At 38.5% G+C, this 144179-nt stretch overlaps 1 protein-coding gene and 1 pseudogene across 1 annotated transcript; one reads left to right on the forward strand and one right to left on the reverse strand.

The window, feature by feature from the left end:
• Positions 1-13691: 13691 nt before the first annotated feature.
• LOC138208174 (contactin-4) lies at positions 13692-119592 on the forward strand. Its single transcript, XM_069165936.1, has 24 exons — positions 13692-13758; positions 67919-67981; positions 74584-74730; positions 77411-77534; positions 77805-77980; positions 79626-79721; positions 82789-82992; positions 83495-83597; positions 83719-83903; positions 87518-87660; positions 87798-87927; positions 88241-88391; positions 94209-94336; positions 94905-95077; positions 98095-98212; positions 100682-100840; positions 101647-101796; positions 102411-102481; positions 102896-103130; positions 103246-103361; positions 111310-111490; positions 113801-113913; positions 114867-115035; positions 116264-119592. The coding sequence occupies exons 3-24, from the start codon at positions 74670-74672 to the stop codon at positions 116350-116352; spliced, it is 3075 nt and encodes a 1024-aa protein (XP_069022037.1). The 5' UTR covers positions 13692-13758; positions 67919-67981; positions 74584-74669; the 3' UTR covers positions 116353-119592.
• On the reverse strand, positions 40583-59358 carry LOC138200187 (uncharacterized; annotated as a pseudogene).
• Positions 119593-144179: the final 24587 nt, after the last annotated feature.

A 144179-nucleotide genomic window follows, 5' to 3' on the forward strand; every position in this document is an offset into this window, starting at 1 on the left:
ACTCCTCACAACTACAACACAAATAAGAAACCTCTTGAGCTTTTTCTAAATAATCACAACACAAACTATTCTTCCATCTTGCCCAACTAAAGGTAAATTATTTATGCTTGTGCTACTTCTATTACCCTTCATAATATCTTCCGCTTAATATTTGTATTCCCAAAATTACAAATCTTGCAGGTCCCCTTTAACAGATGAAATGTTTTGCAATGCTTTATCAATGATTTCAGTGTCCCTTATTACAGAGCTGACCACTCCAAAAAAGAAGAGCATTTTCTGTTTGTCACCATGTCTCATCTGTGGGCAGATAAAAGTGGGTCAAAAACCCATGTTTGCTCCCTCCCTTCACACATGAAGACCTCTCTCCCTGAAGAGATAATTAGAGGGAGAAACCTGTGTTGCCTCAGCAGGCAAATCAAATTTCAGAGATGTAATAAGACAGAAGTGCGACTTAAGGCGATAGCAAAAGCCACAACCGACGCATTACCGAGTAGTTTTCTGATTAAAGCTGCAACAGCCATAATAACGTGACAAATGGCAGCGGGGTTTCACACAGTCAGTGTCTTTATGTTTCCTCGCAGTTGCGCAGCTGTTTAAAGAAAAAAAGCCGTTATGTGATTCATGTGTTTAAATGTAGCTTTTTTATATTTGAGTTTGGGAACAGCTTGATGTTAAAGTAAGTGGGAGAAGACTCGGTCTCCATGGGTTTCATCTGCCAGAAAAAGAAAGTCTCTCTTCTAGTCCCCTGTGAAGCAATTTGTTGAGGCAGCACATACATTACACAGCCAGGCTTGTATGTCACTTATTACAGACAGGTCAAAACCTGATTGAAAGGTCTGGATATAAAAAGCATCTCTGACTTGTCTCTTTTCTCTGAAGTGTTACTCACACGGAGTGGGAGGAAATGCCATGAATCATTATTATCGGTGTGCAGCATGTAGGACTATGGGTGTGTGCAGCTCATCGGTGACATCAGAAAAGAAAGACTCTAGTAATAGTACGTCAAATGAACATCAAAATCCAAATCTGGAACAGTTACAGGCAAATGCCTATTTGAGATATGGGGGTGGTTGTTACGCCACAGGAAAGAGGCAATATTTGGATTTTTAGTGCAGATGTGTCAATTGACTGCATCTGTGCATCCTGCAGTGTTGGGCAGTTTACTGAAAATCTTGAATATATTACATGTCATTTGCTCTTTGAAAAATAATTACATCAAAGCACTTATTATCTAAGAGCAAAAGTTTTTAGTTATATTCCTTGTTACATTGATTACTGTGACTCAGCGGAGCTCTGTCAAAGGTTCCTTTCAACTCCTTCTGCCACACACTTCACATCTTCTGTTTTCTCCATGCTAAACTAGAAAACATACAAGATATAAAACTGCCTAAACGATTGGTTTTATTTGCTGAGCTGGATTGTGCAACCACGGCTCTTTTGGCCTGTTCAAGCAGTGAACTTTTGGATATTCAAAAGGCAAGAAATGCCAAAAGAAAATGGTGGGGAATATAATTTCACATTTTATTGCCTTGAAGGATTTACTGCCATGAACAGATTATTTATCAATGGTGAGTTTGATATACCATAGTAAATAATTATTCCCTGAATGAATGAATAAAAGGGACTGTGGATGCAAAACTATGTTAAACTAAAGATCAACAGAAGGTCTATAGAAGATATATATATATAAATAAATAATTAAAGACAGAACTGTGAAGCCTGTCAAAATCTTTGAACTATAGTGTTTGTTGGAGGGTTTTTTAATTTTATTAATTAGGTATTTATTTACAAACTTATAAAGTTTTGTAATTGTGGCCATTTTACAGTGCTGTTTTTAAAAAATAAGGCTGCTTAGTGTGACATCTAAGAAAACAAAATCTGTGTTGCGCTTGTGTCATAAACTGTATGTAAACATGGACAAAGCCTCTGGGTCTAAAAAGTGAGGCCAATGTGGACGTTCTTTGAAGTGCAATGTAACCAAGGGCCACCAGGGGCTGGCTCCCAAAGACCTCTTGCACCGAACAGACTCCCACTACAGCTAAATTCACTCCTAATTTGTGTTCTCATGATCATTCTAAAAATGATACCACAATGAATTAGATATTAGGCCTCAAAGAGAGGCATGTTTGGGGGCTTACCTGGTTTGATTGAAAGGCCTGGGTGTACTCAGGTTTCCAGAAGGCTATAAGTGAGCAGGCATTGCGTCCTCAGGTTCTGTCAGATCCATCCCTCGTTCTTCCCTTGCTCGCCCAAATATGGTCACTATTGGTTCCGAAATTGGAAAATGTTAATTATTTTGCCAAATATGACAGTCATAATACCAGACGGCTTTGAAACGTCAGATCACTAACTGATGGGTGACTGTTTATGAGCCATTCAAAACAGTTCATTGTCGATATTAGTTCCAAATCTGGTCATTTTCATAAAGAATAATTTAATGTTGCACTACTTGCAAGGGTTGTTTTTTGTTGATTTTTGAAAGAAAATGACTGTTAGTTGGACAAACAGCAGATGGACATACAGCAGATTAGCAAAGAAAACACAGTGGTTTCACTACAGATCCTCTTCACTCAGCCACTGAGATCTCATCACACTCCATCACACTGTTGTTTTTTTTTTACAAGGCTTTGAATTTTTCTTTTATTATTTTGTTATTTTTTTTCACTTGTCAACCTGAGATAAGGGAACTGGAGAAAAAAAAAACTACTGTCACTACTTAAAGGACAAAGGAAGGGGGGGAGATTTGAGGACCTGTCTCAACCGGGAATAAGGGAGCTCTTTGGTTAAATGCAACATTGGCAATTTAACTGTAGAAAAAACAGAAGTGAACTCATGATCAGAGTTGAGGTTAACCGTTAAGTTAGAAAATTTTACAATGTGATTATTGAAATTGTGGATAGACCTCCTATCCTAATGTACATGCATTGGGATCAAAGCGCAGCTTCCCTGGACCAATGTTCGGGCCACATTGATGCATTGCAGCAATGCTCTGCAGCTCATTAGCTATATTGTCCACTATTTAGTTATCAGTTCTTTTCTTTTTTTTAATCTTTGCTAAAGAGAGAAATAAGAGCAAATCAAAATGCTTAAATTGCAGGATGTATACCCGAAACAAACTGAAAGGTGCTGAAATAATCTTTATGGTTGTGTAGAAATGCCAATTGGGTTATTATTCCCTGTGGGTTTAGCACTACAAGTAGCCAAGTCATTTGACCCATTGTTCACATGAACAATGATTCGAAAAACTGGGAGTGAATATCCCAAAGGACAACAGATGTTCATTGAGAGACCACAATGATGATACAATGCAACAGGACTTTTGTACTCTATCAGATATTAAAACACAATGAATTGTAATTATAAATCTGCTGTGGAGTGTACACAGTGAGGATAGGTGAGTCTACACTTTACAGAGTCTGTTTTCACCACAAAATAATCTAATACATTACACATTACATTGTTCCGTGATTGTTTGTGATCGAATAGGAGGGGGGAAATGGTGTGCGTTCGTATTGTGGCTCAAACATTAAAGTAGTTGAGAGCACAGGTCTTTGCCCTTCATGTTTTCAATTTAACCCTTGTTGAACGAATGTGATTATGCAAATGCCAATAGGATTTCAAAAGGCAGCTGACTTATTTTCTCCTCACAGTCAATCAATGAGATGTAGTTGGAATTCAGGACTAAACCGCCCTCTATCATAACAGCAGCCAAGTCAACGACAAGCTTGGTCTTTGTTTGGATAATAGATCTCTGCCAATGCTGAAAGAAAAGCTGACTTGGAGTGTTTCTGTCTTAACGCACGTACACCTTACTCAGCACACACACATACATACCGATTTAAGCACTCTTGTAATATGATGGTTAGAATTACAGCAATTTCAGGTATATACAAGGTCGTAACACTGGAGCTTTTGGAATTTTGACTTGTTGTTTCAGGGTACTAGTCAGTAACTGTAACTTTCTGTGTTTGGTTTGAATGTCTTGGGGAGAAAATTCTTTAAACTTGGAATTGTCCTTTGGATTGATGGATGGTAACAGTGATGTTTGAGCTCATACAGCAGCAAATAAAGACAGAAATGTCTGAAAATGAGTCTCAGTCTTCCTCCAGGAGAACCCAGGTGCAGTTTGTAATGTGAGAACTTAGTCATTCTAACTAGAAAACAACTCGTTTAGTTAGATATGATGCTATGCTCTAGTAAAGTCTACAGCAGAATGATTTCTTGTTGTTGTTGTTCTCATAATGTTCTTCTTAAAGGTAGGATAATGTTCATTTAAAAACATTCTAAACAATTATAAAAACATTTTAAGAAAGAAAACATTTGTATAGTGTTTAGAAATCATCTGGGAACATTAAAGATAAACATTTCTTCCGGAAAAACAAAAACAAATTAGGGAACATTATAAATATAGTTTAAGAATGATAACACAAATATTTTTAATAGAATGGTATCCTACCATTAAATAGAACATTCTGAAAAAAAAAAATCCATTGTATTTGATACATTGTATCAAATTCTCAGACTTCTTTCAGAGCAAAAACAAAATAAATATAGTTGTGCTGTGTCCTAAAAATCAATGATTACTGTTGTATGTTTTTCCCTTACAGATTTTGCAGTCACTGTAAGATCTACTTTGCTCCCTGGCAATGTTAGTCACTGTTAGTCAATGTTCATAGGCTTCAATAACACTTTGATTGACGTTAGGGAAAGATTCAGGTTTTCATTTAATATTTATGTAATTCAACATACCGTGTTTTGTTCAGTATATACAAGGTAACATTTATTTCCTCAAGTCAAACTGAAATTTGAAAAAAAAAAAAAGTATTTTTTTATATATATATATTTCTTCTTTATATATATATATTTTATTATTATTATTATTATTTTTTTTTTTACACAGGATACCTGCTATATAAATCATTTATTCTCTTTTCAATATAAACAAAAAGATCTTGGATAAAGCTGTAACGTTAGAGTTCATGGGCAGAGCATACAGTCACACTGAACCACAGAGCCCTGCAACACAACACAAAACCACAGACATTTTAGCTTGTTAAACAATATAAAAACTTTCATCAGGGAAAAGCACACTGCTAAATGTCAGTTTGAAGGCTATATTTTTAATTAGCTATTTAGCTGCAGGACATGTCAGCTATCCTGTATATGACATTTGATGCTAGTTTTGTCCTCACACTCAACAGTACCAATAACATGCTGTCTGACATGGCTGGCTGCAATGCCAGTTTGTTTACTTTGTCTTTTGTTCCCTACAGTGTAGCACTGACACTGTGCCTGCCAATCGAACATAGACGCACCAATTCAGGCTGATGTGAAAAGGAGAATTTCCAATATTTACCCGAAAACCTTTTTCTTCCTTTCAATAATAAAATCCACATAACAAAATACATTAAAAAAAAAAAAAAAAACACTGACATTATTGTTGACTCCTAAAATGACTTGAACCAAAAACGTTGTGTTGTTTGTGCTTAACCATTGAACTGTTTTAAAATAGTGTGACATGTTTGTTTTCTAGCTGTGAGTTAGACAAAGGTCAATGCCACTCTTATATTGGTACAGTAAAAATGACGTCAATGTACATGTTATGTCTTGTTTGTTTAATGTGTAAAAAAAAAAAAAAAAAAAAAAAGAGAGAGAGAGAAAATTGGATAACTCAAGGTTTCAGGTGGCTTATGTTCCAGACTGTTTTTTGGCAGGGCATGGTCTTTGCTGTCTCACAGTGAAAACAGGACTCCAGGAAGTTGTGAAAGGCCAAGACATAATACCCCCCAAAGTAGTATTTTGTTGGTATTCTGCAGATGATGTTGTCTGATGGCAGAAATAAATCTGCAGTCATACTCATACTGGACTTTTTTTTTGTATCTATACGCTTTTGGCTTTATGTCAAATTAAAAAGGGACATTGTAGCAAAGACATACAAGTTGTGTTCACTCATACAATACACTGCAATCAATTTGTTTTCACCCATTGTCACCTAAATTTCTTCCCTGTGATGTTTTTACAATACCTACTTTACCTTTATTGGAAACGTTTAAATATAAATCGGCATGAAAATTAGTTTCTGTTCCTGGAGGTCCTCCTATGTTAAGAAAGAAAACTAAATCGGCTTCATGAAAACAGTAACTGACAGGCAATGACAAATTTAAAAGTCACTTTCTATCAGCTGATTGAAACTATCTAATATTACTGGAGTTCTGCAACACTTGTCCAGGTTGTTCAACATCAGGAAGTTCATAATGTAACACTTGGTGTCCCACCGGATTAGCCAGTAATTACATGAAATGAATACTTTAATTACATAGACACTTCTGATAACTGCATATTTGCCCTTGGTGTAGTTTGTATTCCTGGATCCTGAGCACATTCTCCACAGATCATGAAATTGAAATCTACCCTTGCCACTTCCTTTCTATTTTGGGGGAGGTGGAATTTCACAAGGGAGTTGACTATATTGATAATGATGTGCATACTGCAGGCGTACCGTCCTGTGGGATTTGTCCTTACATGAATGGCCACTGGAGTTATTATCCGTAACGATAATGACTACTCTTTTTTTCTGCTGCTTTACTGGCCCGGTCCTCAGAATGAGGCCAGAAACCAAGGTCCTCCCCCTTCATTGTCTGGACAAAGAGGGAGCTCTTGCAAAAAAAAAAACCCATCATATCTCAGGATTTTTCATTATTTTCTTCTTAAAACCCTCATTCTGGTACCAACAGAATCGTCCTTTAAAGTGTTGAGCAGCACTGTTACATTTTCATTCAGAATACAGCTTCTAATGTTTTGGAGAAAAACATTCTGGATTAACTATCATCCTGAACAAGACACCTGCAGAGACATTATTCAAACCATGCAGTCTATTTTCTTGTTATATTGTACAGAAAAGCCTAATCTAGTAGCTGTTTACCATTCAGAACTCATATTTTTAATGTTAAAACAGGGCTTCAAGGGCATCTTTTTTTTTTTTTAGCTTTTATATGTTTTTAATTATCTTGAGCACTTTTAATTTGCTTGGTTTTATCTTTGTTTCTAAATGAAGTTGTTTTGTCAGAAACAGTTTTTTTTTTGCCCAGAACTCAATTAAAGAACAGGTGAACCTCAAAGTCATTACCTTCCTTAAGCAGAGGAGAAGTAAAAATAAATTAATAAAATTTGAGCAGAAGGCAAGAAACTCTAAAAGTGGTGGCAGCAGTGGATAAAAAGCAGCACTTTAATTTTGCTTTGAGTGCAGAGTGGAAGGACACACAGAAAATATAACATTTATTTGAATACAAAGTAGCGAGAAGCACTTGTTGACGGTTGATTGATTTTTGAGGTTAACCCTTCTATGCCAAGAAGGTCAAACATGACCTGAATGTTCTATTTTTCAAAATATATTACAAATAATAGATTATACAATTCCTCTAAAGCCTACCTATTTTTCTTTTTGAAAAAGTAAAAAAAGATTCTCAATTGCCATTTACATGTGCAGTAACTTCAGAAAGTATTCAGACATCTCACATTTTTGGACTTTTTATAGTATTGCAAAATCAATTCGAATTGAACAAAATTGGCATTTATCAAATCAACAGATTTATTTTCACAGCAAATTTATTAAAAGTCCAAAATCACACAAAATGTGGTCAGCTGAATCATGATTGCTTACTTAATCCTTGAGATGTGTCAAAAACTCTGAAACCCGTCTGTGGCAAATTGAATGGACTGGACATAGTTTAGAAAAACACACTAGTGTTTCTAATCCTGCAATTCATACTGCATGTCAGGACAAAACCAAGCCACCAAGTTCAATCAACTCTCTGTATACCTCTGCAATAAAACAGTGGTATGACATACTGTAGATCAGGGCAGGGATATAAAATCATCCTGAAGCTCGCAGTGTTTCCAGGAGCACAGGTGTTTTAATAAATGAAACATGGAAGAAGTTAAAAACCAGCAGGGCCGAGTTGGCTGTCCGGCGAAATCAAACAAGGAACGTTTCGGTCAGGGAAGGGACCAACATTCAACAGTCACTCTTAACAGAGCTTCAGAAATTCTCTTCACAGATGGCAGAAGCTGCTGTAAGGTAGGGGTGGGCGTATCGATTCTGCGGGATCGATACTTGGATACTTACAAGCTACTCATTTGGTATCGTCATTTAAAAAAAAAATAATAATAAATTATATTATATTGATAAATACAAAACGTGGGTGGCTGCATCACTTTCAAATGTTTTTACTTTTTGTAACTTTGTCATGGTCACATGACCATGGGAACCAATGAGACACAAGGATAGAGTGAGCGAGCGCGCACTGTGCAGGTGCCAGCTGCATACCTCTCTTCAGCATATTGAATTTATTCGACATGAGCGCTGGAGAGAATGGCAGAGAGAAAATGTGTGGTGTGGTGCTACTTTTCATCGGTCGACAAAAACACAGCAAGATGCACGATCTGTGACAAAAGGGTGCCACACAGCTGCAACACTAGTAACCTTTTCAAGCATTTGAGAACAACCCAGGGATCTGCCCTAAATTCTAAAACATCTTTATCGCAATTTCATTTTAAGGCCAGACACTGCAGGTATAAATAAATGAATAAACAAATAGATATCACAGTGAAACTTCCACAGTTGGTTACTTGAGGTATAATATGAGAATAATTAATGTATTAATGTAAGTGTAATGAACTTTTTTTCTGAAAACTATCATTATTATTAAAAAAAAAATCACATACCCATTTAGTAAAATTCTCACTAAAAGTATCGGTATCGTGTCGAACTTAAAAAGCCTGGTATCGCCCATCCCCACTGAAAGGAAAACTTGATGAGCAGCACTCCATCAATCGGGCATTCATGGTAGAGCAGACGGAAGCCAAACGGTGTAAGAGCTCTCCTGGAGTTTATTAACAGTATTTAAAGGACTCTGAGGAAAAACATATATTCTGATTGAATGAGTCTAAACCAGAACTATTTGGGCAGAACTTCAAGCCCTATATTTGTCCTGCTACTACATCCCTACAGTGAAACATGGTGGTAGTAGCGTAACGCAATTGGGTGTTTCTCTGTTGCAGGAAAAGGGAGACCAGTCACAATCAATGAAAGAATCAATGGAGCCAGATACAGAGAGGTCTTTAAAGAAAATCTGCTCCAGAATGCAGCAACCTCAGACTGAGGTGATCGTTCACCTTTCAGCACAACGTTGAACCAAAGAATTTGTAAAAGCATATTTTTACTTTGAGATTATTGGTGTAGATTTATCAGAGAAAAACACATTTTTTAAGTTTAAAAAAAATGATATGTTCAAAAAAGCAAAGGGTCCTGAGTATTTTCGGAAGCGACTGCACATTTTTAACTCAAAAGTTGATTTTACAAAATTGGTTGTGGTTTGGCAAAACAATTACACTTTGTTTGCAATGATGTGAGAAAATAACTCCTACTTTAAACATTTTACCCAGTTTTAGAGCTTGTTAGCTGAAATTATGCGTGAACTTTTGGAACAAAAAAAAAAATGCTCAAACTGACATTTTTATCATAACAATCTAACAAATGGCAATTACACTTTAATCTTCAGCTCTTCTCTGCTTGAAAGAGGTTCATAGTTAGTTTGAGGTCATTGTTTAGTTGTTTGGCTCAAAATTTTACAGTTTTGGTTACACGTTTAATTTCTGTCTTAATCTGGCAGCTGCTCTCAGAGAAAAAGCTAAAAACAAAAACAAAAACAACAACAAAAAAAAAAACATGCACACAACAGACAGACAGTTAACCTTTTAAAAACACACATATTTTTGCTCGAAAATTGCATACCTGTAATAAAAAGAGTATATCTCTGCAACCACAATAAAAAATGACATAAAAAAATATTTGTAATAATAAAGGGAACACTTGTGAGATTTGTTCAGATGTGCAAATATCAGAATATATGTCCATATTTTAATAATAGTTTTGCTAACTCTTCTCCCTGGCCCCCAATTGGGGGACTCTAGGGCTTAAAAGGTTAATGAGTAGCTGGTGAACATAATACACCTTTTTTCCAGGCAGATAGGCAAAATGCCAGGACCCTGGCTCACCCAAATGAAATGCAGTCATTATTATTGTTATCAATTACACTCGTGCTACTTTGTGACTTGCCAAAATGTCTTTGATGCAACATTTAGCAAATAGAGAAGATAGATGTTTTCTTTAGAAGTTGGCAGAAACCAAAAACAGCACTTGTTATGTTGTCAACTCTCAACTCAAAGCCCACCTTGTCTCCAATGACCCGTTTGAACCATTTTAATCTGGTTTCTGCTCACAGCACAGAGACAGCCCCCCTCACTGGGGATCTCTTCATCTCCTCAGATTCTGGTCACCCCAGCATTCTCATCCTCCTTAAGCCTCACTGCAGCTTTCGACACATCAACCACGCTATTCCTTGCTGGCTTGAATCCTTGTTCAACATCACCAACAGTGCTCTCTCCTGGCTAAGGTCATTTTTCACAATCAGACAATTCTTTTGTAACATTAAGAACTGCACCTCATTCCCCTCTTCTCTGTCCCAAGACATGCTCAAAAGCGTTCAATATTTGGTTTATACTGCACATCTTCCCTTTTGGTAACATCATTTGCCGTTATAGTCTCCACTTCTACTGCTACGCCAATGACATCCAGCTCTAGATCTCCACCAAATCCATCACTGCTGAAACTCATTCTACTCTGACAAATTGCTTCACTAAAATAAAACTAAACAAACTCTGACAATCAGAGATGATCATCATCGTTTCCAAATCCCTCGTTAAAAACACTCTTCTACCTCGCCACTGAAAAACTCCTCTCTGACACACTCCCCATACATTTGCAAACATTTTTTCAGTAGCAACACCATTTTGAACATCATATCAATCAGATCACCAGACCCGCCTTCTTTCACCACAAAAATAATTACCTCTCCCTGCCCTTCACTTTCTGTTGCTGCTACTGAAACTTTGATCTATCCCTTCATAACATCCAGACTTGCGTACTGCACCATTCTTTATGGCACATCATACAAAGTCCTGAGCAAACTGCGGTACATTCCAGAATTCTGCTGCTCACCTGCTCACACATTCTCTCTCCCGTGACCACATCCCTTCCTCCAGAACCTCCACTGGCTTCCAGTCCTATGACAGATCCAATTCAAAGTCCTTCTCCTCACTCAAAAAACTCCTCTGATGCTAACCACTCAGAGCCAAGTATCAGATCTTTGGCGACAGAGTCTTCTCCATAGCTGCCCCCTCCCACTGAAACTCTCTCCCCAAACATATATGCATTGCTCTGCCAATGTTCAAACTGCTACTAAAAACTCACCTTCATAATGTGTTAATAAGGTTGTGTATTTTATGCTTTTGTTGTGTTGTTGTCCATGATCATTTTAACTTTTGTAAAGTGTCTTTGAGTATCATGGGCAACGCTGTATGAACAAAACATACTATCATTATTATAAGTAATAACACACAACTGAATGCAATTGTAAAAAAAAAAAAACAACAACATTTGACAGGTAATATAATGTATAAGGCCAGCATAGTGTTATAAAGTACCACTGATTATCTTAATTCAAAAAGTGTTCAAACAAACCAGAAAGCCTCAAGGCCATCGTCCATCTGAGCTGTCTGCGTTGCGTTGTGACACCTCTGTGACAGCATGGCACTACAATTAAGGAGGTCTAAATTTAAATATTTAAGTTTAAATCACTTATCCTCCTCTTATGAAGTGGGGATATGATTCAAATCACCAGGAACAGCCACTTTGAGTTAATGTTCCAGTGAAAGTATTTTGGCCACCAGAGTTGATCGCTGCCATTCCAGTCAGCGTGTCCCAGAAGCTGCTCAGCATTCCTCTTTGACTTTTTTTGATAGAAGCGGGATGGAGATCACATTGTGCTGCACAGAACAGATCAGCAGGGCAGAATGTCAGACAAAGGAAAGCTTAGAGCATCCAGTCAATTTTCAAAGTAAAACACCCTACCTCAACCTTTACCCCCTAGTCTTTCAAGTTTAACAATAATGTGTGCTGACCCTGCTAAAAAGCACTGTAGAAAATAGTTACAAAATAATTATAAGGATGAATGTTTGTTTTAACAACTAAAACATGGCAAGCTGTATTATATGTGTACAACAGCAAAAAGTAGGAAATAAAAAGGGAATAAACACAAAATGCATAAAAAAAAGAACTATTTCACAACATTTATGTACGCTGGAAGCAGAATGTCAAGAAAAAACAACCAAATCTGGAAGTAAAAAAAAAAAAAATAGGCAGACAAAAGATTCAGTAAATATGAGCTCAATGTACATTTATTATCAACAGAATTAGTTATGTCATGATAAAATAGAATTTTCTTGAAGTACATTTTCTTTTCTTTTAGTAGTACCAATAATCTACTGACCTGCAGAGCAGAGCGAGAGTCAGGATACTGCGTTAAAGTGGCAGAGTGTGCAATTTAGTCGCATCTTGTGATGAGATTGCAACAAACTGAATGTCCTCGCCTCACCTTTCACTTTCAAGCATGTAAGATAATATAAGGCGGTTATGAAACTCCCAAAAACCAGTAAAGGTCTTTTCTCGAGCGAGTGTTTAGTCTGTCCCTTATGAGGTACTAAAATTTGGCACTGGTGCTCTGTGCACTGACAATAAGGGCTAATTCTAAAGTAATGAAAACACAATAAGAACTAGCTTCAGGTGATTATACGCATATTATAAAAACTCAGTTATGAATAATTATATTCATAACTGAGTTTGTATGCCAAAATATCCCCCTTAAATCGTAAACACTGAATCTTTAATGGTGGTTTTGGACATGACAGACAGCGTCAGTGATTGTATGATCATATGAGGGGAAAAGTATTCAAATCTGACCTCAGTAATTTAAGAATATTCTCAGGTCTGCTTGCCAAAAGTTTGAAGACTTCACACACTCTTCTGGCCTGTGTCCTTCACCGAGTGAGTATTCACACAAAAATGAACAAAATGTAATTAGAATGCAATTTAAATAAATGCTGACATGCCTGACCAGGTGCATAGAATGACTCAACAAGTTTTATTTGGGATTATTTAGAAATATCTAATTAATTTATCTTTAACAAGGAACCTCTATTCTCTGAAAGGGAGAAGGCGCCTCATTAACATGCTGCCACTGGATACAAGAGTATTGGACTGAATAATTAAGTGACCAGAAACATTCTTCAAAATAAATGTTGTGCTAAATGTTGCTTGGTAACTGCTTGATACAAGTTCACCTCATCAATTAAAAAGATGAGGATATACCAATTTTGTTTCCACAGACCTCTAGTAGCCAATAAGTTCAGTAATTACAGGTGGCATCACTTTGAGATGTGGACTGTGGGACGAACTTGAAATGATGCAAATGAGGAAATAAAGAGCATAAAACACAGGTTTTGACGCAGCTCGTAGAATAGCATATAGGTTATATATAATTATGTATAATTACTTTTTTTTTCCACTGCAAAACACCACACCAGCAAATATACAATGCATGTTTAAAATGAATCTTGAATGAGACGCCACGGTGATGAAGAGAGAGAGAAAAAAAAAAAAGCAGGGAATAGTTTAATATAATGGGGGAGTGGTCTGAATTCTCGCTGTCCTTTATTGGCGTGGTAAAAAAGACACACGCTCTTTGGAGTTCACTGCTGGGACGTCTCGCAGTCCTTTCATCCACCGTGCAGGCTGTGCGGCTCGGCGCTCCGTCCGACATCCTCTCCTCTGCTTCCTGTCGTGTCACCTCTCCTGAGCAGGTAAGGCATCCGTCAAAGTTAATGTACCACGCAGCAGTGTGCGTCTTTTGTACAGCTCAGCGTGTATCGCACCTGCCTTCCTCCACGTTTAGGCACTCAGATATTTCACTGCGTTTCCTTTGCCATGCGTTTGCGTGTGACGGTGCAGGAGGAGATGGTCCCCTTTGATGCGCTTTATAATACCTCAAATCCCTGTTATAAAACCTTTTTCAAGAAAGTGAAGTCTCAGTAGCCAACAGTGTATTCCATACAGAGTATAACATCGTGATCCTTGGCGCATTCCAGCAGGCGCTGCAGCGCACAGTGAACATAAAAAGGATTTTTGCATTTCGGGAGACAGCGTTGCGAAGACAGGTTACCGTTATTACACAAAATTGGCAGTTTGCAAATTGTTCACGTATTTCTTAGAAATGTTGGTAGAGGTAGAAGTGAAGTGCGCTTTTTCATTTCCACATTTCATCACTATTTAGATCATGAAGTTCCAGCTCAAAAGACACCTTCAGCGGGTACAATATTGTGAACGGCTTTCTTGAATGAATGTAATTTTTTTTTTCCCCTTCAAAACTAATTAATCTCGATTAAAAACAGCCTAACTATAGTCTAAAATATTACATATAATATTAATTGAAAATTAGTTTTTGATGAAAACTTGATAACACATGTTTTAAAACCTCAGAAAGTGATAGAATTGTGCGCACCTATATTATTTCATCCAGTCACAGTGTGTGCGTGTGAGTGTGCGTATTTGTGTCCTGGATGTGCTTGCAGTTCTCTGATACTTATCTGATTTATGAAGTGCTGTAGCCAACAGTTACCTCACCTCTGTCGTTAGATATGTTGTTCGTGTTGGTTGCTGTGCTGTTATGCAAGGATCATTAAAAAGAACATTGCCCCCTACACCCACACCCACACCCACACACTCATTCACCCCTCTCCCACCCAGGAAGGTACTACAGCATAATAAATATGCCATTAGCCATTTTCATTCAAATGCAGTACACCTAAATTGTATTCAGTGATCACACTCCTATGTCACTTAGTCCAGTAAAATGATGATTAATATGCCACTTTGAGACTTAATTTTTAAGCACTGACTTAATAAACCTGCCACGTTCGTGTGGCCTCGTCGATTACTCTCAGGAGGGTCATCTAGAGAATACAGATGGGCCCCTTCATGTTCCCATCACCATGTTATGACAGAGGCAGATAAACTTCGGCCACCGAGCATCTTTCATTAAAAATACTGAGGTGATAATGCAGTACATAAACAATTCACATCAGTTTTATTTTTGCTCCACCAGAAAGGAGGTGCAGTCTGCGTAAAATACGGTGGAACATAAAGTTCAGACTGTCAGCACCTACATTCGCAGTGCCTGCAGAATGAACACTTACGCGATATTTCCTAATTTGAAGCCGAGTGACTTTCAGGTGTTCTTGATTGTTTTCGAGGGAACCCAAATAAGGATGAGGACTCATTTAATCCAACATTATTTTACTGAGCAGGATTTTAAATTGGGATTTTACACTAAACCAGCTTTGAACATGACTGATTAAATATTATTTATATTGTACCATATGTATTTGGAGGATGATATAAAGGCATCTTCTACATGGCAGTTCATTAATCCTTACATTTCAGAATATACTGTAAACCTTTGTTTTGGGTTATCACCTCATGATGCTTTGGCCCTCTGGGTTTTTGCTCTACAAGCAGCAGTATGAACAGGTAGGTAGCGCTGCCTTGAAGGCTAATCTTCACAGGGGTGATAGAGATAACAGTGATGTATGGAGCGGATGGGGTGGTTTAACACCCAGAGCCGACTGTTGTCTAGCGGGGTCAGGCCTGTGATACCGGAGCACTGCTTCAGCCAGCTCCTCTCATGCCTGGAATTTGTCAGTCTTAATAGCTGCAGGTGGATGCAAGCAGAGGTGGCCTCTCTATTCACAGCCTGCAGATGCCTTGATGAATGCTGTGTTGCTGCTCAAGCATCTGTCAGTCGCTTCTGCTCTCCAAGTAAAATACCTCCTTGGCCAACAGCCAGACAGGCAGCCCGTGAATACCGTGACATGGTTATGTTGCATTTCACTTTTGAGTTTCACAGTGAAATATATAGCTTTTTCTCGAATGGAGATGCTACAGCCAAAACTCAAAACACTTTACACTGACACTGATGTAATCACATCACCACCCGTTGAATATCAAATCCATCTTCGTGCATGTTTATAAAACGCCTTTGCACATTGTGAGAATCTAAATTGACTATCTGCAGTGGTTATTGAATATTGTAATATTACAGCTGCACTGTCCAATATTTTTTGTATCAAAAATTGATGAAATAACTAAGTGTTAGTGCCACAAACAGAACATTATTAACCAACTCTGCATTACACTCAGCTTTACAGGCAACTTTTAGCCAATTGTTTTGATTTTGTTTATGCAAAAGTATGGCTCTGTTTGGATGTGCTTGTCAACCCAGCACAAAAAAACAACAACAAAAAACTGATAAATCCACTTTTTGCTGACTACCAAACATCAAACGACAAAACAATGATTATTCAGTAGTTTATGAATGTTCAGCATGTGTGTATTTGGTTACTTTTTTTTCATAAAATTGGGGGAGACCAAAACAGAGCCCTAAAAGGAGATTGGTAATGGATATAGATTCGGCCTGAGACCTGAAATACAACTTTGAATGAATGCTAATGTCCCTGCGTAACTGCTTAATGTGCAAACTCTGCTTGCTGGCATGTTAGTCATATCAATATCCTTGATATAAGGTGACAATACTATGTTGTTTTCAGCTTTTTATGTTACCTCCAAGTGGCAAAAAAATAAGAAACAAAAGAATGCAGTTTATGGAAAATGCATCTGATAGAATCTGTATCACAAGGCGATAAATGTTTGCAAAATAATTAAACTGATATTTTGTGCTATATAAGTGTTAGACCAAGTTCTTCATAATAATTTGATTACCGTTAATTAAAATGTTCTTCAAGTCACACATTTTGGCCACAGTGTTAGCGGGTAATAACACGATAACATCATTAAGAATAGTCATTTAACGATGTTTTTTTTATTTGTATTTTATTTTGTATTTTTGTTCATCCAAACTACACATGAATTTTGAAATATGTTAATCTATACATATTCTCTAATTGTCTCCTTACACGCAATAAAAGTTGGTAATAATTACTTTTTTTTAATTTTTTTAATAATATTTGGAATGCGGATGTGGTTTTCTCTGACCAGGTTAATCTATAATATTTTAACAAGATATAAATGTAAGTGTTTACTATATCTCCAAGCTTGTTATTTGTTTCCATGTCAGATTGCTTCTGTGACATGTAGTACAGTCAGAAGGAAGGACTGCACAGAGAGATATGGATCAAATGTGACCTGATCACACCTGAAAAAAATAACCATTGGTCAAGGAGGCTCTGGTTACTTAATTAAAAAAACAAAAAAAAAAACAACAACAAAAAAACCTTCAACTTACTTCAATATGTAAATTAAGTTTATTGTTGTCAGTGTAAGATGCATCTTGAGAGGAAATGTGATTATTACAGGTCGATTATTGATTGGATGGGATTTATCAAGCGTAGGTTGTGCGGGACAGAGTTGTGCAGCAAATTAGTCATTTTAAAGAAATCAACCAGTTTAATAGCTTGGAATAAAAATGTCAGCAAGAAGGATGAGTCTACTGGTAATGTAGAAGAGAAATTGATAAATCAGACAGCACATCAGACAGTCATAAAACTTTTCTTTTCATATGACAGTGGTTCATGTAGCGGATCATTTGATCTGGAGTTGAGATATATTTTATTTGAGTCTAACTCTTGCTTTAAGTAAAGCTTGTTATAAAAATAAGATATCACGATTACAATGTTTAAGAAAGGAGTATTATGTTTTTTGTTTTTTTTCCAGGAACTTTTTTCAACGTTTTTCACCCTATCCTATAAACTACAGTAATAAAAATATGAGGAAACTAATATCGTAAATTTGGGTGGCACTCCTCATTGCTCGTTCTGTGATTAAAAGTGACAATTTCACAGATGACATCTTCAGCTGTCCTAACAGTATACAGAATACCCAAAGATACATCATTTACAACGATATCAAACAAAGAAAAGCTATAAATCTTCCCATTTAAGCACCCCAAACTATACAATGTTGCTTACTGCGTACGAAAATATTTGATAATCCCACAACATTTTTGGTATTGCTCTTTAAAAACCTACCAATAAACCTTGACCAAAATTGCAGTGAATAATTTAAAATTATAGTGTAACTATAGTGACTGACATTTGTTCAGTGTCTCTAACCATCAGCCAAAGCAGTCAGGAGATTCAGAGAGGAGGACATGTGGCTGGGCAGCATGAGGCCAGGCAAGCAGGGCAGAGTGGTGACCTTCACTTATTGATAGAGACTGACAGAAGCTTGATGGAGGCTGTGCGATGAGAATCGGGTTGAATTATTCCTGACATGGAGCAGCAAGAAACCCTAAAGCCACGGAGGAGCATTGTATGCTGTCGCATTATAATTAATTATATAACCCCTCCAGCTGCCGTGGAAACAAACCATGTGTTGCGCGGTAGCGAAGCTTTACTTTTCAACTGTTGAGCTCAGCACTTGCAGCATGCTGCTAACCTCTGCAGCGCAACGGTAACAGCAAACTGGTCGTACGCTGGTTTGCTTTGTTTTGATTTGTAATTTGCTTTTCTCAGCAGAACTGTTACCTTTGTGTGATCTGCCTTTGTCTAATGCTCCCTGACTGAAGAAGCCAAGCTTATGAATAAATCAGAGCACTCACTTTCAATGCTCTGAAGGAGAGCGAATGGAATTACCATGTACTGTAGCATACTGAACTGGGAGCTACTTTCATCTTTGTTTTTGCCTTCTCCTGCTAAAATAAGTCCAACCACAGGAAAGTGCTGTCTATACATTGCATCTAAACTTTAGCACAATTTCATAAATAATTCCTGGTGGTGTTGTTGTTGTCCATGGCAACAGATCTTACGATCAATTATTCATATGAACCTTGCTGCGAATCCATCAATTATTGTATCAGGATTTTGCACAAATAGACTGTAATTGCTTATGTTTTATGTAAGATGGCCACCTTCTCTCATTGGTCACCCATTATTTAAGCCTAATCTTTTTAGCCCTGAAACATGTTTTTTATTTGGAAAGCGGCAGATTATTTTTCCGTTAGATATTTCGCAATAAATATATCATCTGTCAGGTTATAGATGTTTGTCCGGAAACTGCTTTTGTGTTTGCATAGATATTTTTGTTGCAGCTGTGTACTGGTGCCAATATTCCAGATTTATATTTTTACAGTTATATCTAAGTGTATAGCTGCAGCCCAGCACACAATTACCAAAGCAATATTGAAAGTAAACAACTGACTAAATAATTTTGAGGGAAATAATTGCATCCTCACGCTAAATGTAGTACCAGATATCCAGTATCTGCACAAACCACCAATATGCAACAGTGATGTTTTGAAATGTACAAACATGCTTTTCACTTCAACTCTGAGGTGCAAGGGAAAGATGACCGTGGATAATACTTCAGAAAGAAGGTGGGAACTGAGCTTAGTTTCCTCTCACAAAATCGTCTGTTGTGCCGGCATCACTAACACGTGCGGTGGAGCATGTTTTCAAAAACAAACTTCGCTTCAAGTCAAGCAACACCTGCACAACACTGATAGAAAACCTGTAAAATGAACCTGTCACACTGACGTTTACTGCAAATCTTAAATAGATGATGTTCAGGGGGAATATCAGCTCATCATTAGAATGGAAATCCCCCCCCAAAAAATACATGTTTGCGGGTAGAATAATTTAAATTCTCCCAAATCGCAAAAGCATGTCTTCTAAATTGAGTGATCTGTGGATTTTTGGAAGGTAAAAAAGAAGATTGGCAGTTGGTTGTTCAGATAAAACCTTGACTTACATAAAGTGGTAGTTTATCCCAAGTGAGGATGTATTGGACTTAGGGGGAATGCTGTGCAGTCATTAGAGAAGCTTTGTGCCCTGCAGCAATGTATAGATTTTACTATCTGGAGTAGGAAGCTTCTGTCTGTGATGCAAGTCTATATTTTATCCCTTGCCTCCACATCACTTTTAACCCAATATATGCAGCTAATAGTTAACCATGCAGAATGTGATTTTAACATTTACAGACCTCACAACAGCAGCCATATGCCATTATTTAATTGACATTTTTTTCACTGCATACAAAGTCATAGTTTTCTCATGTGACTATATTAGTCTTGTGTAATTGAAGTTTAGTATTTACCTCATGTGGAGACATGTCGACTGTGTTATTGTGGTACGTTGTGGGATCCCTTTTTTCGACATCCCTCCAGGATTTAGCAAACGAAATTCTGCATGGCATAAAGTCACATTGCATGCGAAAGTACGGGCGTTGACAAGCCCACTGCAATGAGCAAGATATGATGTTGTTCACTTAGATAGGGTCTTCTGTTACATTTACAGTGTTGTACAGTGCAAAAAGGACATACAACCCTCCAAATTAACATGTACTATAGCCACATGAACACCAGACCTTACCTTACCAAAAAAAAAGATCTCGCAAAAACAGTTTAATACACCCGTCAGTCCACTAGAGGGCAAAGTGTCAGTGGCACGTTTTGCTCCGCCTGGGCGTGAAAAGTTCAAGCATGTATAATCAGTACAAAATTAAGTATAGGTGGTTGGATGGAACAAACAGGATAGCGAGTCGTGGGTAAGCAAATGTTTTAAGTAAGGCAACATATTTAACTGTTGTAATGTAAGAGAAGTAGCTTAAGTGAAGTACACATTACCCAAACTATGACCTTTTGCTAACCGTCTCAATCTTGCTGTATGTCTTGTACATATGGTGGATTGACATTAAAGTTGACTTTGACTTTGACTTGCCTTTGTCAGCACTTGGTTTTTGGTGCCTAAACATAAGATGCCTTACTTGGCGAGGCAAAATGTGACACTAACACAGTACCATCTAGTGACTGACCGGTGTATTATACCCTTTGGCGTAATATTGGGTCGGCCAAACTATGATTGGTTATGTGTCAATCAGTTTTCCAGTAATCACATTCACCCTGCAGTTATACATATATGTAGGATCTCTTGTCCTTGTACACTATGTACCATTAATAAATATAGTACGCTACAACCCTTAGATGCTACCTGCTGTGAAGCACCTTGTAAGCTTTTCATTTGCTTCTTCTCATTCACAGCAGCTAGAATAAGTAAGTAGAAATCAGTTTCCCTCCGGCACCTCCATCAATCAAATCCTGTTTTGAGTCCTATCTGATGCTGACAAACATTGTGAGTGTGTGTGATGTTTCATGAATCCATGAGCTTCTTGATGCCTGACGCATGCAGTGTATCTATTTTTAATATACATGTATTCAGCACTCGGTCTAAATTTCGATGAATGAGGTTGGTTCTGATCAAATTTGACACTCGATAACTGATTGTGATAGCTTTTGACAATCAGATTGCTTTTGTGCACGGCTCATGATGGAAAACTAGTAGCATACAATGAGGTAGGTGCACGTACGTGTGGGGTGAGTGGTTTGGAGTGGGTGCTATGTGTGTGTGCATCTGTGTGTTATTTTTACATCTCGGTTAATTCGTAGCGCTTTTTTTGTAATGCAGTCTGTTATGCGGTAACATCACATTAGCACTGAATATCATGTCAGAACCCCATGTGCTGCTCTGGAAGAGGAATGTAATTGAGAGAGAGCCCGTGGGAGTTTGATGGGGAGATTGAGAATCACGCGATGTTATCTATATCTACTGTACAGCAAGCTATTTCTACAAATGGCCCAGTAATATACCTTTAAACTTGCAGAGAAGGCTGAATCGTGTTTACAAGTCTCTGCAGATTTAGAACATTATTCTGTGTCGATCCCTCTGCTTCTCTATCAAGCCTCTTTCAGCATGTATGTAAGGCCACACACAGCACTGGAAAGAGAATGAATGCAGAGACCGTAATGAAAGCTTCCCTGTCATTAAACAGAATTTCCAACACCCCTCTCTTGTAATCTACAGAGTTGCGTAAATGGTGAACCTTGGCAGCCTGCTGCATGATTAATGCACTGCACACTAAATGGATTTGCGATGAGCCAATCATGTGATGAGCTGCTTACAGTCGCAATAAACTAGTACCTCGGCGGTAGTGTGGCTCTTCCTGCTCTTTTATGTGAAAATTTGCATGTCAAATAGCCACAGTAGGCTCATTCGTGTAAATATGTGTGACTCGGGTGAGTCATACATCACAAATACAGGTCTCTGCTTTTGTGCGTGGAGTAGGTGTCCTGGTCAAAGGCCTGTATGCCCTCTGTTGGGTGTCTGCCTGTGTTGATTCCATCTCCTGTGGCACTGTCAGTCATATGACCCCGTGACCTGCACTGTCTCCTCCCAGACTTGCCCAGGCAGTAGTCCCAGCCCCAGTTTTGCTTTCAGCATGGCTCTTCCAAACATCATATTTCCAAGACAACTCATATCCTTTGCACGGTGAAAAATAGCTAGGATTATTCTAAACCTTTAAACTCTTTTCTTATTACACTTACTGAGGCGTGATAGATTACGCTTTATCTTCACAGCCACATTGCAACCTCCATTTTCTTATTGTTTATGGTTGTGTCTGTCCAGAAAAAAGCCTGTCCTAGCAGGAATCCATCAACCCGCTTTGTGCTAATATCGGGGCAGTGTAAAAACAGGCTGCAAGGTCTAATGGATATAGACCGTAGCCATCCTTCAACCCCACCACTCATTGTGCATTGTGATTTCATTACCCACAGGAATGTTCTTGTACTTTTGTCTCAGAGCAAAATTGTGCTAACCTGAAATAGACACTTTCTCTTAATAGAAAACATGTCCTGAAGACACGGGGTATAACTGTGGGTCTACTGTGCTGACATACCTTTATCAACAAATACAGATTGTTACCTGGCAGAACAATATCCGGACCTCGGCTGTGGCAAGTTGAGGTTGAATTAAAGCCTCAAGTGAATAAGCACCTAAAATGGAAAAATTGTAATACCTCTTCTAGGAATGCTCTTGATCCATTCGACCCGTATGGCTGTGATTGGATTAAATGTGAGCTTCCTGTCAGGTGCTTTTGTTGGTGGGGTTGGGGTGGCAGGGAGCCTGTGGCTGTGATGAGTGAAGTTGTTGCCCTGCGTGGTTGTGGAGGATGGATGGCCTCTGAGTACAAGGTTCAGGAGAAATGTGCCCACCGTGCCGTTAGGGGATAGGGAGGAGATGATTCATTTTCAGCATCACTTCACCCAGGATGATCTCATTACTTTGTGCGAGTGGACAGTCCCAAAGACGAGAGCCCGGCAGGTCCGCAGAGCCGCCATCCTGACAGGTGTGTCATATCAAGCGTTAAACGGTCCTCCGCTGTTTGTGTATTGATTACAGAATATAATGAAAAGATAGGAGAAGCACAGATTTATTCAGTGTCCTTTTATATTATTTTAATCAGACTACAAATCTTAAAAGTCGTATTTTAGATTAATAGGTCATTTATCCATCCATCCATTATCTATACCCGCTTTATCCTGAATAGGGTCACGGGTAGGTAATTCAATACCTATTTAAAGTGTGTTTGTTGATATTACTCATAACCAATTTCATTAGTGGATTCAAAATCTGTTGACTTGTACACATCCGTGCATGCTCAGAAATCTCAATTGTATTGCAGACAGTTGGAACAGACCATCACTACTTATATTCAGAAGTCTTATTACTTGTTGCTTCTTCTGTTTACATACATACTTAACATGTATTGCATGTGCATAACACAATATGTTGATGAAAGATGCATAGTAAGCGGATGAGAAAGAGATGATCCTCTGTACAACCTCAGATCTTTTTTTTAATTCTAATTATTCCAATGTTGGATTAATTGACAATTAGATAACACAGACATGCTATTTAAATGACAGAATGGATATTACTTCTTCATAAATAAGGCTGTTGTTACACTTAATATACATAACTTCCAAACCGCACACGTGCATGATAATTGCCTCTATTTGGCCTCAGGGACATCCTTCTTTAGTCTCTTTACCAATACATTTCTCCACTTTTACATGTCTATGTGGGTATTGTGGAACACAAAACTAGGTGTGATTGAGAAAAATGAAAACATTTTTGGATTCAGCATGCAAACATACATATGAACCAGGATTTTTCTTTGTTTTTTGCATAGGGCAAAATATTTGTTAACCAGTGTGATAATCACCTAATTTCAAAGTACCTGCTAGTTCCTGAGGCTTTAACTCAGTACAGAAACGCTTATCACACCTCTGCGTGCACTGATAAAAAACAAACACAGCTTTACATTTTAACAGTTGTGCAGTGGTGCACCAAATCTTACTGCTCCTTGTCAAAGAGAACAGTGAGATTAAACACATGGTATAGAGCATGTTAATGATCCACGCAAAGGCCTGCATGGCAGCCTTTGATTAAAACACAGCTGGGGGAAGGAGGTCAATTCTCGACGGATATTAAATTGGTTGGTCAATGCAGTGTTTGAATTAAGTAACGCACTCAAATACTTACAGTAAAAGTAGAAATTTAACACTGCTACATATACCATAGTATAAGTCCTGAATCCAATCAAAATGTTATAGTATTATGTGTATTGTATTATTATTTTGTCATTTGGCTCTGAGGCCGCATGTTTTTTTACTTCAATTTCTTCAGTAAGCTTGTTTGTTTGTTCAGAATAGCTGTTGTAAAGCACACATGGAAACTGTGACCAACACAATCAAGATCAAATTCCCTTATTAGTTTGGGTTTTACTGAGAAGAGTACAAATGCCTGTCTGCCAAGTGATGAGCCTTCCAAGCAGAAACATGACCAGTGTGGGTTTATTCCATCTACTTCAAGAACAGAAATATCTCGGTCTGGGTTTGTGTTTTTATGGGCTGCTTAAGGGCTGAGGTTTTCTATTGTTTCCTGCTGCTCAGTGGACACATTGTTAAGCTTTAACTGTGTTTAAATTTCAATGAGGTAATTTTAAGTGTGTCTGTTTGTGGCTGTGCGTAGCTCACTGAGGAAATTATTCTCTGACTGCAATACACTGCCTAGGTTTGGTTCTTATTGTGCTGACAGGGAATATTTTATTTTATTTTATTTTATTTTATTTTATTTTATTTTATTTTATTTTATTTTATTTTATTTTATTTTATTTTATTTTATTTTATTTTATTTTATTTTTTTAAATCTTTGGTTAGATTCATGAAATATTTCTGATAACATTAAAGAGCAGGCATAGGCATCGAATGTGTCCTTGTTTGCAAACTAATGCTTTTCTTTTTCTAGCTTTGACATGCGTCATTGTGGCATTTGTGCATAGCTGGACATGTTCTTGACTTTCAGTGCATGTAAACATTTTGCAAAAATGCATTTTGCAGTTTGCAAGCAAGTCATCAGATGGTAGTTTATATAAATGACGACCTTATTTCTGTATGACACATCTTGAATTGCTTTAGACCCCAAACCTTAGCGATTATTACAATGAGTGTGGAGGTTGAGAGTGAATAGGGATGAAAAGTGACCTTGCAATTTACAGCTGCCAGATGGTTAAGTGAAATAAATACACAGGGTCAGAACAGCTTTAGACCTTGACCACATGGTGCAGCCTGTACATCAGCACAGAAATAATGGATGAAAGGACAGTGTTTTATAATCACGTCAAAACATCGACTGCAGTTATGAATGTATCAGGAATGGCATAATGGGAAAACATTGTTTTGTCACATGGAATATATCAGCAGCCACAGCTACGTTTTAAAAACGAGACACTGTGGGTAAAGTCTCTCATTCAAAGACAATTGCTGTCTGCAGGAGTTTTCATAATACATTTTTGATTGACAGTGGAAAACTAACGTTTACTGAATATATTCCATAATTGCAGTGCAGCTTCATAAATTGATCACAGTAGTTATATACTTAGATTTGTTTGCATTGCGCTTGGTGCGTTTCAGATAAAGTAACGTGAGCAGAGGCCGGAAGTCTCAGTCAGCTCTTGTTTGCAGGTTGGATCAGTTCAGTAGCTGAAGGATGTTGACTTTGTTAAGGTTGACCTTAATGCATGTATGGCTTGATAGGGATGACATGCTCTCTGCCGACATCGCCTTGGATGTCCTGAAGTGGCATTAACTCAAAGGCAAGACTCAGCAGCCACCATACTGATTGTGTTCAAGTAAAGCTGTTGTTCCTTAAAGGAACACCTCACCAATTTCTAACCTTATCTCTATATATCGGTGATACTATTTCACTCAGTGTAGTCTGGTTGCCAGGTTGGGATTAATGCTGCCCTTAAATTGGATAGAAGAATCTATATGAATGCTCCAGCAGCAAGTTAGCTTAGACTAAAAGGGAAAACAGCTGAGTTGTTAAGACAACAATACCCTGTCAAAAGTCATGTAGGCTTCTACACAAATCATTTTAAAACATGTAAGGGCCTCATTTACTAAGATCTCAAATAAAGGTTAATACATTTCATGTTTATTCCAAATATTTGCACATTTATTTTCCAGTCGTTCTAACAGAACGACAGCAAAAGCAAAAGGAAATCTGATCCCATTGAAATTAATAAATAGCCTATAGATATAACAAGACAAAAAATGCTATACAGGAGATTATCAGCGAGGAAGTCAATGCCGAGGGAATAACATAAAGATCAATAGATGAAATTATAAGATGGCAAGATATTAGGTGAAAAATACAAAAAACGGCATGTAATACAATTTCGGAAAGGAGGAGGGACGGTGGATAAGATCCTCTAACAAACACTGAGCAGCAGGTCCAGCTTTTTCTGTGATGAGCAGGTGAATTTGTTTTATTCAGTGCCTTGCGAGTGCTCGGGAAGCCTATAGCCTGAATTCTGTGGGGCATTTTTTTTTTTTTATTGCTGGTAGCCTATTTTGTGGCTTCTCCTTTTTGTTGGCTGTCAATCATCATTCAATTCATTCAAAACTCAGCAATGTCAAGACAATAATTTACTTTCTTGCGGATAATCTCCTATATAGCGTTTTGTTCTTGTTATATTTATATTAATTCATTTCAATGGGATCATATTTCCTTTTCCTTTTGCTCTCGCTCTGTTTTCCATTGCTGGAATCACTGTAACACATATCAATGACAGAAATACTCTTAGTAAATCACCTGCAAAATGGGTGCAAATTAAATATGCAAACCTTTTGCAAAAAACACGCAATTTAGTACCCTTTATTTAAGATCTTAGTAAATCAGGGCCAAATTGTACTAACCAAAGTACACACATTAAGATACAGCAACAGTCTCTCTAAAACATATTGTATTGTGGGATTTATGAAGTTCTTTAAAAACTGGACTAAATCGTATTCTGTACTCTCAAATTCTGGAGGTCTGATCAAGCTTAAAATGACGAGAGTTCAAAAGTAGTTAATGATTTTAAGATATTTCCTGATTGACAAGGGCCCCTGTTACAGGTGGTTGTGTTTATCTAGCTCTGCGTTTCAAGTTGGTAAGTCGTTTTTTATTTGCAATCTTTGACTTAACAGACTGAGGACAGTATATTAGGTTTTAATTGAGTACTTTTCTTCAGTCTGGTGAAAACCTTTTCTTCTGAGCATCAGAAAGTGACAAATAGTTACTTGTCATACCGTAGCAAACAGTTTTTGTTTGTCTGTGCTTATTCTGGGCACGATCTAAGATTTGTCCAATGGTGCAATAAAATAACTCAAAAGTGGACATTCATCAAATTCAGATCCCCTGCCGCAAAGAATTTTGCATATTGCTCACACTGATTGTAGGTCTTTGTGTTTGCAAATTCCTGCCTCAAACCAACTTGACCATATAAATACGTATATAAAATTAATAAAAATCCACCCTCAGTTGAAACCCGAGCTTTGCTTTAAAGACACAGAGGAAATCAAATTCAAGCAAGCATGTGATCGCCGTTGTTCAAAGTCCAGTTCATGTTTGAATTTGCACATATTGAACTGCATGTTGCTATATTGTATGAGGTGGGGTAACAGCAAATGAAAAAGCGATGAACTTGCTTTGCTCTCCCGCAACGTCGCAGCTTTTCTGTCAGCTGCGGTCAGATCAGCAAACAGATCTAAAAAATAAAATCCTAACCATTTAGGGAAGGCATGCTAGTAAATTTGTTCATCTTGCAAATGTTTGCAATGTGTCTCACTGCCATTGCCAATCTTCTTTTAATTGCCCCCACGTTTCCATTCCTCTTGCTAAGTCAAATCACTCCCTGTTGTGTTGTTTGAAAATGTTGAAGCTTTTCTTTAGAGCTATCAATGATAGGACAAGTTCAATTTAAAGTTCCAAAATGTTAAAAGCAATCAACTGTTGTTGAATAATGCAGAAGAACTTTCATTTTGCGGACATTTGCTGTGCATGATAGCTGCTGTGGCATTTTAATACTTCACCTTCCAGATATAATTTGCCACTCCTGTCAAGTGGACCATCTGTTACATCTCCTTCCTTAGAGTTTTACGTTGAGGTTTTAGATTTAGTTCAGTGGGTCTCCTCAGTCATGCTAAGAGCCTTCACCAGAAGGTGGTTTAGCAAAATCGATTTGAGCTTCCTTGAGAAGTAGGCAGTGCTGGGAATTCAGCTTTGACTTGTGGGTAGTTTGGTGGTTAAAGTTGGTGGTGGCAAGTTGTGCTCAAAAGGGGGAAGTTCTGTTCAGGCGCCGGTCAGCGTGCAAATTTGCATGTCAACTGTTCACAAAATTTGTACTCCATGGAAATGTATTTATTTTAGTCTGAAATTTTGCTGTTGTATGTGTGACCAAAACCCGGTTTGCTTGTGTACACATGAGGTCTGTCCACCCTGTTTATTTGTTGTCTATGACACAGAGATGCTACTACAACATTAATTTGTTAATTAATTGTTAATTTGCAATTGATTTTTATGAGTGTTGTACCTTAACTTGACAGCTTTTAGTACATGGCAACATTCTTTTTTATTTTGTGAATTTTCTCAAATTAAATAGTATAGACATAGTAAGTGCATACGCTAAGAGGAGTGTTCACATAGCCAGGGCCTGATCTAATATTTGATGGTTCAGTTTTGTCATTGGTTCTATTGAAGCTGGTATCAGAACTCAAAACACAATTGAGTATTGATACTTAATCCTAACCTAAACTTTAATCAATACCACATACCGGTTTACATTTCACTTTTTCACGTATGCTCACAAATGATAGCTATAGGGAATTTTTGTGGACAACTACGAGGATTGTATATTAAGCTTTGAGCACTATAAAACTGCAGGTGACAAGGAGTACTGAACCAAGATAGACATACCAACAGGGCAAAGTTGACAACTGCCTAAGGCCACCAAAAAACAACTTTACTCTGAAGTGTTTGTGTTTACACAATGGGATTTATTGCAAAATAGAAATAGAAAAGAAAATTTGCAGCAGCAAAGTAAAATATCATTTTTAACGGGTTCTCCATTCTACGTTTTATGGCCCTGGTCTTGTGAAACTGTTTTAGTTTATACAGCATTTTTTTTTTATATATATATGTACATAACACACAGAAAACCTTTAACAAGGTATTATTATTCCATCAAAAAAGTACCGTAACACTTCAACCAACAATTATCCTCATTTTCATTACTTGATTGTTCAGTGTATAAAATGTCAGATAATATTTAAAAAACAAGTAATAACCTTAATCACTCTTTTGTCTGACCCAACAGTCAAATACTTAAACATGTTGAGTTCACAACACTGTGAAACTAGCAAATCTTCCCATCAAAGAAGCAGACAGCAAAAAAGTTGGGGAATTTTTATTTTTAAAAACAATTACCAAAATCGCTGCCAATACATTTTCTGTCAGTTGCCTAAACAGTTAAGCAACAAACTGACCCAGTTGGTTCATGTGTAAGACCACACAATGGCGGTGTATTGCCAATGCATCAAGATAAACTGTAGATAAATGTAGCCCCTGGGTTTTAGACTTCATACCCTCAGTCTGATTCATTTGATTTATTTAAAAGTCACGATAAAGGCGCCATTTCCTGTCCTCATCAGGTTTTTCAAATAAAACTCTAAATAGAGGTTAACAAAACAGGGTAATGTTTACGATTAAAACGTTCCCTCTTTTATTGGCTGAGATGTTGTGACGCTGAACTCCAGTGCAGTTGGACAAACCGTCTCTGACCCTGTATGCTCTGATCTGGGCTTTGGAAGCACCCAGATGTACCCCCCCCCCCCCCCCCCCCCCCCCCTTCTGAGCTCTGGGCAGAAACAGACGGTGAGTGTGAGCCCTGATAGCAGCAGCAACTTTGAGCAGTAGCCTATCAGAGGCAGACTGGCTGTAGGAGGTGGATGGGATTTGAAGACCTGGCCCTCCATTAATCATATTCAAATCAGCATCCTACTGAATGCGTCCCCCAAGCTTCTCACTTCTCCGTCGAGCTTATCTTAATATGGACAGATGAAGCCACAGTGTTGTTTGTCATTTCTATAGTCATTGCAGTCATGCTTCCATCAGTTATTATTGATGATGTCAAAATGCTTAATGACTTAAAGACGTACTGTTTGTTTGTTTACAAACAGTTTATCAAATATAACCAGCAGCAATATGATTTTAAAATGAGCGTCTATGACTGTTGTTTTCTCATGAATCTTTTGCATCATTTGTACTGTCAAATTCTGAACATTAATGAATAGAAATGAGAGGTTATAGTTTACTAACAGCTCCAAATAAATCTTTGTTGCCACTTTTTCCATCGAGGATGCATTGCTGTTTCAACTTTACTCAGTTCAGCCTCAGTTAAAAATGACAAGCGGGTTTTTGATAGATCTATCTCAAATATACAGACGGTCAAAGAACTCTTAATTCTACTGAGAGTTTACCGAGATCTATGCATGTTTAGAAAGATACGAATTTCATTATGCTCTCAAGGACTATAAATGTCAAATGGGAATTCGTCTCCGATGGTTTGTCTCTGTCTGCATCTCAATTATATTCAGCACAACACTGAGATTTAAAAGAGGTATTTGCCTCTTGTTCATTTTGGTACAATTGTTCGGAATAAAAAATAATATTCAAAACACCAGTGTAGATAACATTCAAATGAGCTCTGACCTTCAGTACTTTCCAGAACACATTCTGTCTGGACATGTGGTTTCTGTTTATCAAAGCAACATTGTTTGCATGTCTTTAATATATGTCTTAACTTAGCATGACAAAGTAAAAGTGTGAAACCATTAGCAGCTATAATCCAGCACTGTTTGGTAATAAATCTTCTTGTTGTTTTAGATAATCATTTGCACTTGTTTCTGATAATGTACAAAATTATGCTTCACACATGCTGTATTGGTGCCTGAATATGAATACGTACCCACTGATACAATCATATTACTTGACACTCATCTGGGAATTGTATTAATTACGTTTATATGCAAACAAATATATAATTACTGTCATTTTGCTCCGAGTATAAATATCATTTGATTAAGCTTTTTGTGTTTGTTGCAGAAAAGGCTAATTGGTATAATATTCTCATTTTCATGCAATGCTTCATGTTGTAATCATTGGCCAAACAAATGAAACAGCTTCTCACCTTGTAGGCAAAAAAGAAGTAGCTGTAAACTCTGCTGTCACTATGTTCTTGCAGTTATCAGCTTGTTGTTGATGTTGTGGTCGTTGTATTTCATAAAATACAGTTTGTAAAAAAAGATGCCATTGCAAAAAATGGTAATATCCTAAAAGCCCGGTGGGCAAATTTGATTGAATTTGGAGACCTTTAATGAGTAAGCCATGGCTGTTGCATTACTGTTACACTGTTACAATGTTGCACCAGGCAACCCCCCCCCCCCCTCCCCCTCCCACCCCGTATGTTTCTTTAGCAGCTCCAAAAGGTAGCAAAAGGGGACACATGTAAATTTCAGGAGCTGGAATCCTGTACAGTTGTCAGAAAACTGCACACTGCACACTTATTTTCTCAGGCTGCTCTGTGATGCTTTACAGCAAAGAGCAGCAAAATATGTTTATGAGTCGAGCTTTCTCTGGACACAGCAGTGTTCTCTGCTCGTGTGCACTGCTGCTTGTGCCAAGGTGCAATTTTGCCTTTGCAATAAGTTTTTATCTATCATTCCTGTGGTGAAAGAATTTGAATATACCAGACTTATACGTTTTATTCAGATCAACAAGGTAAAACTGTGAATGAGTCTTTGTATACAGTACTTTATTTAGATCAAAGACATGATGAAATGTGTGTACAAAACACTTTTTCTTTGCCGTGTTTATGTTCCATTTCTCCGTTCATCCAAGATCTCACCCCTTACCCCTCCTACCGACCCCTTGTCGACAAAGCAGAATGCTGATAAATTGATCAAAGGACTGATTTCTAAAAAAGGTTGTGGGTTTTGGGTGGGAGTAGAATTTAACTGGGGATACCCTTCATCCAAATGTAGCACGTTTCAGGAAAGACAGGAGACTGCATAACCAGGATGTTGCTTCGAGGTGGAATAATGAAGCAATATTCTGCGAGGCATTAGTAATGCAGACCTAACAGCATTAACCACCAGCTGACCAGCCGTTGTTTTCTGGTGGTGCACTCAAAATTGCACTTTAATGTGTCTGGGCAATGTTTTTGTTAAGCTCTTTAGACAACGTGATAAAGAATGACATAAAAAATATTGCAAGTTTAGGGTAGTCCCACCACATATGTGAAAGATAATTGTGCCTGTGTATTTTAACACAAACAACTGATATTAAGTATTCTAAATTGGATGAGACCCAGTCTGGTACATCAGATGAGGAACTGACTGCTTCTAAAGCATCTTCCCACCAGTAGTCTGAGAAGATTTTACCCAATCCCTGCTTCCAGTGCAATCTAATATATGTATTGCATGATGATTATCTATTGCAGTTCTTACAAGTAGCAGGTTGAAAATGTGATGGCAATCGACAATACCAGAGAAAAGAGGACTTTAATGTGAAATGAGTAGTGTATGTTTTAAAACAATTTCTATCTTCAAAGTGTTGAAATGGATAGGACGACAGGTGTCGCTCGCTCCTCCAACCAGAGGTCCCATCTCCATCCATGCCCATCTCCTGCCTGATAAGCCCACCTCACCTTCTCCCAGTTCCCCCAGCTGCCCCAATGCTCAGGTTAACTCCTCCTGGTCTGTCACTACAAGTTGCTGGACTATAAAGTCTATCATAACTGTCTTCGCTCTGAACTCTAATTTAGTTCCCCTGGACTTGGGGCTCCACGTTCCCTTGATCTGGGTTCACCTGCCAGGACAACAAATCATTACAAGTAAAGTCTTCTCTGTTTGTTTTAACCGGCCTCTGTGTCCTGTGTTTGGGTGCTTTTCCCTGCTGAACTGTGGCATTAAATCTTCAAATAGCCACTTCAGTTGATATAAAAGTGGCCTTGGCTCAGGTGGAAGAGCAGGTTGCCAACTGGTGGTTCTTTCTCTCTATGTACGAGTGTGTCCTGGGTTAAACATTAAGTCTATTTCCAATTGATATGGCAAACTTGTTAGCAGTTGCTTATTTACTGTCTTATACTTCTGCTTTTGATCTTAACTAACTGCAGAGTGCTGTTAACTGCTAAATATTCCACTGTGGTCACCAGTTGAGGCACTGACTGTCTGTCTGCTGTTAAGTGATGATCACATAATTTATAATGGCTTTTTTGGCCTTTTCGTGCTGAAATTTAATGCAGCTGAAGATCGTGAAAACGGTAGATTTGGGGGCTGAATAATGAGCTGAAATTCAGGTGGAGCTTCAAACCCAGTTGCCAATCCTTTGTAGCACTACCAGGGTATTAAAATACTGTATAATGTGTAAAGTCCTACATACAAATATGTAATAACTCTGGTGACAGCACGCCTTACGATGTTCGTGGTGTTTTCTGGACCATGAACACTTCCAACTTATGCTACTTTATGCTTCTTTTTATTTGTTATAGTATATTGGACCAAATGTGCATATATATATTCAACACACACACACACACACACACACACACACACACACACACACACACACACACACACACAACACACTCAGTACAGTACAGTACAGTACAGTACAGTACATTATGGCACTGAGTTTTAGGGGAGGACTTTGAAATTGTCCTGTTACATAGAGTTTTTTGGCCCTGAGGATTAATATTATTTATCAGTTATTCAACTAGATGACAAAACATTGAACAACGTCTCACCAATCACACTGTTGAACTGCTAAGTCCATGATTCATCTAATGGCGTCAAAGAAATGTTGGCCGCTTTTGTACTTAAATCCAGTCCTGAGGAAACCTGAATGAAGATACGTTTCCTGACAGACACAAAGTGCAGAGCAGCTGCGTTGCTGCAGGACCTCCACTAGGTGATGGCTCGCACGCTGCAGGGTGGATAACCTTTTGAAAAGGCTACAGGGTACATAACCTTTTGAAACATTTAAACATTCATGTGGTGGCCATTAACTGTGATGCATGTTAAATACTCCTGGGCTGTGAGAGGTTTTCTGCTAGTATTTGCAGCCACTGAATGGGCTTTAATAATTTATTTTCAGACTAGTCCTAGAAATCCGTCAATACATATTCAGATTTTACAGAGAAACCTTAGAGGACAAATGTAATTGACTCCTTAAATTTTCAACCGAGCATAATGAATTAAACTTGGATTAATAATGCGCAGAATAGTAAACAGATTATGTTGCACTTTGATTTTTGTATTGATCAGCATTGCATTGATATGGTGAGTTTTAAATGAGCTTCAGTTCTGTCGACTGTCCTTCAAATGTGGCCAATACTTTGGTTTACAAATTAGTGATCTAACCTCTCAGGTGAGTTGTCGTTGTTCTTGTCGTCACACCGTCTGAGAACATAAAGGTGTCAAGGGTTACAAGATTTTCAGTTTAAACAACCTGGCTTGCAGCAAAGGTCACTGACACCTCAGAGCTACCAAATCCAATTACAGGACTGGACTAACAATGGAATTTAAAACAACCTGCACCTGCTTTCAACACGTTAAGTGTAGGCAAATAATACTGCTTTGAAATAAGAACAGGATACTGAATTTCCCAGAGCTTGTGTTTTTTTTTTTTTTCCTTAAATTACCTTCTATCTATTTTTACATAATCTCTGAATTCATATAATGTATTATCTACGTGCACCTTGTTTCTGTAAGCTTCCAAGTAAAGACAATAAAGCCTTTTTCTTAGGTATTTCTGAGACTAAGACTAAGGTTGTCAAAGGTCTTCGGTTGGACTACACAGGCAACACATAAATAACACCACGATAAAACACTTATTTGTGTTGTTAGAGAATTTCGACATGGTGGTGTTGTCTCAAATCGCACACTGGCATTTCGCACTTACTGGAAAAGACAACAAATTTAAATGCATCAAATGCAAACAAATCTGTCAATTTAGTTAGCTTATTTGACCTAAAAATGTAAGTTTTTTCCCCCTGATTCACACACACAAAACAATACTAATGGATTCTAATTAACAGCAGTATAGTACCATGAAGAACGCATTTATGGAGACCTGTAAAATTTGTATTTGTATCTTGCAACATTCTGCAACAGCTGCAGCTTCTTCGGTTGCAGCATTGAAAAATAGGTCGGTGGCCCCTCCCTTGTTTCTCTATGAAGCTATGATGTCAACTGCTGAGGGTGACAATTGGCCATTATGTCATACTCATTTTGTGGATCGAAATAAATACACCATCTGGGTACTTGGTAGTGCACGGCATGTTTCCATACTTGGCAGTGTAAATTAACTTAAAATAGTAAGAGTAACTATGTAAATACACAATTTGGGACACACCTTGTGTTTTAGTCTTTTGATAGATAGATACACCCAGTGCATGCTGGGATTGGTTCCAGCTCCCTGAAGCTCTGATCAGCATAACAAAGTATTGAGGTCCTACAGGGATGTAGCTGTTTAGTGCTGAGCATCATATCAAAGGATAGAAATGGTGCACTGACATTCATTGTTATGTTGTGAACATGTTATTAACCCCTCAACATTCATCTGTTTTTTTTTGTTGTTGTTGTTTTTTATACTGGAAAAAACTAAAAGTCCAGAAGCATTTTATTTGCTGGAAGAAAAGGTAACAAACCTTTGGTATTTTAAAATGGCTTGTACTGTGTTTCATCGCATAGATTTGTGCTAATATAAAAAACAGTAATACCATTTAAGAGTGGGCCTACAATAATATCACATTATATCTGGGTATTTTTGTGATAACGATATTCTTGGTGACAAAATCATGAAAAAAATTTTGATTATTAATTTTGATAAGATACAATTTCAACAAAAGTGTTATAGATTTATGTCATCATAAACATAACGTTATGCCTTCAAATATGAATTTCAATTGAAACAAAAATTAACTCTTAATTCTTTAGTTTGTAAACAACAGTATCTCAAAGTGAGATTCAGATCCTGTAAACAGTGCTGAGTTGGGATTTGCAGGTGCAGTGGTGCAGGAGAGCTGCTGCTCTGCCAGGACGACCAGCATGATCAGCTGCAGAGCTTCTAATTACTTCCTCCCCACTTGTCAGCAGATTCAGCCATGTTCTGGCCTGATTTTCGACGTTTGCCCATTATTAACGCAGTTTTGGGCTTTTGTTGACCTTTTATTTCGTAACGAGTCGAGTTGTTCACCTGAGCGTTCTGCAGTGCTCCGTGTGTGTGTGGAGCGGGGCGGAGCTGCCCGGCGCGAAGCACGCAGAGAGGGCGGAGGAGGAACGGAGCAGAGTTAACACAACCATCAATTAAACTCACACTCAGCTGAAAACCTGAAGAATACAACAGCTCTCAGCCATGCGTGTTGCTCAATAAGCTGCAAGCGCATGTCATACAGCTCCACTGCGTCTCAGTGTGACGTCATCACGTCAACAACTCGGAAAATTGCCGTTGTCATGATATATATATTTTTTTTATATCATCTCAACAATTATACTGGTATTATCGTGAATGACATGATATGGCACACCCCTAGTACCATTACAGGAAGCCTACATTTCCTGATTGATTGTACAATGCCCCTTGTACAGAAATAGGATTATTTATGGCAGGCCTTATCTCCAGAAATATCTTTTTTTTTCTTCATTTCTCGCTCCCACCACGCTACTTTGAAATTCTAAACTTCACATAATACCTTTTCAATCAACAGAGATTGGTACTTAAGTCTGTGTAGGTTTCTTACTCATTTATCTGGTATGGTTGATGTTTTCCTTGCATCGTGTTTCTTATGTGATAATGCATTTACATGTTAGCAGGTCCCATCAGTATGGCTACTGTTAGAGACTGACATCAGCAGATTTTAACAGGTAAAGGTATTCTAAAAGTCTTGAACCACATTTTAACCATGCCCCTGGTTACTAACAGGAACTGTGATGTTGATGCATGTCATTGTGTGAATTTATTCAACAAGTACGTTCTCATTGCCAACGTGTTGCTCCACTTCACCAGCAGCCTGCAAAGAAGGGGAACATTTAGCAGTAGAGTGCCGGGGGTAATACTGTGGTGAGGCAGCGGGGTGAATCAACCTTGTTTCACTTCTTCCCTGACGCTGTGCGACACGTGTTTGATTGACATTCCTTTTTACCAGAAAATGCTTTGTTTCTTGTTCTGCATCACAGCTGTTCCATTCCAATAAGTACTGCCACCAAACTAATTGGGCTTGGTGTGAAACCTCCAATTGTTCAACAGGCTATGACGGGGGAGGACAAAAACTGTGATTGGTACAGTTGCAAGTGCTTTAATAACAACCTGGTTGGAGTCACAGATATTGGGGTAACAAAAAAAAAAATTATGCTGTGTTTTTAACAAGTTTATTTATGTATTTTCTCATACTTAGTTTGGTTTGAAACATCTGGAGAAACACATTATCTTCTTTCATCAATATCAACAAGATGTGGCTGATGTCTAAAAAAGCAACAACCACGAGCACATATAACCAAATATTAGTATTATCACGTCTTTAGAGGGTGTCATTGAAGTTGTATAAATACACCTGCCATTAAAACTCAGAAAGACACATTTCAGTGAATATATGCAACATATTTATACTCATGTGCTTAATCTGTACATGCCATTGTTTGACTTGGCTTTATACAGCAACCTCATTCAGCCTGTTCGCTGTGTCTTAGCACCAGAGACCTTCATATTGTGGATCATATCTCGTTTTCTTTGCCGTGCAATTGATCTTAGACGGTGAAAGGGAAACCTGCCAGCTTTACATAATTGGATTTAAAAAGATTGCTTCTCTCTTTGAGGCTCACATCAATCTCTGTACCTATTAGAAGGAATGAAGTAAATCTTATTGTCATTTCAATTGTCTTTTATTGAAGGTATGCAACAGAAGAGTACATCCTATATGTCACGCTCTCTGGTGTTAAAGCCTCTTCCTAAAGAGAGCAACCAAATACGTGTGTCTGCAGTACAAAAGCAGGATCTGCTCTTCAATACATTAGTGTTTAGTTAATATTTGGCTACCCAGTTGCAGCTGTGCCCTTGAACATGGTATATATATAGTTTTTTTTAAAATCCTAGTTTGGTGTGTATGTAGTGGAGTTGTATTAGTGTTTTAGGGGGGAATAAATTGAGAAAACATTGACAGGTTGAAACTGTATGCATACACGTGATTGTTCAGATCACACACCCACATAAAACAATGCCTTGGCAGCTCTGAGTCTCTTTCCCCTTTGCAATAATTTCACTCCACTTTCCGTCACAGCAGACTGTTGTGATCATTCCCAGTTTCTGTGCACTTGACAAGGCCCTGCTCAGTTCATTGCAGTTTGTCACAGGCTGCCAACGCCATGTTCACTGGACAAAAGCTTTGCATACTAATTTGAGCTCCACTACATTTTTCAAGCAGGCGCAACAGCAACCAGGTGTGGTCTCGTCAAAAAAAAGTGTTTTAGCAAAATGTCCCCCAGTAACTCCTTCAGTTGCTGTTACATCCCATCATCAAATGCTAAATGTTTGTTGCCATGCGGAGATGAAGCACAGCATTTAATTGGCTGCTCTGATCGATCAGGACAGCTTCTATTAAAGCACACGAGTTGGAGGTAGCAGATCGCTTATGACCTCATGTCAGGATTATACCGAAGATTCAGGGAGATATTTTTGCGTGAAAAAACGATCCATACATTAATGCTGCACCCCTTGATTACAAGGAAATTGTAGCTTGTCACAGCTAGGATTTTGTTTTGTTTTTGCCACAGTTTCTATTTGTCAGGGTGACATTGTTGCTGACATTTGGTGACATCATTACATGTCCAACCAGGCTCATAAACCAGCTAACATTAAAAAAGATCATGCCCAAACTGTGACAAATGATCCGCGACAGCAGAGGTCACAGTTACAACAAGTTGACAAGTGGAACCAGCCTCAATCCATGGTGGCATAGATTCAACAAGATGATGGAAATATTCCTTTGAGACTCTGGTCCATGTTGAGAGAATTGCATCGTATAATTTCTGCAGATTTGTCAGCTGCACACCCACAGATGTCCTAATGAAGTCACATCCGGTAACTGGGGAGGAAACTTAACTCATTGTCATGTTCTTGAAACAGAATTTCCCTTTGTGACATGATGCATTATCCTGTTGGAAGTGCCTGCCTTCTTTTCCCTGATCTCACTTATCAACAAGGCGCTTCCCTCCACAAAACTGCCACTTTCTGGATGTTTTGTTTTAGTTTTTTGTACCCTTCTTAGTAAACTCAGAAAACCCCAGGAGATAAGCATTCCCTGAAATACTCAAACTAGCTTTCAGGTCAGTCATGTCACAGTCAAAGTCACTGAGATCACACTTTCCTTCCACTTTTTAACGTGTGATGGGAATATAACTGAAACTCCTGACCTGTATCTGCATGAATATATGCCTTACACTGCTGCCACGTGCCTGATTAAAGACGCTCAGTTGAACATCCTGTGGACACTTTACAACTGCCATTGGGACAGACCTGCAACCAAAACAAAAAGTGATGCAGCTGCATCAAGTGGACTTCCGGGGTCATTGTCAGTGATGTATGTCTGTGTATGTTAATGAAATGTACAGATTTCTGCTCATATGCTTCTGTCTTTGTTGTTTCTCTCCTCGTTGTTGTAATAGGAGACATGGGTGAACAAGCTCTACTCTTGAATAACTGAAAACATATAATTTACAGCAGGGTGTCTACAGTTTGTGCACACTATATGTCTGAGCCGTTTGCTGATTCAGTTTGATTTATTTGCCCATACAAGAGCAATGCCGTTTGACTTAACATGGCACTAAATCTCACATGTTGTCCTCCCGGTGATCTGCTGCGAGGTTCATTAAGAATAAAGACAGAATCAGGCCAACTACAAATGACCAAAAAAAATAATCTGTCTGCAGGAAAGCTGCTGAGGGTACAAGCGCATTCAATTACATCCTCCCTTACAATTTTCCAACTAGTGTGTCATAGTAAGTTAAAACGTTAAATTGCAGTCAATTTTGTTTTGGACATTTTACTGTTAAACAGAGTCTGAACAATATATCATCCAGAAGATTTTATTAGCCGATATCGGCCTATCACAAATGTTTCTGTGTTGTCATACATGTTGGCCAAAATACACCATTACATTACATTACATTACATTTCATTTAGCTGACGCTTTTATCCAAAGCGATTTACAATAAGTGCATTTCAACCATGAGGGTACAGACCCAGAACAACAAGAATCAAGAAAGTAGAATTTTCTTCAAGAAAGCCAAACTACAAAGTGCTGTCAGTAAGTGACATTTTAAGCGCTATTAAAGTTCTACTATTCAAGGTAAAGTTGGAAGAGGTGTGTTTTTAGTTTGCGGCGGAAGATGTATAGACTTTCCGCTGTCCTGATGTCGTTGGGGAGCTCATTCCACCATTTAGGAGCCAGGACAGCAAACAGTCGTGATTTTGTAGAGTGTTTAGCTCGCAGTGAGGGAGCAACAAGCCGATTGGTAGAAGCAGAGCGGAGTGAACGGGCTGGGATGTAAGGTTTGACCATGTCCTGGATGTAGACTGGACCCGATCTGTTCACAGCACGGTACGCAAGTACCAATGTTTTGAAACGGATGCGTGCAGCTAATGGTAACCAGTGAAGGGAGCAGAGGAGCGGAGTTGTGTGAGTGAATTTAAGAGGTTAAAGACCAGTCGAGCTGCTGCATTCTGGATGAGCTGCAGAGGTCGGATGGTGCTAACAGGTAGACCTGCCAAGATGGAGTTACAATAGTCCAGACGTGACATGACCAGAGCCTGGACCAGAACCTGGACCAGAACCTGCTCCACCTTCTGAGTGCGAAGGGGACATATTCTCCTGATGTGTTGTTGCGGTAATGTTGGCAGTAAGGGAGAGTTGACTGTGTCACACTGAGGTTCCTAGCAGTCAGGGTTGGGGCTAATACGGAGTTGTCAAAGGTAATACTCAGGTCGTGGGTGGGAGAGTCTTTCCCTGGAAGGAAAAGTAGTTCAGTCTTTTCAAGGTTTAATTTTGAGGTGGTGTGTGGACATCCACTGAGATGTCAGTCAGACTGCCTGAGATTCGTGCTGCTACCTGTGTTTCAGATTGGGGAAAATGTAGGATTAGTTGGGTGTCATCAGCATAGCTATGGTAGGAAAAGACATGTGAGTGACTAACAGAGCTGAGAGAGTTGGTGTACAGAGAGAAGAGGAGGGGACCCAGGACAGAGCCTTGAGGGACACCAGTAGTGAGAGGACAAGGTTCAGACACAGATCCTTTCCAAGTTACCCGGTAAGTGCGGTCGTTGAGGTAGGATGAGAGAAGGGAGAGGGCAGAGCCTGAGACACCGAGGTCCTGAAGGGAGGAAAATCACAATCTGGTGGTTCACTGTGTCAAATACAGCAGAAAGATCTCGAAGGATCAGGACAGAGGAGAGAGAGGCTGCTCTAGCAGTGTGAATCTGCTCAGAGACAGCAAGGAGGGCAGTCTCTGTTGAGTGGCCTGCCTTGAAGCCAGACTGGTGAGGGTGAAGAAGGCTATTATGGTGGAGGTAGGAGGAGAGTGGATTAAAGATAGCTCACTTCAGAGTTTTGGAAAGAAGGGGAAGAAGAGAGACAGGTAATAAGTTGTTTACTTCAGATGGGTTGAGGGTGGGTTTCTTCAGGAGAGGGTTCACTCTTGCCTCCTTCAGAGAGTTAGGGAAACAGCAAGTTGACAGGGAAGTGTTAATGAGATGGGTGAGAAAAGGAAGAAGGTCAGGAACAATAGACTGGAGAATGTGAGATGGGATGGGGTCAAGGGGGCAGGTGGTTGGGCGGGCGGAGGTTACCAAGGTAAGAACTTGATTGGGAGACGGGTGAAAGAGGAAAATGAAGGGGATGAAGATGAAGTTGATGGAAATGTAGTTACAGAAGATGGATTAGAAAATGAGGAGCGTATGTCATCTATCTTTTTTGTAAAATAGTTGACAAAGTGGCTTGGTAGAAGGGGGGAGGGGGGAGGAGGACTGCGGGGTCAAAGAGGTTAGAAAAGATGGAGAAGAGTTTTTTGGGGTTAGAAAATGAGGACTGAATTCTGGTTTGGTAAAAAGAGCTTTTGGCTGCAGAAATAGAGGCAGAGAAAGAGGAGAGAAGAGATTGATAAGTGAGCAGGTCATCATACACCAGTATGAAAACTTTTCTTACACAGCAAAATACAGAAAATATGCTGTTGTAGCTGAGGGGATGGTAAAGTCAACAAACCAAATAAACCAATTGAATCAAATCAACCATTACCGATGCATGAATAGGAGCTCACCCCAGACACTAAATACTTGCGGCTTTTCCCCATGACTCTGAGCAGAGAGAAGTAATACTTTCAGAGGAAACTGGCTTACACTGACATGTACTAAAACTTATCCCCTCAAAATGGATTTAACTGCTTTATACAATTGACTTTGCTCTGGCTAAGGTTATGCCCGCTCAAGTCTGCCTGTCTGCTTGCAAGTCACATTTTTTTCCCCACAGCAGGAGTTCCTGCTGTATTGTTGGAAAGCCTGCATGCGATCAAGCTTCGGCTTGTGAGCTCAACAGCCCTTTGCCTCTCAGGACATTTGTCTCTGAAATGCAAAATAGCCTTTGTGGTATTTTGAAGAAGTCTATACTTCACTTTGAATGAGCTTTTTTGGATGTTTTTTTCTTGCTGGTTTTTGTGTTATTTTCTGTACAATTTAGATTACTTTAGGTTGTTGGGGAACTTGCACGGTGAATATTCAGTGGTCATTTAAATGAAGCATAGCGTTACATTTACAGAACACTGAAGTTGTGTTTGCACCAGCTGTCTCATTAATGCTTCACAATTGCTTGCTCATTCACCAGCAATGTATAACATTCAGTCATATTCCTGCAACTCTGTAGCTGTGACAAATGTCATGTACTGTATATACGGTATGTGTGGCTTGGAATTTTGAGCGCTCTTTTAAAAAGAAGAGGTTTTTTTCCAAATCTAACTCTATAATTGTGATATTACTTAGGTCACATAAATGTGTTGTGGATAGAGAAAAACAGGACTTGACCTCCAATTAACAACGCATTTTTAGGACGGCTGTCTACTGGGTTGTCTACTAATTGCAGGGATGGGGTTCAATCTCCACCTCCTCATGTCCACATGCTGAAATGTCCATGGTCAAGACACTGAACTCCCGCTGACAAACGAGCACCATGGCAGCTCTGTAACCATTGGTGCGTGAATGTGTGTATGTGAATGGATAAATTGGAGGCAAAACTTGTGTAGCGTGTTGTGGACCACTACGTTAAAAAGATGTCATAATAGTGCAGACCATTTAACCCTGCATTTATGGTACAATTTTGTCTTATTGGTTCCTTAAATTAGATTTAATAGTACAAGCATGTACATGTTACGACACCTCAACCATACAGCTCTTGTCCTGCTTGGATAATATTAGGAATATTTGTGTCCACAAGGGATATCATTAGAAACTCGTAACAAATCTATTCCAAAAGTTCTGAAAACTTGACAGTAGTTGTTTTTCTATTGTCCCAAAGGTACCGTAGTATAGGTGTAGCAATGGGTACACATAATTTGAGACAAGAAAGTTTCAGTTGACAACTTGCCAAAATGTTCGGGTCCAGAAATGGTATTGTGATTTGCGACAGCTGCATCTGTTGTAGCAGTGCCCCACTCAACCATGCTCACAAAGACTAGCTTGTTTAGGATAATTACTACCATCATTACCAACGAGTTTGTCAAAATGTAACATTGTTCGTGTGTGTTAGCACATAATAGGCTTTTGGGATCAAGAATAGTGGAATTTCTATGGTGTTACTAAAAATGTCTGGAATCGTCTACTGTGATTGGATAACATGGATCAATAATACATGAATAAGGGTACTCACTGCTGCAAAACACACTGGGGCACTTGGATAGCACTTCATTGCCACAAAGTATTTTAGGTATCTGAGTACCCTGTAGTTAAGTTTTATTAGTACAATCCAGTCTATAATTTATTTTGCTTTGAAGTGGCAGAAACTGCTACTAAGTTATGTATGACAAGTGCCAGACACAGAAAGACTCCAACATTATGATTGCATCTCACTGTAGATTTTAACAGTTTTCATTCATTAAGAGAGTTATATTAATATTTTGCTGGAAACAGCACATCTATGATCAGAAATAAAGCGTTGGTAAAGCTGCATGAACCAGTTTTTGAATCAGAATGTAGGATTAATAGGATGAGTTCATGAATTGCCCTGAAACTGAATAACTGAACAGTGTATTTTATTTGCTTCCACTTCCTCTTTACTCTGTCACAGAGAGGGAGTTGGCTGGCGGATGTACAGCTGGCTCATTCAGTATTGCTTTGAAGCCACTTGATGCCTTGGAGAGGCATGTGGCCTGTGTGACCTGACATCACCCTGTGTGTTGACCTGGCTGTAAAAGCCGACAACAGCACTGAAGTCCTGGTACTAACCTGCTTTACTGTGCCAGCCTAAAGAGTCTGAATGCCCACCCCTCCACCCTGCTCACTTAGCTTGCCTTAGCTTAACTGTGCTCTCTGTCTAACAGGCCTGTAGAGCATGGGGAAATCTGAGATAGCATATGCTACTCAACCAGCAATGAGCATACAAGCGATATAATATATTAATATTAATATAAGCAATGCTTTCAGTGAGTCGGTTAGTTGGTTGGTTGACCCACTACCTTGGTCCAAAATTAAATATATCAGCAACTACCAGAAAGACTATCATAAAATTTGTAATAGACATTCATGGTGCCCAGATGATGAATCATTATAACTATAGTGATCCCCTGACCAGTTCCACCAGCAGACACAAGTAAACTGAATTCATAATTTAAAATATATGTTTGTCTTATCTAACAACTGCTGGCAGATGACAGGTAGTGAGAATTAAGACAAGCGAACCAATCAGTAACAAGGCTCAACATTTTAGCTCATGTTGTCAAAATAATGTAATCTGTCTGGATGTAGACAGAGGGGATTCCTGCGCGACGAAAAGATGCAAAGCAGCAGAATGAATAGCCTATTATGTTCTAAATATAAGCTTTTTACTGAAAAAAAGAAAGAATCGGATGTAATCCTTTTGTAATCACTAATGTTTTACATAGTAACTGTAATTTCATTTTTTTGTATTAATATTTTGCAATAAATTGCCAATTCAATAGAAGCCTATTCTGAAGGGTTGAATGGGTAATGTATTATTATCAAGAGAATGATAATGCTGTTTTTCACTCCACTTTATTATGGCTATTTGTATAACTGCTTTTATTTTTGCACCGTTAACTGATATTAAAATTAATGACACATTTGGAGAAAATCCTGAATTCATTACCATTAATTGAGGTAAGAGGATTAACCCAAACAGGAAGGCTCAGTAGAAGATAAATGAATTGAAACCTCTCAGCACAGAGCCACCTGCAGTCAGAAATGCTCTGAGTTGTTAATGATCACCAGTGGCAATTTTGCCATCAATTAAAGTGACAAGAGGATGTTAAAGGTATCTCAACAGGAAGTCTATTTTTTCGCTGTTACAGTGGTGACAGGAATGTGAAAATGAGCCTCGTGGACTAGTTGACTGCAGCAACACAGTTCCCCTGGATGTGCCAGATAGTGCCACTGCAATTAAGAGCTGAGCTTGTCTAATGGGGCAGCAACATGTATAATATGTGGATACAGAATGAGCTGTGAAGGCTCTGAGCATCAAATCTTAATGACTTAGACTGAATGTAGTCTTAGATGATGGTTAGTCGATCAAAGTCACAGGAGTTTCTTAGAGTCTGAAAAAAAGCCAGTGCTAAAACGTGCCCCCGTCTCTTTTTAAAATTCTATTTATTTTTCAGTTCAAATGTATTGCTGTATAGGAACATAGTCAGCTATGCACTATCAACCCAACACCCACTTTTGCCAGGTGGGATATTAAACAAACACACGCTGCATCTTGAAGGTAGCAACAGGCAGACTAAACACTGCAGGAGCCATTTTAATGGTGCAAAGCATGAGTCAGACTTAAATGAAAAGACATACAGCAGGACATCTTCATCAAAAATAGCAACCTTTCAATGAAAATAGTCCTGAAATGAGCCTAAAGTTAACATTGTTTTAATAGATTTTATCAAGTTTGTCAGCTTTGATACCAGTTTATAGTTTAAATTCGCATGATAGTAATCTTTAGAGTTCTCAACCTGTATTCTCATGGATATTCTTGTTGATCAACAACGACTGTAAGTTTAAGTACTGTTCGATAAACTTTCCGAGTTTTAAAACATCAGTGTTTGATATATCTGAAGCAGGGGTCTTCAACATTTTCTTTCCTCTGAGAGCTACTTTGACAAAATGAAAGTGAGTAGCTCTCGGACACCATCAAATTTACTGAGCTGAGCTCTACCAAACCAGCTTCTTTTACGTGAACAAAAACAAATTGATACATAAGACATACTAAACAAGCTACTGCTTGGAGACCCTTTTTCTAGAAAGTGAATGAAGGGAGGAGGAGAGGGAAAACAGAAGAAAGGGAGAACAGAGGGTGAAACATGGGAGAAAGAAACATTTAAAAAAAAAAAAAAGTGCAACTGCTTCTTGAAAAAAGACTGATTTAACAGTTGATGAAACATAAATTCCTGCAAGATATCATTTGTTCCAAATAAATTCTGCCAATATAGTGCAATGTTTTTGTTCCCAAAATGTTCCTCTTAAGGTTAGGATAACGTTTCCTAAAAATATACATTCTTACAATGTTTTTCAGAACATTGCCACAACATGATGCCATAATTTGTTAAATGAACTGCCATATTAAGATATTGTTTTCTTATGCTGTCTGTAGGTGTTTACATTAATACGGTTTGTAAACTCAGCAGTTTGAGTACCTGAATAAAGGGTTAGCCCACCCTTTATTTTACCGCTACACCCCTGTTAGGCTTTTAATAAAAAGCACAGGCATTCAGCAGAGTTCAGGGGAATGATGCTGGGCTTTCAGGGAATGTTGCTGTAAAATACAGAAACATCCATATTCACACTGACTTTTAATATCCATTCACAATAGCAACTGAGATCCAGGAGCTGCGCTGTTACTTAGTCTCATGTATAATGTATGATACAATGTGTTGCATGACTTCGGCGACCTTTGCTCTTATTATTGCTGCATGACAATCACAGTGTGTGTGTAACACTGCTGACCGCTGTAGTACAGGTCACAGAGAACTGTTCTTCCGTGCTTTGTCCTTTTGTTCCCCACGTGACCTGGAAAGGTTTTTGAGGAGTTGTTTCTTATTTCCTAAGAGAGCTTTTGCTGGGCCAGGAACCATTGCTCGTGTAGGTCTGAGACAGTGTCTTGACATAAATCAGCTGGACTTAACTGGACTTCTCTGCATTGACAAAAAGCATTCTTAGTACAGGCTCAGCATCTGAATGCTGAGCCACATTATGGGTCATTCTGTCGGTTACTCAGCCCATTTGTCGGGCTCTCTTTGTCACATACAATCATGTTCCCCACAGGATGAAGTCTATTTACGTTGCTATCCTCTATCCACATGGAGGCAATGGTTCTGTTGTTTAGTGGCACATCACTCCAAACAATTGGATGTGTTGCCATAAAATGTGACACCCAAATGATCGATTCAAATGATTTTTGATCCCAGGTAACAATTTTCTATTTGGGTGACATATCTCAACACCCATGGAATAGATCAGCAGAAAGTGAGGATTTGATCATTTTTACATGACAAATATCCAACTCGTATCAAAATCATCTCTCCCTAATACATAGTTGGTTACACTTTACGGTAAGGGTACATTCATTTATTATGAATTCATGCAATATTCACGCAATATTTCATTCATTAATGAATCATCAGGAAGTAACATGAATTCAATGTTTTTCATTCTTGACCTCATGCTTGAACAACACATTCATTTAAGTTTTAAGTAAGGTGAGCACATCATCATGAATTATGATTTATTGAGCGTGATCATAATGCATTATTTGCAAAAGATTTTGGACCACTGAACAAAACTCTGCAGCACAGAGGACATCATGAAATCATAATCGACTAAGCATTAGTTACTCATCAGGTTATCATGTTTGTGGCCCTTAAAAGTCAAGCGGTGACCCATTTAATTTTTACCATCCATTGTGGGTAAGAGTGAACGGGGCTGGAACAGTGACATGTTGTCATTGAAAATAAGATTTGGCATTAAAAAAAAAGTTCTATTGACATTCTAAAATGCTTTCATTGTGATTGTGAGCACGTTAGAATGCTGATGTTAACACTTTTTGTGCTTTTATATGCATAATTTTGTTTGAGATATTTTAGGTTTAATACCTAATGATTTTTTTTTATACAATTTTAAGATTGTATAAGTATTGTATATGTCTCCTGAACATATAGAATTTACCAAGTGCTCACAAAACAGTTAACCCTATGCTACAGCAGTTGTATTTTGGCTAATGCTGTGTTCCTGAGATGCCTGTTTAAAATCCCAGCTTACTACCAGACAAATAGGCAATTCAGTGTTCCAGAATGTTCAAGTTGGAAATCTTAAGGTTTATTTTTAGGATTATTGATATGTATTGACCTGACAGTTTGATGTTAGTGCAAGTACAACAAAAGACTTCAAAGTGTGGGATGAAAAATGCACAATCTTATGACAATCACTGTTTTCTCTCTTCAAATTGAAAACTTGGCTTTGAAGTGAGTTCGACTGTGTGAAGTTGGGGCCCAAGTGTTGCCTAATTTATTCTAGTCACCTCATGAAAGAGTAACTTCACCTTAGGTGCAAGTCTCAGGTTTGCAGACACCCTGTTTGCATTGCTGTTAAAATAAATGTGTCACTGTTTGTTTAAAAAACAACAACAACACTAATGGCGGGAGTAGCAGCTGAATAATAAATATTTTAGTTAGCCTTTTGAACTGCAGCAAAAAAATTAAATTAACAGGGTTTTTTTTTTTTTGTTTGTTTTTTTTTTTTAAATTTTTTTATGAGAATCTGTTAGATGCGTTTGTTTAGACAGTAGATGTCACTTGACCAGCTGTGGATTTTTCATGAAACTTTTGTCAGTTTCTCTTGTACTCACATCTTTGCTTTCTCATTGTTTACATTTATTTTATTTTTTCTATGAAAGCGAGTGCTTGCCTTCATTATCAAAGGTTGGCACACACGTGTCTCTTGTTTAAATGACAGGTCGTTAGCTTGTTGGTGTCTGACGAATTTTTCAGGTGGCTCGGTAACGAAATATAGACTAATTATCAAGAAATGCAAAGACTCACTCATCCAACCTTCAGCACCACTCTGTGCTCATAATGCACTGACACATATGTGCTGGTAAAACATATCAGGTTTCTGTGATATGTTTTAACATTATTGTCATTCCTGTATTCACTATTTTTCAACAAACGATCAACAAGGAAAACATGATGTTTGAGGATACAACTCTTACTCCTGATGTAGTGACTAGTTGTATTATCCTTTAAGTGTCAGGACATTCTTTCCTCAGCCATGTCGTCGAAATGGGGCCTGCGACCTGGTAGTAATGGGTGTCTTGTCTCATGGGTTGATACTTTCAGGCTGAGTCAGTGAGAGCCAAATTAATTGAAACCACTGGATTGCATGAGAAGCCAAGAGTAACGGAGACTGTAGGGGATAGTGCTGTTTGGATTAGTAACTTAAGATGTAACAACCCAAGCTTTAATGACTATTTTGGTTTTTGGAACTTTTGTTGAACTGTTGTCTGACATTTAAAAGAATATAACATCACACTGAAGTTAATTGTTGAGATTTCAGAATGCAGGAACATAGCTAAGCAGAGGTCTAACATTGCAAGAATAACGTTTCAAGACAACGGTTTAGCCAGGTTATTTAAACTATTTCATTTAGAGAATAAAATAAAAGTGAATCCACCCAAATGGTTGGCATATTTGGCCTGGGGGCTTGTTTGAAATCTGTGATAGTCTGACTGCTTATATCTCTCTTGCGGTCTTGTTAAGAGCAAAGTTGCAACATTCCCAGATGTTATCTCTTAACTCGGTGACAACAGATTTGTTAGTGATATTATGGCAAAATTATTAGTTTTATATTCATATTACAAATTAAAAGGGTTTAGTTTTCAAATTGCAAGTTGCAAGAGCTGTGATTCTAATTCAATTATAGCATAATTAACCTTGTCAAAAATCTTTTAAACTATGCTAAAAAATTTTTTTTAAACTGCTGTATTATATTAACATTAATTCTGTTGATTAAAAAACAGTAATAACACCAACACTGTTGTGTGGGTTTTTGGGGTGACTAAAAGCGATTAAGTTGGAGTCAAACATTTCTTTTTAAATGTAGTTTCAATGATCGGGGGCCGTGGTAGAGTTAGATGAAGTGATATGAACAGTTATAGCAACATTAGAAAATATAGAGGAATTGAAGCCAAAGCAAGGCCCAAAAGATTGTAACAATAAATAAATAAACAACAATTTACGATGGTCCTTTACTGACATGTGAAATTGTTCAGCCCTAATTGAGTGGAATAATGGATACTTGTGGTCAGGATTGTCTTACCTTTGCTTTCCCTTCAACAGAGGCATTGAGCCAGTAAGTTGCTCAAATTTAATAATTTGATTTAAGTAAATGCTCAGCTAACATTCTGGTATGGAGGTTTTTGTAATCGTCTGTGTTAGAAACTGTACTGTGCACAGAGATCCTTTCGTTCTCTGGGAGGTGATTCTTGATTGTTGCTGTGCGTGACCCTTCAGCAGCAGAAGTCCCGAGACATTTACATTCTGAAATTGAAATGTCTCAGTTTTCAAAGCAGGTGCAGTGTAGTCCTGTACGACTATTTGTAGACCCACTTTAAGAGCAGACTGATGTTAGATTTTCAATATATAGAGTTGTGTGGGCTGCCCTTGACCACAGCTGCTGAAATTTGACAGTTTTTTCTTTCAGTTATGATCATTATTATTTACTACTCTTTCATTAATGCTGACACCAAACATATTGTTACTTTGGCCACAGTCTAATTTGAATATTTTACCATTGTTGTGCTTAATTCACATCCCTTTTATATATGTATTTGTGTGAATACTTTTAGTATTTGTGTGAATACTTTTAGTATTCAAAACGTCTAATGAGCTTTGACAATGATCTATCAGTGTGCCAACAAGCACACATATATCAATATAAATTAATTTGAAAGGTTTTTATTTCTTGGGGATGATGAAGAAACAGAGACAATTGCTCCCCAGCATGAACAAACAGAAGTATGCTCTCCAAGATTCTGCACCACAATAATGAAAACAGAGACTAATGTAGTCCATGAACTAATTTCCCACAGAAATCAATATTAGAGTAAGATCTAATCTATCTCAACTTCTTAACATGGATCTGAGAAAGTAAGTCAACTAACATTTTTGATCACAAATCATTTTAAATACATTTCAATGGGTAAAATGTTTTTTTACACATTAAGTTCAGTTCACTTGTTTTGATGGGTATTACTCAGTCTTTGAAAACATTGTTATATTGGGGTCATAGTAGGGGCTATCCAAAAATGTCAATATGCAATTTAAATATTGTGATGCTTCATTGCCATGTCAGACTTAATGTAGTTCTCTCTTCGGGTATTTGTTTTTCTTCACTACATTTATGAAATGTAATTACAAAAGGTTAAATTAACAGTTTAGTGAGGCATACATACTAGAAATGCAGTATTTGTCCAATGTCAAATCAAAATATGTAAGTACAGCTGAGCCAAGATGGTACTGGCAGCAGAAAAGTGGCTAAAATCCTCTAATTCTAAATTTGATTAATTAACACATATCTTCCACCCAAGTGTAAAAATAGCACATTGGTGTTTCATCGGGAATGCCAGACTGTTGCAGTAACGTTCTATGGTGTTGTACTTAATGTGAGGTTGCCAGGAACCAAGAAGTTCCAATCCTCTCCCAAAAAGTATAAATATTACACTAAGATTTCCTAAAATGCTGAAATTGTTTTGTAATTTTTGAGTAATTATCAGACCAAAGGTAGAAAAAAAAAATGCACGTGAAAGCCCCAGCTTAAGTAAACTGGATCATCCAAAAAATAAATTATATTCTGTTTGGAAACTGAGTTTAACATTTTAAAATGTGTAATGATTTTATCTTATTTTATTGTAAGAAATGGAACAAAAACACGGCGCCCAACCTCAAGCCAGAGTGCAATTTAGAGTTAGCTGATTATTCATTTTCAAAAAAAGACAAGACTCAAAGTAAAAAAAGACTAACATCAGCAAAGCAGATTAACAAACTCCAACACAGGCAACGCAACTGGCCACTGCCACACACTCCACACTTCATAAAACTTGGTTGGGTGAAGAAGATAACTTTGTTCATTCTGTTTCATTTCAAAAGCGCTGTGCCCATACATCATTCTGGGTAACACTAAACATGCAGGAGGATCAATATGTGATCAATAATGAAAATGGGCGGCTGTCCCAATATCATATTTCTGGATTAAATGTGTTGTTTCTCCTTATTTATTTTTTTTGTATAATTGCAAATCAATGACACTGTTGCTGATTTGACTTTCGCAACAACACTTTAGCTATAGTGTAATTCAACATGCTTTTATTATTTGTTGTGTTTTATAAAGAAAATAAAACATTTTGGCCGCCATTAGAGTAAAGCAGACTCCTTTTTTTTTTTATTTAGCAGAAATTTTATTAATTTTCAATTGCTATCATAATGTTTTCAGCATTAACTTCCAGCACCAAATAGGCACCAAATGTATGCACACTGGTGAAAGACTGTTTGTGTGTGTGGGTGGAGAGTGGGGTTAAGCATTAGGATTGGTATCAATTGATGTTGACCGTCTCTTAGACCCCCAAATCCATGGACCTTTGTAGTGTTAAGAAGCTTTGAAGGCCTCTTTATCCTCACAAATTAAATTTAGACTTGAGCATTTTGTACAGGTTGTGGGCTGTAATCTTTTCCTCTGAGAATCTCTCGCTTAACAACTTAATAGATGTGCAGCTATGTGTTCCGAGCACTGGTTCAAAAACATGAAACGCACATAAAAGGACCATTTTTAAAGACCTTACAACAACAGACATAAATATAATCTATATGCTACCACAAAGCAGCTGCGTGAAGATCTTTCTTCCGAGTATCACTGAGTCTGGCACTTCAAATCTCCTGAGAACTGACAGCAGACTTCTCTCTTCATCAAACTTTTTCAAACAAGCCGCCATCGGAACTGCTGAAGAGATGGAAGTAACAAAATGGCATACATTTTTCATGTAGTAAATATATTGCCAGGTTTCTTCTTGTGTTCTGCCAGAGCTCCCATTGAAGTCTCTTGCTGTCAGGCCCGAGCGTGAGCAAACTCCTTGTTGGCTCACTTCCAGATGTCAGTGGGTGTAATTAAACAGCCCTGAACTTGATTTCTTTTATGAGGATACTCAGTCAAAGCCTTGTCAAGAAAAGCAGCCGCTGCTTACACCCCACCTTTCCTAAATTGTGTCATTTGCAGTGTGACCTACAGGAGGAATGATGATAAAAATCCTTCTCCATTGTCTGAAATACCACCGCTACCTCCCACATTATTCAGGTGACTGACAGCTGCAATTGCCCAGCCAGCAACAGAAGCGGGAAGTGTCGACAGAAGCCGGAGTATCTCTGATGATACTGTACGGTGTGATGATGCGGGTGTTACAGCATCAGCAATTTATGATTGAGGGTGTTTTCTTTTTAAAAAAAAAAAAAAATGTTTTGCCATTTTCTATTTTGCACACAGGGCTGCCATTGCATTTCACGAAAAACTCTAATTTCTATTGGATGTTTTTTTCTTCTCAAGGCTGCCACAGCTTTTCTTTTCTTATGAATAAAATATGTCAAGCCGCCCTAAAACACACTTTTAATTTTAAATGCAGTGTGCTTAACTGAGCAAAATAAAAGTATTAGTTAATTTGTTTTGGCGAGTTTGTTATACCAATGTTCTTCTTTGACCGCTTGGCTTTTAAAGTGCTGTAATTTAAACTTCACTAATTTTATAAAAGTTGCTATATTTATTGTTATTGTTGAGCTATAGTGAGAAAAATATCAGGCTAGTCATATAAAAACTACAAAAAATAAAAATAATGTACTTGTATGCAATGAATTTTGTTCAGCGAATAGTGTGTGCAGCGAATAGTGTGTGTGTGTGTGTGTGTGTGTGTGTGTGTGTGTGTGTGTGTGTGTGTGTGTGTGTGTGTGTGTGTGTGTGTGTGTGTCGGGGGGTGGGTGGAGGGTGGGGAGGGGGGATAGATTGTTAGCCTGGTTTTATTGTTTTATAAAACTGACTGATAAACTGATGGTTGGAAGCTGGCTGATTTATGCAGACAGTCCACATCGAAATATGCATTCAGCCTTACACTATATTCTCACTGAAAGCGGTCAGCTGAGTGAAGATATGTTACCAAGGTAGGAGCGAGCTGATGGAAAAAAAAGGAAAAACTGGTAGAAGCAGTCACGACCTTTGGCACAGAGCTGTAGGCAGGGCTTGTTGTGTAGCTGCCTGGATGTGTGCACACAGCTATTGTTTGTTGGAAGCTTAACCCAGGATGGATATTGATTACTCGGATGATACTCATCGAGAGTACATTATCCATACCGGATACTCGTTCCACCCGAATACTCGCCTCAACCCTAATTGATACAGATTGTTAGTTGCATGGAGGTACCAAAGAAGATGTGCATTTCTCTTGCTGATTTCACAACTGAGGGGTGATCAAAAACATCCAAGACTGTTCCTGTTGTACATGAACAGAGCGCAGCACAGTAATGCACATGGAGCAGGGGGTAGCAATAACTTTCGTGAGTAGGTATTCCTAGTTACATTGCTCAGAAAACATAAGCACTTGTTTGACACATGTTTTTGTCACCGCTGGTGCACGCAGAGCCCATTTGCAATTTCATCTGGGGCTTGAGCAGAGAAACATCGAATCTGTGTCAAACTCAGGCAATTGACCCATGAAACGCTTCAGAAAGCCTGCAGCAATGAAGCAATGAGCAGGCACGATGTTTTGAGTGACATTCACGTTTCAAGAGGGGCTTCACTTTCCAAGACCTAAAAAGACTCATCGAGTCAGGAGCACCACCAGGTGGGTTTTCTTTAACATTCACAAGGTTGTTTAGTGACTCTGAAAATATTTGTCCTAGGTTCAGACTGTCTACACCGTGTTCTACTGTGACTTGCTGAGGTGTCTGGGGGAAAAACATTTGGTGCAAATTGCCTGAACTGTACCACAATGGTAATTGGGTTCTCCAACATGACAGCATGCCTGCTCGCAGTCTCGCCCGAACTACACAATCGTTGCTCCCCGCCACATCTATTCATCAGATTTGGCTCCCTGCAAGAGGTTCACACAGAACTTAATGTTCACTCTCTGCTCAGGTTTCAGGTCCACGGTAAAATTACAAATGTGCACAATATCGGCGTGTAGATCAAAACAGAAATATTGATACTTTAGATCCAAAGCGTTTTTGTATTAATCCCTACTTTTTACATTCAGTAATTTGAGGTAGATATCTATTTTATCATAAACATACAGTGAACGTGACTATGCTATCACCAGAATCAATCTAAATAAGACATTGTTAATATAAACTACTTTTCCCTCTGCCTGTCAACGTCATTTGTGAACTAGAGCTCTATAAATGCGTGAGCCATTGAACAGTTTTGGCATTGATTATAGCAGACCACAAACAGTCATATGAAGACAGTTTGCAGTTATCTAAACAGCTATGATGTGTTATGTGATGTATGTGGGTTACTGTGGCTACAACATAAACCTTGTAAAGCATCTGCGATTTATTCACAATACAGAATATAAGGAGTTTATTTAGTGACAGTTTGAAGATAAGATGTTGCTGTTGGCAAGGCAGAATTCACTCACAGTTATTTGGCTGTGGCAGGAAATATCCAAGTACAGAGTGTGTGTTGCTATGGCGCCATATTACAGCTATGTCTGTTTAGAGCGTTTTTTAGAGCGAAGTGTTTTTCTCTGAGCACAGTGTATTTTTCAAACTGTTTTTTAATGGGAGTGCTGAATGTTCTGTGTTTTTTCTGTCCGCCAAGACTTGAAATTTGTTTAACTTTGGGCAAAACGCTGCGCTGCACTCGTCACTGTCACTTTGTACCAAGCTGTCTAATCACGGGAGGGGTGGGACAAATGCCACAAAGACCTAACATCTTTTTTTTTTCCACCGCAGCACATACCTCAATCAAATGGAGAGATATTCCTCCGAGCTGATGGCCTCCCGATAGTTTGTGTCTTTCCATGAAATGAAAGGTACAATTTTCCGGAGCAACATTTCAAACTGTGTCCTGCTCATACGAAATTTATACTTGAACTGGACTCTGTCCAACTGCAGCTCTGGAACCAATAGCAAGTATTTTACTTCATGCAAGCATTTTTACACTGAGTTTTGTTGAAACCACAAACTATCTGTGAAACTGGATTCTTGCAACCCATGAATCAACTGTTACTTCCAAGGATATTCTGTGTCATAGCAATCAAAGCATCTCAGCAAAGTATCTCAGCAACAAAACGTTGTGCCTCAAAAGCGCTCACATGCCATCCCAGCTATGCATTTCCAGAAGAGCGCCTGGCATTCTGGGAAAAAAAAAAATCTTTGGTGGACACCGGCCTTCAAGTCTGTTGATGTTCAAACAAGAGTTCCTCACTTTCTAAAAAAACACAGAATGTCGTTTCATTAAAAATGATATAAATATACAAACTAAATAATGAGATACGGTTATGAAGTGGGTAATATAATGAAATGAATGAATGTCACAATAAATAGCTATACAAAGAAAAGGGCACCAACTTCAATAAACTATTTCTCAGTTTATTATCATTATTTTAATGTCCTTATGCTGACGTTGCTGTTTTATTGCCAATTACTCTGTACATTTTAATGTCCTGTTTTACTCTATAGACAAACCTTACCTACTAAATGTGCCCATGATCAGGCAATGATGCACACAAACCCATTGTCATTGTTCTGACAGCTGACAGATTATTTAAAAATGTAAGTATTTATTCTCATTATATTAATATATTTCTCATGGCATTCAATTTCAACATAGCATTCTATATATAACAGCAAGCCTCAGTAACCTGGAAATTCCTCTCCTCTACAGTAGCTCTGGTGTAATCTGAAAGGCTACATAGATGCTTGTTATATTTTCCATTTCAGAACACATTACGCTTTTGAATAAAGTGTTGGTATCATATCAACCCAGTGTTTTTTGGGCATCGGCTTGGAAAGGAAATCAGTGTTATGTTCCAGTGCTCACAAAAACGTGTGTAACACATGCTGATGTTAAACAACAGATATTACTTGGAATATGCACTCATAAAGGTTATTGTTTCCTCTTGCTCGATGGGCATTATAGTGCCATGTTTCGTTCAAGCGCAATAGGAATAGTCTTGGAAAGTTTTGATCGCCCCGCACACACCACGAGACTGATGAACCATATGTTATCAAGCATAAACATACACTGGTTCATTTGCTTTGTGGTGTAAGCAAGTTTTAGCTAACTTTTAGCTTTAAATGTAGAATTGGCTTTTTAGATGATAAGGGGTCCCCTAAGTTCACCAACTAGCTGTTCATTTTGGCCGTCGGTGTAGGCAGTGTGCAGTGAGCTAATCAAAACTTTTCCACTGAATACAGCTGATAAAAATGCAGTTTTTTCAAGATGAAGTTAGAATGAACCAAAACAAGTAAGCTTTGGCGCTAAACCAGAACAATCAGCTTAAAGGGACTTTGGAGAGTGGAGGGGAAATGCAGGGTAAGATGATAATTCTCAGAGTGTTCATCACTACGACCAATTCCTCAATCAAATTATACTTAGCAATTTGACCTAGTCTTAATAGAAAATACAAAATATTTAGTGCAGTTTCAATTAAATAGAACACAGAAATTAGAATTAACAATATTAGATGTTGTATTTGAAATAATACAACAAAAAATATGAATTAATAGGGCTTTCAGGGAGGTTGATGTTTATGTAGATAATGCAAAAGACAACTTTAAAATGTCACATAACTGGAGCCACAAGCTGTTATGATATGGTGTTGTAACAGACCCAGACGCAGACACAGTAGGAAGATGTTTATTTTCAAACCAGGAAGTCCTTTATTCTCACCAAACACTGACGCACAGTAGGCAGAGAAAATGCAATATAGAAGTCCGTACGGGGCCAGAGGCCAATGTTCAGCAAGGAGACGAATCTCCTCTCATCTGCTCTCTCCTCCTGAGCCAGAAGCTGGCTCCATCGCGGATTGGGGCTGGCAGGCAGGCAGGCAGACAGGTACGTGGCGTGGGCGTGTCTTCGCTGGGTGAATCCCGAGGTCCTCCACAAGCGAGCGGCAGGCTGACGTAGATGGGTGGGCTTAGCTTCGCTGGGGAATCCCGAGGTTTCTCCACAGCGAGTGGCAGGCTGACGTGGCTTTGTGGAAATCCCGACATTCTCCACAAGCGTGTAGACAAGCAGGATCGACTGTGTGACACCCAAAGCTTGACACAGGATTGCCAAGACTTCTCAGCTGATCTCTGAGGAACGAACCGGAATCTTCTTCGTACAGGTGATACCCGAGGCTCGACGCTGGACGGAAAGTCAGTGTCAATTGTGTGACGCCCGAGTCTCTGCACAGGACTGCTAAGATCTCAACAGCTGATCTCCGTGGAACGAACTGGAATCTTCCTCGTTCAGGTGAATGCCCGTGGCTCGACGCTGAACGGCAGGAAACAGGAAACAGACGGAGTCAGAACCGGGAATCTCAGGCAAGGAGACGGACAGACTTACGGGACGGGATGTCAGGTAGGTTAACGGACGGACTGACGTCGGTCGTGAGACTGGCCGCAGCTGTGCTGACGGAGAGAGAGGCGCGGCAGTGGGCGGAGCTCGGAGGAGGATACTGCGAGGAACACAAAACAAAACACAAGCACGTGGCATACAATAACAAACAGACATGGAAATGACAGCACACATGAGGAGAGGTGATCAAATAGAGGGAAACACACTAGGATCAGACAGGAATCCTCACACAAGCAAAGTATGGGGGCAGCACTTTTGCCATCTATTATATGCAGCTCCACATGGAATCTAACTGACATAGGATCTTGTAAGTGTTATATTACTTATTATATTAATAATAATCTTTTGTAAAATATGTGTATACTACATTGTAACAACATAGTCAACCAGGTTGACAAAACAGACAAGATTTACTAAAACATACTTATGACACTACTTTTACGAAAATGTCTAATTAATTCAAATAATATTGTGCAGTGTCTTCCATTGATGAATTTGGTCTCATTTTAGCCTCTTTGTGTCAACTGACAAATTAGACTTTTTGTTGCTTTTGCAGTGAATTGGTTACAGATATCAGAGCAGCAAAAGACAACACTCGTACTGGAAGCAATCGAATAGAGAGTAAAGCCCTGAAGCAATGCAGTTGAATATTTGGAGGGCCTGGAATTTGAAACCATGAATTATTCATTTGTGGCACTTTATTGAATGTGAAGAGTTTCTCTATCATTCATAATCTCTATAGCTACTGTAATGTGACTCTTGCTGTTGGCACTCTGGGGTTTCCAACAGGCTATGTGATACAAATAGAGAAGGGGTTGAAATAATAATAATAATGCAAAGATAGAAAACCCATACATGCATTCAGGATGAAAATTGCATTCGAAATCAGGGTTCAATAAAGTCATTCAGTTCATGAGATGTCATCTTATTCATTAAAAATGAGTAATATATCAGTGTCACAGAGAAATCTTCAACTCAGGAACAGGGAATCTTAAAGTTTAAAGTGAAAGATTTTTGCTAAATTGTATTATTTGTCCCTTTTAGGATGGTAACTGGCTACAAAAAAGGGTATATATAGGTATTCCCCCCTTAGATATTGAAACACTCCCTCTAGGAAATCCCTAGCTTGCAATTGCAATAATACAGTTCCAAGCAATTTGCACAATATTTGAGTGAGCTTGACATTTTGCAATATTCCTGTAGTTTTTTTTTTTCTGCAAACAATGTCCTTAACAGAAGCTCTGCTAAAAGCATTACATCAAATAGCAGCCTTTCCGAACATAATTTGCGTTTTTAACAAAAATAACTCCTTATTTACAATCAGCAAGGCTTTGCTCCATCTTCATTCACCATCCAAACAGAGCATGCTTGCGAGCTAAAAAAAAAAGTGACAGGGTTTGTGGAAAATGTGGTCTTGTCATTGGAATGAGGAATATGTTGAATTAGTTGTATACAGACTTCCAGACTTGTGTTGATTTACTTTTAAACTTTGAGCCAAAAATTCATGATTAAAAAAAGATTATAGCAAAAAAAATTGTCATGTGAACCATGTTTATTAACATTGGAAGCGATTACATATTCAACTTTATCAGGTTTTATAAAGTTTTTGTAATTCCCACAATTTTACTGCAAAAAAATATGTTAAACCTCCAAAATGACATAGTAATGTGTACAATTTAACCATCTTTCTACTCATCCAAAACACCCCCTAATGTTGCTGCAATCATAAAATGTATTTCTTCCTCAGGGAGTACTTTCTTTGCAAGCCAACCACACACAGCATTACAATAGTGAATACAAAGCATTTTATGCACTTCATTATAGGTTGAACCTCTATAGTGTTCAAGGACAGTGGGAAGGGGATTGAATTGCAGTTGCAATTGATTGTGATATTTCCTTGATTGATTGCATTCCGATTTTACCTAAAAAATAATGAGTCAGAGATTTAATGTATCCAGAGCCACATCTCTCTGGAAACTAGGTAATATTGGTCTGTTCTGCTTGCTAATTTGTCAACTTGCTCGCTTTTTGCTGTTGTTGTTTTTGTTGTTGTTTCTTTTTAATCATAAGCCAAGTATGCCACATTTTTACAGTTTTAGCTGTTACCTTGACATCGCAAGGTGATGTGAGCAAACTTGCAGGACAACACACCTGCAGATTGGTGCTAGCAAAAATAAGGTAATGATTATAAAGCTGTGCATAAATTAATTTAGCTGTCAGCCAGTACTTGTACTTGTCAATAACATGACTCATAACTTGACATGAGTCTACAGCATGATTGCTAGTTTGTTTTGAAATTATAATTTTGTGTGGTTACCACTTGAGGTCACAGAGGTCACAATTGGTGTTTTTCAGCGTATGTCCCATAATGGTGCTTTAGGTAACATTGATGTTTTTCAAGTACTAAGTTGAAGATCTTGTGCTTCTATGGAAGTTTAACTGTCCCATTAAAAAAAATGTATTCAACCAAAAGGAGCCATTAAAAAAAGTTACCCTCACTTACCATAATCATAGTATTGTTTATTTTCAAGTGAGTTTGCCCATAAAGTGCTTTAGATAACATCACTAACATCACAAAGAAAGCCGTGTGGATTGTGGTTTAGACAAATCCTATTTATTTGTGATGCTCTTACTAGTAAAATGCCTTCCGACGGACCCAAAACCAGATGAGCTTACCAACATTTACTATTTTTGTCACCATCTATGTATTACATTTCATTTAGGCTGACACTTTTATCCAAGGTGACTTACAACACACTGATGGTACAACATCAGGAGCAATTTTTTAGGGTTCAGTGTCTTGCTCAAGGATGCTTAAGCATGTGGAGTTGGGATTGAACCACCAACCTTCCAATTAGTGTGCAACCCACTCTACTGACTGAGCTACAGCCTCCCCCAGTATGACAGGAAATGACTTGGCTTGAAATGACTGCATATGTCAAACAACGTTTTCTTGCTTCTGGGTATGCTAAAACATTGTGTGGCTCACTGCACATTGATGTTTCCCTCTGTGGTCTTGCCCATGCTTTTTTCCTCAGTTCCAACTTTTTTAGGCACTGGGAAAGTTTTACAAACATGAAAACTCTATTGTTCATTAAAAAAAAAAAAAACATACTACGAAATATGGTAATGAACCTTATTTACAGTTTGGACCTCAGTATCCCCTACTCTCCTAAAATATTCATGGTTGTAACACAACTGCTAAAGTGCACAGTTCAATCTTCTGGCATTTTTTTTTATAGTCATTACCAAACAGCTTCAGGTGCATTACCTCTGCTTATTTGTATTTGATATGGAAAAACCAAGATGAATATTTGTGAGCTTGCAGAGAGGCATAAATACAGTGTTAATTAAAGCGTATTAAATCTCATCTAAGAAACCCGAGTCATTTTAGCACCAGGGAATTGATTAAGCAGGTTATTGCATGCAAATATTCTGTTATAATATAATGTTCTAAATGTGAATGGAATAACACTCAGAACACTCACGTGTATGTAGACATACTCTGTGTCTTAGTTTCTGTGAAAGAAAGTGTTTCATACAGTTAAGTCCTGTAGAATCGCTTTGTCTGCCTGTTCCCTGGAGCCACAACTTTTGAGTCTGGAAATGTGTCAAGGAAGTTTTGAGTGACCGTGGGATGTGGGGCTGAACATATCAAAGATATGGGGAGATAGCCACCACTGACTTCTCCACTGGAGACAGGCAGAGACGAGGAAGAGAAAATTGTACCTGCAGAGATGAAAGGTGATGAAACTTGTGGGTGGTCTCCACCATTTCATCCCAGATTGTAGCAACTAACTAGCCTTACCTGCCTATTACAGAAATAAATAAGCTGGCCTGGGTATCTCAGCCAGGCAAAACTGTGTTTCCATGTGAATGAGCTTCCTGAATACATCACAGATGAATGAATGTACCTTGTAACTTTTGGCCTTGTTTCATTGGCTGTAAATAACTGTTTTGACATCTTCCAGTCAGGTTTTTGATGGCACCATAGTACTGAAACTGCTTTTGTTAAGGTTTCTAACGGTATCCACTTGAACACAGACAACTGGGTGGGACTTTCTGGCACAACACTAAATTGGTTTGAGTCCTACTTGAAGGTCAGAGAATACTTTGTGTCTATAGCTAATTACACAACAGAGCAGACACACATGACAGGTGGTGTTCCCCAAGGTTAAATTCTGGGGCCTATTATGTTCAACATATACATGCTTCCACTTGCTCAGATCATGGAAAACAACAAAGTGTGTTATCATAATTATGCACACACATTTACATAACTATATCGCCATGGGACTATTATCCCATACAAGGGCTGGGTAAATGCATTGAACAAATCAAAAAGTGGATGTGCCAATTTGTTTTAACAGTCATATTAAGACAATTACAAAGTCAGCCTACTATCACTTGAAGAATATATGAAGGGACAGAATGGCTTAGGGCCAAAATACATTTCTGATCTGTTGCTACCTCATGAACCATCCAGACCCCTCAGGTCATCTGAGACTGGTCTCTTGTCTGTTCCCAGAGTCAGAAATAAACATGTTCAGTTTGTATGCTCCACATATCTGGAACAAACTCACAGAAATCTTCTGGTATGCTGCAAATCTCAGCTACTTTAAGTCAAGCTTAAAGACATTTCTGTTTGCTGCAACCCTAACCCTAAGCCGTTATATTTGAATAAACCAACATTAACTTTTATAAAAAATTATGTAGCCATTGATATGATTTTGTATTATTTTCAGAGGGTTTGATATATCCACATTGTGAAGGTCATTTGGCTTAGCAACTATACTGCACTCGGCAGTCACAAAGCACTCTTAACATTAATTTGGATTTATATTTCTTTATTGACTAATGTGAATCACACCTCTTTTAATTCTATTTTAGTCTCCATTAAATTCCACTATTGAAAAAATATGCAAGTCTTTGGTGCTTGACTTTTAACATTTGTTGATATGGACCGTGTACCGTGGGTTTTGACCAATCAGCGACCAACTGTCGTCACGCATTTGTTTTGCGTCTTGTTTTTTTTTTACTCAGATGTGAACCATGTTTGGATGAGCTTAGGAGAAGCCAAAGGTGGACCTAATCAGGAACCCAAGGAAACTATGCCTACCAGGTTTTAAGTAAAAGTCTATAGGAGCCAGAGGTTTTTGTTTTAGCTAGCCCCTAACGGCCCCCAATGGAATTGCACTTAAAGGCACTTCTGCATTGGTTTTACTTTAAATATCCAGTTTATGGTTTACGTAGAGTTTGTTTTTTTGCTGGAAACAGCTGCCTACTTAGGGTTTGGTGGTAGTGGTGAGACAAAAGCATACAATAATTTCCCTAGAAAACCAGAATAACCTCAAATAGGGCCAAAAAAATAAACAAACAAAAAAAAAGCCCACATTACTATAAACTTTCAGACATCTTTGCAAAACAAAAAATGCAAATACATATAAATTCATTTCCCAAACAGCCCTGATCTAAATCATCAATGTCAAAATTGTGCTTGTGCATAACATTTCAGAATATACACAAGCATGTTTCATTTTACAATAAGCTGAGTCTTGAATATTTTATTTCTTAAAAAGTTCCAAAAAAACTTTCACCTTTTAAAACGCAAACTAATGAATATGACGTTTGTTTTTTGTTTTTTTGTTTATTATGGCCGTTGCACACAGGGCTCAATCCACCTGCATAATCAGTCAGTCTTTTTATGATAGCTCTGCTGGAGTCTATCTTGCTGGAAACCAAAGTACACTGAGTAAATGGCCTCGGTGGTACTTGTGCAGACATTCAGGTCATTCTGATTAGTTTTGCTGTGTGTCTAGAAGCACATGTTTGCAATCTGACTTTTTCCTCCTAATAAGTGTCACCTTTTGTGAATGTGTACTTTCATATTCAGGAAAGTGGGACTGATGTTTGTTCTTCGCGTACATGTCCTATATAATGTTATGGTTAATCTTCTGTATGGTCTGCCATATTTTGGGAAGAGGCACAGCTCATCAGCCCAGCACAGTTGCCCTCAGGTCATATCAAGACGACACTTTTTTCATTTGTTGTTCTCTGAAGGAGACAGGTCTATCATGTGTTTTTTTTTTTTTTTTTTTTTGGGGGGGGGGGCATGTGTGTGTTGCAGTCAGGTTACAGTTATTGGTGGGCGGGATGTAGTATTGCCAGGTTTCCAATCAGATCGATAGCGCCGGCCAAATTCCAAACTTGCGGCTTCTTAATGGCCGTTCACAAACCAATGGGTGACGTCACTGCTGGTTGCCCCTTGGTCTTTTTGGATTATTGGTCATGCGCGTCCTTAGAAATCAATGCAACAAAGTCACAAGATGAAATATATACACTGCTCAAAAAAATAAAGGAAACACTTAAAGAACACATCCCAGATCTCAATGAATGAAACATTCCAGTTGAAAATCATTATTCATTACATAGTGGAATGTGTTGAGAACAAAATAACACAAGAATGATCAACGGAAATCAAAATCATTATCCCATGGAGGTCTGGATTCAGAATCATACTCAAAATAAAAGTGGAAAAATCAGATCACAGGCTGATCCAACTTCTGTGGAAATTCCTCAAGACAAGTCAAAATGAGGCTCAGTAGTGTGTGTGGCCTCCACGTGCCTGTATGCACTCCCTACAACGCCTGGTCATGCTCCTGATGAGACGACAGATGTTCTCCTGAGGGATCTCCTCCCAGACCTGGATCAAAGCATCAGTCAACTCCTGGACAGTCTGTGGTGCGACGTGGCGTCGGTGGATGGAACGAGACACGATGTCCCAGATGTGCTGGATTGGATTCAGGTCTGGGGAACGGGCAGGCCATTCCATAGCATCGATGCCTTCATCATGCAGGAACTGCTGACACACTCCAGCCACATGAGGCCGAGCATTGTCATGCATCAGAAGGAACCCAGGGCCCACTTACAATGGTCTTCCAATGGGTCTGAGGATCTCATCCCGGTGCCTAATGGCAGTCAGGGTACCTCTGGCTAGCACATGGAGGGCTGTACGGCCCTCCAAAGAAATGCCTCCCCAGACTATCGCTGACCCACCGCCAAACCGGTCACGCTGGAGGATGTTGCAGGCAGCAGAACGTTCTCCACGGCGTCTCCAGACTGTCACGTCTGTCACATGTGCTCAGTGTGAACCTGCTCTCATCCATGAAGATCACAGGGCGCCAATGGCGAAGCTGCCAATCTTGGTGTTCTCTGGCAAATGCCAATCACCCTGCACGGTGTTGGGCTGTAAGCACAGGCCCCACTTGTGGATGTCGGGCCCTCATACCACCCTCATGGAGAGTCTGTTTCTGACAGTTTGAGCAGAAACATGCACATTAGTGGCCTGCTGGAGGTCATTTTGTAGGGCTCTGGCAGTGCTCCTCCTGTTCCTCCTTGCACAAAGGAGCAGATAGCGGTCCTGCCGCTGGGTTGTTGTCCTCCTACGGCTCCCTCCATGTCTCCTGGTGTACCGGCCTGTCTCCTGGTATCTCCTCCGTGCTCTTGACACTGTGCTGACAGACACAGCAAACCTTCTTGCCACAGCGTGCATTGATGTGCCATCCTGGATGAGCTGCACTACCTGAGCAACTTCTGTGGGTTGTAGACACCGCCTCATGCTACCTCTAGTGGTGAGGGCACTGGCAAAATGCAAAAGTGACCAAAAAATCAGCCAGAAAGGATGAGGACAGAGAAATGGTCTGTGGTCACCACCTGCAGAACCGTTCCTTTATAGGGGTTGTCTTGATAATTGCCTCATTTCCACCTGTTGTCTGTTCCATTTGCACAACAGCAGGTGAAATTGATTCACAATCAGTGTTGCTTCCTAACTGGACAGGTTGATTTCCCAGAAGTGTGATTGACTTGGAGTTACATTATGTTGTTTAAGTGTTCCCTTTATTTTTTTGAGCAGTGTATATGACTGGTTGGGAAGTGTAGGGGCAATATGGAGATATGACACGGACACAGTCAGAGACTATAACATCTGTCCACTGCAAAAAATGCCAGAGATGTGCAGATGGCATGATTTGTAAGTAAAGTACTGACCTCCTCGATAATTACCATGTTTATTGTTTTTATGATTTCTCAGCTCTCTACATCATGTTATGTCTCTAGTTATGGGGTATATTTCTTCTCCAGACACCTGGTTAGCACCACTAGTGTTGAGGAGTACTTTAACTACCTTCCCTGGTAGCATTAAGTTAGTTGCCTATCCTTTCTGCCTATTGTATTTCATAGACATATACATGTCCTTTTAGCCTGTACATCAATAACTGGAAGAAAGAAGCACAACCCGTAGAGATATATCCCATTTATGCTCCTTTTACAATACAAAAAAAAAGAAAAAAGTGAAGGTTGTGAAACCTATTCAAACAAAGCAGCAGTAAGTCTGTTTGATATTCTAATTCTCGTTGAATGAGCCCATATACGAATGCTGTATATGTTTGATGGGGAAGTTGTTGGTTTAGCAGCACTACTCGCAGAAGCAAAATCATCATTTTATTGAAGTATAATCATAAACCTTCTGTATATTACACTGTTCAAGGATTCAACATTTATCCAGATATTTCCTGCAGCCCTGTATTTTGTAAGATTGAATTCCTCAGTTTGAAATATTAGCTGCTGCTATTTGTTGATCTAGCACCATCTCGGGCCATATTGAGTGTTGTCAGACAAGCGTTAATCCTGGTGTTTCTTACAGTCTACCTTCTTCCTGTTTCAGACTAACTAAACTCTATTTGAATCTTTGTGTCTTTAGATTATTACAAGCATTCTGGATAGTTTTAAATTTCTCTCTCTGGTCTCTCTATCTCTTTCTATAGCTGGCCGAAGGACTGATTGTGTCTTGGCTGTGGTGGAAAGAGCGAGCAGATTCCACTTACTCTGTGAGTACTCAATCAGAGGGAAACATGCTTGTCTTTGCCCTTTGTGATTTATTAGCTGCTATAAATGACTGCGACCATGGCTGTTTGTTTTTTTTCCAGCCACAGGATCGGTGGTAGCAAACAGTGATCTGCTCTCTGTGGAAATGTGTGGCTTGGTGGATGTATATTTTCTGTTCCATTATTTCTCAGCTGATTGTAGGTTGTTTGGTTGTGGTCTGTAATCTCAAAAATTGTGCTATACTGAACTTCTGAATATTACATGGACTACTATATGCTGAATATAAGGGTTATGCCAAAGCAGGCTAAGGTTAGTATACAGTATAAAATATATACGGTATAAATGCACTTAGTATAACAATTAAAGTTATTAATCAAAAATCTTCGCTTAAATGTTGAGAACTGAAACAAAGCTCAGTGCACTGATTAGCTTGTTAGTCAGCTAAATAGGTAGCGTGTGCTGCCTTGTTAAGCTAATAATGAAAATAGGTTTGTTTTTGTGACTGTGTATTGTGGCTGTTTAAAACAGCAGGTACAGAGTGCATTAAAAATTACTTTGACATTGTTGTTACCCAGCCAATAGGATCTACATTTGGTATTATTTGTTGAGCCTATTTGCAGCCGACATGTTATTGGCAGAAAGATGAGGTGTGGTGTCAACACCACTGTCAAAAACTGTGACTACGTGAAATACAAATTTGAAAAAAACACAGTTTTTATTTTGAATTATGCACATTTTTAAAGATGACATTTTGAAATCAAAAAGGTTTCCAATAGATTTGATTTATCCAACACACCATTTATTATTTAAAATATGATACTGAATAAATATTTTGGATTCAATAGAGCTGTATACCATGCCTTTGAAAAGTATGGTAACATTAACGTTAATGTTTTTGCTACTTTAGTCATTTTAATTTGAGATCAGAACATGGCACAACAAGAAATACGTAAACAGTGGATTACAATTTCAACATATACTTGTGTAAGTTTAAATATATGTACATATATTGTGTATCCTAATTGCATATACATTTTTGTTTTTTTTGTTTGACTTTTTTCTCAAAGCCACGTTTTAATCTCAAATTAAATTATTTTCACATCTAAGGCACTGAAGCCAATGTAGCATGCACAGCGTCATCTTTTTTTCTTGTAAAAATATTTTTGACCCGAGTAAATGCGATCACTTAAACTGCCCTGATTTGCGAGCATTCAGAACATGTAACTGGCAATAAAATTTACACCTTGTGCAACTCAGAGGCTGATCACAAGTTTGGACGTAACGCTCTCTCATGAAAAGCAAACTGACAAAGGCAGCGACGTTCTGTGCATCTTCTTCCATTGAGGGTTTCTAAGCATTCACCTCACATCTGTGTTCTACCCTGCTCGCTCCACACCCAAACTTCATGCACAGTTCTGTTTGCTGAATCTGTGATGATCTGACAAGATGTTAGCTTTCAATATTCTCCTCCTCCTCTTCGCCAATGTGTAATATGCAGCTGCACAATGACTGACAGTCTGCCACCTGAGCTGCAGCACTGCTCATGCTCCCTCGTGGCTGACAGGATTTAAGATGAACTGTACTCTCAAATCAGGAGGGGTTTTGTGGATATTTGCAGCTTGGCGCTTTCTATGATGAAACAAAGCTGTGAAGTGATGGCTCTACAGTGAAGACATATTTTAATAGAAGAGCATCAGCTTTTTGATCAATTAATTCCTTAACCTTTTAAAAACACACCTATTTTTTAGGCCTCTGCTTGAAAATTGCATACCCATAATAAAAAGAGTATATCTCTGCAACCACAATAACAAAGTATATTAAAAAAAAAAGTATTTTTTAATAATAAAGGGAACACTTGGGAGATTTCTTCAGATGTGTAAATATCAGTATATATGTCCATATTTTAATAATAGTTCTGATAAGTTTGGGGGCCTTAATTGGGGGCCTCTAGGGCTTAAAGGGTTAAGCGATGTTATATGTTTTCATGTTGCTGGTGCTCTGAACCATGATAATGCAATGCCAGGCTGATGTCTTTTTGCGGCCCTCTGCCATGCTGAAGGTTGCATTTATCTTGGTATGGAACCCCCCACCCCCATCCACCCACTACCCCTTACAAAAGAAGGGGGGAAAAGCCTTAATTACCTCTCACAAGGCTGCCGAAGTTAATTTCTGTAGTCACATGTTTAACCAATTAATCAAAGTGTAATGAAGTGGAACATGGAGCACCAGAGTTCACAGGACACCCTCTAACCCCCTTTTTATTCTTAGCCTAGTTTGGCTTTTCTAGAGTGGAAAGCTAATCTTTACTGCACGTTAAACCCGGGCAACACTTCACTCCAGATACACACATTTATCCTCGTCGATATCCATCCCTCGTTTAATAATTTCTGCACAGCTATCTCAATATCACGAGCGAGGGAGAGAGGCAGAGGGAAGCACATTATCTATGCAGGGGTATAACAGTATTAGGGATTATCCCTGACAGATAGTTTCCCTTCCAGGCACCATTAGCTTGGCCTCATCCCATTTGGTATTTCCAACACCTGCGACCACCATCCGCTGGGCACAAGAATTATTACCATTGTATTTTTTCCAGGGTATATAAATTAATCATGGGGATCACAAGCAACTACTTTAAATTTCTGGACTGTGACCAAGAAACACATCCTCCCCGAGGATGCCGAGGACCTATGCATCATTAAAACAGAGATGTGCTATCTGACAGGGGAACAGTGCCCGCTCCTGCACTTATATACCTTACAGGACTGTGGCCCCTGCATTTCCGTGCTGTGCATAAATAGCTACTGTCTATGGCTAAACGCAATCAGGATCCTTGAGCTAGACTTTGAATGCCAAACACACAGGGACACGTATTTTCAAGAGGACAAAATAAAGTTGATCAGCTTGAAAGTGAAAGTGGACAGCTGACTACAGTGAACATAAATTAATATTGATCACAAGGCAGAGCAAGTTCGCTAATGACTCAGAGCTGCAGGGGCTTGTTAGAGAACATCTGTCCTGGACTCTTAATGGTTCCCATATCCTCACAATCCACTAAATACCAATGGCTCTAATTCCTAATCTAGCAACCTAGTATTGATCAGTCCTCAATTCACATACATTAATGAATTAGGTAGGAATTAATGTAAATATTACTTAGAAGCAATTAGATCCGCTGATCATGCTGTGTTGAGGAGTAAACGCTTTGCATTAAAAGTTTCAAAATCAATGTAATATCAAATCAGTTTGATCAATATAAGGAGCTTCATACTTTTCAAATGTAACGATTCATAACTGGTAACTCGGTCAAAATCATGAATGCATCTTGCAGGTTTTTATTCAATATTTTCATCTGAGTTTAATTTGACTTGTTCTGAGTTCTTCTCCTCACTCTTTCTGCCTGGCAAGCGCTAGTGAATTTTAAAACACATTGATCAGGAATTACTTACAGGTGGTGGCCTAAAACAGTATTGATTACAGATGGGCAATTTGACAAAATGTCTGGAAAACATTTCACATCGTTTAAAGTTTCTCGAGAAAGTATTCGAAAGAATAAGACATGCTTCTAACTGTAATTACCATATACAGCTTTGTATGATTAATTTGAAATGTCTTTATCCTGCACCTCAATCAACATATAATTACCTCAGACACTATGGTTGGCAGAGAAAAAGCAAGAGGCAAAGCAGTTTATTGAAAGAGGGGTACATCTTTCATTGAAAGAAGGGTACATATCGCATCTCAAGTCAAAAGCCTGCAACTTGTATTGTTAACTGGATAAAGTTTCTTTGTTGGCTTTCTCCAGAGCAGGAGAATATATCAACCCGGTCAGTCTCATAAGGAAAGACATCAACCAAATCTCCCCTTATTGATCAATACTCACATGTTTGATTGAAGCCCATGACAAGGCTGTGGGCAGGATGACAAACAAAAAGGCAGAAGGTTAAAAAAATCAATAATGATGACTGACACGATGAAGCTTGGATTATCAGTACTGATCCCTCTTAGAATAAATAATAGAGAGCAGAATGAATCTTTGTCAGTCCCTCTCCACAGCTAATGCATTTCTTCCATCTCCCATTCATGGTTAGTGATTTGTCCTGTTTTGTTATATCTATCTGTATGGATCAATTTAGTACACGCTGGATGAAAACATGTGATCCTAATCTGTTTTCTGACAGTTTATAGAGAATCCACTGTACGTGTAAGAAAACATATGAGCCATAATTATCTAATTTTCTGCATTAATTGGTCATGAAATGTGATCTCATCTTCATCTAAATCACAAGTACAGAGCGCTGAAGCTAATAACATACAAACAATAATTATTGAACACAGCCATTAAACATTCCCAGTGCAGGTGAAAAAAAAAAAATAATAATAATAATAACTGGCCAAACCTCCTCTGGCAGCAATAACCTGAACAGTAGCTGCACATCAGACCTGCACAATGTTCAGTAGAAATTTAGGACCATTCTTCTTGACAACTGCCACATAGTTTACATCACTGTCTTGTTAATATCAAACTCCAAATGAGTATTTTTCTGTAGGTCAAAGTAGCTCTGCCCCACACTTCCAATCTGGTTTCATCGATTGGTCTCCAGGTTTGCTAACTCCTGACTGGCTTATTTTGTCATTAGCCAACTCAGTATCACCCCAAAGTGTGTAATACACAGTGCACTAGAGGATACCACGGCAGTGTCATGTTTCGAGCACTTGCCCCATGCTCTGTAGCCAGCCAGCCGGCCAGCCATTCCCTGAACCACTCCCCCAATCAGTCCCTCCTGCAGCTGAGCCAAACCACGCCCCACCATCACAGCTTCTTTTACATGAACAATACAAACTGATACTCTTTACAGACATTTTCTGCAATTTGTTTACGTTTTCAATTTAACTTATTCGGGGGAAATTCTTATAAAAGATTAAACTCGGAAAATCCAGTGTTTCCCCTTTGATTTGGGACCCACAGCCCCTCCTGAAATAAACACAGTTTTAGGTCAAAACCTACTATAGGGCTGGATCCTGTGTGAAACTGGAGGGCTTTTAATTTGAAAAGTCGCTGCATATAGTCAAACTGTGGTGTAACTTTGAAGTATTAATTATGACTTCCACTTTTCAAGGAGATCTAAATCTCTGATGTCCATTATGACTAAACATCCATACATCTGCCCCAAAAAAACCTTATAATTCCAGAATCATAATGCTTTATTGTTTCCATTTTTGTTCAGTATATAAGTAGCATGGTTTGGTGGGGGATTACTGAGGAGTAGTTTTCCAAGCTTTTTAAGGGGGGTGGTGGACCCCTGCTTGTCTGTAAAGACAACAAGATTTAGCAGACTTTTTGTCGATGAAGGTTTGATTTTAGAATTTATGTTCTGCATGTGCTCAGAAGTGGACTTTTATTAAGTGTACTTGGTTTAATCAACTGCATTTACTTGGTTGTGTACCAAACCAAAGAAAATCATGTGTCAGAACATCCTGTAGTGACTGGATAAACACATAAATCCATCTTCCAACAGATGAGCTAATAGTATGTCACAAATATGTCAGGTTGTGTTTACACAACCTTAAATCCTTTTTTTCTGTTGCTTGTGCAGCCATGTGTTTGTCTTGAACCTGCATTAACAGATTTTTTTTTGGCTTCTTTTGGACATTGAAAACAAGCTGGAAACACAAAACTGGCATATTATTAACATGTACTTGTTGTTTAACTTGTAAGCAAATACCTGTTTATTTACCCTCACATGAAGCAACATCAGCATTCATTAGAAGTCATGTCTCTTTTTACCAAACAAATACATATCCATCCTATCCTGAGGTTAATATCTGAAATAATCCCCTTTGTTCCCCAACACGTTAAGATCTGAAATGAGCAACCTACTGTGTCTGGAAAAAGGCTGCTGATGAGAGCAGTGAACATAAACAGCAAAAATATAGGCTGTAGAACTGTAATAATAATCTAAAAAGCCTCTCAGAGCTGAGAGGATCTGCAAAGTCGGACGATAATTCTCCTTTCACATACACATGTAGACATTTGATTGACAATAATCAGAAAATATTGATAATAGAGGCTTTTAAGAAAGGGCTCAGCAGTTAAGCCAAACCTGTACAGAAATAAAACTGTTAAAGTATTATTGTACTTTTTCTTGACAAGGTTGGTCAGATAATACAAACTTTTTTTGTTGTTGTTTTAAGTTGATGGCAATAGTTCTGGGCATCATGATCCTTGTGTGATCAGCTGTCACATTTGTATTGTTTTTAAGTTCAGTTTGTCTGTCTTCATTCATTAGTGTTTAGCATTTCACCAGAGTAAATATGTTGAGTTTGTAGAAAGATGTACCTTTGGCAGGATGCTCTGCTCATCTGTTGCTGCTGCTGCGAGCCTTTTTTTTTTTTTCATGACTTGGGAGATAGCGTAGCAGCAGTATGTATTCACTAAATATCAGATCCCCAGTAGTAGCTGCGAGCTGGTCCTTCAGCATGGGATTTTGGGTCTACTTATTTGGTTGAATGAATTATTAATGGTTCACCCTTTTTCCCACGTTCCATCTTTTTCTGCATCTGCTCATTTCCACAGCACTCATTTCCTCTCCTTTTCTTCCAGAGCCAAACGGAGTGACGTTTGCCCGGGAAATATTCTCCATTCCCTGGCAACTGGATGGGAAGAAGGAGAATCTTTGACCTTGGAAAATGAAGATGTTGTTGCCATGGGAACTGTTAATCTTTCTGTCACTCAAAGAGTGCCTTGCTGGTGAGATGCCGAGTCAAGTTGCCTTTCATGACACTCCTGATATGCATACACCTCTCCCAGGGAGGATTTTGGCTCTTCCGCATGCATGTTTAGGTTACCGTTTCATTTCATTTGATAGCAGCCTCAAAAGGGATTATGCTTTTAGTGGATTTTGTATCTTTGCACAATCTACAACTAGTTTGTTATAAAATATGTAGATTTAATTTAGATTTAAAGAGCTTAAATGTTTTTCTGGTCTGAGCATTAAGATCAGAAGAACAACGCAGCCAGACATTTGTATTCAGTTGTGCAGTTTTTGTTCACGAGAATAAGTTCTAACAGTAACAACCTTCACTGCTAAGATTGACTATTATATTAATATTTTAAATATTAGATAGTTGTTAAATGCAAACATTTTGCTTTCAGAGGATCTGTCTCACGTTGTGACTCACTGTTCGACTTACATCTGACAGACAGACTAACATATAGGAGAGAACTCAATGGCTCTTGTCTTTTTATGCCCCCCTGTTTTATTATGCAATTTTCTTGCTTTATGCCTAGACGCTGACGCCTGCATGAAATGTGGCCAAGCACTGTAAAATCCACACTAACTCTTTTCTTAACACTCATTTATTTTGCACTTCTTCTTCAACAAGTTCGGGGCACAGTATACAGACAAAATCAGAACTACGTTAAGCTTCAGATTCCTAATACCTGCATGAGTTACAGCTAAGGCATTAACAGCTCACATAGAGCTCTCACTTTATGTTTGGATATGGTAACCTGCGCAGCCTAGAGATTCGAAAGTCCTTTTTGAGGGATATACTGTATACTCAGCTCAAGCCAACCATTTACAAGTCATCCAACAAATACATTTAAATGTATACAGCATATGGAGAGGGATCTATTGTAATGTTATTTATGCTCCCATTTCCATTGATTTAACATCCCATCTCAAGTCAGCATTTTCACTAGTGTGTATCATGCAGTCTGCAACCACAGAGCAGAGAATGGGGGGTTATGAACATGTCAGTGCATGTTGCACACTGTACACTGTACCTACTATTGAGCTCACATTTGCATGCATTCCCATGAAACCTAATTAAGTGTAATTTGTATGTGTGTGCGTGTTCATATATGTGAGTGGTCGGCCCATTTGATGTGTTTACAGGGCAGACCTGTTCTCCAGCATACACACAGCCCCCCCAGTCATTTCCCAGGTGAAATAGTCTGGCTATTAAAGGTTCATTAATTTGTTTAATTTAAAGGACACTGCAACCAGGTTAAAAAAAAAAATGAAGCACCTCCCTTAGAGGCTGGGGAAACAAGGCCCTTACCTCAGGCAAAAACTCCCACTCTCATTAGGATGATGATGATGATGATTATGTGGATGTGGGAGGGTGCACTCTTTGTCCTAGTCAAGGTTAGAAACGTGTATAAAAAAATAAAAAAAACATCTCATCTCAAGTACACAAAAAGAAAGATTTGCAATTTTCCGAGAGCAGCACTGCTGTGCAGTTTGGCATATGACGCCGAGAGAAAAAGGCAGGATGTTCACCGGTGTGTGTCTGTGTGTGAGTCTGCATCTATTGAAGAAACATTAGGTTTCACTGAAGTAATTAGTGCAACATCGGTTAATTACTCCTGTGTATTGATAGTTTGGCTCGAGCAAACCAAAACAAGCCTGACAGAGGAGACACACATGGTCAAACAAAAAGCATATAGACAACAGCTTTACAGGCTCTTTACTAATTAGATTACAACCACAGTATGGCACTACTTTGATTATTGCAACTCTCCTGTAAACACTCTAACCAAGTTATCCTACTTACATTAAAATAATGATCAAATAAAGCATAACTCATTTAGCCAGCTGGCTTACTTGTCAGTCTTTCTAATTACTTTTGACACGTAACATGACTTAGACCATTTTCTGTGTTCTATTTTTTTTATACAGTCACTTTGGAAAGTATTCACATTCCTTCCCTTCTTGCACACTTTACTGAGTTTGTAGTTTAAGTTTAAATTAATTCAATATTTTTTTTTGCCATCCAATTATCAATGGTAAGAACCTTGAATTCAGTACTTTGTAGAAGCCCCTTTGGCAGCAGTTACAGCTTTCAATATACTTTAGTAAGTATCTACAGGCTTTGCACACCTGTTTTTGGAAAGTATTCTCATTTGTCCTGGCAGATCCTGTCAAGCTTTCGGCAGATTGAATAAGAAGCGTCTGTGAACTGCTGTCTTCAGGTCTGCCCACAGACTCCTTCACAGTGATAAGTTTCCGGGTTCAAATCCAGGCCTGTGCCTTTCTGTGTGGAGTTTGCATGTTCTCCCTGTCCCTGTGTGGGTTCTCTCATGGCACTCCAGCTTCCTCCCACCATGCAAAAAACATGCAGCTTTCTCTGTGTTGTGCATTATGACAGTAGAAAAATAAAATACATGGCTGTGTTGTAGATGGTAGTGTGCTACAGGGTTATCTTTAGTTAATTGCTCCCTCATCATAATCTATTATCTGCCTTGTGACATGTGCACAAGAGGGTTTATTTAATGCAGAATCAAAGAGTCATGGTGGCAGCTAATTATAAGAGGTGTAGAGTTTACGTGCTCTTTCCTGAGTACCGAGTGATTTATTTTTTGCATTAATTCAATGTCACTTGCTCTGTGCCATTGTGCAGCTAATGTGTTTTTTTGAACACAGAGAATACACGCCACGGTCCTGTCTTCACCCAGGAGCCGAGTGACAGTATTTTTCCGATGAGCACCGGTGACAAGCATGTGTTTATTAACTGCAAAGCAAAGGGGAACCCACCTCCACGTTATAGGTAAGTGTTTTAACTGCTTTTTGACTATCTACAAGGTAAGACTACAGTGTGCTGAGTCAATGATACAAACCACTTATATTTGAGTGGAGTCATTCATTAGAAGCAGGAGGGCAGTTCATATTTCATCCGAATGTGTCCGTGTTACATGTTTTGTGGTTCACTTTTAAGTATTAAATAGGAATAATAAAAGCTCACTTTCCATCACAGTCTGGACAAATTGGGTATAGTTGCGACCCCTCTGTGAATATAATAATTGTGTATATCTTACAGGTGGAAAGTGGATAGGAGAGATATAAACACAGACTCAGATCTAAACTACAGCCTTGTCGAGGGGAATCTGTTGATCAGTAACCCTCACGTCATCAACCATGGAGGAGTGTATCAGTGCATTGCGACCAACATATTTGGGACCATCGTCAGCAGGGAGGCAAAAGTCCAGTTTGCATGTGAGTTGATTCTTATGCTGATTTTTTAATGTGCACATTGTTACAAACATGAAAGTGTGCTTATTTCCCTTGATTTGCAGTGATATGTGTAACTGAGAAGAATACAAATCATTTAGAGAAGGATTGCAACCAATGATGATTTACATTATCGATTGATCGATTTGTTTTAATTGAACTATGAATTTGAAAATTCACCACAACTTCCCTTGGCCCAGACAACAGTCTAAGCCACACAAATATTATGTTTAATGTAATAGAAGACAAGAAAAACAAGCATTTGATGATCTGAACCCAAATAATTTTGGCCATTTTTGCTTAGAAAATTATCTAAAGGATTAGCTTGTACTCAAAACTGTTTCAGATTAAATTTTGTTGATCAGTAAACAAACAGTTGATTACTGATTTCAGCTGTAATGCAGATAAATAATTATTGTAGGCACGCTTGTTAGATATTTTTCTGGAAACGTAATATCTCAAAATGAAGCACATGTTTGGGGGTGATTTGCATGTAAGACAAATCACCATCCATGGCAACAGTAGCTATACTACACTGAAAAGTGTATTTTAGCTTGCATAGGCAAGGGTGTTAGTTAAATACTAACATATAATGTATTGAAATAACAGGAATATTTGGTTACATATTTGAAAATACTCATTATCCTTTTTGACATACAAAGCAAGGCACACATGCTGTTTCAAGGCTGGATTTTTAGTTATTGATGCAGTACATATGTCAATGGGATCTTGTTGAGGATGACATGGAGGTCCCAGTTATCACTAATCACTGTTTTCTATATTGTTGGCCAGTCTTTCTATTGCACTATGATATAGAGTAAAATATCTGTTTCCAAGAGGAAAAATTATGTTGATATGTTGGTGATCCTTACATTTTATCCAGCATCCCCAATAAGTAAAATCTGCCACCTCAAAGTTACGCCTATCATTTAAATGATAGCATGGTAAAATACAGTCGTATTTATTGTTTACACTATAGGAACCTTTTTAAGTTTCTAAAACTTGATGAACACATAAATCTGAACCTTAGTATCAATTATTCCTGTTTTTGAAACCTGACAAACCCCATGTCCATCTCCAGCTATTTATTATACAAGTGTTAACAAACACAATAAAATACTGTCTTACATGCATTTTCAAGGTCATCTTCACTGGAATTTCAGAAGCTGAATTTCTCTCTGACTGAACAATAATTGACTGTGTTGCCTCATCATATTCACCAGTGGAAGATATGAAGGCATGAAGACTGCATGTCCTGATTTAAAAAGATTTTAATCTGTCGTGTTCTGATTTGACCGCCACTGATATTTGCCTGATCCCACATGGGAGTCTGTGGTATTTCTAAGACTTTGGGGTTGATATGTCTTCCTGCTGTTTATTCTTTCACACAGCACAGCAGCATTTAATTGAAGGTGAAAGTAATCGCCAAAGCTCAATTGGTGAGGGGCATTTTGGTGCACCCTCTGCCAGATCTCTTCTATGTGCTGTGATATTAACAAGGCCAATGTCAGGTTGGACTCGCAAGCAACGTGAAGAGAATGGAATGCCCTTCTCTGGATGTCACCTTTAGGTAAATGTTATTACAGCTGTCAAACCCTGAAAAGTTGTTGGTGTATTTCATATTCAACAGTTCTGCAGAACTTCAGCAGGAAGCTGAGGAACACGGTGTCGGTTAGAGAGGGTCAAGCTGTGGTTCTGCTCTGCGGCCCTCCACCCCATTACGGAGGTACAGCGCTGTGTCCTAACTTTCCTGCACTGTCTGCTGTAGTTTCACACTCCTGCTTGCCTCAGCAATCTTTATTGTTCCTCACTCTGCTGCTTATTATCTCTCTGTAACACCGCTGTGTCTCCTTTGTTTTTATACCTTCCCACCTTCTCTCTCTGCTGCTCTCCTTTTCAAACTCTGACGCAGTGTTTTCCACTCACTTTCCCTTATCTGTCAGACAGGAAACTTTTTTTATGATCAGCCACAGCTCTACCTGCCCAGACCCATGCCTTCACATCTATAGTTCATAGCCTCACATTTCTTAACCTCGAGTTCACTTTTCTCGCCCATATGATCTGTGACCACGCTGTCATCTATAAAGTCTCCAGTGCTCCACTTCCCCAACTGTCATTTTATTTTTTTTCCTGGATGTGGGCAGGTTATCTGTTGGGTAATAAAGGCTGCTGGTGGCTGCTGTGGGCGCGGGAGCATTTATCCCGTGGCACAGCTGTGAATCGGCTCATGTGTCTGTGTGCTGCTGATTAGCAGACCCTCAAAGTGGTCTGCACTCCTGCAGCCATTCGGTGCCCACGAGCGCAATTTCACGCCAGCGTACCAGCCTTTCTCCGCTCTCTGTTTCCAGCTGAATCTTACCACCACGTGGGATTCCACACTTTAGCAATTTGCCCTCGAGCCTTCCCTCCCTCCCCCTTTAAAATCCTCAATCTCTTTATTTTTCCTCTTAAAGGGAGCACAGTCACACATTTGATGGGATTTGCACTACATGATAATGCTGGATTGAAGTGCTTTACAATTGAAAAAAGCTCTGCAAAATGGTGTTGTTTTTTAAAAACGTCACAAGGTTTAAATTCAGTCAAAGCTTCTTTAATGCTTGTTGATATACAGTGATGCACCTTATTAAGAGAGGAATCATCTGAAGCTTATCTGCACAATCAATAGGTAAGCGGCCTAAAAGGAGTGGTATTGAGAGTTAAACTCTGTCAAAGGACATGAGATTATGTGCCTGCAAGTCCTCTGTTGCTGTGAGACTGCAGCTCTTAAACAGACACAGTCTCTGATAGTCCCTAATCATGAAAGGTCTGTCAGTTTCTGCCCTGACTTTCCTTGTAATGATTTTAATTCACTGTTTTCCCTCAAGGAAGCGAGTGGGACTTTTTACCGTCTGCCCAGTCATAAGGGCTGACTGCAGAATGTCATGTGTCTGATACGGGAGGACTACACTAATAACCAAGTTCATTCTGCACTTCCTGCAGACCTCTTTCCATTTATCTCCCTCAGTTTATTTGTCTCCTTTCAGCAAGTGTTTTGTTGGTCTACATTTACATTCCAATAGTTTATTTCCTTTTATTGAAAAAATAGCCCTTGTTCATCTGTGTGAAAAAAAAGTATAGGCCAGTATAACATTTCCTTTGAGATATATAATACACGCTATGATAAACCAATCAATTTAGGGACTAATGAAGCACTTGTGATGTTGCCTGCTAACAATGTTGCAAAATCTGTCAGACACATGCTCAAAAGAAAAGACAGGAATTACTTATTGTTTTTCTTAATAACATTAAATCCCATTGAAATGGCCAACACACATTACAGATACAAGAAATGTACCCTTGCAGGTAGTTGGTTATTTCGAAGGTGTTGGATTGCATTGCCATAAAAGTACCAGCGCCAGGTACAACTCTTATACAAGATGACCCTGCATTCTTTTGCTGTAGCCCCCTGTGACGGCAGCCTCGCTGAGCAAGACTGCTATCCACTTCAAAATAAAGGGGCTGCTTTATTTGCCGTATCCGTCAACACAACCTTGGCCCATCACTCAATGCTCAATGCTTCTCTACCTTAGTCCCAAGTCAATTCAGCCCTATTGAAGATATTAATCTTTAAAAATTTGACATAAATGTATTCTTTTAGTTAATAAAAATTTGGTAGTACAATAATCCACGACTATTTTTTTTGTGTGTAATGCTATTAGACTGTATATAAACAATGTAGCCTCCGTTATGTCACCCATGTGTTTCCTGAAGAGCAGTTTCATACATTAGTTATGGGTGGCTTTGCCTGTCCCTATCTTGGCAGTGCCTGACTTAGGCATAACTTCTGACTAATCTACGATCGGGCATAAAGTGGTGTGCCGATGGAGCTTTGGCGGAACAAATGGAGTCTGACTTGCAGGCAACTCACCAACTGTCATGGGACCTACTGTCACTTAAAGCAGCCACGTCCTTAATTGCATAGCTTTATGCATATCTTAATACAATTTAAATGGATAGGTAATAACAATTTGTCTAAATGGCCAAATTGGCAATAAAAACCAAGGTTGTAAACATTATTATTTCTGTTGTAGAATTGGACATTTTAACATGGAGGTCTTCGGGGAGTGCCTCGCTTTTAGAGCCAGCCACAAGTGGACATTCACGAAATTGCAGTTTTTGGCACCTCTGCAGTGGTTTTATTTTCCAGTACTGGTGAAACCAGTTGTTCAGAACTGTATTGTTGGGTTATAGCATGTTTTCGGTCAAATATATGTCTGAAAATGTCCACCCCTTTTTAAAAAAAAAAAAATGCTACTGTATTTTTGATGACTGATCTTGCCCTTGGGATGAACACTGTTAATTCACACAGCATGAAAAAAACAACCCTACTTGACCATTAGCTTGTGCTTTGTAGCCAGTAGAGCAATATCATAGTAAAAGGTGTTTGATAGATGTCACTCGGAAAAGACTTGAGCAATACAGTCAAATCTGAAGGATTGGATGAACTCCCTCTTGTAATTATAACCCTGGCCACAAGTTCTGTATAACTAAATACGCTTTCAGGAGACTTTGCCATTTCTCTTTAATGATGAAGGCTTTTGCTGCACAGAGTCATTTCTTTGGTGGTTTTCATGGATTTTGTAGACATAAATGAAAGATATAGAATATCACCAGCTGTATCTTTTGAAGTCATCTTCTATTTTTATATTTGACAGAGAAATAAAATATCTCAATATACTGGATCACTGGATCTATCTTTTCCGTGATTTAAAATCCACAATTCAAACCCTGTTCTTTTATTTATTGATTTTCAGAGATAAAATATTCGTGGGTTTTCAACGGACAGCGCAGCTTCCTGCAACAAGATGCCCGTCGTTTCATCTCTCAGAGGACGGGCAACTTGTACATTGCTAAGGTTGAAGCTTCCGACGCAGGGAACTACACGTGTGCAGTGAGAAACATGATGACCAATTCCACAGTGTTCAGCTCTCCAACCCCTGTGGTGGTGCGGAGGGATGGTAAGCATCCTCAGTCTGCCTCTCGGTTATCTCGCGCACTGAACTGACACATGCCGTTGGAGGGAGGGCGAGCCCGGGAGATAAATCATTTGTCTCGAGCATGACACTGTTTTTGCTTTTACTTGTGAGTTGTTTTGTTTTTTTCCACCATCCAAAAACCGCTGAACTATACAGGGTTATGTATGCGAGAAACCCTCTGTATCTGCATGAAGGCACATCTTTACATAAACAGAAATGTTGTCTTCTTGCAGGCACACACACAGTGAGGAGCCACCATTGCTAAACCCCATCAGAACCATTTATGTGTACAATTCAGATTTGAGCTGAGGCAGATATCCAATACAAACGCATCCATCCGCTAAGAAAAAACGCTCTTGTGTATGCACAACATACACGCTTGTGTCATCTGCGCCATGGCTCTTAAATCCAATGTGAATTACAGTAACGGCATACCCTTGTTTTGTGTTTTGACTGGTGTGATTTGATTTTATCCCTCGTGCAGCAGTGATGGGTGAATACGAGCCAAAGATTGAGGTTCAGTTTCCTGCCACCCTTCATGTCTCCAAAGGATCATCAGTGAAGTTGGAATGCTTTGCCTTAGGAAAGTAAGTGTCAGAAACAGCACGGGGGAGTTTCAGATGTGTGAAGTAGCCGGCTCTATTACAACAAACAGACAAACATGGCAGCGGTCCTTCTGGCCAATGTGACCTTTTGTGACTTCTGTAGCCCTGTGCCTTCCATCTCATGGAGAAGAGGTGATGGAAACCCACTGCCTGGCAAGATTAAAATCAACCACTCCAGTGGGGTTCTGGAAATTCCATATTTTCGCCCAGAAGATGCCGGGGTGTTCGAGTGTGTAGCTGAAAACAGCAGAGGACGAAATATTGCCAGAGGGCAACTTATATTCTACAGTAAGAATGATTTTGCTGCATTTTACTTCTGTTTAATTGTGATTACTGTTTACCAGTTATTTTTTCAGTATATTTATTTTCCAATGTAATCCAATATAAAATTTTTAGAAAAACTTTGTCTACCCTAATTATTATAGTATGACATAGATTTATAATGCCAATATCATCTGCATGATAATTTCTCTAATATTAGTCTGCTTATTATCTTAGCTTTTTTGTGATCATGATATTACCCCCCCCCCCCCCACACACACACACACACACACACACACACACACACACTCACATGCACACTGAATATTTAGTGTAAAGCAGTCGCCAATAGAAAACGACACAACTGGTATGTGGGGATAGTTTAATCCCCTCCATTGAATCAAAAGGAACTAACTGTCAAACTCAAAGCTTTTAAATGAGTCATTTGTATGTAGCAGGAAAACACTGTCATCATGGAATACTATCAACTGAGTTCCATAAGCAGAGAGATCAGTCAAAGTCTCCCCGGTTCTTGTCTGCTGCATGCATAAGAATGTGGAAAAGGTGTAACATCAGCAGTGCTAAACATGAAACCGTCAATGGTTGTTGACAAAAAAAGCTCTGATAAGACAAGTTTGTTTGTGCGGCATATGTCGTTCATATTGCAAATGCAATTCAAGGTACTTTACAGATTGCACTTAAAAGGACAGGGCATTAAATGAGGAGAGGCAATAAAACATTAAAACACAAATTCAAAACATGAGAAACCATTTAAAGGATATAAAAAAGTATAAAAGCTGAGAAATAAATCAAAGTCCAAGGTTGATATAATTAAAGCTTGAGTTTCAGTCAAAGGCAGATGGGAATATCAAATGTTTTTTTTAACCAGGATATAAAGCTTAGTGCAATGATGCCATGTTTTGCATCTTCTGGAAGTTTCATTCCAGTTCTGTGGTTCAAAGTAACTAAATGCTTCTTCACATTGTTTAAATTACCTGAAAGAGAATTCACTAGGTTTTTACCCACAACAGGTTAAAAGCCTGAGACTACACTCCAGTCAGTTGGAAATGAAGACTTTCAGGTTAGAGGTGAAATGGCTTTGACACTCAAACAAGTCCAGGGTAACACTTGGCTATAATGACCTGAGTGCCTGAGAATCTGCACAGATCTGCCTGAGAGGGTTTATTCAGTACTGTAAATTATCCACCCATGTACTTTAACTTAAACAAGTAAATAAAGTTAAACAAGGCACAGGGCTGTTGACAACTAACCAATCTACACATACAGTGCAATAATAATAATACTAATAATAATAATACTAATAATAATAATACACATTATTTGTGTAGCACCTTTCATACAAGAAATGCAGCTCAAAGTGCTTCACAGCAAAAAAAAAAAAAAAAAAATACATGCAGTGTTTGACATATGAACAGATATGAAGGAACAATTAAAAATATAGAAAATAATCAAACAGATAAAATGCACAAGAAACAGATAAAATGCATAAAAAGGAATACAAGTGGAAAATATAAAATTGAGCAATATGCATTTCAAGGCACGGTAGTTCAAGTGCATGGCAGGTGTAAGAGAGCATCAAGAGTTGCTAGTTAAAGGCGGATGTAAAGAGATATCATTCAGCTATCTTCTGAAAGTATTAACTGAGCTAGCTTCCCTGATATCTACAGGTAGTTTGTTCCACAGCTTTGGAACGTAGCTAACAAAAGCTGAATCCCCATTTTTCTTTTGGCTGTTGCTGGGAACCTCCACTAAACCAGCAGCAGATGATCTCAGTGTTCTTGAAGGCCCATTTCTATCAAAAGCAGGTGTAACTCAGGTACTGATGTTGACAAAGTGACAAAACTTGGAGTACTTACTCGTGAAAGATATAGCGTCTGTGCCCTGTGAATTTTGTACGTGGAAGAGCAGCATCTTAAACACACCAAACACGAGCATTAATTAATGTCAAAGTAAACAAGGAACACTCATCCAATAAATATTTATTCCGGTGCTGGAACGATGTTGAGGAGTGAGCAGTAGTAATTAAGCACACTTTAAGTTTTTAGGGGATTTCCATTTGTCTGGACTTTAAAGGACATAAAATACTATTTAGGATGATTAAAGGTGGACTTAAATATGGAGTTTGTTTATAATGGAATAATAGTTTATTTTGGGGTGATAGAAAATAACTTTTGGAATGGTTCATTTAATACAAATATTATTTTGATTGTAAGATGCTGCGCTGAGTACCCTGCACGTTTCTTTAAGTGGGCTTAAAGTTAAATGTTAATATTTAGTGTTATGTAACCTAATTAACAGTTTCCCTAAAATACATATATTGTTGAGTCACAGGATTGTCTGCAGCGTTAAGTTGTTCGATATTAGTCGACCAGGTTCCAAATCCTTGTGCGATTTATTACCAACCTTATATTGTGTGTTGTAAGATGTCAGGTGTAAATGACGCAGTGTCGCACTCCGTGGTTGAATCATTGAAATGACGCATTAAAAATATACAACGCAATTTTAGTTATTTATGTAAATGGATTTAAATACGCAAGACAACCACCAAACCTGTCTATGGGATTTTGGATAGGTCTGGTCACGTGCGCTCTGCCCATTAAAGCCACGGAAATAGCCCTCCGTCCGCTGCCCTGTGATTTAAACCTGGTCTGAGCTGGCGAGGCCATAGCACTGCACCTACGGTGACACACGCCCTGTTGCGCCATTCCGCCCATCTGAGCGCAATCGGGTTCCCCTCGGCGCTGCGGTTTGTGCCGAAAAGAAAATAGGGCCCTTAGTTTCAGGCAGTCTAATGAAAACATGATTATGACTTTTATATTCAATTTCCACCTTGTAAATGTATCTGTTGCTCATTAGGATTTCATTTGTTTGCCTTTTAAAGGTAATATCATTCAGACGTTTTCTAATAAATGATGGAAATGACTCCACTGAATGGCCGCCTTGTCCAAAGCAGTTTTCTTTAAAGCCTTCCCTTTTAGTTGAGAGCAAGGTGCCATTGTTTTTTTTGTCGTTACTTGACTAGTTTTGTACCTGTGTATATTCCTTTGTAAAGTAATTTGTGTCACATAAACCAGCAAAATCTGTTCAAAAACCTCATGATTGATAACCAACTAAATCGCACACGCACTCTGCATCTGTCACTTAGCCATTTCGTTTTACACGTTGTAACTTTCAGGTCCTGTCTGACTGAAAGCGCTGCTCTCGCCCATTAAGCTGTGATGGTAGAGCTGCCAGCAGTAGGCACAGTAAAGTGCCTGCAAATGGTCTAATGAGTGGCAGCAGGTCTGGTTACAATCAGCCAAAGATGGCTCATGTCACTCCACCTTTTTATTACTCTCCCCTCTCTGCCTTTTGCTGCTCATATTAAGTTCAACTGAGAGAAGCCACAAGCACAGCACTCAAAAACTGTACTATACTCTACCTGAATGTTTGAGACCCTTCTCTTTCATCGCAATCTGCTCTCTTTCTAGCTCTCAAGTATTTGATTTGAATTTGGATTTAAATGTTTAAATTCATTATTTCAGCCCAAACAAATGTTGGTACAATCATGGTGCAACTGAATATATCTGTAATAAACTTTTTTGGCCATAAATATTTACATGAATTGCTCTTCCCTGCAGATGTTGAACATCTACATTGGGTCCAGACGCTGAAAGACGCCCACATGGCAATTGATGCTAACCTACAGTGGGAATGTAAAGCCATTGGTAAGCCTAAGCCTACATATAAATGGTTGAAGAATGGTCAGGCACTGATAGCAGAGGTAAGACACCAGACGTAACATGGAAATTTGAAATTCATTAAAAATAAGTTGCTGTTTAATACACAATAAAATAGCCAATGTTTACAAATTGTACTGACAATATCTCCTTAAAAAGATGAACTTTGTGTGATTTTTAGGGGAGAATCCACGTGGAAGCAGGTAGACTGACCATATCCAAAATTAGTTTGTTGGACTCTGGGATGTATCAGTGTGTGGCAGAGAATGAACACGGTTCCGTCTATGCCAGCGCTGAGCTCAAGGTTGTAGGTAAGAAGTTTTGTTTGGTTGTTTGCTTCATTTACAATGAACTGAACAAGGCAAGGCAGAGATATACTGTCTGAACATTGTGCTGTTTGTGGAACAAAAGTGTTTCCCTACAAATAAATAAGGAACAAAAAAGTCTGAACTCCCTCCTCACTGAGCCATGGCGTTGCTTTCTCGCTTCCATAATTATTTTATCCAATAAGCCAGTCTGATGGTGAAGTGTAATGTCCATAATTGCACGACATTTTGGCCGATGCACAGCTGTTGCCCCTCCACAAAGCGAGACAAATGGCCTCAACACGGGTCTCTTCCTCAGCCTCACCACCTGACTTCACCCGGCGACCCGTGAAGAAGTCTACAGTGATCCAGAGGGGAGGTGAGGTGGTGCTAGAGTGTCGCCCCCACGCTTCCCCCAGGGCCACAATTTCCTGGTGGAGAGGGGCCGAACTCCTGAAGGACAGTAAGAGGTAGGATATTGTAAGCACTGCTGCACATGCCACTGATAGCGTTCATGTCTAGGACTCATTGTTATTCATGCATCTGCTCATGGGGACTTTGGAAGTCAGTGTTGCATAAAACCAGCTTGTTTGGTCAAAGAATGTTTTTAGTTTTTTTTTTCTTTTCAGATAGACATCATATCCGTCACTTAGATAAAGATGTTGGGTTTCTGCTGACATACAGTTTAGTCGTTTTTTGATGCCTGCATATACGAATGAAGCCATGATACTAAGTCTTATCAGTTCTGCAATGCACAAGATAAAGAGCACAATTTGATTTAGCTGGTTGAAACTTCAAAGCATCCTGTTTCCTATAGTTCCGCAGCTCTTCAAGGCAGTATTAGATGTAGAACAGAGATTCTGTCGGGACGCTGTTTGTGTGAGAAAAAACAATCTGACTACATCCTTCAGTAAAACTCTCCTCTAGCTACATGGCAGGACCCACCATGTCATGATTTAAGGTCTGAGGCAGAACCTACCAACTAAAATAAACAGTTTGTGGTCGCACTCGGCCTCAGCACAGATGAACACACACAATAAGAACCAACAGAGTTCAAGCAGTATGAGGGCTGCTTCCATTAAATGTTGGCTGAAAAAGAAGGGAATGTAAATGTCCATGTTGGTTCTGAAAAACAGCCGTTGGGCTGGATAACTTGCAGACAGGCTCAGAGTCAAGAACTTCAAATCACTTTCCTGACAACTTCACAGCAATTGTCAACAATGCGTGAACATTGCTTTGGTGGTGCATTTAGGTATTTTTTTTTAGGAAAAGGAGGCGCAGTATTGACAATCTCAGTGTTTAGCCTTGGTGAGAATACCTGGACATAAGCAGACATGCAATATAAAGCATGTATTTTGTGTAAAACACCATCAGAAAGGCTTGTCCATCTCAAGCCGTATAATTAACGTAATAGCTTCAATTTTCTGCAATGGCCTCACCGCCTCGTTCCTTTCAGGCAGCAACTTTAGTGACTTATATAGTGGGGCACTTTGTAATATAGAGGGCAAGAATATTATAGTTTCTGAAACCTGTACCCAGCAATTAGCTTTTTCAAAATGGGTAATTTGAAATGTCTCTGAAGAAATTTTATAATTGCACCATTTTTATTGTTAACAGCAAGTATATATTTTTTTGTGTCCTGAGCTTGCAAGGTCAAAGCCATTTGTCCAAAATGTGCTGTATGCTGTATGCACCACTGCAGTGGCAATAGCATAACACATTATCACATCAAAAGCGTAGTAATATGATATTTATCACACATTACCAGTGGTTAGCTTGTGTATGAATGGATTATTGTGGCAAGAAAGTAAATGGTAGCAAAACCTCCATAAAAGGTGCGTGCAAAATCATCTGCCATAATTGCTTATGGAGTTATACTGTAGCAGTGAGCATTTGGTAAAAAAAAAAAAGCAAATGTTCTCATCTGCCTCTTCATTCCAAGGGGAGTTGTTTATGATACTAATAACTAGAATTGTTTCTCTCTCTCTCTCTCTCTCTCTCTCTCTCTCTCTCTCTCTCTCTCTCTCTTCTTCTGCTTACATAAATGAAATGATTGAAAATTTGAACAAGTAGTTTATAAAGCTTAGCTAACATATACTAACTATTTCAACAAATACAAATATGATATTACATTTTCCCCTTACATAATACATATTTAAAAAAATAAAAAACAAAACCATGAAAAAAAAAATCTATATTTAGTTTTACACAGATTATTATCCCTTTCCAACCTGGAGGTCAAATTCCAGGCTGAATCTCTTATTAAAACACAATGCACTGCTATTTTCTAAAGTTGTTTTGATGTGTAACATTACATACTTATATTGCTGTGACTGAAATGGTTGAAACATTGTTATGCTTCATTTCTGTTGTGTCAAATTTGGTGGGTTCAGTCAAGAATTTTTAGAACAGGTTCAATAACACTGACTCCTTGTTATACGGCAGTTGTTTACTCTCTTTTGATTAGGTGGAAGTAAATTGACGTTTTTAATTTTCCGTTTTTTTTTTATTTATTATTTTTTTTATCTCACTCTGGCCAGGTGATTGGGATAAAGAAACATATTGTATATTAAAATTCTTCCTAATGTTTCTTATCAGTTAAGTTACAGGTTATAAACTGTTTTGGCAAAACTGATGTTTACCAGCTGTATATAAGAATCTGCCTGTTTCTTTCTCTGTCTTAAATAAAGCACCTATTGGCTGCAAAATTTACAAGGAAATTATACTGGTTAATCTTATCACAGGGAACTACATATGGGTGAATAAGTAAACTAAAAGCTTTACAAGTGGAAGGCTCTTCTTTTCTTATTGTGGCCCTTGTTATAATTAACCTCAGTGACACATAGCAGGCCTAAAGCCGACATTACTGTATTACCACAATAAGTTGCAATAACCAAAATTTCACAAATTCCTAAATAAAATTTAAAAAAAGATGCTGCTGCATTGCATTCTTTTCTATTTTTTTAACTATTAAAAATGCTTATTTTAAGACCTGTATTTGACTTAATGTTGTAAAGTCCACACATTAGATACACTGATTTCAAATTAAAACCATCCACAGTCTAGATCGGAGACTAACTATCTCATTAAATTATTCTCTGAATCAAATGTAACTTTTCTCTCAACGGTAAGCTGAATGCTTCATCATCTGGGTCTTCTTCTAGTCCTCTGCGGTTTAACACATCAACCAAAAAAGTACATTCTCAGAAAAAAAACTTAAATAGGGCTCTTTGTTGTCAGTTCCTGCTAGTTAATATTGGGGAGCTAAGAAGTTTTACCATATTGTAGCTACGTTTTGGTCAACACAGTACTGCTCATGTGGCCATCAAGCTCTGCTAAGGTGATTTATTTATATCTGCTGTCAGGGAAATTGAGTTTGATGTCTGAATCCATAGAGAATAGTTTTTCACGAATTTCTGAAATTTGGCATAATTAGAAAACGTTAAAATTGGTAAGGTTCGTGCCTTAAAGAGTTGTATACAGGGCACCATATTTCAGCAATTTTTTTTTATTTAGTGTTAATGCTTATGATGAAGGTTTGCTGGGAATTCATTGACATTACATGAATACAGGAAGATAAACTTTAGTAGCTCACTTAAATTTGCTGGCGGAAGACTCGAGGAGCATGCACCATAATAGGTTTTTGGTTGGTACTATTTACTTGTATCTTCATTCCTTTAAATGCGTATATATAAGTTAATTGTCACAAATATGTAATAATCAGAAAAAAATATATAATTTGTGACTTTATATGAATGAATTGAAATACAAAGATATTTCACTCATGATTATCCTGCTCAATACAATTTTAGATGCTCAAAAGAGAATAAAGAAAATCTGACCAGAGTGCTGTTTAATGTACTTATTTAACCGTGTGGACTATACTGTCTATTATATTTAACCTGCATGCTTGTCTCTGTATGTGTCAGATAATGTGTGAAGTGTATTGCTGCTGTTTTCCTTTCTCTTTTGCTTTTGGTCTCACTCTCCGATCCATATGTAAAGCCATATTTCCATAGACTTTCCGTAATTCACCAGACCTGCCTCAGCATGTGAACAGTGGGATTGATTATTTATCATGTTTTCCATGGGTTGGTCCTGAGGAAAAGGAGAACAATTACCCACACATTACCCAGGCTGGACAAGAACAGAAATTCACAGCTCGGAACGGAGTTTGTGTACAAAGCAGATAGTTCTTTTCATTTCTATTTGTTTTGCAGCTCATTGCCCCTCAGGTCTTGTTCTCGGTGCGCCTCCATCACTCAGCGTTTGATATTTTTGTCAATAAATCAGCACAAAGCACCCTGTGTCAGACATGCTTACTGGGTCTCAGCTTGGCCCGAGTGAATGCATATTTATTCTTGGGAGCCAATATGAAATTATTTGATTTTTGAGCTGGCTGTTCACAGCATTTTTGTTTGATTTACTGCATCCAAAGGTCACAACAGGAGAGCATTATCTGCCTCATTTATGCAGATGTTTACATGCTTTCCGACTTGTCTGTTCTGAACCAATGCACCAAAAAAAAAAAAAAACTACTCAAGGCAATATCCACTGTGGATCTGTTTTTTTTTTTAAAATCCTTTTTTCTTTTCCACTCACTTTTGTTGTATGGGGTCAATTTCGTTCTCAGTAAAGCATCTCTAAATAGAGTATAATTGTCTTTCCCCTGTACTCCAGATGAGTGAAGATCTGAGTTGATGAAAGCACTGATACACTCATATGGCATTGAATTCAGTTGATACCATGCGCTCAAAGCAATAAGTGTCATCAGCAGCAAAGTACTTTTTGGACTTTTTTTGGGGGCTCTCTGGCTGGTTGCCCTACCTTATTTTTGATAGCTGTTGGGGCTGAAAGAACTTCCTGCAGACATGATTCAGGGCTGACAAAGAGTTCAGAGACTATTCTTGGTGTGCATAAATGGAGTGCACCATAAATCGAAGTATTCCAAGTTAACTCACCATATTAACACCACAACCTGGGTCATATGCATTATTGTGATCACAGGTATGTGGGCATTTGTGATTTCAACATGGGCCGGAAACTTGACCAGAGAATGCACATTACATGTTTTGATTAACAGAAAGAAGTTGCTTGAGGCTAAATGCTGCAAGTAGGTGTGGTGGGGAGAAACATGTTTTTTTAGGGGGCCGAGACATTTTCAGTGCTGTGTGGTGGCATGCTGGAGAACCCATGTGCCATCACACCACAGCGTGTATTGTTTGTTTTCCCTTAGACGCCTCAGAACGTCACCGTAGACAGTGAAGTTCTGCTTCTCTGAAATGCAAATGCCCCTCAGAACAACTCTCCCGGCTCATGGCTTCATTACTATAGACTTTCTGTTTTATGTGGCTTCTTTGCTGATTTGAGGAGTTTGACACAAACTGTTATGTGCACTCGCTGCTTGAGTCCATGGTGAAAATAGAAATGCTCATATAGTAGTGGTCACAAAAATGTGTAACACGGTAGCTGAAATGTAACTCGGAATACCTACCCATCAAAGTTATTGCGCTTCCTCCTGCTCCATGTGCATCACTGTGCTGCTTTCCATTCTTGCGCAAAAGGAATTTCGTTGTAGTTTCCCCATTAGCTCCCCCAACCCCTCCCTTTCTTCCCCATCATAATTGACCACGTTGCCACTCGAGAAATCTTGTATCAAAGGGAAATGTAGTTCATGAAAGTAAGTCACCAGCTGTTACACTCACACAACAAGGTCATCATTCCTCTGTGTAACTGTTGTTTTAGTCATGTTTTTTCAAGCGCTCTCATCAGACTGCCAGCCTGACATTTTTTCAAGTGAGATTTGCCCATATGCATATCTGCATGTTATTACTTTTCAGAAATGGCTTAAAGCATGTTAATGCAATCTCCACATGTTGTAGAACGATATGGTGGCAGGTAAATTACCTCTCTCCAGGGCTGCTCGCATCCTCTTTGCACCGTCTTGCCGGCCCTGGTGGTGGCCTGTTGTGTGTCCAATTAATATGTGCATTTAAGATACTGTGCTCTCAATACTATGCTGACCCTACAGCAAATCTGTTCTGCTTCAGCTAAGATACGTGTTATGTTCTGAAGCGTGCAAATTGATTTTTTTTTTTTTTTTTAATCGATTCTAAAGCCTTCATTCAAAAAAAATAAATGATGGAAAAAAGTTCAAATGGCTTGAGAAATGAGACGATAGCACAGCCAATAACTAGTTAATTTGATTATTATCATCATATTTCATTCAATTAACGACTTAACAATTGCTAAGCAAGTAAGATATGGGCTTTTGTCATTCTTCTCAGACAGACTATCATGGAGGACGGGACTCTACGAATCACCAATATCTCAAAATCTGATGGGGGCAGGTACACTTGTGTGGCCAGAAATAATTTTGGAATATCCAGCAGCACAGGAACGGTGGAGGTGAAAGGTATTCCTTTTTTGTCACTGGTTTCAGCTAGTGTATAACTTCTAAGCCAAGGGTTTAAACTTTTGTTAAGGGAAAAAAATACTAGCTCAAGCATGAAATTGATAATGAAATATATAGCCGTTTTATGTTCCCGCCGGTTTGACAGATGTATAAGTCATCCATGGTTTTGTCAGCTGTGAGTTATTGTTCATGTAGCGGAGTGAGGCAAACCACCGCCGTCTATAGCAATGACTGAGGAATAGTTTCATTGAAATAAAAAAGAGCTCCTGTAGCATTTTCAGATTTGGGTTTTGAAATAATGATGATTATATAGAGAGAGTCCTCTTATTTCTTTCTAGTTGACATTGTGATTGCAGTGTGTTTAATTTTTCATTATAGAGATATGGGAGGCATTTGCCTCCTAAGTGAAGTTAGTTAAGGTCACTTAATTTAACTGATAGACCAGAATCTGTCTCACTTGTCTAGGCAAATTAAGCTTTATTACCTCCTGCATTTGGCTGGATTTTATGGAGATGCAGTGTTACATACAGTAACAAATGATTCTCTTTTTCCTCCTGTAATGCTACAGAGCCCACCAAGATCACAGTTCCACCCTTAAGTTTGGACGCCACTGTGGGACAGAGTATTGTTTTGCCATGTGAGGTGTCCAGTGATTCATCCCTGAGTCCCATCTTCAAGTGGTTTTTCAACGGCAAAGCCATTGATTTTAGCAGGCAGGACCACTTTGAGATGATTGGAGGGGTATGTATACTTGTTTTAGATTATTTTTGGCGAACATAATGAGTATCGAGGATTGACCTACATCATTTTGCGTGGAGGTATAAATATTTGCTAAATATTGATGAAAAGACACCACCCTCACATCTTTGCATTGAGTATGGAAAAAAGACCTGATGTCAGTTCCACATAAAGACTGAAACCAGGGTTAGGAAACAATGAAACTGTCTTATTCCAACCTCACTAATTAACACATTATATACTGTCTTTTTAATGAGCACAAAACAAAACTATAAAAATGACAATATGTGGTTTGAAAGGGAGTTACAAAAATATACACCGTAATTGCCCACAGAGGTGGGACGTCTTTGATAATCTTGTCAGCTGCCATGGAAAAACTGAATTTATACTTATGAACACAAAAATAAAAGAATACTCAAAACGCCTACTGTGGTTGTCCAAATTTAATACATTAAATATTATGTTGCAGCATATTATGGAGAGGTTTTATCTCACCAATTCAAAGCTTATGCAGAGTAATATTTGCTTATACAGTAACAAGACACTAAAAAAAGTAATTTTCCTAACCATGTACAGATTCTACTAGTTGTAAACAAAGTCTAGCAAAAGATGTACTGTACACTTTACAAATTAGACCTTTGACTTTAGACCACTTTCCCTGGTTTATGTAACTATTCACATACACATGATGACTGGTTCGGAGACACCTTTCCATGGGTATTGAAATACTCTGTCACAGACTTTTCATCACTATGGGTCTCTAACTTAAGAGATAAATGAATGCACATGATTAGTAATAGATGATAAGCATATGCCAAAGTATAAGTTTATCAGAGTTTACTTTCACAAAGCACGTGTCAACATGTTATTGCAGTCAGTCAGAATACATTTTATTTATATAGCACCAAATAACAACACAAGTTATCTTAAGGCACTCAACTCAGTAAAGTCTTTCCAACAGGATCTTACAACATTACATAGAGGAACTCAACAATTGAACAATTCACACTGAGTGATAGCTGGAAGAAAAAGAAAAATGATCCTTTAAAAGGAATAAAACCTCCAATTAGTGTGAAGGAAAAGCTCCCCTTTAACAGAAAGAAACCTCCAACAATGTAAAGGAAAAACTCATTTTTGACAGAAATATAATCTCCAGCAGTGTAAAAGAAAAACATCCTTTTAATAGAAATAAAACTTCAGACAGTGTGAAGGAAAAACTCACTTTTACCTGAAAGAAAACCTCTGAGAGCAGGAGGAAAAATCCTCCCTTTTGACAAGAGAAAACCTTCGACAGAACCGGGGACAAAGGTAGCCGGCCAACTGCCTTGACCGGTTCGGGTGAGGGAAGAGGAAGAGAGAAAAGAACAGCACACTGAATACATTTTTAAGCACAGATACACATTAGGTCTTAAGAAATAAGGCACTTACATTCTGATGACTATGCCTTGACTACTTCTCTTTGTGTTACAACAGTTAATGGATGTGTCAAATAACTCAATGTTGATTGATGCAGCGTGGCGTAATTATAACACATCATTATTTCAGCAGCTGGATTGAGAGTACATGGCCACTTCGTCTCTGTAGTGTCAAAACAGTTATAGCAAGTAATACCCTTTAAATTGATTACAAAAATAAAAAAAAAAAAGAAGTTGTTTTTGAATTACCTTCTGCATACCAATTAAACAAAGAGGACACAACATATTTAGGGAAGAGGTCAAGGCTTTTGGAAATGTGGGTATTGGCTTTAGAGTCAGAGGAGAAGATTGATATTACCTTAGCTTAGCATAAATACTGGAAACAGAGGGAAAAAGCTCGTGTGTAACAAATACAAAGTCCACTTCCATGCTGCTCTACAAGTAATGATGTACTAATAGCGATTGTATCTTGTTTAATCTGCATAAAAACTGTACCGTAAAAATAATAATTGCGTGGGTAAGGGGTTATGTGTGTTGTATTTATTTTCCTTTTTTTTTTTTTTTGCGGAACAGCTAAAGCCAACTAGCGTAGGCTCCAGGACATTACTGCTTCCAGCCAATAAATACTTAAACTGGCTATACTGTTGTTTTATGAGATATGACGTGGATATGAGCATTAGAGCTTGGGCAGTCCTAATGCTAAGCTAAGCTGCTGGTTATAGCTTTATATTTAATGCACAGGTAACTATTTCTTGTAATAGTAAACTGCAGAGGTGCTGTTAAGCAATTTGTTTTTATTGCCACCAATCTTTATCCCCAGCTACGCTAACTGCGTCTATGAATAAAGTGTAGGCTATAGCTGTCAGATGTATATCAATCTCATCTGTGTTAAAAGCCATGTAGCCTTCACTTTATTCATTAATGCCAACAGATGTTGTGTCTTAGGAGAAAGCCTGTAAACAGGGACGCCATGTATCTCACTATACGAGCAAATCAATCAGTTTCTCCCTGAACAAAAGAGTCTACATTTTTCTGATTATAATATTTATGCTCCCTTTGATTGAGCGAACCAGGGCCGACGGAAGTTGCAGTTCAAAACTGACATTGTCACAGTGAGCATAATCACAACAATTGTATTCTTTCCTTTTCTTTTTTTTAACACATCAGAAAATGCTGTATTTTGCTGGGGGGGGGGGGGGGGGGGGTTGCATGTCTGTGTGTGTATGCACAGCAATAAAGTGCATAAAGAATCTCAGAAAATTGTTGCTTGAACCATTCATCTGAGCTGGAAGGGTAAACATAACAAACACCGATCCAAAGTAAAAAACAGCTTCAAAACAAGTCATTTTGTGTAGCTTCCCTTACAATGTAAAACTGAATTAATTTGTTTTGCTAGACGTGTCTTGTTGTCCTATGGTAAATTCTTCCAAGCTTCTTTTGTGGAGGATTTACAGTACATGACTGAGAGAGAAATTTAATGTGTCCCCGAGGATTTTCAATGCGTCATTTTTTTTTTTTTTTTTTTTTTTTTTTTTTTTTTTTTTACTTTTTTTTACTTTGACTTTGCTGCTTTTGGTGTTTTTATGTCTGTGTCTCTGTCATTAGGGATTTGCTGGTGACCTGATGGTGAGGAACATTCAGCTAAAGCATTCTGGGAAGTATGTGTGCATGGTACACACTGAAGTTGACACAGTTTCAGCTGCAGCAGACTTAATTGTCAGAGGTATGCCTGTTCCCTCTTACTTACACTGCTTGTAATTTGTCAGCACTCTCTATGGAAGTTCTACATGTCTTGTTTTTGTGAGGGGAGCGTTGTGTGTGTTTCTTGAGATTTGGACTTAACTGCTGTCTCACTGCTCTTACATAGGAGCTGTGTCACCAATATGTCATTTTTCAGCAATTAAAAAAAAAAAAACAGCTTTATTTTATATATATATATATATATATATATATATATATATATATAACAATAAGTTGGTTCAGATTTTCTTGTGAATGTTCTTGTTCTCATTTGGTTCAAATGGATTTTAACCCCTAACATGCTAATAGTGGCGCATGGCAATTGTGTTTCACACAGCCATCAAGTAACGTTAACTTCACCTATCCACAATGCTATTCAATGGTGTCAAATTTACACTTCCTCACATTATTTTTTAGATGTTTTGCTGTAAAGATCGTTTATGCAGAACGCATAAACATTTTAAGTTAATGAATAGAACAATGAAGCCTAATTTATTGTAAGTCAATGGGACATGCTATTGGTTCAACAGTGAATTGTAGGAAGGCCTCCCACAAGAGTGGCGCGTGTTTGTTATTGGCACATTTTAAACTTCAAACTGATCATTACTGAGCCGAGATTTGATTTTCTCTCACATTTTAAATGAGAGTGACAATTTCTAATAATAGTGATTAAAGACTGATACAAATCTGACTTTTTCTATTGACATTCATTCATAAAGGCACCAAAAGGTCTCAGAATATAAATTAGAATGGGTGTTGGGATCTCAAGCGGTCACATTCAGTAGCTCATGTCATAATCGTAAGCAGCTACACACAATGTAAATGCATCATGAAATACATCATGGAAATGAGGAGGAAATTTCACTGCAGCTTTACCAAGTAGGAAAATAAGACTGTTGTCTGGGAGGTTGAGATTAGCAAAGTATGGCATCAAGAGTCTGCAGCCAATATAGGCTGTGCAGCTTTTACATATGGATTGTATCTTTATATACATAATCTGAAACCGAGCATTGTTGATGCTCAGTGATCTTCTTTCAGCAGCAGGTAGTCCCGCAGAGGGCACAGTGCTACTTTTGCAGATTTACAGGGTTTAGCAGGAAATCTCACTCAGTTATCCAAGTCCCAGCTGGCTTGTTTGATCTCATGTTGCTGCTCTACCTAATTTCAGTGAGATACCAATTGAAAACCCTGCCTTGTTGTTCAAAATCCCCAGTCATTAATGTTGTCACTTTCTATTATTAGGGCCCGAGCACCAAAGGTGCAAAAGCCCTATTGTTATTCAAGGAATTATTCTTGTTCCTTATTCTTCATACAAATTAATTGCATTTTTGGAGGCTTTATCATACTCAAAAACTCGTCTCTCCCGGTGAAAAATGTCTTATTTTAGTGGAGTCGCGAGTGGGCGTGGCCAAACGACTCGCTAGCGCCCCCTAAACAGCAGCCCCGACACCTAGTTTCACACACATACACCAAATTTGTTGGATGTTTGTATCACACCAAGATGTACAAAAAAGTCTCTTGGCATCATGAATTTGTTTTCGTCGAACAATGTGGCGGCCATTTTGAGCGTCTCGCCATGAAACTACAAGTTGCTGTAACTTTTATGTACATATTCCGATCTTCCTCAAACATTACATCTTTGATAACAGTGAAGACACCTGTATGGAAATATTTGCTCATAGTCATAGCGCCCCTTGCTGGCAACAGGAAATGAGAACAAAATTAAAACTTTAAGCGGGGATGCGCGCTCCCTCGCACGCTGCCAGTGGCCCCGAACCGCCGGATCCCCGACATGCACCATGCGAGGGCCCGCAAATCACTGCTTGCAATTTAAATTAAACACTCCTTTCACTTGTCTCCCTACAATAAAAAAGTTTCATAAAGACAACTTATTTTTCACCTTCCTTGGTGTTCGTAGGGCAGCAATAAATACATACGGTCAAATTTAATGCACACATTATTTATACTGCTGTCCCAGCATGAGCACTACAACAAACAAATAAACCCTAGAAACAAACAAACAAACAATGACAAAACCACACCCACAAGGAGGACAAATTCTCAGTAACAGAAAATGCTTCATGAGCAAAGTAAGTTCAATCTACTACAGGGCAGGTTATCGCTGGCCACTCACAGCCCTGTGTTGACAGACAACCACTCTTTATGAACTTATCTAAGGTTCCTTGCCACACAATGGCCAACCATTCATAACGAAAAAGTAATTGTAATTTATCATACACTTCTTTACAAATCAAAAAAAGACAACTAAATCTTAATCAATGACAAATCTCAGTCATCAGAGCTTCGATAACACATCTGGGAGACTGGAGCTTATCTAATTGCATGCTGAATTGTTCAGTTTTCTAAAAAGATCGCCTGATCTCATTTGTTTTGGCTCCTGTTGTGCAGCGAGGCTGATGCAGGTGTCTCTTCTTCTTTCTGGGTGTTGCAGGGCCTCCAGGGGCCCCGGAGGGCCTGGTGGTGACTGACATTACTGACACAACTGTGCAACTTTCCTGGAGTTCCGGGCATGAAAACCACAGTCCTGTTACCATGTACATGGTGCAGGCCAGGACCCCCTTCTCTATAGGCTGGCAGACTGTGAGGACAGGTGAGAATTACACTGAATGAATTACACTCGAATATGTTAGTCTTTTATCATTCACGATACTTTACTGTCTTCCTCAGGTGTACTGCATGGAAAAGACAAAAGCTAAAAGTTGACCATAGCTCTTCCAAGCTATTTGCAGAAAAATACCAAATTCCATTTGTAGTTTGTCTTAGAGCTTACGTAACTACAAAAAAAAAAAAAAAAAAAAAAAAAAAAAAATCCTCTGAATCCAGGTTATATTCATTTGTTTACTTGTGTAGGTCTTTAAGTTGTTCATGCCTACTTTTAACTTTTAAGTATCAGGTTTGTATTGCTATTCTTTATATTCCAAACTACTTAGCAGTTTTTCTTTCTTCATTAAAATGAATTTAGTCCTTCTGCAAAATTAATCTTACTTTGCTTGAGACTACAGTTTGAAAGAAGCCAATTTAAAACACAACAAGCAGGAAAATGTTGAGCTAAATCATGTCAGTCACATTCACTGAACCTTCTGACAGCATAGTCATTCTACTTATTTAATTGCAATTGTGTTTAAAATTGCTTTCTGAGATGAAATCATGGCTGTGAAATTTCCATAATTGTTGCAAGGCGTCTAAAGTTGCTGGACCACTGACATAATAAAAATACTGTCATTGGAATTAAAAGTATAAAAAGATTTACCAATGTTATAATTTTAGTTTGATATACTTCACAAATCTTTGACATGTCTTTATTCTTTTTTATTTGTTGGAAACCAAATATGAAATGTGCCTCAGTAGAAGATAAAAAGACAAAACACATCTCAATTCTAAATTCTTTAATCCTAGTTCCTGATTCTGTGCCTGGACAGATGATGCATGCAACAGTGAGAGATTTGAACCCCTGGGTGGATTATGAATTCAGGGTGGTGGCAATCAACAGTGTTGGTGTTGGAGAACCCAGCACGCCGTCAAAACAGATTCGAACCAAAGCAGCAGGTATCCTCTCAATTTGTTGTTTCTCGTCGTAACAAATGAATCAGTCCCACTTGGAAAATGTAATTCAAATGTTTGATTAGTTTCACTTTTGTCAGTGCGCCCTGTGATGTTACACATTTCAAATCTGTTGTTCGTCCTCATGCCAGTACTTTGATTACTCTGCCACATGTAGAAAGTGGGAATTTAATTTAAACATCTGTGCGTCAAGCTCATGTGTGTCGGCGTGTTGGAACATATATCAGGATTAATTAACAGTTGCTTAACAGAAAATGTGACCTATTCACACATGCCATGAGGCGATGTCTGTTTTGTTAAGCTGGTTAGCTGAAGTAATTCCATCCCGCTGGTTGAATCACAAGGGAATAAGTTTCCTGTTGTGCCCTACACATGGGGACACACAGTGCTCGGCTAATAACGGCACTCTACATGGGTGGCAATGCCTCTGTCAACAAACAACAAATTCCTGTGCTGCACGATATGTAAATAAGAAGCTCCACATTGTGGCTGGGATCACCTGATTCAAAGCTCTGTGGTTTAGCAGAATCTACTGCACCTGCATTAGATTTAAACAATCAAAACTGAGGGATGACTACATCTCCTTTGTGTCTTTTAAGTTCCCAAGGTTGCAGCAGTTAACGTGAGCGGTGGCGGTGGAGCTCGAGGAGAACTTGTTATTATGTGGGAGGTAAGAGGATCATGGGCATTTTTGAGTGGGCATTCATTGTGACAGAGTATTCTCCTTTTGATGAGGAGGGAATTCTGGCAGTTACTGTGTCTGCAGCAGCCTGGCTTCAGTGGAATGACTTTTAATTAAAGGCAGAGCTTTTCTGATTTGCTGCCTGCTGACTCCCCCTGTTGTGTACATCAAAATGAAGATACAGAGCAACCGCAAATTTCACAAGTGTAAATCTGGAATTAGGTGACAACTTAAATTTTTTTGGATGGGGTTCAAACCGCAGGAAGGAGCTGCATCGGAGCATTGGTTCAACAGTTTGTTAGACACAAAACTCTTTGTTTTTTTTGTTTTTACAGCTCTCTAATTTAATTTCTGCTCACAGTTGTTTGGGTCAAAGGTGTAACTTTTCTGTCACTATCTTAGCCAGTTCCAGAGGAACAGCAGAGCGGAGAGGACTTTGGCTATGTAGTGGCTTTCCGCCCTCTTGGCAGCAGCACCTGGATCCAGACAGTGCTGGCATCACCTGATGCATCCAGATATATTTACAGAAACGACAGCATTGCACCACTGTCCCAGTTTGAAGTGACAGTGGGAGTCTTCAACAGCATCGGAGAGGGGCCGTTTAGCCGTGTTGTTCAGGTGTTTTCTGCAGAGGAAGGTGGGTGATCATGTGATGCAAACACAAATTTAGGATGATCTTGTTTACTCCGGAAAATGTGCGCTTTCACTTTTAAAATGCAATTCACACTTACTTGATGATCTGTTCTATTTAGAGCCCTCTGAGGCGCCATCGAGAGTTTGGGCCCGCGTTGTGTCTGCCTCAGAGATTGAGGTGTACTGGGAACCAATTCCTCCCAGGTCCAGCAGTGAGAAGGTCATTGCTTATGAGGTATGAAAAAGAAAAGTGGAAATTATAGTGCTACAAGGAATATTTAAACAAAGAGTTGACATTAATCCCAGAATGATGGACAGCAAAATGAGCCGGTGCTAATTTTTTTCATAACCGCCGGTGGTGACAACATGGAAATATTCTGACATAAAAATAGTGTATGGGTTGGAGCACCATGTTTTACATAGACTAATCTCGGGAATAAGGAAGTCTGTTGGCAGCTGTTCCAGTCTTTGAAAGAGCTCCGCACCGAAGGCTGTCTTAGAGCTGCATTAAGAAAAACAAATAAATAAATATGACAAAGTTTGAACATCATACATCACTATCCCCAACAACAAACACTCTCCTGGGATTTGGCTGTGGAAAATATAGATAAGAATAACATTGTCTCCTAAACCCCAGATATGTTACATGGTAGGGAAGGCCCTGGAGGACTGACCTCTGCAGAGAAGCTTTGAGGTCACTGCCAGTGTTTGGTGTACATATTGTTATAAGACAAGGGTTTTAAGCACCGTGTTTAGGGATGAGACTAAGCAGTTTAGCTGAGTTTAGACGTCATGCTAATCAGCGAAATCGAATGAAAACATATGTTCAAATATAAACAGATTTTACTACTTTTTAATGTTAATACATTTTTCATGCAGCTTTGCGGGCCAGTTCCATCTGACACAATCGTCGTCTAGAATATTGTGACATAGTGTACAGTATTTTGAAATCCATGTAATTTAGAGCTTGAATTGCCTGTCAAATGATGTTTTAGTGGATTATTTGGATTATAGACGCAGGGCACAATTCCAGCAAGTTTACCGTACAAGGATGCTCCAACATCTGAAACAGATTTTAAATTATGGTGAAATATTTAGTAAATCAATTATTGTTCCTTAATTATTGTCAGATGCTGAGATCTACTTTTAGAAATTGACTTATTTCATATTTAGCAAGGTATTCAGTTTCTGAATTTGAACATTGTTGAGAACCTACACGTGTGATTTTAGCTGAGCATCCATCAGAAAGAGGATACTGTGTCACATTAAGGGAAAAAAATATGTTGGTATTGGTTAGAGTGGCAGTGGCTTGTTCCACTGATTTTGACTTCATAGGGATTGAAGTGAGGTTACCCTAATGCGCTGACGAGGCTGCAATATAACACTACTGTTACTATTCTGGTACAACCCTTCACCAAGTCATTGTGTGGCCTTGGTTTGACCAAAGCCTATTTACAACAAAACACTGCTGGCTACCACAGTTTGTCATTTTTCATCAACACATCTGTGACACTTCATTTCCCATTAGGGCATTTTTACACTTTATTTTATCAGGGGGCCATCTTTAACATCCAACAGACCTTACCTTTTACACCCTCCTTTTTTTGTTCAGACTCTTTAGTTTGGTCCGAACCAAAATAGCAGGCGTGGATAAGAGCATAAAAATGTGGCCCAACCAAAAGTGTTGGTCTTGATCAAAATCAAACTGAACCATCGTTCAGTTCATTTACAGTGTGAAAACAATGGATTATTCAAACTTTTGGACCATTACAGGAAGTTGAGGGAGGCTACCATCATCAATTAAACAATAATAAAAAGGAAAAATAACTGAATTGTGGTCGTACATGAGGGAGAGGAGAAATTATTAATTGTAATTTGATCTAACAAAGAAATCAACATAACAACGTAAAGAAGTTAACCTAAAAAGTTGTTGTAAGAGTGCCAAAACCTGGATTTGTTTTTTTGTGACAACTAAATAAATCTGTTAATGTTTTTCATTGTTCTTTTTTTTTTTTTTTCAACCTTCTGCCATAGTGAACTAGAATATTGAGCCAGGGGAATACAGAACTGCAACAATTAACTATTAAGTACTGTAGAGGTGAGACGAAATGCTAAATGATGATAAGTATTTGTGGGTTGGTCATAATAAGCGGCCCTTTTCACATACAAGTCGTTGTGTGATTCATTGTTGAGGTAAAAATATATGATTGATTTCAGCCAGTTAAAGGCTTAACTCCCTTTAGACCAACACCGCAGGTATCACTTGTGCTGTAGACAGTTGAACTTCAGCTTTGTCGCTATTCAGCCTTGTTGTGCTGGCTGCAGTTTCACTAAAATCGCTGCCTGTTTGGGCTTTGAAAGAATCATCCAAAGTGTGACTCAGTCTAACTGTGTTCCAACAAAGTAACTTTTCACCTCCATCTTTAATCATGTTTTTACACTTCAAATCAAGTTTCTTCATATTCACGTATATGCCGTTATTGTGTGTTGATCAAAGCGTGTCTAAATACAGGTGGGCTAAGCCCAGCACTGTGCTGTCGCTCTGCTAACATTTTAGTGTAGACACTATACTAGTATAATAATACACCTGTTGGGTAACATTGAGACTGCATTTTATGCAAACTGTTCTCAAGTTATTCGTCAGCTGAACATTGTGAACATGAGCTACTCACACTTTTGGAATGAGCATATCTGCTGTAGGTACAGCCCTGTTTCCAAAAAAAGTTGAGAAGCGGTGCAAAATGTCAATAAACGCAACGATTTGCAAATCACGTAAACCAATATTGATTTAAAATAGACCAAAGACAACATATCAAACTGAGATATTTTATTGTTCTATTAAAAATATGTGCTTATTTTTTATTTGATGCCAGCAGCACGTCTCAAAGGAGTGGTGACAAGGTCAACAAAAGACTGTAAAAGTTATGTAAAGATACAAAAAAAACACTATTATCGGGTATAAAAAGATCATTTCAAAAAGTCGAGTGTCTCAGCAGTGCAGATGGGGAGTGGTTCAACACTCTGTGAGAGACTGTATGGGAAAATAGTGCAACAATCTTAGAATAATGTCCCTTAACATAAAATATTATAGAATTTGAGGATTTCATCATCTATGGTTCATAATCATTAAAAGATTCTGAGAATCCGTAGACATCTCTGTATGCAAGGGACGGGGCTGAAAACCAATTTTGAATGGATGTGATCTTCGAGTCCCCAGGCATCACTGCATTAAAAGCAGACACAATGGAAATCAAGAAACACCTCTGAAAACCATTACCCGTGATTACAGTTCATCACTGTATCCAAAAATGCTGGTAAAAACTCTACCATGCAAAGAAGAAACCACATACGAGCATGATTCAGAAACACTGACGACTTATCTGTGCCTGAGCTCATTTAAGATGGACTGAGGTGAAGTGAAAAACTGTCCTGTGGTCTGACAAATCAAACTTTGAGATTCTTTTTTGAAATCATGGACGCTGCATCCTCCATGTTAAAAAAAGACCACCCAGGTTGTTATCAGCACTCAGTTGAAAAGCCAGCATCTGTGACAGTCCAGGGATGCATTAATCCAATGGCATGGTTAGGTTGCACATCTGGGAAGGCACTATTAATGATGAATGATATATACAGGTACTGAAGCAACATATGCTGATATCCGGACAACTTATCTTTCAGGAAAGGCCTTGTTTATTTCAGGAAACTAGGCCAAATCACATTCTGCATTCATTTCACCTGCTTGGCTCTCTAGTCTGGGTGCTGAATTGGGCTGCCTGCAGTCCAGACCTGTCACCCATTTAAAATGATTAAATACAAAATATGACAAAGGACAGCTCAAACTGTTGAGCAGCTGAAATCCTATATTAGGAAAGAATGTGACATTTCAATTCCAAAATGAAAACTCCAGAAACTGGTCTAATCACCCAGATGTTAACAGAGCGTTGTAAAAAAGAAGAAGCAACATGCCCAAAGACATGTTGCTTGCTTCAAAATAAGCACATATTTAAAAAAACAAAAAAAACAATCACATTTCTCCATTTCACCATTTGATATGTTGTCTTTAGTCTATTTGTAATTAAATATGACATTACATGATTTGCTAATCATTGCATTCTGTTTTTATTAAAATTTTACACAGCGTCCTAACTTTTTGGGAAACGGAGTTGTAGCAGAATGTAATTCCAACATTCTTTAAAAAGGGGGGAGTGGTCAAACAGTACCCCGTTGTTCAGAGACATTAAAGTGTGTGCTTATCACCAGTAATTTAGTGTCATATTGGATAATACTTTAGAAAGACAGCATACATACTTTTCCTGAGTCCCAGAAAATAACTGGAATACAAACTTGTATACCTGTTGTCCTCTGGAGGAACTCCAGAAATAACCTCTGTTTGTAGTTGCACTTAAATCTACCAGGATGGTTTCTCTCCAGCCAAAAGTGTGTGTGTGTGTGTGTGCGTGCGTGCGTGCGTGCGTGTGTGTGTGTTGTGTGTGTGTGTGTGTGTGTGTGTGTGTGTGTGTGTGTGTGTTTGTGTGTGTGTGTTCCTAATGTCCTGTCCATACAATTTGTCAGAGCAAGTTATTTTATCAGAGGCTTGTAGTGATGGGAAATCATGGAAAAGATCCCAGTTCAGAACTAGCTGTTGTTTCTGAATATTTGTTTTGTTTCGAGAAGACTGACTTCTCCGATGCTTAACAAAGACAGTGTCTTAACTCTATTGAGTGTGATCTATAGAACACAGGCTATTTAAGGAATATCTAAGTATGACTCAAGGCATTGGAACATCTGATCAATAATGAGTGAATGAATAAAGAATCAGCTTAAACAGTTGAAATAATGCAATCTGAACTGGTGAAATGTTTTTCATGCTTACCGCCAGTGGCTGAGCAGACAGCTGTGAAGCAGTGAACCTAGAACGATCTGGTATGGCTCCGCCAATCTGTCCCAGCATGGTGGTAGCCCCAAAGGGCTCTCTATGGATGTTGGCCAGCAAATATCGTTTAGGCATTGGTAGCAAGTTCTTTAATTTCAGTGAAGTATCCTTCAAAATGTCTACTCAATGTATCCGATCAGTGATTCTTAACCTGTGTCTGTATCACTGTATGCGAGGCGCCACCTGGTTCTACACGGGAGTCTTGCTGAAAGAGTTAACAATAGCATTTCAAATGACCCAGGTAAATATTTTTGAAAAATAAAATGTGTCTGTTGTTAGCCACATAGGGTGATGTCTCGTCACTTCCAACAGCATAATGTTGTTTTTTAGAAGAGGACGTCTCTCCTCAGTGGCATTTTTCATAAATATGATGCTTTGACTTGAACAACTGTTTTATGAGAGTGATGAGGTATTTGAAAAGCAATGTGATCGATTTGAAAGGATGATTGGCGACCACACCCTACAATTTCACTTCATCCAACCTTCGACCCATTGCACTGCTTCACGTATCCAAACAATAACAGCAGAAGCATTTGGATAGACCCTCTCAGACTGAGTGCACAAGAACCTACATACACCTCCAAAGTGTCAACAGACTGAGAAACTAAAAAGATGCTTCAGCAAACTTCATGTCTAGCCCTCAGCAGTTTGAGCAACAAACTCTTGTGTCTGTTATCACCAACAAAATTATAAATGTACATAAAAGTCTTTGACCGTGCCAGGATTAACTTGGGTTAAGGCATTTTGACATGTCAGGATCAAAAGCACCTGAATAAATAATATCATTAATGAATGGCCGAATTTATGTAGCTGCTTTAGTCGTGGGGTCCAGGTGTTGTGCATGTCTACTGCTCACTGTCACACTGTCATGTTTTACTGGGACATCAGAATACAAGAGAGCTATCTTTGGTATTATTCAAATCTTTGCTTTTCTACTTTGAACGTTCAAAATGTCTACGGTTCAAAGATCCAATTGATCACAACACTTGGCAGCTTTATTATTTGCCTATAAGCCCAGACATCAGCAGCCATTTATATTGAGATAAAACACCACTTGACTTTAGAATTTCTGAGCCCGATTGAATTTCACTTTGGAGTAGGTACCATGTTAAAACAATATAAACTAAAATAACAGAGTTGAAAACAGCACGGCCATACAAGAAGCACGTTTTTAGTGACCCTGTGGCTCTGTAGCCCTCCTTCCTTATCTCCATCCTTATTTCTGATGGACACTTGGTCAGACTCCCATTTTACTTTTTTTGTGTGTTAGTGTTGACAGTCTCATCAGATCGAGGCAGACTTAAGCAGATGACAAGGACACGGAAACTATACAATGGCATGCAAACTCTGTTGTGAATGCTAGGTCATTTTAATAATTGCCTCGTTTAATACATTAATGCAACATGCAGGACACACAGAGAGGATAGACCCCCACTAAGGCCAACAGTCCACTCTGCTATAAGTACATTGTTGTACTGAGCACGGGCCTTACATCCCCTGTTGTATCAATTCTCCCCTTTGAACAGCTGTCCCCAGTACATGTGTGTTAAATCTTAAAGAAAATTAATGGATTAATCCGCTCCAAAATGAAATGGGTTCTAACTTGGCTCATGCTACACTCTTCCTCCAATTTCATTAAAAAAAAAATTGTGCGATTAGTTTGTCTGAAGTCCTGCTGAAAAACAGACAAACAGACAAAGCACATTGAAATCTCGTTGGTCGAGATAATGAAGCAGTGATACATGTGGTCATTCACTGAAAACAAAACTTGCAAGGGTGCTGTATTTTACAGGCAAAATATGCTGCATTCAATGTAAGCACCTCCCTAACACAAACTCATTTAGTATTGGTGGTATGATGCACTTTACTGCCACTGTCTCTGTTAGACATCAAAATACAGTAAGGCAGCCTAAGTCTCCACAGATCCCTTTCTTTCATCCCTCTTTGAGCATGTGCTTAGATTCTTAGCAGAGCTGCTGTAAAAAAAACTGTAAACTTCTGCTCAGGTATTTAAGGTATTTTCCCAAGTGCCTGGAAGTACGGCAATAATTAAACGGTTGGTGAAAAAAACCCACAAATAAAAACCACCCTAGATGCATCTGTTATCAGCAACTCCAGGCCCTGTCGCTAATCTGCCTTTCCCAAGCAAGATCCCTGAAAACCTGCGTGCAGCCAATTGAATAAGTACCTACTCTCCAACCATCTGTTTGACATTTTCCTGTCTGGTTTCCATGTCTCGTGTGAGGGTCGAAAATGATCTCCCACATAGACTCTAACAAGCTCCTTATCCTTGCACTCCTCACTCTCACTCCTGCTTTCGGTATTGCTGATTGTCAGATACAGTATCATTTGGTAGTTAGAAAATGTGGGGTGGACTGCCTGAGGACCCACAGTAGCTGAGCTGATAGCGTTGAACACTGTTGTCCTTGAAGTTAGGCCTGATAGAATCACTGCTTCAGTATATGTAAGGCTTAAAGGTACATGAGCCAAACTTTTTTGTACAACCTATGGGAAAACAGAAGCACTAAAACAGAGGTCTCCAACCTTTTTCCTGAGAATTACTTTGACAAAATTAAAGTGTAATATTTATTCACATAGCAGAGCTCCACCAAATCAGCTGAATAAGCTTTTTTTTTTGTGAACAATAACAAATTGATACTCAACACATATATACTGAACCGATATACTAAACCAACAGCTCGCAAGCTACTAAAGACAGCTGCACTGAAATGATCTTAATTTAACCTTTATATCTGTGTCTCCATAAGTTTCTCCCTTGTACAGCTAGCACCATTTAAATCTATGTATATAAAGCAAGTTCAGAGGCTGTTCTTGTTCCGCATAAACAGAGCACAGCCCAGTAATACACATGGATGTTCAAGTCCATGGTGAAAATGGTCCATGGGGAAATTTCAAACACACACATACTGCAGGTGCTGATGTTCATCAAGCAATGCAACTTGGAATACGTCCTTACAATAGTTATAAAACCCTTCTCACCCTTCTCCACGTGCATCACTGTGCTGCTCTACATTCGTGCGCAACTGGAACCATTTTTTGGATTGCACGCAAGAATACCATACATAATGCTCTTCTTCATAAGCACAATGTGACGCTCTGAATAAACAATTGGCAAAATATAAAGGCTGACTTGACTCGGTTGCCATGGCTTTACAGATACGAGAACAGTCCAAAAAAGAAAAAAGCAATATGCCCGGATGTCTGTGGTAATGCTCATTTCTTTGTCCAGGTTCTCTTTTGGGAGGAAGAATCTCGGCAGAGTGAAGCAGACAGAGTGAGGGTTATCAACAGCACAGCTCTGCTCTCGGGCTTGAAGGGCAGCACAGTCTATCTGATCTCAGTCAGAGCCCAGAACAGTGCTGGACTTGGACCCTCCAGCCCGGCTTTTAACATCACCACCAAGAAACCTCGTGAGTCCAAACACAGGACACAAAACTGATTTTTTTTGTTTGTCCAGAATATAGGAAATAAAAACAACTCGTGGCATTGGCTCGTTTCAATCAGGTTTGTATAAAATATCTTCAGCCGAGTTACTGAGAACTTTGGTAAGAGGAATGTATAATAATGACAATATATTCTCCAAACATTTACAATTTCTTCTCCTAAGTGCTTTGATTTTTATTTTTTTGCAAAAAAAACAATATACATGTGACTTTATGCTGATTAGTAGTCAAAAGTAACTGTTTTACAAAACTGAAAATATCAAAAGAAGTACACTAAAATGTGTTCACTTTTATACGTTTTGCAAACCGTGTTTCTTGTGTGGGGGTTGAAAACAAAAAAGAGCTGTGTGAGGTGAAGACAAATCATAAAAGAATTGGGCCATAATTTTTCACGTCTGTTTTAGTCAATTTCGGTGTGTCAATGGGGACACTGAAACAGGTTTTGCTGCTTTGATTAATCCTCATGTTCATTACAGACCATTAAAAGATCCCCTGATGAGAGAAAAATCTAGTCTTCCTTCTGTGCAAAACTGTTTTCAAAAGTTTCTTTGAAGTCAACTAAAGTGAACTGTCCAAATTAGACAAATTCCTATCTTCCAAAGTTAGAGCCTCTTTATTACAAAATTATTTTGTCATTGTCCTTCCAGTGCAGCTAAACAAATTGTTTAGCTGTTGAATAAATTGTTACTGTACTAAAAAGATTAACTTATATATATATATATATATTAATATATATATATATATTTGCACTTATAGATATATATATATTTGCACTTTGGGATTTTGTCCTAGCTATCACTTCGACTGAAAGTACATTTGGAATGGATGCGTTTATGTTCATCTCCCTTTTTTTTTTTTTTTTCCGTAAAAATAGTAAAACCTTGGAAGGTACTTGTGCATTCGATGTTTATGGTGAAAACAGTTTGCAGCACATAACAATTAAAAACGTGTGTAACCCTTAAGATGATAGAAAAGGTAAGAAACTATTGTTTTCCTAGGTGCACCCTTTTATAAAGAACTACTGCTGCCGTGCTGTTGCTATCTTTAAATAGCCTAAATCTTTTTAACCATTTGGCTTTTTGCTTTCAAACATTGACTTTATAGGTGATGGAAATTGTGGAGCTGGTCAACTCTTCTGGGAGACAGCTCTTCAGCAGAAACATTTATTTGATGTATTTGATTGAAACGATTCAGAATAACAAGTGTAGATTAGTACCTTGCCTTTCTCCTTGGTCAATATTGATAGCGTTGCCTTAAATACATTTCCAAGATGCATATTACCCTTTAAAACTTGGTTATTCTTACAGTCTCGTTCAATAGTCACAATAGTCCTTGCTTTTAGGAATGTTTGCCCCTTCAGCCTGAAGCTCCTATCTTTGTCACAGGGTTGTTTTTGACATTCACGGTACAAGAGGTCATGTAAGCGCATAAGGAACTCTTTTCCTCACAGAGCTAGAGAACCCAGATAATGAAGGAAATTGCCTTTACACAGTTAGAATGGGCCGATGGCATTCAAAATCCAGAGGCAGGATTTTCACTTGGCCTGTCTATAGGCTGCTGTTGTTGGGGTTTTACTGAGCAGTGCATACAAGACCAACTGATTGCAGTAAGCAAAGCCTGTTTCACTGAAGACAAACATGAAAAACTGTGAATCTGTACTTTAAGAAAGTGTGAATACAAATTAATGTATTCAGGTTACTAGATATTGCATCACTGCCTTTGGACCCTTAGGGCACTTTGGGCAGAAATGCATTAAATCAGTGGAGGACGTCTGTCTTTTCTATTGTCATTATTAGTCAGGTTACCATTTTTTAAAACGATAATCAGAACAAAAAGCAAAACTGAAACCATTCTGTCAGTGTATTGTCTTTTTCTTCTGTTTATTGTTGTCTTTTTAGTTTCATTATATTCTGTTTTAGTCTGTTCTTTATTTTGTATTGCATATTGCTGAATAGTGTAGTCAGACCACCACTGATGCTGTGCATTGATATAGAATGCAATCTAGACTTATATGCAGCTTTAGAGTGAACTTTTCATTTCATTTTGTATTAGCAGCTTGTTCACACACATGAATGAAAGGGTAATCATGCAATTTCTATTTTTATTGACCTGCACTTATCTAAAATGTGACCTTAAAGGTGAAGAAGTGCATCATATAAAATACAAACATCAGACGATTCATTTAAGGCTGACTGCAGAGTTAGAGAATATTATTGATGACATTGGTGTATGCATTGATTTGTGAGCCTTTTGTCTGTATAATTACATATCTTTCAGCACCAAGTCAGCCTCCAGGGAGTATTGAGTGGAACCTGACCAACTCTAAGATCTTTCTAAATTGGGAACATGTCAAGGCCATGGAGAATGAGTCTGTGGTGACAGGATACAAGGTGAGTTTGTCAGAGTAATAGTAGAAACCCCAGAACTGGGGAGACAAATAGAGTCTCGGCAGCTGTCATCCCAATAAATGGTTTTCTCATTGCAGTTGAAAGATAGACCTCAGCACTCCAGTGTTACATTATGGATTGGCCCTGTCTGGCCTTTCAAAATTAAAAGATGTGTTCCAGGTGATAAAATGAAAGGCGTCCTGCCACAGAGGGAATTCAGTTGCTTCTAACCAGTACAACAGTGAATCATACACTTTGCATACTTTGTGTGAAAAACCTGTTTTTGATTGTTTTCGACAATATACTGTATGTGTGTATGTATGTGTTTATATGTTTATATACAGTATATATAGAGAGAGGGAGAGATACACATATGTATAGTTTTATTTTGTCTTTTTTTATTGTCTACTCTCCAGATATATGCAGCCGTGCTCATTTAATGATACGTCTTTTGTAGTGCACTGCTGTAAGGAAGCGTGCGGTGCATGTGGACACGACTGATTTAATAATTTGGCAAAGGCAGTGCTGTGAATTAAGAGTGAACATTTTTTACATATTTTTCATGTTTTTTAAACTAAACGTGCAGCTTAACGCTCGCTGCTGCGTGTTTCTTTTGAAGTACAACATAAAACATTGAGCTGCATTTTCATGAGGATAAAATGACATTACATTACACAACATATTTATTTATATAAAAAGGAGGTCCATGTTTTGAAGTCCCTCTGTTCTTTCATGTTGAGTCATTGGGTCAAATCAGCTTCTTGTTAGACATTTTGAATTCATTACCTCCCGGCTGCTCTAAAACCTCCTGATTTTGGGTTTTTGATTTATTTTACACATACTTATATGTTGAATTAATACATGCATCTGTCTGTGGAGACAATATAGAAGTTTAATTTCCTACTGTTACGACTAAAGAATTAAATTTTCAACTCGGGATTCGTGCTCTCCTCCAGGTAGTGTATCGTCAGAACTGGCATGGCAGGACTACGGTCCTGGAAACCAATAAGACCAGCGTGGAGCTTCAAATCCCCTCCGGAGAGGACTACCTCATTGAGATCAAAGCTCTGACCGAGGGGGGCGATGGCACCAGCAGCGGTCCCATCCGCATACCAAAGATGTCCAGTAGGTTTCATACACTCTGCAGCATGCAAATGATTACAATTGGAAATAAGTGGAGGAGCAGTGGGATGGGTGCACTCTGTGTAACTAATCCCCTGTGTGACTGATACTGTTTATCAGCTTTAACGTAGCTTGAACAAGGCCTTCAGAATACACATATAAATTGCAATAAGTCTATGCCATAGAGGCAGGAGGAAGAGACACAAAATATAGAAAGATATCACCTCCAAGAAGGTTGTGTTGTGAATTCTCTTTGTTAGCGAGAAGGATGTCTTCAACATTTTGGTAAAAAATATAATAATGATGGTAAACTTAATTTAAATAACGCTAATCGTTCAAGAAATGCTTCTTAAAGTGTCTCACACAAAACTAGAGACAAAGCTGGCAATAAAAAAAAAAAAAAAAGATTAAAAATGTCATAATCATTTAATGGGCTCCTGCTACCTCCTGCAGTTCAAAGACGTGCTTAATTAGTTTGCCATACGTGTGAATGTAAGCATGAGTGGTTGGCTGTGTTTGCCCTGTGATGGACTGTCCAGGGTGTATCCCGAATGTAGCTAGCTTCACTATATATATAACAACTGGAGGCAGGCAGAAACAGCCTGACTGTACTCAAAGTTAAAAAATCAAAACCACACCTCCGAAGCAAATTTTCCACACAATCATCATACATTAGGACATTTGCTACAATTTGTAGTTTTAAGGTAGATTTACATGTATTTATTGATCTACTTAAAACCAACCAGCGCCGCCAAACAATTTGTATTTATATTTTCATTTTCCTTACCCAATTGCAAATAAGTGTATTCCTCAAAATGTCAAACCATTTATTTAAGTACACATTTGTGACATTTGGTTGAAAGGTGAACTTAAGGCATTCATTTGGCTAAATAACATCATCTGAAGTAAACCTCTCTTAAGTAGAAAAACAAAACAAAAACAACACACGTCATAAAATCTTGAACAATGCCGGGTGTACAGTTGTAGCAAGGATAGAAAAGAAAGAAATTACTGGCACTGTATAAGTACTTTCCTGGATTCCCTGATCAAACACATTTTTATGGACCCAAAACTACAAATACAACAGCCTTTCAACAATTTGTTGTCAAACATTTTCTAATTTTATTTTTTATTTTTGTATGTTCTTGATATTCAATGCACAATTGTTTTCTTTCTTTTTTTTAACTATATGTCATTGCTAATATCAGCATTTTGTTTTTTTTCTTCCCAGGTCTTAACTCTAAAGGATGTGTGTTTCCAGTTCCAATGAAGATTTGCTGTTTAATGATGTTTTTTATGTTTTCATTTTGTAGCTTCTGATGCCTTTATAATCAGCTCTGGACAATAGAATGAATATGGTTTATTGTACATGTCAGATTTGTGAAATAAGCTGCAGCAACTAGAAAGCTTCTCAACCGTTAGTTTGCAAACCAAAAGTGACAGAAGGGACCATTCTGACAGGTTGTCAAATGACCACAAATCTGTACCTGGCCTGGTACTCACAGGCAACAGCACAACTATAAAACATTTTCATCTGCCTATTTTCAGGACCACTGCAACCCTCCAGGCTGCTTGCATTTGATAAACATGGAGAGATGAATTTCTTATCTTTCACTCAGAAGTGAACCTGAGCTCAGGTTCATGTCCCAGTTTCCCCATTTGACCCTTCCTTTACACCTGTTTCACCTTAGCTTTCAAGCGTTTCCATGGCTTTCCGTGACCGCTGTGAGCCACCTCCAGGCAAGTTTCGCTTTCTCCACATGTAGTTTAAAAACAAAGCATTCACTCTCTTTTTCCCTTGTTTTATTTGACAGGAAAAAGTGGTATTCCTTGACTTTTATATATGAAAACATTTGCCATTGATCGCAAAAGAAAAAAAAAAGAAAAGAAATAAAAAGAAAGAAATCTGACAATGTAAGGGAATATGTGTTGCATTCTAGCTGTTGATTTTCCCAAAATGTCTGGTACAAATACAGGGTGTCCAAGTGTCAGTGTGCATGTTAATGTTTCATACTCCAGGTTCATACAACATCAAACTCAGCTACCTAAACTAACCCCCAAAACAAACCGACAGTGTCTGTCTTGTGAGTAAAGTGAAATGTACAAGCAAAGCCGGCAGATATGTTTGCAGTTAACACGTTCAAATGTTATGGTCATTTCCGCTTAGAGCTATAAGCAGTATTTGATAGAACGAGATAAAAGTACCCCGTCACAATTTTACATACACACACGTGTTAACATGTACTAATGGAAGTTTGCAGATTGAGACACAGCAATTGTTTTTTCGATTCCACAGACTTTGTCCTTACATTACCCACAATGCATGTTGACCACCAAACATTCACTAAGAAATTGAGGTAGGTTATGTTAGTGCAGCTGATGTAGCCTTGAACCGCTAGTCTCCGGCAGATGAGGCCAGAGAGGTCGGGTGAGCTCTTTCCAACCCCACACCCCAGGTGTTAAATTGTTGACTCAAGTGACCTCACTTAAATTTATCAGATTTCTCTGGAGCCCAAAATCCATCCATTGGCTGTATTCTAGTTCGGTCTTGGTATCGTGGATGCTGGTGTGTCCGGGTTATCAACTTTATAGTGCACTATGCAGTGGACAAGGTCCATTGGGATGGGCGCATTTTTTTTTTACTATACAGTGATCAAGTGGCTATGGACAATCCAAACAGCATCAGTGTCACTGTTTGCTCAATCACCTGAGTGGAACAGAGCCACCGGTATTGTCATCAATAACAAACTGTCTGTTGTGAAAAACGTTGCTCGGAAATCAGATGCTCAGACTGACTGCGACACACATGAACACAATTGCATTACACTCATAGCTTATGTGGCCTCAGCAGTGGCATTTAGTGAAAAAGAAGTCACTAAATGCCACTGCCGTTTCTGCTGTTGGATTAATAAACATAATCCCTGTTGTGCTCCATACCAGTTCATGCTGTAAACCATGCTGGTTTATTTGAGGTAACAGCTGTAAGGATTCTGTAAATAAATATATGACACACTGCTGCCTCCGCAGTCAACATTACATGTTTTATTTCCCCTAAATCAATTAAGGTTATGTGTGTAACCTGATGTGACCACAGGTGTCGCCAAATCCATCAAAGCATATAATTTTCAGGATTAACTCCTTAATACCAGTCACTCATCATCCACAGAGTTACGTCCAAGTTCACCGAGCTGTAAATGTCCTCTGTGTTTTGGTTATGCAAGAAAATATTGGCTGAATTTATAATGCTTTGGAGTACATATCAACAAACAGTTGAATTTGCTGTTTAACAAAGCTGATTTGCCTTATTAAGTTATTATTCCTCAAACTTATTGTCAACTATTTTAAAACATACTGATTGTAATTATTTGGCAAAAGGGCAGGCTTATCAAGGTCAGAATGTAGAATACTATTTACTTTATTTATTTGATTTGTAAAACTGTATTTTTTTTTTTTGTGTGTGTGTGGAATTAATAACAAAGGAATTATTATAGTGAGGGCAAAATAGAGGATGAGACAAATTAAAAAAACACATTTATCATACGCCCTAAACTGAAAAGTATAAAAGCTCTCCTGAATAACTGTTTTGTGTATTTAGTGTCCTCTTTGAAGTACACACACATTAGTATCGACCATAACACATTAAATACAAAGAGAATAATAAAAAGTGAAGCTGCATCTCACCTATAGTTGTACAACATGTACATGACAAGAACATTTTGGATACTCAAGTTAATGCTGTATGTTGTTATTTAACATACTTAAAGTGGACTCGACAAACTATCCCATTAATCACATTAAATATTTTGCAGAAACATTGGAACATTGTAAAATTTCCATTCGTCTGATGCAAAATATTTGGAGATGAACATTATTTGTAGGACAGTAGGTTGGTTTTCAGTTAGCTGTCACCTGCATACAATAAATAACTGGCTAATTAAGAGAACATATAAAGTTGACACTAATGTTGCAGCGTTGAAATTTCAAGAAATCTTTGCCATGTTTTAAATATTAATTTCAAATGTCAGATTACTTGTGGTCTTTTTATTATGTTGTACATAAACCCACCTCTGTCACATTATTTTTTTTTTCGTACAGCATTATAGTGTATGATCTATCATTTGTAATATGTGTATGTTGTGCTGACAAGTAACACAAATGTATTTTGTCCTAAGGAGGTGTAATTAAGAGTTTGTTCCTCGTGTGTGCTATATTATTTTCTTAAATGACAAGTCATGCAGATATTTCATAATATAGCATTATTATTTGATTTATATTTATATATTTCTTATTTTACTATGAAACGATATCTCCCTTTAAATCATTTTATATTTCCCAATTTAACCATTTTATTTATTCATATGCTTTATCCTAGAATATCACATTATAATGTCTCAAATTGGTATTCATAAAAAAAAAAAAAATCACAGTTCCATTTTTGATCCACATGTTTTCTCGAACTGAATCCACATTTTGTTAATTAGGTAATGTAATACCATTGTATTAATAAGATAGGATATCTCTGTGAGACGACACGAAGGCTCAATAAAGTTTCACATTGAAACCTTTTAATAAGCTAATGTGTTTTGTCGTGTTTGAATCACACACTTTACGAGGAAAACAACTTTTATTCTTTTCAAGATTGGTCTCAGGAGAGTTCTGCCGTATTACAGTGCAGTGGAGAATCACAGCAAATGTTTTGAGTAAGTACCCTGAAGGCTCCTCATCCTGTGGGACTGCAGAGAAAGAAACGTAGATAGACAGCGCTCGATTGTTCCCACATGACAGAGGAAAAAGTACCAAAAGATTAGTTTCCATAAATTTCCTCAGCAAAGACTGATTTTTGTACTTGAGTAGGGGAAGTGACTGTAATGCCAAATTGTACAGGACAGAAAGTTTAGACACCAGACACAAATAAAATAAAACTAGAAATCAAACACATACTTTACCATACTTAAGCTATATTCTGCTGGATGATATACAGGGATCCATAAAGCTAATGGTTACTCTGCACAGACTTTCCCTGATTGATCTTAAATAAGTTGAAACAGAAAAAGCTTCAGATGTTCCTTTTGACCGTTTAATGATTCTGATTCTCCACAAACAGACTGCAGACCTTTATTTCAGTTTGATCCATTCCCAGTTTTGTCTCCCAGCGTCTTGATGATAGCAAAAGAGAGTCAAATATCTTGGTTCTGATTGGTTCACATAGTCTGCCGTCAACCTCTCAAAGTTTAGAACAGATGTCAACATTCATGAGGCCTGACATCAATGACACTATTTGTTTAAAAAGGCAAGCTTGCGTTGTGTATAGTGTTACCCAGCTTACCGTGTGGGTTGCAGCTCTCACGTTTAACTTGAGATCAATCATGATGAATTCAATATCCTTCTTTGTCTTCTTCACAAAAGGACAACGGATTTGTGTCATGTTGCGCTGAAATCTGATTTAGCATCATGCATTCAAATGCAGCTTTGTTATACTCAATTCAATTCAATTTAACTGTATTTATATAGCGCCAAATCACAACACAGGTTATTTCATGGCACTTAACACATTACAGTCCTTACAGCAAGACGTTACAATATTATACAGAGAAAACCAACAATTCAACAATTCCCACATAAGCTCGAAGGGAAAAACTCCTCTTTAAGGGAGAAAAACCTCCAACAGAGGGAAGGAAAAACTCCCTCTTAACAGGAAGAAACCTCCGACAGAACCAGGCTCAGGGGTGGGCGGCCATCTGCCTCGACCGGTTGGGGTGAGAGGAGAGCAGAGAGAGAAAAGGACAGCATAGCGATAGAAGAGAAGAACTGTTGGTGGAGACGACAAGCGCAGGGCAGAGACATGCAGCTCCATGACAGGACATCTGCAAAAGAAAGAACAGAAACTACGCGAGCGAGGGAACTGAATGGAGACAACAGACAATAAGAAAAAGCTATGGGAGAGAAAAGGATGGTGAGGTATGAGTCGGTTAAAGAGTATGAGGAAAGAAAAGAAGCTCAGCATGTAACGGGGTCCTCCAGCAGCCTCAGCCTATAATAGCATAACTAAGGGTTGGTTCAGATCTACCCAAGCCAGCCCTAACTATAGGCTTTATCAAAAAGGAACGTTTTGAGTCTAATCTTAAAGCTAGAGAGGGTTTCTGCCCCTCAAACACAAACTGGGAGCTGGTTGGTTCCACAGGAGAGGAGCCTGAAAACTGAAGGCTCTCCCTCCCGTTCTACTTCTGTAAACTCTCGGAATCACAAGTAGACCAGCGTACTGAGAGCGAAGTGCTCTGATAGGATTATATGGATTATATAGATCTCTAAGATATGATGGAGCCTGGTCATGTAGGGCTTTGTAACTCATCAAGAGAATTTTAAATTATATTCTTGATTTCACAGGAAGCCAATGAAGAGAAGCTAAAACAGGAGAAATATGATCTCTCTTGCTAAATCCCGTCAGTACTCTTGCTGCAGCATTTCGGATCAGCTGCAGGGTTTTTAATGAGTAATTTGGACATCCTAACAACAAGGAATTACAATAATCTAGCCTAGAAGTAACAAACGCATGAATGTGTTTTTCTGCATCACGCTGAGGAAGGATTTTCCTGATTTTATTAATATTACGTAGATGAAAGAAGGCAGTTCTGGAGATTTGCTTTATATGGTGGCTAAAGGACAAATCCTCATCAAAGATGACTCCAAGGTTCCTCACAGTTTTGCTGGAGGCCAGGACAACGTCATCCAGAGTAACTAAGTGATTACAGAAAGAGTTCCTGAGGTGTTTAGGACCAAGTACAATAACTTCCGTTTTGTCTGAATCTAGAAGCAGGAAGTTTTTGGTCATCCAGTCTTTATGTCTTTTAGACAGGCTTCAAGTTTTACTAGCTGATTAGTTTCATCTGGTTCTATAGAAAGATACAGATGAGTGTCATCTGCATAACAATGGAAGTTGATGCAGTGCTTCCTGATGACATCTCCTCATGGAAGCATGTACAAAGTAAAAAGTATCGGGCCTAACACTGAGCCTTGTGGAACTCCATAACTAACTCGTGTTTGTCTGGAAGACTCGTTGTTGACATGGACAAACTGGAATCTATCTGATAAGTAGGATTTGAACCAGTCTAATGCAGTTCCTTTAATCCTCGTAACATCTTCTAATTTCTGCAATAAGATCGTGTGATCAATCGTATCAAAAGCAGCACTGAGGTCCAGAAGAATAAGTACAGAGACGAGTCCATTATCTGAGGCTATTCAAAGGTCGTTAGTAACCTTCACCAGTGCTGTTTCTGTGCTATGATGAACTCTAAAGCCTGACAAAATCTTCAAACAGATCATTCCTTTGTAAATGATCAAAAAGTTGATTTGCAACAACTTTTTCAAGGATTTTAGAAATAAACGGCAGGTTGGAAATTGGTCTGTAGTTTCCTTAAACAGCTGGATCAAGAGTCGGCTTTTTAAGTAAAGGTTTAATTACAGCCACTTTAAAAGCCTGCAGTACATAGCCGGTTACAATAGATCGGTTGATCTGATCTAATATGGAAGTATTAATTAAAGGGAAGACTTCCTTAAAAAGTTTAGTTGGGATGGGATCTAACAGACAGCTAGAGGATCCAGATGAAGAAATAATTATAGTTAATTCAGAGAGCTCAACAGGAGGGAAATTTTCCAAGTATACATCTGGTCCTACAGTTGCTTTCAGGGCTGCTGTGCTTAACATCACATCAGTGACGGTGGCAGGAAGGGTCTGCCTGATTCTCTCCCTAATAGTAAGAATTTTATTAGTAAAGAAGTTGATTAAGTCATTACTGCTGAGAGCTGAAGGAATAGAGGGCTCAACAGAACTGTGACTCTTTGTCAGCCTGGCTACAGTGCTGAAAAGAAACCTGGGGTTGTTCTTGTTGTCCTCTATTAATGATGAATAATATAAAGTCCTGGCCTTACGAAGAGCTTTCTTGTATAATATTAGACTATCCTTCCAGGCCAGGGGAAATTCTTCTAAATTAGTGGAACGCCACTTCCTTTCCAGCTTTCTAGTCGCCTGCCTAGCAGAGCGTAATTCTGAGTTGTACCACGGAGACAACTTCCTCTGGTTCATGACTCTCTTCTTCAGAGGGGCAACATCATCTAGAGTTGTGCGCAGATATACTGTAGTGTTTTCTACCAGATGATCCACTTGTGTGGGACTAAGATCAACGTAGCTGCTTTAACACACGGCATCGAAGAGGATAAGCATGACACTGCTTCCTTAAACTTGGCCATGACATTATCTGACAGACACCTACTGTAGTGGTATTTATTCCCACATGCTGTGTAATCCATTATTGTAACTTCAAATGTTAATAAGAAGTGGCCCGACAAAACAGGGTTTTGAGGAAATACAATTCCATTTTTAGTTTCCATGCCGTATGACAGAACCAGATCGAGGGTGTGGTTACCACGGTGAGTGGGTTTATTTACATTCTGAGAAAAGCCTGTAGAATCTAATAATGAGCTAAAAGTAGAACTGAGGCTATCGTTGTCCACATCAACATGAATGTTAAAGACTCCCACTATCATCACTTTATCTGAATTCAGCACGAAATCAGATAAAAAAAAATCAGAGAATTCAGTTAGAAACTTTGAATAAGGACCAGGTGGGCGATAAACAACAACAAATAGAATCGGTTTCTGTGCTTTCCAGTTTGGGTGTGAGAGACAAAGAGTCAGACTCTCAAATGAATTATAACTAAGTTTTGGCTTTGGATTAATTGATAAACTTGAGTGGAAGATTGCTGCCACTCCTCCTCCTTGGCCTGAATCTCTAGGAATATGATAATTAATATGACTGGGAAGAGTTCCTTCCTTAATACTAACATATTCTTCCTGTTGCAGCCAGGTCTCTGTGAGACAGAGTAAATCAATCTGATGATCAGTTATCAAGTCATTTACTAACAGAGATTTAGACAAGAGAGATCTGATATTTAATAGTCTGCTTTTAATTGTCAGATTTTTTTTTGATCCATTAATTTGGTAGGATCAATTTTTATTACATTTTATTTGATACATCTTTTCTTGAGTTTTTTAAATATAGGTGGTCTGGGAACAGACACAACCTCTATAGGATGTTGAAGGTTTTGGGTGAGTGACAGCTCTAAAGAAGCTGCAGAGGAGCGTGTAAGACTGCAGCTCTGCGTCCTGGCCTCAACCCTGGGATGTCAGGTTTTAGGGCTGTTAAGAGACATGGCTATATTTCTAGAAAGAAGAGCTGCACCATCCAAAGTAGGATGGATGCCGTCTCTCCGGATCAGACCAGGTTTTCCCCAGAAAGTATTCCAATTGTCAATGAAGCCCACATTGTTAGCGGGACACCATCTCGACAACCAGCGGTGAAGTGAAGACGTACGGCTAAACATATCATCACTGGTCCGGTTAGGAAGGGGTCCAGAGAAAACTACTGAGTCCGACATTGTTTTTGCAAAGTTGCACACCGATTCCAAGGGTGTTAACATTTAGTTCACTAAAGGGTCTGTTCTGCAACGAAGTCCAGTTCTATCACATCACACTCTCAGACAAGACTATGGTTGGCCAACATGTAAAATTGTCAGCTTGGTTTCACACCATGGTGTGTAATAAACCTGTCAGTTCACTCGAAGATGCTTTGTCAGTGTCACTTTACTTGCCTCGGCGTGTATGACCAGAAGGGGGTAAAGTGATGGAGGTCAAAAGACAAAATACGAAGAGGGATAAAGTGTGTGTAGGGAAAACGTTGTGGGATGGAAAAAACACAGGACATACACCTGGAAGAGCAGTCTTCATGTCTATAAGAAAAGTCCAACAGAAGTAAATTACATACATCACATATCAAATTTAACTTATGTAACATTAAATAACTTAGGTAACATATACTACTTATGTAAACTTACCTATTTTAACCAAACCACGATCCTTCCTAAACCTAACATGATTTTGTTTTTAAAGCTAAGGCACTTCCTCTTTCGTGTCGACTTGAGTGACACTGACACAATATCCTCTTGTTAACTGACGGGTGTATTACATGCTTTGGCGCTTTTAGCTGAAATATTATTGCACTTAGAAGCTCACAAGGAATTTCTAAACTGTTCAAACTGCAAGACAACCAAGCAAAATATCAGCAATTCCAGAAATCAATCCAGTTGTTAAATAGATCATCATTTAATGAGGCAATTAAATGTTGTGGTGGCCAGTAGATCTGGTGGTAATTTAGCCAACAATAAAGTTGGTCAAAGGCAGTTAAATCTAAGCTACAGTGTCTGCCCGTCATACAATAGGCAGTACATGTGATTAAGCTACAGGGGGTGGAGTGCTTGTCTGTCTATGAAACTGCACCAGTAGTCATAATTCTGTTCTAATAAAGCATTGTGTCACCTGCAAAACCTTCAAAGAAAGCAGTATGACTCATAATAAGAAAACCATGACATTACCAAATAAAGAGCAGGAATTTTAAGACACAGATACTGTCTGTCTCATAATATTGTCTGGTATTCAGAGAGGCAGGCTATTTAGTCAGAGTTCTGTATATACACACGTAAAGTTGATATCAGAAGCAAAGATCCTGGTTGAGCCAATTAACTATATGATGGGTTAAGCAATTTATCCCCTAATCTTCAGTCTAGGAAGATAAAATCAGCACTGATATGACTTTCCTCAGAGATCAACAGAAGCTTTCAGATTTCAGCTCATAATCTGTGCTACGATTAAATAGATTGTCTGTAAATATGTCCCACACTATGTGATATATTTGCATTTTTAAGGCTACGAAATACACAATGTTATTTGAAAAGTCAGAAGAGGAAACTCAAACACATGTTCCAAACTGAGAACAAGGATTGAAGTCTCTATAAAAATGAAATAAACTGTGTAATGTGCACATTTCACCCACCTTGTTTGACACATCATTCAAATTAAGACCTGATAAGGCATGTATGTCGACATTTTCAGCAACTTACATCCATAAACTCCTCCAAGACTCGTTCTCACTTCACAAAACTGCTGCACAATCTCCTTTGACTTTAAGCCGCCTGTTCTGCTGGTGCAAAATTCAGCCTTAAATATGTAAAGCAACTGGAAGAATCAGAGCTTGACTCACAGCTTGTGGCTAATCCTTTATTCATGGAAATCTCCTGAGAATGGCAGGGTTGGAGGAGTGGCTTCTTTACCTTTGCTGGGCTATGCACACTGCTTTGAATCCACCTCTGCTCCTTATTATCAACACGCGACGCGTCCTGTGGGACAATCCCAAGAAACTGCCTGGGTCACCTGATAAGGGTGATCTGTCATGAGCTAAACCCAGAGCTCTTATTTTATTATGGTTTTATCCCTATCACACACATGCTGCTGAGAGAAAGTCAAATATGGAGTGGAGTGATGCGGGGAGGTAGGTGGGAAGCTCTGTTACTACATCTAGTTTGAAAATATGATTTGTTGTTCATACTGAAGCGAGTCGGGGGTGGGGAGGAGCTGACAATATTTTCTGGTATTGTTGCGGCGTAGGCAGCAAGATATGTCAGAAAGTGACAGTGTGCGGACCTGAGCTGAGCTTCAGAGTAGGAATAAAGTGGTGTGATGGACAGAAGATTGGCTGGGAATTAAAAAGACCATGAGCCCTCTCCAAGCACTATGGGACAGCTGACAAGAAGCCAGTAAGGCTCTCCTTCCAGGTTCACAAGGAAAAAGGCTCTGTGCAGAAGACCACTGCTGAAGGCTCAAACTGACAAACACCGCACTCATCATTTTCATTCTTCACTGGTGTGGGGGTGCCAGCATTTTCCTTATAGGTTATTGCACTGAGGCTCGATATCACAGAATGCTCCTGAAACCTGAATCAATAACACCGTGAAAGAAAAAGCAAATTTCCAGAAATACAGAAGATTGCCACACGATTGCAAAGTTAGAATCATCTTCACAGTTTTGATCATAATTAATGTATGATAACATTGTATGCAGCTAAGTAGAGATCAGAGAACCTGGAGGTATCATTACAACTACGTCTGATAAGAAAACAACTACAACAGTAAGACAATCAGACAGGTGGTAAATGAGGCAGCAATGTATCTAAACTGTTCAGACTACTTCATCTGTAGATTCAAATTGAAAGGGAAGGCTGCAAAAATGTCAGTAATAAAATTGCACCTGAAGTGGGTGTGCAAACTGATCGATGATTGTGGCAGACAGTTTGGTTCATAGTTTTACTTTGAATCTTCATTTCTCTTCCAAATCAGTTAACCTCCCCTCAGGGTCTGATTGTCTCAGTGCTTGCATTTCCATTAAGGTTATTGTCTTCATAGTTCTCAGCAGTGGACTCTGTTGTGTCAGTTGTAATATTATTAACGATTGCTAAACCTGCAAAAATACATCCAAGTTTGTAGTAAACCAGAATGGTCATTTAAAGCTGTAATAATTGTTATTTAAAAGCAGCAGAAGCAGCAAACAGTGACGTGAACTTCTGAAAGAAAAAGCTGGCTTGTTGGACACTGAATTCAGCTAGTTGCCTGTGCTGTGCCAGGCAAGCAGCGTGAAATGTTTTCTTCTGGAAAGTGGGTTGGTGAGAGCAGTTATATTAACAACTGGCACAGTTCATTCATTCATGCCTGTTTTTTTTTCTCCCCACATTCAGTAACTCTTCTGTTGTTATAGATTCAGCCACTCTCATCCACCCTGCAATAACCTGAATCCTCACACCCTTCACTTTACCTGTTCCTCGTTCACTTACTAAGTATCTATTACACACAAGCTCAGTTACTATCTTTTCCTTCCTGATTGCCTTAAGCGCTTTTCCTGCTTTAGCCTTAATCCTGAATCATTTTTTAGATAGTTGCAGTGTTGACAGACAGCAAATGTTGAGAAGGAGAGCAGGGTAATGACATGCAATAAAGGTCCAGCAAGTAAGGAATCACACCGGGTTTAACTGCTGACAGGATTTGCTCCCATGTGATATGAGCCCTGATCCCTTGGCTAGCTGGTCACAAAGTACAGCTGTGGTTTAGGAGGATCTCTTTAGACTTGTAGGTATTTGGACATAAACCAAAATATTGGACATGTGCAAAATCAAGGCATCATCAAAGTTTGTACAACTTACATGTAAATTCGTCTTGATTTTTTGAAAACCAGAAGTGACCGTATTTGGACAAGCTGTGGAGGAGCAAGGAGTGGATCTGGCTGAGAACCATTGACTGTATATAAAAGTGGATGTAGCTTCCGGGTCTGAAAAATGAGGCAGCTGTAGAAGTGCCTTAACCTGCAATACAATCAGATCGCATCCGCTGCACCTCTCGCTCCCCACAGCTAGTCTGAATATAGGTCACTTCCAGCTTCAAACTGCTCAGAACTAGCAAGACGGCGCTGGCCAAAATCCAAACTCGAGGCTTCATGGCAGCTATTCTCAAACCAATAGGTGACATCAGTGTTGGCTGCCGCTTGCTTAGAACCGAAGGACACCATGCCCACCCATCTATACCGGAGACCTGACTGCACCCCAGACAATCACGTCAATCAAACCAAACATACCACTGTTTGAGGCCTAATATCTGATTTATTAATAAATTATGTTCAGAAGGACCACTGAGTCTATAGGAGCAAGAGGTTTTGGAGTGCCAGGCCCTCGTGGCCCCTGCACTTTAAGGCACTTCAGCACTGCCTTCACTTTTCAGACATTGAAACTATGTCCATTTGTATATACCACTTATGGTTTTAACTCTGTGCAGATGACTGTATCGTTCAGCAAGGATTCTGTTTGTCCTGAAGGACAATAGACAAAACCAATAAATAAATAAACAGTGGTGAGGAAGTAGAGTTGATGGCTTCACTCATATCTAAGGAGAAACCTCAATTCAAAACAAAAATAGAGGGCAGACACAAAACCCAGAATGTGCAAAAAGCAAGCTGCAGAAATGCGACATCTTTTGTTACTGTCACTCTTCTCACAAGTTTTTTTTCACCACGGCTGTCAGTTCATGTTGGTGTCAGATATTGGTTACATCCTAGAATAGATATGAAGAAAACATTCAAAAAAGTCAGATATAAGCAGCAATTCAGAGCTAATTATTGAAAATGTGGCCTATTTCACATCTCTGAGAAACGGCACAAACAACACTGCTGCTGATATGATTATTTAGTTTTGAATGTGTCCTTCTACATCTGATCTGCTGTTATATAGTACAGCATGTCTGCTATGCACTGTATATGATTCCCTGATATGTTCAGGATCTAGTGTGCGTACCTTCCATTATTGATTAACTACTGTAGGCCTGTAACAGTAGAAAAAAATACCTAATAAATACACTATCAAAAAAGGCTTTTTATTTGAAACAGATCTGACATGCTTTCAACTTGTGAGCATTTTGTCTTTTCATGACCTCTGCCACCTCACAACACCACAGTGCTCGCTCTGTCATTCAGTACAGAACAATAATGTCCTTGTATCTGTTATACACTGTCAAGTGACCTCTAGCATTTCAGCCCATTAATGCATGTTTGCCATTAACCTTGCAAATTCCCATGGGATGTAGATGCTGCTGTGCTGATCATTCCTTTATAAATTATTGATCAGGGAAACATGAGTTTATATTGCATCACATGCTGCCTGCATGTCATCTGCTTGTCCTAGAGTTTTGAATACACCATGGTTCCTAACTACCAGTGATATTTCTCACCTCTGTAAGAAATACAGTTCAACACAATAGTTAAATAATCTATATTTTTGTGCAAATTGATTGAAATGTGTAAATATTATGACGCTATCTTCTCTGGGCTGTTGGTTAACAACACAAACATACAGCACACTTGATCTGGTCTGTAAATATCATGATACTCTACAATCGTGATACACTTTGATAACAAAACACCACACTGTGTAATGATGCAGTGCTCAGCAGCCTAAACAGGACTGGATGTTATTGTGCTCCGATACATGTGTGTTAAAACCTACTGATCAATTGTTGTGTGGTTAATCAAATTGATAATTACGACCAATTTCCCAAACTGCCAGCTCTGTATCATGCCAATGTGTTCAGTGCACCTGTCAGTCCACTAGAGGATACTGTGTAAGGGTCATGTCTTGTCCTTGGTGTGAAAGGTACATGTGTGACCAGAATCAAACAAGGAGGTCATTTGACAAAGTGCGAGGAGTGATTAAGTCCTCTAACAAAGGAGGTCGGTGGTGGTTAGATGGATCAAACACATGAAGAATATACATGAACACACATGAATACATGATAAATAGCTGTGGTGGTCATACCAAACAAAGTAAGCTGCAGCAGCAATACACCTGAGCATACCGAACTGAGCAGAATAGGAGGGCTAATGTGCGGCTAGTTTTTCCACTTCTTTCGAAAGTTACACTGTTCATCTATTAAAGACAGTAACAAAAGTAAAAAAATAGCTTGACACAATCTGGCATTGTGTCGTTGTTTTTTCTCTTCTTTGTTGTTTCATAGCAACAGGAAAGAAACTGGATGCTGAAACAGTTCTGAACAGCGGTGATAATATTTTGTTTACAGATCAAAATAGTCAGATACCAATTTGTAAGATTATTGATAATGTTCTAACATTAAAAGAAATACAACTTTCTTCTTTGTTTGCCCGATTTTCTTTTGTTCCTCAACAGATGCCATGGTATTTTTATTCACATTCACCACTAAATTAATTTGGCAGCAGGATAAATGCATCCATTTATTTGATTTTTTTTCTTCTTCATATTTGCTTTCTCCTCACTCTGAAGTGTTCAATGTTCAGTACAGACTGGAAGAATGGGTCTATAATAGCATGTCTACAAATAAAATTAACTAGCTGTGTTAAAGGTGATTCGATAGATTATTTTAATAAGTCATTTGCCAAATTTGTGGAAAAGGTGTTCTCTAAATGTAACATTTACTGGTCTGCTGTGCTCACAGGAATAAGATGTCCAATGTGTGTGTGTTCAGCTTGTTGTGAATATACTGCACTAAGGATGGATGAAATATTCCTCACTCATAGTGACAGGGCTACACAGATACTGTACCTGCTATATTATCAATATAACTCCCATTCCTTCAGCAGAGAGACTAAACTGCCTTAATCATCCAATCCCAGTTTCGACTGCACCCTTTTAATTACCAATCTGAGGATTGGCATCTCTGTGAAGCAGTTGTCTTCAAAGATTCAATTACTGAGGCAGCCAATTTCTTCAACATCATTAGGATGCACAGATGTTGCAGAAACAACTAAGCTTGTTAGCTATAGTGCCAGATTTTTATTTGTTCATGATAGAAGAAATAAATTAATTTAGAAATGTTGGATTAAAGGAAACTTGTCAACAATCAAGGAAAAACTCATCAAAACCTTCATACACAGTAGATATCGTAAATAAATAAAAAAAAGTATTTATTCTGTCTTAAATGCCCTGACATTCTTCACTACCTGTCTTTTTTTTTTCTGCCCTTCAGCTCCAATGTGATCTGGATTTTCTTCTGCTGAAGGCATTTATTTTCATTGCTCACTTTGTCTCAGGCAATCAAGCCTGACAACTGTGGAGACATCTGGACACTGTCAGCACTATCTGATGCTAACTCCAGATGCAAGGCAGACCACAGGCTGTGTGTTGCCTTGCTGCATGCATTTATACATTAGGAGCTAGAGATTGTACTGTACATCATCACATATTACTGTCACCATTGTCCATTTCATTGTCGAAACACTAGTTGTATTTGGCTGGAACACATTCGGTTTTTGAAACCCATAGTCATGAATGAAATATCAACAATATATTTAAGCTTTTTGATTAGTTAAAGAACATACACTATGACAATTCCCTTAAAGTCACCTGAAAGATAGCATGTCAAATATTAGGGCGTGCAAACATGAAGCAGGACATTTGTGTCTAGAGGCCTCTTTTGAAGGTAACCCCCATTCCCAGGTCACCACTGGAAAGTTGCAGCGACCATATGGTGAACATAAACAAGTGAAATAGCTTTCCTACTCATCAGGGAGTGTGTAGCTCTTAAAAGCTGTTTTAATTCACCTTAAATGATCTCTGAAGGTGAGCGGTAGTCACAAGGAAGACACGACAACAGGGTGTGATTTGTGTGTTACAGTGTTGCAAAATTATCCTGGAAATGAGTAATTGTTTTTCGAAATAGACATTGTAAAAAGCACAGTTAAGGCCACGGTCTGTTCCTCACTCCTCTGAGAACATGGAGTAATTGAGTGGAGCTTGCAACAGATTAATGACATAGTGTTTGTAACTTGGCAACTAGTACTTATTATTATTGGCAAGGGAGGGTCGCTACATATTGTGTGCAAACACAGATATGATTTGATGAAATGATCCCACTTTCCGCACTTCATTGTTCATTCTCTGAAGAAAAATGGGCTCATTTGAGCAGTTTCTCATCTCATCCTGTAGGCAAATCATTGCCTTAAAAATTGCGTTAAAAGGAGAGGATGTCCCAGCAGGGGGACCCCAATTGACATTGTCATCTTCTGTGTCTTAATAGTGCTCGATCTTTGGTGACCACAAACATCCCAAAATCTGTTCTGTGTCCTGTCCTTTCATTCTTCAGGGAACCTAGTCACTAAATGTCCCTACTGCATTCTTTCTGTCAGCACTTCATCAGCAGCTGTTTGATGCATTGATATTTCAAGGACTCAGTGAGTCCATCTTGTTGAGCAGCACTGGCATGTTAAGATATTTCCTGCTAACCAGGCTGCTTAAATCAGAGCTCTTTGTATTTAGATGGAGCCTGATATTGATTAGCCTTCATATCTGCTCAAAAATGAATCTTAAGTTACATAATTAACTGCTACTCTTGCACCTCAAAAGCTCTGAAGAAGTCTTATTTTGTGTGCATCTCTGAGCTGTAACGTCATCTTTTGAATGCACATAGAGAGAAGATCTTTTTAAAATTATAGTCCTCAATTCTCCTGAGCATACACACATACATACTCTCACATACACACACACACACACACACACACACACACACACACACACACACACACACACACACACACACACACACACACACACACACACACTGCTAACTCAAATTCATGTTTACTCTCCTGGCTCTAAGATGCATTTCTCCATGAGGATCATTTCCCCATGTTGTAAACATCTGTGACTGGCAAGTGAAAATCTTTATATGGAAAACTGCAGCGGTGCCGGCAGCCGTAATCTTTTTAATCCTTTTTAAAAAATGTTGGTATTATTTTAAAAGACGAAGAAAGTCTTAGATTCCAGTGTACAATATTCATGAGTTTCTTTGTGGTTGATTGAAGATGGAAACGCAGCAAAACCTCCACAAGCCTTTGATTGACAGATGTTCCTCCAAGGCATCCGTCTCCTGAGAGCCACTGCTCAGTGGTCAGGAGAGCCCAGGAGCTTGGCTTGATGATGATGGATGATCCCAAAGGGACAAGCCTACCTCATGGATCAAACATAAAGAAATGTGACATTGAAAAATAGCTTGACTGAAATGTTTGATTTGATCGAATGGTCCTGGATTAGTCTCATCATCTCTCTCATGGGGAAAAAAAAAGCACTTGACTTGCTACATGACTGAGCTTACTGACTTCACTGCAAATAGCAAAGTGGAGATTTGGAAGGCAAAAATGCTGAAAATAACTCCTCATGTCTTATTAACCTGAGGAGAGCATCCACACGCTGTTATAGCAAAAACTTGCATGCACTTACTTTTTAGCTTAAAATGTCAAGTATGCAGAGTCCCCTCTTGTTCATATTTGCCATTGTTAGTGAAATAAATATACTCATCCTGCCCCCCCCTCCCCAAGATATTTGCAATCCTAACATAACTGAAGCCAACTCGCTGGGTTACAGTTAAAAGCAGCTCAGACTTGACTCTGTTCCTCCAGGCTACAGGAGAGCAGCCATCTGCGAGGGTAGTAAATGCTATTGAAGCACCACTGAGCAAATACATCCAAGCCAGGGCTATTTTATTCAAGGAAGTACAGTCCATGCTCCACCAACAATCCAACAATATACATGGTGGATTTGTGAAAAGAAAAGAAAAAAAGAAACAATAAAGTGTGGTTTGTCCATGCTTTTCAGGCTGTTTGCTCAGAAATTGTAGCCAAATCCACCTCAGAAGCCATCCAATACATAATAAATTAATAAAGATGTTTTGGTGAAGATGAGTACTACAAATATATAAGTAAAATATCTGGTATTTTTGCAGTACACATTGCATTGCATATGTCTGTGTGTATATGTGCAATAATAAATGATGTTTAGTATGGTGATGTGTGTAAGTAAATGAGACACACACACACACACACACACACACACACACACACATATATATATATGTCAAGTGTTGATGTATTATGTGCCTGGATAGACAGATCTCCATCAGGGTCAGTGTCAGATGTGTAAAGTGAAGCTTTGCATTGTCAGCGTCAAAATGCTTGCAATTGTTTCATCAGCTTCTAATGCGGATAGGATATTGCTAATGCAGTGGCACCACAGGATCGAAGAAAATAAAATAATAAAACTATAAGATATGTTTTGTATATGAATGTTAATAGCTCGTTGTTTAGTCAAAGATTACAAATGGAATTGTCTTGAACATTCAAAACATGTCATGTTAAAAACATGAATATTGTTAATTTCTTTCACATTTTAAAAACTTTATACGCAAGGCATGTAAAAAAGGATTAGCTTAATTGTTTATAAAATATGTTTAAAGTAGGCACATTAACTATTTAAAAAGAAAAGAAGAAAATGTTAAATTTAACCCCCAAATGGGAAATGTATCTCGGGAGATACAGACTATAAATTGGGAACAATAAGTCATATTTGGAAAAAAAAATATTTAATTGTATTATTTTAGCCTGAACACACAAGAAAATAGCAATTCATTATTTTTCTATTTATGTGTTTGCCCATTAAAGGGTTAAGCTGCAAACTCCAGCGCAAAAACACGCAAATGCCTTTCACTAAAGTTCCTCAAATGGCCACTTAAGGCTGCCTCCAAATGCAGGTCAATCCCTATAGACCACATGTTAAAATGCCCAGCAGATGTACAGCAAAAACAAAAAATGTTTTTGCAGCTAACTGTCCCTTTACTGACAATTACATGAGGGGGGAGTTTTTATCATTTAAATTGTATAAATATTTAAGGTTATGCATAATTAAGGGTGGGGCTACTTTGAGTAACAGGTGGGTCCCATCACAGTTGACTGGGAGCTCAATCCCAGTCTGCACACTCACACACCTTGACACACGTCCGGGCTAAATCCGCAAAGGCTTGGGGCTGTCCCAATGTCAAATCGTCAAGTGTGTGAGGGCACTGATGCATCGATGACCCCATTCTGTGAGTTTTCATATCCGCAGACTATCATCGGAGGCTTTCCTATATGGTTCATAGGGAAATTAGCGTAGCCTGTAAAATGTGGATTTCCTGCCCTTCACAAAATGTAAACAAACCAACCAACACCTGGCTGCTCACTGCTGTGATTATTTGCCTTTTTATACCATTTCGAACCCTATTGGGCTCAAACAGTCAAGCACTACAGCTGCGTACACATGAGGTCATTTTAGTCTTTGACTGCTTTAGGGTAAAGATTGTGGTTGGGCCCGCCTGCGCTTCAAGTTTCAGGCACAGACTGTAAACCAGAGCTTCATTCAGATAAATAATGTACTAAATGTTACAGTAGTTTGGGTTTTAGAAATCATTTATTCATGTTTGCTTCTTGAGAGACTTTGTTCAATGATTATGACAGAAATGTAATTCTGTAAACATGACATTTTTTAAAGCATTTTTTTTTTTCTCCCTTCATCCAGGCCTATGTCCGAATTAAAACTGAATTGGTTTTTTTTTCCCTCCAAAAACTGCAGCTCCTTCACAGGCTCAATGTGAAACATTAATTCTGGCTTAGTGTTTCAATGTGTATGGGGTTAACAGAATTTGAGATTACTGTATGTGGGCCTGGTGCCTGTTAGATGTTGGTTAGAATGCAGTTTTGTTGTTAGCCAAATAAAAAGAAGGCAAAGGAGACATTTTGCTGATTTAATGTGATTCATGTGTTTCATTGTGGACAGTGATGTTTACAAAAATGGAAGGCTAGAAACGCTAATGCAGACACAAAGGTTTTAAGATTTACACGACTTCGTGTCAATATAGTCTTTGTGTCGGTGTGTGCGCTACCAGAAATTGGTGAATGTCATAGTTCTCTCACACTTTCCCAAGCACCACAGGTGATTCATCATCTCGCACAGTATATCATAATTTTTAGACATCCTTAACACGTGAAGAAATGCATCTTTTACCTGGTCCCTGTCTTGTTAAAGCTCCTTCACGACTTCTGTACGTGAAAACAAATAAAAATCACAAATTTAAGCTGCAACATTGAGAAACATCTCCTTCTTGCTAATTGAAACCCTGCAGATTAATCATGCCCTCTGTTACGTGGGCACTGACAGAAACATGTCTCGCTATAGAGTGATACGTGAAAGTGACTCCTCATCTAATATCAGCAATCTATAAGAAGAAGGTAAACTCTGAAAAGCTGATGATTTCTAGGACGTTTGGAACTTTTTACCATTTACAAAACTAAAATTAACTAAAATTAAATATGCCTTGTTGTCAAATGGGCAACCCAAACTATATCAAATGCCCCTCCAAGCGGCATTATTATCAATAGAAGGGACAATTCTCTGTATCCAGATGCTGATTGCCAAATTTTTGTTTATTGTGTTTTGCCATTTTGATTTCTAATCCTCCACATACTTCACTGCAGCCACTTCACTGTATAGGCTAATGTTCTGTCATTTGCTTGTAGTGTTGTACTTTAATACACACTAAAAGACTAAAAACAGGTCTGACAGTTGAGCCCAAAGGCTATTAATACTTCATTACAAGAACACTCAAGCTGCAATGGGATCTGCCTATATTATATCCCGATTGTCCATTTTCTCAAAGTTGCTTATATAGTTTTATTTTAACAGGCTGAACCGCTCAAGTGCTCTCAAGCTGCATTCAGGTATAGTATTCTCTAAATGCAAAGGACACAGTGGGAATATCCATCTATATCAAACTCTTAACCTGTTATCAACATCCTATAGTACTTGTAACGCTACAAGTTTTTTTTTTTTTCCTTCAACCGTCTTATCTGTAAGTACCAGAGCTCACAACAGGAAGCCATTGATAAAATGGTTCTCTATTCTTCTCCTTTTTTTTTTTTTTTAATTCATGGAAGTATTCATTTGGCAAATGTGCACAAACATGAGCCAAGAGGTCTGCAGGTGCAGTATGGGGAAAGGTAAGGAAGTGACTTTGTGACTGCACCACTTCTGATCATATTCAGAAATCCTCTTGTTGGTGACCTAGTTGGAACTTTTGAGACTCCCACTCTAATATGACAAGTGGTCCACCGTGTTTATGCGTAATAAGATTTACTGTATTGTTTGCCATGACATTTGTACCAATGTGTCATTCTTCCCAGAGGTGAAACCTACAGACTTCAACAGTCTCTTGTTTTTTCCTCTACGGAGATCAACATGCAAACCAGCATGTAAAAGGCGTGACTCCTGCAACGAGCGGTGTTAAGTGAAAAAACTGCGTATCCCAAAATAAGGTGGAGCTTTTTAGTTTTTGTATTTTTCTGTCACTTTTAGAGATATATGATGTCTCTCAAATTACGTACTTACATACTATTTTAAGTGCGTAAATGCATTAACACTGAAAGATATGGCACCATGAAATGCAGTGTGACGGTGTTAAAAACAATTTACATAAAAGGCTGTCACTCCCAATTGTCTCCATCTTAGCTACATAGTGGAAGAGGAGGGACCAACTACCCTATTTTCGAACTGCTGGAATTGGTGGTCGAGAAAGCTGATGCTGTTAAGGTGAATACAGCCCTATACAAATGTATGTTCATAAACCTTTTTTTGTATTAATTAAGTACCACTATCCTGCTTGTAGATAGAAGTAGGATACTGTGGGTGTGAAATAGAGGGTTTATTTGCACTTATTCTTTTTTTGTCCTCTGTCATGCATCAGGTCAGTTTTGTGTCCTTTTGAAATCAGTTCAGAGTTTTCCTGAGGTGAATTTTATCTCTGTTTTCCTTGCTGTATTTTGAGTTGAGTTTTGTTTTGTTTCCCTCATTTAAGATCCAATTTAAAACCCTGTTTCCAAAAAAGTTGGGACGCTGTGTAAAATCTAAATTAAAAAAAAAACAGCCTATTACGACCTATTTATCCTAAAAGTTAAACAAAAAATATGACTATCCTCCAGCCAGTATTCACTCAGGGCATTGATAACATTTTGACACAGGAGGAATGATAGCCAAACAACACTGGTTGCATAAATCCCACTAAGAATACCACAGTAGAAAAGTAAAAAAAAAAACATATTCGTCAAACAAGATCCTCTATGATGACCACCTCTGTGCAGTAGATCTTGACGATAGCTGCACACACTCCCTCGGTTCGTGTTATTATTTTTGCATAAAGGGAAACAGGAAATTAACAGGAAGTGCATGCAACTGCCCTCAATATGTCACTAAAATCCCACAGTCTAAGTGTTCCTGTGGCATTCTCCAGGGCATCTATCTGTTTTACTGGGGCTTTTCACTTTGCTCAATTTCCCGCATGGAACCATCACTTTGGTTTGTGAAGAACACAGACTATTGTCAGACTAACAACCAGGGAGCCATCATGCCCTTACTGTGTTGCTGTCTGTTGCACAAGAGGCAAAGATCCGGGCAGAGGAAGCAACGGGTAATTTCTGGGATGTGGCTCTCAGAAGAAATATACACTTCTTGAACCAAGGGATGCAGCGAGGCATTTTTATTCACCTTAACACCTCACAGTGCGTTGTAGCTCGATGTTGCTGAGGCATGTGTTTCTTTGCCCAGTGATTGTATTAAGTGCTGTTGTGAGTCATGTTTACTCTCTGCCTTTGAGGATGCCTTGTAGGTGTTGTCTGCGTCTCTCAATATCCAAGAGGTGGATGAAGGGTGTGGTAGAGTGCCTGCCTGAATGAAAGAACAGGCCGAGGCGGTTTATAAATAAAATTGACAGCAGGCACCTTAGTGAACCATGACTTGAATGTTTAAAGGGTGGCAGTGTTTTTGTGAGAGACTCGGGAAATCTCTCGCTGAAAAGCGCAGCGAAGTACACTTCACTCCTCACAAGGTATAAATATGAAATAGGCTGGTCCCTTTGGAGGGGCACTCTGCGGAATTACATGATGTTGTTGTAGTTTGTATCGAAGGTGTGGTGGATGTTGAAGCGGAGGGGGGCGGGGAGTTTGCATTCGAAGGCACGTTTTTGAGGATATGCAGATTTTTGGGGGATTAATTTCGTTAGTTTAAACCTCAACACGACTTCAGCAGGAAGGCTCTGCAGAGAATAGTGGCTGCTGAGACTGAGCAGAGGATGAAACTGCATAGGAATCAAAGCATAATGAATCTCCAGCTCCAGCAGTTACTTTTTTCTGAACTCGTCAGCTTCCCTTTTTTTCTGTGTGCCATGATAGATTGCCTTATCTCAAACAAATAACGGTGATGTCAAAGATGTTTGATGCACAGTATGTAGGATGGTCTCAAATTACTTGCGTAAATCAATACTTATCAAATCTTCTTATCACCTCGAGACCCCAAATGAAATGTTTGTGTGTGTGTGTGTGTGTGTGTGTGTGTGTGTGTGTGTGTGTGGTGTGTGTGTTTCTTTAAATGCAGAGTGAAGCTGCTACTGGTCTGTTTCTTTTCAACAATGCCTGGTGTCAGCAGGCGAGTAAAGGTTGGGATTGTGTAGGGTTAGGGTTAGGGAATAAAATCCCCTCCCTCCATAATGTTTCTCTCCTGAGATAGATGGCTTAAAATTAGATCTAGAAAATGTCATTGTAGATATTGGATGTACATAATTGATACTATGATTTATTCGATTTTTTTTTTTTTTTTTTTTTTTTTTAATATAAATCACAGCCACAGTAAAGGTTATTAGTAATTGTTATAGACTAATATTACATTTCATTACAAGTGAAATGTACTCGTTTCCAATGTTATATAAAAGTACTTGATATTAGAGATAATTGCCTTCTTAAATTATGTATAATAACATACTATTGTAGTGGATTATAATTACAAATTTATAACTGAATTAAATGTTGTATTTTGTTTAGATTTCCCACAGAAAATAAATAATTACCTCATTACAAATTATTGGATTTCTTTTTTCAGAACTGTTCCTTCAAAAATATTTTTGAATCCAAGATCAAGAATACATTTAATGTTGACACCTGTTGAAAATGTCATCCTGAGCGGAAGAGCAAAGAGGACTTAAAATTTCACACCTCACCTCGTGAGTTTAAAAAGTAATTGCAATGTGGTGGAATAATCTCATATACATTTAGGGTGAGTACAGCGAAACATTCAGCAAAGAAATGTGAAAACACGATCAAACTGCACATGCATCGCTCTGAACAATAAACAAGTTTAAGAGTATTCATTCTTTCCAACTAAAAGTAGAAAAGAATCTTGGTCAAGGGCAGAGCTACAGCAGCCCTGGGAGCTGTCGCTATGGGCTTTTTCCCTCGCCATGCACATGTGCTATTGTGAAGGGGAATTTAATTAACCAGATTCCTGAAATTACCATTTTGGGCCGCTGTTACCCCTGTTCATTAAATGTTCCATGTTGTTGCTTTGAGTAAATATATCAACCTGAAACAATACAATTTGAGACTAGGATGAAAATAGGACTTTGAAAAGAGAGGTGTGCATGCAGTCTACCCCATCCCCAGTGGAAATTACAACCCTCGCAAGGGAATTACAAATACCTCCAAAATAATACTACAGCACTACTGTACAGTACTGGAGTAAATGTAGGTCATTATGCTCTGATGTTGGAGTCAAAGAAAAGCATTTTCTTAACACCTCAAACATCAACCAGGAAGAAAGGCTGTTAAGTGTGAGAACAATTTCCCCAAAGTTTGTCAGTGTTAGTGAAGATGCCTCTGACACGATGGCAAGAAAAGAGGACAGGGGCAGTCAAGACTATTGAAATTATAACAATATAATTAAGTCAAATTATTAAATCTAAAAATGGTTTTGCTACAAAAAGTGTGAACTATGTGTTTAGGTAATATAACACACTGGTAATAGTTATAAATATAATGTTATCAGGCACATCATTCTTATAAGTTCAATTTACTTTTGTATTGTACTATAATTATATATATTGTAAGTGAATAAATTAAAAACATTACAAGTTTGATCAAAAACACTATTAAGCTAAACTGAAAAGGTAACAGGTATTATTAATTGTATTAAAATTATATTTAATAATATAATATACCACTACACACACACACACGACACATATATAACATGTACAATACCAGCAACATTGTATTTTGATCTGACCATGGATCTCTACTATCCCATTACATTTATTTAAATAGTTATAATTGATGTCAGGGTAATATCCAACATACATATAGATAATGCTGATATCCACATTGTCATAATAATAAAAAAAAATAAACCTCTACATACAACCTCTGTTCTTAAATTTCTGTGTCCCAGAATGCAGAGCATTCAGCAAGGTTTAAAAATACAGCCAGCACAAAGATGTTAACATTTAAGTGAACCTCCGGGAGATAATAGCGCTGCCCATTCCATGTCTTCTGAAGACACAGTAGTATTACTCATAGAGACCTACATGCTGCTTCTTTTCCCAGGACACCAGAGGTCAAAATAGTCTTCTCTTTAAAATTTTCGGTCCTTTTTTTCAGCCTTTGTTACCGTCAAATGATGAGTACATTGTGTCTCAGCCCACTTATGGCACTGGCAGCCAGAGGGATACGCTCCAATAATTCCTCAGTAGGAAGTAGGTAAATCTTGTGCATTCTAACCACCTCTGTGTTTCTTCTTAGTGTGCCTGTCTGTGTTCAAAAAAGGACACGCTAATTTGGAAATATGAGCTGAACGCATCCACTTTGGGATTTAGCTTCAAGGCAATTGAAAGCTTAAAAATGGATGCGTGACCTTGGGTCATTTATTTGTTGGACATAATACAGTGATGTACAAAGTGTACTCTTTCAAGAAAAATGAAATTTCATCCATGTTTTCAAGTTTGAGAATATAGTTGAAGGGGACATAAGCAGCGGAAGAAAGCACTTTGGTTAAACAGAGTCAATAACTTGCGCAACTGCTATGGCACCTTGGGGTAATACCACACCGCTTGGAAAAACATAAGTGGATATTTATTGAATAACTGTCACTAGCTCCTATTTCTATTGAAAATATAATAGAAAGAGTATTAAAAGAACATCAAAATGGCCTGAAGATATTGTCCAAAACGGACTGCTTGTTACAAATTTGAAGCTCATCCCAAACATTAAAGTCACATGGTTTTTTGGGGGGATATGGACATGAACCTAATGGCTGAAAATAATAAAATTCTCAATGTCATCCACACAACAGCGTCATTTCCACAGAACCCTGATCTCTCCAGGGAGCTGATTAGGTGAGAGTTGACGGAAGAGTTGTTCACCTGGTTCCCAGTTGGAGAAACGCTTACACTGGCCATAATGAACGGGATATTTGAATGTCATCTCTACCTCCTGAGACACTTCCAATTTGGTACTGTGTAATGATAATGTCAGGGAAGAGCCATGAACTTTGGTTGTATTATCACAAGGAAAGCAGCACAGGGTTATTACACATCTCGAGGGCAAAAAAGAAAAGGGTTGAGTGAGAAGAGTAAAGACTTTTTTTTTCCTGCCAAGAAAGAAATGTCAGATGCAATAATTGTGCCTCTTGTCCTCAACTTCAGCTGCTTAATATTATGTTAAAACAGCACGTGGATTGGAATTTGCTTTATTTCCGACGCAGTGTGTGCACCTCCGTGGCTTCTTAGTTGGCTCAGCTCCAGTGATAGACAGCAGTTCACTGGCAGTCGGGCAGTGTATTGTCAAAGATATCATTATGACTCCTCTTCTGAGCCCTGACAAGTCCTCCATTATATATACCAACCCCCTGCTGCTGGGAAGAATCTGGCCCTGTCACCTGAGGCCAATCTCCCAACCTGTTTCATATAAGTCACACTGCAGCACTGACCTGTTAATGGCTTTTCTCCTCCCTGAATGAGGGAAGACCCGCTAACAATATGACAATTTGATGGCCTGAACTTTTTTTTGTCAGCTCAGTACAATAACAATTATATTTGGCTGCTTACAGCCTGATGATTATATTGCGTTAAAAAAAAATTATGTTTAAAATAGACATATCATTGGGGAATATATATATATATTAAATGCTCTAAAGCATTGCATAAAGTGGACTTGAGATGTGATATGGATGAAGCTGTACATGGATGAGGTTATTTCATCTTTTCCCAAGCTAAAAAAAAAAGGCCAGCATGTGCCAGAGTCTCTTACTGCACATTTCTCGCCTATGCTGGATGGCAGGTCAGGACAGCATGATCTATAGCATGGATTTCTAAAAAAAAAAAATGCTCTGCTAGACTCACAAGGGCGTTATTGCACCAGTATAATGTAGAAGAAAGAAAAAATGTGGGGAAAAAAATACAATTAATTTGTTGTGAAAAGAAATCTAAGAACATATTTTTTATTTTGCTTGTAAATTGGATAATTTAATTAACCAAGGTGTATAGAACAAGCTTCAGAAATGCAAACACTGCTGCTATAATTATCTTTCACTTTGAAACACACAACAAAGTTGATGCATTCCCGTTTAAATTTGTCCAATGGTACAAATTCAGCTTTTGAATAAATGTGTTGCAGTGACAACACCACCCGTAACTAACAAGGTGCACCCACGCATATTCCCGAGGATCTTTTTTCAATTAAACAAAACCAAAATGTTGTGAACTTAAGGGCCCTACCACAGCAGATTTGAGACAATGAAATACATAAATTTAACATGCAGGAAGGCAGAAATTGAGGGAATGTTTAAGACATCGAGATTGGATGGCTATTTAGATTTGTTTCAATGACTTGAATATATATATATATATATATATATATATATAAAAAAACTCTATCTTGATATCTGTTTCATACAGACAGTCTGTTTTAGGCTATATGGTTTGGTCAGTTGTAGTGGTGTAGTAATGAGGTAGACTAGTCAGCATTGCATCTGTGAAAGCTGTTTGGAACTGTAAAGTAGTTCACACTGCAAA

The sequence above is a fragment of the Embiotoca jacksoni genome, unplaced genomic scaffold, assembly GCF_022577435.1.
Source record: "Embiotoca jacksoni isolate LCO1_2020_lvr unplaced genomic scaffold, fEmbJac1.0.p SCAF_1, whole genome shotgun sequence".
Taxonomy (NCBI): domain Eukaryota; kingdom Metazoa; phylum Chordata; class Actinopteri; family Embiotocidae; genus Embiotoca; species Embiotoca jacksoni.

Coding starts and splice junctions, on each gene's coding strand:
- LOC138208174 (XM_069165936.1), top strand. CDS start 74,670: ATGAAGATGTTGTTGCCATGGGAACTGTTAATCTTTCTGTCACTCAAA. Junction 82,993..83,494: donor TGTGGTGGTGCGGAGGGATG/GTAAGCATCCTC, acceptor TCCCTCGTGCAG/CAGTGATGGGTGAATACGAG. Junction 111,491..113,800: donor CATCACCACCAAGAAACCTC/GTGAGTCCAAAC, acceptor CATATCTTTCAG/CACCAAGTCAGCCTCCAGGG.